This window comes from Cuculus canorus, chromosome 7 (genome assembly GCF_017976375.1).
Source record: "Cuculus canorus isolate bCucCan1 chromosome 7, bCucCan1.pri, whole genome shotgun sequence".
Taxonomy (NCBI): Eukaryota; Metazoa; Chordata; class Aves; order Cuculiformes; family Cuculidae; genus Cuculus; species Cuculus canorus.
Genome location: NC_071407.1, coordinates 25,079,178 through 25,207,666, shown reverse-complemented (window position 1 = coordinate 25,207,666; position 128,489 = coordinate 25,079,178). Strand labels below are relative to the sequence as shown.

Genomic DNA, 128,489 nt, shown 5'->3' with positions numbered 1-128,489 from the left:
GAGCTGACCAGAACAGACATAGCAGTCCTGGGAAGAACAGGAAAAGCACTATTTTTGTTTTCTGTAAGTATTCCACAGGCAGAGAGTAAGGTTAGGTTTTTCAGCCTACCCCAGCCTGAACACCTTTGTGCCAGAAGACAGCCAGGTTCTTTAAAGTCACTGTTTTGCAGTGGTGTGGTTTCTCACTTTTAACAGCAGTGCAACTTTACAACACTGTCTGAGCTGTGTGAACAGAAAGAAATAAGTGGAATGAAGGCTTTTACAGTTCCCCAGTAGTGTCTGTCACTCAAAACACAGCCACTCTTAATCCCAGTTCCAATAAACAGTGGAAGCTAGTCCTCCAAAACTGATGTTGCAAAGCAGGGTAAAGGGAAGAGTTCAGCTGACTGTCTTGCTCCCGGGCCCCAGGAGACACCAACAGCTGTAGCGGCCGAGTCAGCTCATTAGAAGAAGGCAGAAACTAGCTCAAAGTTAAAAAGGACAATGAAGAAAAGCAGAAATAGTCTTCATGTGTCCAGATTTCTTGCTTTAAAGACTACAAAATTCAGTGGGACAAATAAATATTTGAAGCGGGCAAGCTGACCGGGAGGGTTTTTTAACTGAAAATTATCCTTGTTTCAGAGGAAAAGGCAGGATAGGACTTTACATTCCATAATATGGAAGAGTTTTTTCAAGGAAAGGGATGTATTTCCAGAGTACCCACTGTTAAAGCCCACACATGGACTCACTGCCATGTGGGTTAGTGGTTGGAGTAAGAAATTCGAGGTCACAGCTTAGGCTGGCTCTGCCCACTGGGAGTTAACGTTTATCCGCAGTTAAGTCATCTAGTTGGTCCATGTTTATACACCTATGGTTTTCAGAACACATGCCAACTGGATGCACTCACCGTTATTTAATATTGATAAAATACTGAGTAGTTCTAGAGCACCATTCAGCTGAGAGTCATGAAAGAAAAGTGGTATTTTTAGGAATTGAGGAGAATTATATAGGGACATTTCATTCTTCCTTGGCTGGCTGGAAGTGGGCCCATGCCACTGATAAAACTCTGACTTGATGGCTGTTTAGTGCCCTGTGTCAAATAATCCATAGTTTCAACAGGCTAAGACAGTTGGCGCTGTTCAGCCTAGAGAAGAGAAGGCTCCAGGGAGACCTTATACCTCCAGGTGTCCCTGCCCACGGCAGGTGGGTTGGAACTGGATGATCTTTAAACTCCCTTTCAATCCAAACTGTTCTATGATTCCATTCAAATAAAATAAGTGATCACCAGAACAACACTGGGCTACAAGCTATTCATGGAATGGATCTTTCTGGAAGTCTCACAGAAAGGATAAATAGGCTAAATAATGGTAGAAAGATGAAAACATGAGTGAAAACAAACTATTCAAGGTATCACTTCGTGAAAATGTTTTGCTGTTACTGAACTGCCAATGACAAGCATTCATATAGTATTCTGTGCCCTTCAAAACACGGAGGGACATCTTACACTTTTAAACCTCTGGCTAACAAGCAATACTCAGTTGAGAGCCCCCTTTCATAGTTCCACAGAGGATGGAAGGGGAAAAGGCAGGAATTTGCCTTCGGTTCCAGGATCAGCACAGAAATCATCTCTCAAGAGCGAGGAGTGAAGATAGAGGAGCTGACTGCTGAAGATCAGATATTCAGAGATAGCAAGACAAGATCTTGTCCTAAGGAGAAAAAAACGTGGAACGAGTCGCGTGGATGCCAGGCCCACTGACTGCTCTTTAAAGTTCACTCCTATCAGGCCACAGAACCCACTCATAGAGATATAACCTTATATGTCATCCACTACTTGGGCTGCATCGTTACTTCCCCAAACAGCCTTTCAACACAATGAGCACCCAAATTGTTACAGGCTGAGAAAAGGAACAAAGAATTTACTGATAAGGAAGAATTTGGTAAGGGAAAGCAGATGATTAGAGAAGCAGATTGAAAAGAATGAAGCCCTTTATAACTAAGACTAAGAATAAAGAACGAAGACTAAGAAACCCATGCAGGACATATACAGCTTTTTCAATTTCTATCAAGTTCTAACTGAATGGTTTTCAAGTTTCCAATGGAATATGCAGGTACCATGGAGCCCTGATAGTCCAATTAAAAATGTTTATAGATTCCAAGAAGACTAAGCTATATCTCTGGGTAACTCCATGGAATTTATTGGTCCTTGCAGACTGACTGCTATTATGATCAAAAGCAATTATTCACGTTAGAAGTGTGACCGTCAGTTCAAAAATGTCCCAACATAACCCAAACCTCCTGCTAACATAACCTTCAAGCTATGCAGAAACCGGATCTCTAGGGGTTATAGCATGAATTTTGTATTTATTTGCCTTCCAGAGCCAGTCTTTATAAAAGAATTACTGTTGCATAACTGCAACGTTGGAGAGAACAAGACAATCTTTGAAGTGCAGCAACAGTACAAGACAAAGGTATTTTAAAACAGAGAATCCAACCAAATCTGAACCCAGATCAAACTGTGCAGCTACAACTGAAAATGAATTATTATTTTGGAACTACTTCTGCAAACTGCACCTCCAGCTAACACCCCAGCCACAGCTAACCACAAATCAAAGCCAAACCACAATGTTTTCCTGGGGATATTAGTTGCCACTGTCAGTTCTTCTCAAGAGATTTTTAAGAGAAACAGTTTTGGCAAACATTTGCAGCACAATCATATTTTCAGTTCATCAAGGGAAAAGTCGAAAAGTAGTTAAACAAAGGGTATTATTTCTAATATATTGTTATATTCATTACTAAATATAGATAAGTTTAAGCCAAGTGAAACTTTTTGGTAGCACTCAATCTGCCAAGGGATACCTGATATTCTTCTGCTGACACAAAACCAAACAATATGGACAAGTGGTTTTTTTGAGCTGCATGAATCCTCTTGTCTCACCTCAAGACATCTGGCAAGATCAGAAAACAGATGCAGAATACTGACATCTTCATTCAAGACACTCATGACCTAGAAGGAATCTGGCTGAAAAGCGTGAGCTATTCCCATGCTGTGCCTCAGTGTGGATGTTACCTTTTGTCATCCGCACTTTGCTATATTTCAATATAAATATAGTGAAAATACACATGCTCACACTGGAGGGAAAATGACTGGTGTGTTTAACATTATACCACTCTACTCCGCACAGGTGTGGCCCCACCTCAAGTACTGTGTACAGTTTGGGGCACAACAGTATAAAAAAGGATACAAAGCTCCTGGAGAGGTCCAGAGGAGGTCATGAAGTAAGTGAAGGGCTTAGAGGGGAAGCCACATAAGGAACGGCTAAAGTCACTTGTTCAACCTGGAGAGGAGAAGACTGAGGGGAGACCTCATCACAGTCTCTCTCCCAAGGAGAGGAAGAGAAGCGAGTGCTGAGCTCTTCTCTGTCGTGAGCAATGATAGCACCTGAGGGAATGGGAGGAAGATATTCCAGGGTAGGGTCAGGCTGGATATTAGGTAAAGGTTCTTCACTCAGAGGGTAGTGGAGCACTGGAACAGCTCCCATCAAGGAAGCAGTCCTGGTGTCAAGCCTGACAATATTCCAGAAGCATTTGAGCAATGCCCTCAGACACACAGTATGAATATTGGGGTTGTCCATGCAGGGACAGGAGCTGGACTCGATGGTCCTTGTGGGTCCCTTCCAAGTTAAGATATTCTATGATGAACAAGAACATGAACCGTTTTGCAAAACGTACAATTTCTCTGGACCCCTCTGGTCCTCAGTAACTGGGGACAACAACCTGCACCCCAACTTTCTGAATAGAAAAAACAGAATCTGCACCTGTTTCTTCGGAAATAACCTGTGCTTGACAATGTCCTTATTCTCCAAATAGTACATAAATAACCCATTTCTAATATTTTAAGCTTTTTAAAAAAAAATAAGTCTCCTTTTCTCTGAACCCAAGAAAGGGTAGCTGAGCACAGATCATCTAACAGTGGCTGAACTCCCACTAATCACCATATCCTTCATTCAAAAGACTTTAGTGACTATGTAAGAACAAACTAGAGAGATGATTCAATAATGCCATATGTACTAGAAGTCGCAGTAAACAAATTACATGTTCCACATGTTAAATAAATACTAAAATGTACACACTAAAACTTAAACTTTACCTTTTTTTTGAAAACCTACCTGTTTTTCAGGACCAAGAGACTCAATATGCTTGATTTTAATTTTGTTTTTTCTGAGCAAATATTGTCAATGAAGATGGTATTTTGTATGAGAGTTTTCACCAATTCAAAAAGAATTCAGCCTAAAAAAACCGCTCAGCTTGCTTAAATGCTGTTATATTTCTTTTCAGACCAGGATAAAATTTTGTTTAATATAATTTTGTTGTAGTATTCATTTATCACAATCTTTCTTGGGGATGGGAAAGTATTTTTGGTGCTTGCAACACATAACAAAGCTGGAATTTGGCACTGGCAGGAACACACAGTATCTTTGACATCACTAGTACAGCATTAGTACTGCTGAGCTGAATATGATTTTCTGAAAGATATTCCACCTGGAGGTGTAGAGGGAAGCTGTCAGGAAAAGATCTTAAATAAGATTTTTCTGTACTTAGCCTTTACATTTTCCCAGCATAACACCATGGAAGAGCTTTTGCTGTGGTTTGTAAAGGTAGCATTAGGATTATACTGAAATCTCCACTCATTTCTTTATGTCCTAATTTACCTAGAAATTTAGTTTTGGTATACTTTAAGAAGTGCCTCTGACAGTATTGATGGGGATGACTGTTTTTCTCTCAGAGGTTTACAGTGACAGGGATATCATGGCAGAAACAATGGGGTGGATATGTTTCACGGGGAGAATCTGTTTCTACAGTTACAGAGTCACCTGCAAGTGCTACAGCTTGGGCTGAGACAAGTGAAAGAAAACAAGGTACAGCCAATATTGTAAGTGGGGAAATGAACTCTGCACTTTTTTTGCTAGTTCGTCAAAAAAAGATCATCTATTCATTGGCTCTTCACATTTCTTAGCAAATAGGACATTCCATGAGGCAGGAACTCTGGAAAGTTAATTTTGGATCAATTACAGCCTTGCAGACTTCCTCAGCTTTCATTTTTACTTTTCATTCAACAAATTATTAGTGTTAATTATACCCTTGGCTAATCCCATCCTCCCAGGACCAGGTGGTACATGTTAACACCTTTAAATTAACAGCCCTGGTTAAGATAGAGACACTAGAAGGCTTGTTCAGCCTTTTCTATAAGGAGAAGCTACTTGCCTCACCGAATGGGAAAGGGTCAGGCCAGTATCTGGGGCTGGTACCAGTCTTAACTTAAGAGGTGCATTCTAAGCATAGAATGTAGGTCTGCTTAGACCCTACCTTAAACACTACTGGCTTCTAAACCAATATGGAGAGTAAAAATAAAGTTTCAGTTTAGCAGGCAAGAAAATTTTCCAGAAGAATAGTATTGTTCAATACATTCCAGTTTTACATCAAAAGAGTGGAATATATTTTTGCCTCAAGTGTGAGTACCTGCACCATTCCAGTTGATTTATTTCATGTCATCCCCCTTAACGTCATCTTTCTTAATAAGGATTGTATTAAGAAAGAACAACAACAAAGAAAACATGACTTGCCAGTTCACATTTTGCCTTTGGTCGAATCAAGCAGGGCTAACGTGAACTTGAATTTCGATCAAGGACAAGCAACTCTATACCAAGAACTCTGTTTTTACACAGGCTTTGGAACAGAACTTCTTTTCTCTGTGAAGCTTTTCTTTATACTGGTGAGTGACTGGACCGTAGTACATGGAGATGGGACTGTAGTGGTTTTACTACAAGATACATGCGTGAGAAAAAGAGTTATGTTCGATTGTATTACTTGAGCTGAAAAAAAGGAAGATGACGTTTTTAAGTAGGGGCTTTTATCAGTACCTACTGTCACCACATTGCCTGCATCAGACAACTCAAACCCAGATAATATGAGTTCTAGACGATCCCAGGGAACTTCATAGCCATGTGAGGTGTGCTGACAGAGGCAAAAAAACTGACCCTTCAGGCAAGACAAAGGTGTGAATTTGGGGACATGAAAAAAGAAACAAACAGATCTTGTTTTCAGGAACCTGGAATTTGTTCCTTTCATGTAAACCAGTGCCTAAAACCTCCTTGGAGAGCATCCAGTGCAGATATAAATAATGTGTCAACTCAAAGTAACCAGGAAACAAACTTTCCTGCAACAGGGTTAGTGCTAAATAGGAAACGCTTGCTCTAGAATCAACATGGCTCTGCAGCTCAGCATGGATAAGATGGATATACTAGCAAACAAGCAAAACACTTTCTGTTAGCCAGTCCAATGGAAAGCAGGGATAAAGCAAATGCTCAGATAATCCTGGGTACATAAAGTAAAAATTAAAAAGAAATCAGTGATAGTTCAATAGTGAAGTAGGCATAGCGATATTCCTGTGCATTTACTAGGATTATCCACAGTTTTGGATATTCATTCAATCTTCCTTTTGGAGCCCCATCTAATCTAAAATCAGACTAAGATTACAGCAATTCAGACCGAGATATCCTTGATTATCCTTCTTTTAAGGGTATTTGCTATAAGGGCACATTTTATTTTTAAAATACGGAGTACCATTAAAAAAAAATTAAAAAACCCCACATCTGTGTTTTAAAGGCTGTCACCATCTAAAGGAATGACCGCTGAAAGCAGAGACGTAACTACATGAAACAAGACGTAACTACAAGGAAACAAGAAGTCCTGACCAGAAGTGGAAAATTATGCTCCTCACTCTTGCAAAGATGCGTTGGGGAGAGAGCAACCACAAGAGGTCCAGCTCACTAAGGAGATAGACAGGCCAAGCGAGCATAGGGAATAGGACTGAAGATGCTGGATCCCGCTACTGTGTATGCATTTGACCTGTCTCAAAGCTTCCATTTTCCAAGTCACTTAAGCCATTCAGATTATTTCAAGTCTCATGTTACAGTTCCAGTTGTTTTTTTGCTTCATTAGCACTACTCATGAGTAAAATCAGGAGGATGAATAAATAATCAGAGCACTGTTTCAGCACCATAAGGCAGATGCATAATCCAAATAGTTAATGTCACTTACATTCCACACCGACATAATCAATAGGAATCATGCATATGTTCTGAAGACGTCTTGCAGCCATTGGAGCATTTCAGAGGACAGCAGATGCAATTGACCTTGGCAACTTTTTTTCTCTGCTGCTATGTATCTACTAAATGGACCATTTGTACCAATCTCCTCCTCACTAATCTGACTTCTAGAGGTGAAGAAAGAGGGGATTTACAATGAAAAAGTATCACTATCTTAAACATAACTGGACTATAGCAAGTGTGGTAACACTATTCTTATCTTAACAAAATGCTGCTAAGTCCAGAAAATGAGGCGAACTGCCTAGACACTGTTTTCCAGAGAAAACTGAAGCAGAAGACCAAGATGGAAACTCAGTTTCAAAGTGTGGGTGCTCTTTAGCTAAGCTATTCATAGCAGAGACATTTGCAACCTTTCCCTTTCTCGATATGCTAAATAAAGCATCTATTCCATTCACTCATTCCTGTGTGTGGTTACTAGAAGCCACCAGGGCTACTAGCAAGGGGAGGTTACATTTAATACCTTTCAATGTTCAAAAGCATCTCGTGGAATGCATGGTGTCCCTAACATCGCTTGTTGCACCTCTGAATGCCACTGCTGAAAGAAAGGTGCTCTAACTCCTGCTTCCCTTGCCATGCAGCGATCTGCAATGTGTTGTCTAACTACAGCATCTACTACCAAGCGACTACAAGGAGGGCTATATTCAGTTGGGAAAAAAAGTAGCAAAACATTCCAAAACCACTTGGTCCTAAACATTGTATCACCCCAGCCACTCCATATTTTGTCCTCCAGTACTCAAAGAACACTGCTATCTTTTCTGCTTGTTCAGAACTCCCATTTGCTTCTCAGCCTCTTATTAAACAGAATGAAGAGTGGAGCTATCAAATAAAAAAAAAAGTGTATTTTGTTATAATTTATCAATTAGAAGAGGGAAGTGATAAAAGTAGTTGTCTTTAAGAAAGCAATGAGAACGCCTACAAAACTCCACAACAACGAAACAAGCAGCTCCAGCCTAGCTCCCCCTCTTATACTTTCTACCGTGTCCTGACCTTACTATCACCATCTGCCAGGAAGGCATGTTCCTCAGTTGTGATCCCTACTTCTTGTTCTTTCTCCACTTCCCAGCAAATCCCGAAACTCCTCTTCCACAATTTATTAAGTCAGTAAACCTCCTTCACCTTTTTGTTTCTTTAAAGCACTACATAACTGTTGGAGGTTGGGATGCAATTTGATTTAATTTTTCTGTTGTTATGATCTATGCTGTGGACCCTTCACGGTGGCGTACTTTGTTCCTTCTTGTGCATAAACACACATGTTTACACGTGCTCCAAAGGGCTTATAAACCAAGACTGCTTACAAGTGAGCAAACTGCCTCATACTGCGAGGACTCTATAATTTAAAAAAAATATTAGCACCACTATAAGAGTTCAGTGAGATGCAGCTGTTCCAAACTTTACCTCCCCTTCCTTGCAGTTCTGGAGAGTTTAAATCCTCACTTCAATTCCTGCAAGCGGATCACTCTGCTGCCTTAACTACCCGCTCACAAAAGTCAAATGCATCCAACTTTCGTGTTTGCAGCTGACAATTTAATAGTGTTTTCTAGTGTGCATACACTGACCTGTATTTTCTATTGCCCTTAACCACACCTTTTCAGAACAGTGATTTTTCTTCCACTCTCAGCAGAGGCGCATGGTTCATTACAGCAAGCTAGGTGCCAACCTTGATGTTTCAAAGGTCAGATTTTTTTCTGTTATCTAAGTAAGGAATGTAATTTTTTTTTCCCCAAGACCATACTGGGAAGACACATTAATTTTTAGCCTCCTGTCACTCAGGAAAGAGCAGAAGGAGTTTTGCTCAAGTTTTTAAGTTACCTCCTGTGAGTTCCTTTAGTTTTATAAAGAAAACTGCTAGTTTGATTGCTACAAGGTTTGTACAAAAGCCAGAAATAGCTGCCCTGTTCCACTCCGCTCATCCCAGGGAAGGCAGCGGGGAAGAGTTTATGAACTGTAATTACCAGCTTACCCACTCAGAGCTCCTTCCTAAAAGGAGAATCATTCATCATCCTCTTTTGTGCTACTGACTCCTTAAAAGGCCTACTCAGCTTTAACTCCAGTGTATCCCACCACAGCCAGGCTCCCCAAGAGCCCGTGCCAGGGCTACCTAGATGGATTTCAAAAGGAACATCGTGCCGCTCGCCTGCCTTATTTGGGAAACCCTAACTCTGCTTGGCACAACCTCGGTGACCGAGCAAGCCTTCCTAAACCTGGACCTCTGACAGAGATTTAACGAGAAGGAACCCCAGATGAGGATGAGGAAGAAACAGAAACGAGAGCAAAAAGGGAAGGTGGGCTGATGGGCTCCCCAGCGAAACTTGCAGAGTTAAAAACAACCACCTCAGAGCAGCCCTGCCAGCAGCCCTCGGGAGGGGCTTTGCGTGTGTCTGGCGTTGAAAAAAGTCTTCAGGAAGGAGGAAAAAGGAAGGCCGCGAGCAAGCAGGCGCAAACCAAAGCGGGCGAGCTGCCAGCGGCCCGGGACCGCCGCCAGTACACAAACACATGGACACCCCCCACACAAAGGCATACACACACATGTACACACAAACACACAGAGATGTGCGCACACACATGTACACACTCGGACGTACACATACACATGCAGACGTGTGCACACACAGTCAGATGCACACAAATGTGCAGATGTACACAACCAGATGTACAAACGTATGCAGATGTGTGCACACAGACGTACACAAACACATGCAGACATACACAAGCACAGATATGTGCACACACATGTATACAAGCATGTGCAGATGTGTGCACACACGCAGATGTACATAAACACACAGATGTATGCAAACACAGATGTGTGCGCACACAGATGTACACAAGTATATGCAGATGTGTGCACACACACGCAGATGTACAAAAGCATATGCAGACGTATACACACATGCAGAAGTACACAAACACACCCAGATGTACAGAAACAGACTTGTGCACACACACAAATGTACACAAACGTGCAGATATGCACACACACAGATGTCCAAGAACTTACGCAGTTGTGTGCACACACTCCGATGTACATGAACACAGATGTGCACACACTCAAATGCAAACAAACGTGCAGGCAGATGTACACAAACGTACACAGATGTGTGTGTGCACTCAGATGTACAAAGAGATGTGCACACAGATGTACACAAACACACACTGATGTACATAAGCACAGATGTGTGCGCACACAGATGTACACAAACATACGCAGATGTGTGCACTCATATGTACACAGATGTTCACACACAGATGTGCACAAATGTGCAGATGTGCACAAGCACACGTGTGCACACACATGCAGATGTACACAAACACGCACGGATGTACACAAACACATGCACGTGTGCGCACTCAGATGCGCACGAACGTACGCAGCTATGTGCACACCCAGAGGTACACAAACGCACCCAGATGTGCACTAACAGATGTGCGCACACGCAGATACATCTTAACACGCTCAGACGTGCGCACCCACTCAGACGTCCCCAAGCGCAGACGTGTGCACACACCCACGCGCACAGACATGTGCCCCCTCAGACGTACACAAACCCCCGCAGGGCCGCGCACACGCCCCCCCGCACGCACTGCCCCCCGGGGCGGAGCGCCCCTCGTTCCCCGCTGCGGGGCGGTGCCCGCCGCCGCTCCCTCCCCCGCTCCGTCCCTCCCTCCGTCCGTCCCTCCCCGCCCGGGAATAAAGCCGCTATCGGGGCGGCGGGAGCGCGGCGAGCGGTCGGGGCGGGCGCGGCGATGCGCGCGGGGCGCGGGGCGCTGGGCGGGCGGCGGCGGCCGTAGGGGCAGCGGGACGGGACGGGGGAGCGGCGGGGGCGGCCGGCGGAGCCCCGCGGAAAGATGAGCTTGTTGTCAGCCATCGACACCAGCGCCGCGAACGTGTACCAGCCCGCCCAGCTCCTCAACTGGGTCTATCTCTCGCTGCAAGACACGCACCAGCCCAGCGCCTTCGACGCCTTCCGACCCGAGCCCTCCCCGTCCCAGCACCCCGAGCTCGGCTACACCAAGAGCACCCCGGAGCTGGGCTCCTCGCTCAGCTCCAGCTATCTCAACAGCTTCTTCCAGCTCCAGCGCAGCGAGGTGAGTCACGGAACCCTGGGACCCTAGAATCGACCCTGGAGTCGACCACAGAATCCCCCAATCAACCCTAGAATTCCAGAATCAACTGCAGAACCAACCCTATACTCCCGGAATCAACTCCAGAATCAGCCCTGCAATCCTAGAACCCATAGAATGATTAGGGTTGGAACGAACCTTAAATCCCATCCAGTTCCAACCCCCCTGCCATGGGCAGAGACACCTCCCACTGGATCAGGTTGCTCAAAACTTCATTCCTCCCACTGGTTACTACACAGGCTGGGTCAAGTTTTGCTCCTTTTCCTGGCTAGCTGGCACTATTAATCCTCTAGTCTTCTCCTTTTCGTCCTTTCCTCCAGTTGCAGAGTTTGTTCCACCACTCATCAGTTCCTACTTTCCAACAGTACTCCCTGCTGCACGTTTCCACTATCTTGTGGTATAAAGGAATGAAGTTTATTCTCTAGAGTACAGCTTGGTAAAAGTTATTCTCAAAAAAAAAAATCTTGATCCATAACGCGTGCCTGCTGCGCAGCACCCCCAGTCCCCAACCGCCATGATGTCTCGGCAGCCTCCTCTCCCTTCTCCGAGCCCGCCGACTCCTTCCCTGTCCCCTTCTCCCCCCAGTCCTGCCGGAGCGGCATTGGCGAAGCTCCTGTGTCCTGTCCCTTGTGTCCCGTCCCCCCCCAAATGTTGACAGTCTGGTCAATGGTTACACGATTGCGGGGGGGGACAAAACACCAAGAACGCTCCAACCGCAACCACATGCCAAAATTCCGCTTTTCCGCCTTTAAAAGTATTTAAAGAGGTCAACCTAAATAATATATATAGCTTAAGAGAGATCAGATGCCGGCTTTGTTTACAAGGAAGAGGCACAAACAGGAATATGACAAAAACAGAGGGGAAGAACGTTTCACACACATTTCATAACACAAGAGCGAGGCTAAATGAAACCAAAGGGAAGGAAGCTAAAAACTGAGGGTATGAAAAGACAATTCACTCTGGAACTCCCTGTCACAGGAAGTTGTTGAGGTCAAGCACTTCTGCACTGGAGGGTCTTGACGTGCAGGGAGGTGTGGCAAGGTGGAACCCGGCACACCTCGGTCTATCTAGAAGGGACCCGGAGCGGCATTACTCCCTACCATGGGGCTGTTGCCACTGGCATTCAATGGTGGCTTCATTTAAAAAGGGTGAGGTGGGCCACGAATCTGATCCACTCTAGCGGTTCCTGCAGGGTGACGTTTCAGAGTCCTCCTAGCACCATTGAAGTTAAAGCATAGGTTTGAATACTATTTTCTGTCAGAATCATAGAATGGTTTGGATTGGAAGGGACCTCAGAGCCCATCCACTTGCAAACCCCTGCCATGGGCAGGGACACCTCCCACTGGATCAGGCTGCTCAAAGCCCCATCCAGCCTGGCCCTGAATACCTCCAGGGATGGGGCAGCCACCACTTCGCTGGGCAACCTGTGCCAGTGCCTCCCCACCCTCACAGGAAAACATTTCTTCCTAATATCTTAATCTCCCCCTCTTTCAGCTTAAAACTTTTCCCCCTCGTGTTGTCCCTGCACTCCCTGATCAAGAGCCCCTCCCCAGCTTTCCTGGAGCCCCTTTCCGTACTGGAAACTGCTCTAAGGTCTCCTGGAGGATTCACTTCTCTAAGCTGACATGGTTCTGTTATGTCACCAAAGGTATGGGGTTGTTAGTTAAAAACAAATGAAATTCCCTAATGATTGTGGTGCTGTAACTGTTAAGAGACTGAGTTATATACACACGTTTGTTTTTCCTTAATTAGAAATTCTTTCTTCCTTAAAAGTTTCACAGTGATTTTGTGCAAAGACCAACAGGCAGTGAAGTTAAACTTCCAGCCACCTACCTGTTAATTATATATTTTGGCCCTTTCTGCTCGATTTAAGAGATTCGTGGTGCCCAGACAAGACTCCGGTGGTCTGGCCTGTGTGGACTCTTCCCAAACTGAGACTCTGTTTAGGTCTATGTTTGTTCAGGTTGGGATACATTCTGCTCACAGCAGGTCCTTTTCCTTCTTGGGAGAAAAAAGAGGAAACAAGTAAATGCAGGCTGCATCTAGGAAGCCTCTGAAAGTCTTGGAGAAACAGTTTTGCTTAAAGTTCTCCCAAAGTTCATTTTCTGCTTCTAGTATACTGTTTGCAAGTAGAGGTTAATCCTTTTGTCAAACTCTCTCCCTTTCCACTCGGCTCACATTTCTTCCCAGTTTTTTCCCCTCAAAGTGTTTTCTCCTTTCTTCTGGAAAATAGTTTTCCCAGTGTGCCAGGCTGTCCCCAGGCGCCTGCTCCAGCCCCAGCTCTGAGCTGTCAGCCCCTCTGCAGCCTGCCCCTGCCTGCGCTGCTTTCGGATCCCAGCAGCTGCCTTAGCTGCCTTCCCGCATGGATGCCTGTCACCTATGAGCTGCGTGGATGCAACTTTATTCTGCTCTTTTTAACTTCGTTACAGTTTCCTGAAGCACGTGAACGACAATTGATAACACCAGTGCGGTAGAAAGTCTAGAGCCTTAGCAGTTCAGCAAATAAGGAGCAATTTATTTCTATACAGATACTTAAATATTTTTAAAAGATGAAGTACATTAGTTTATTTCATCTCATTTTCCAGCCTGTGACAGCAATGGCACCAACTCTATGGCTAATAAAGATGCTCCAGTGTTTACCTGAAGTACATATTAATAGAGTAACCTGTAAAGAAGGAAAGGGATACAGTCCTCTCGTGGCATGGGAATTGCCCTGCTTTCTATACCCCAAAGAAAGTATGCAACCCCTTAGTTCCCCAGGCTAGTGCAGCTTGCTAGTACAGTGGCTTTCATTCAAAGGTGTAGAAGGCGTTAGAGATACTGTTGCTCAAAAAAAGTTCTGTCAGTATGTTAGAGGCTTCATTCTTTCCAGAAACTGGAAACTAGACTGGTTTTTTGGCAGGAATCACCCAAGAGTTTCCTACAATGTCATGCTCTTAATTCCTGAGATTCTAACATCTGTTTATTTGCAGACGCCTTTGGGCATGCACTGAGTATTGCAACTGTGCAAAATTATTTTGGGGAACATTAGTACTGTATGCTGGTTTTGCATCAAATGTGCTTATGCTATCTTCGGAACAACACATAGATTACCACAGTTAACCTGTTGACTGTTTTCTACACAGTGGTTGCTTTGGTTGGCGTTTTTTTTTAGCTCCCAGTTTTGTCCTGGGTTGGCTTAGCCTGGAGCCGAGCTGTGACTATGATTGACAGGTAGCTGTACACAATATTTGGAAAGTGACCTAATGAGGGGCCAAAATAGCAACGGACTGAGACACGATAGGATCATAGTGTGTAAAATAGTCACGCGTCCTGTATCTTTCTTTGCAATTGCAAGTTTCTGGAGGAGAACGCTTGGAATAAGAGACAGCACTTGTGAAAAGTCGCTATTATACAGCGTTTGCGAGTCTGCATGGCAGTGCCTGTGTATGTGACTTGCATGCTGACCAAAGGAACTGGACAGAAAAAGATGAAAGTGCCAGCACCCACAGAGTAGTCTTGCACTTCACCAAGATTTTTGTCCTGCAGACTTTTTCCACTACAATGGACGCCTTCTAAATAAACATGATGAACACAGCTGTTTGGTGCATAAAAGCCCATTGTACCAGGAATAAAAAAGCAATAATAAAGGTTTAAACAGTAAAGTGACAATGAGTATTTTGTTCCATATGCAAGTCTCATTTTGCCAAACAGACCTGCTTTAAATACAACTTTACTGCAGCGTTTGTTGTCCCAGATATGAAATGAAAGCATGTTAGAACATTAAGATGCATTAAATTGGCTATTGAACTGAGCTCCACCCTCATTATAATGCCATCCATCACAGCCAAATATTTGAGGTTTTGTTTGTGGGGCTGGTTACATGGGATTTAATGTGTTTGAGACACAGCCAGGTAGCTGTGGCTTTGTGTCATTGAGTGCTGTAATTGTGAAACATGGAATAAGGGTATAAGAGGCTCATGGTATTTTTCTATACTCACAGTAGGCGCCCTACCTGATCAGTGCTGACTTTGGTCAAGAAGAGACAGCAACCAGTAACTGGAAATTACTGAATTATAATAATCGAATTTGTTTCTTTGAACCAAGAGAGCTAATTCCAGCACCAGCCAATATTTACAAGAGAAGGAGCCTGCGTCCCTATGAGTTCTTTGCCCACGTGCAATACTCTGCATGTCTTTCAAGAGGGGAATTCCTTCTAGAAACCTGTATGGCAGCCATTTTCCATATCCAAAGCAGATCTTATTTAAGCACAAATAACTGCATATAATAGATTAGAAAATAATCACTGTTCTCAAAAAGTAGATCATGTTTCTGTACTGTGGCATGTAACACTCAACCCCCATAGAACCGAAGCAAGTCTGCAGCACTATGATAGAGACTGCTCATCAGGCAGTTTCCCAAAGAAATAAAATCAATGACAGTGACATACATATATTATATTAACAACATCAAAAAAAATTCTATGAAACGCTGGCAGGAACAGAAAAATTTATGGAAGGAAGTTGGCACTTCTGCATAAAATACGTTTTCTATCAAACTCGTTTTCCATCTGTTCTTCATAGAATTAGAAGAATAGAAACTAGCCTGATGCTTGACGAAAGATCTGTTATTTATGAGCGTATGAGTTGGTTTGTAGGACGATAAGACTGAAAAAAAAGTCTCACAATTCTTGTAGTATCCAAAGAACAGAGATTGCCATACAAGATTAGGCATTTGACCCACTAAATTAAGTGTCCTTTCTCCGAGAATAGCCATGAATAGAAGATTTTAAAAGAGGGAACAGAAGACCTTGTAAGAGGCTGCTCACAACCAGTTCTGTCCAAAGCCAAACACAGCAGAGATGTAGATGGGCAGAAATTGCTGTATACTCCAAAACATTCCTAATTCTGTGTAATGCTGGTTTTTTTTGTGTAATGATATTAGTTATTTTAACACAGAACATATTTCTGATCCATAGAGCTCTTAGTGTGCTCAGCACTGCAGTCAGGAATTCTTGCACTTGCAGACTAAACAACCCCAATTTTATCTCCTTTTCTTTAAGTGTGGTTATTGACGGTCACAGTGGCACACCATAAAGGTTTGCCTGTGGCACACAAAGACATCCTTTAATAATACTGTTTATTGTTTGACTGATTTCCTCATCTGCATTTTTCTCACTGTTCTTCCTGTAAGCACTAACATGTCACTGCCTAACACACCACTAACATGTCCTTCTACAAATTGTATTGTGAAGGCAGTAGCTCAGCAATTCCCGAGTTGGAGGAACTTGCACTCCCTGCCTCAGGATGGTTGTACGTTGTAGATATTTTGCGGCTACTTAAAGTGCCAGTCAAATCCTTTCAAAATGCTTTTCAAGAAGTTAAATGTCAATTCTCTCATTGGTCCTCATAAGAGATTCCAAGGGGCTGAATCTCTGTTAGTCAGGAGAGAATATGCAGTTGGGGATCTTGGCAGTGTCAGCCTCCTGTGTCCTCCCACACAGCCAGCTCCAGAGCCCTTTGGGTGATATCACCTCAGCACACCAAGTGCAGCTTTCACAGCCCACTCTCTCTTCTGGACTCAAAGCCTCAGATCCTATTACAGGTATTTGAGTTAGCAGCTATTCCATTTCAACTTCCAGTTGGATGTGTACTTTAAAATGCAATAATTCAGTTTAAGTCTAGCAGCATTCTTTTTTTGCTCCCTGTTCTTAGTTCTGCAGCTGTAGCCTCCTGCTTTGCTACTTCTGTCTTTGGAAGACACACACTTTTGCCAGGGAGGGAAAAAAAACATATAGATGAATGTATGAAGTTGAATCTGAAAATAAGATCTATATTTTGTATAAAAAGCGGAAAACTCAGCTTTTCATACCGGTTACACTCTTCTACTTGTGTCCCCTCAGTATGGCTTTAGATTTCTCTACTCTAGAGGATACTTCTTTAACTGTACTATACTCCATGTGGTAGATACCCTTCTTGTTCTTCACTCTGAGGCTGAATACCTAACAGCAATTTGATTGCCGAAGGGAACGCATGAGAGCCAAATCTGGTTCGCTTGAGCAAGAACGCTAAATACAGCTATGTTGCATTCGCTCAGGCTCCCTTACCCGAGTAAGAACAGCAAGAAGCTCCCAGAATCGAAGATGTGTTGAAGTTACTCCAACAGCCAGAGCCTCTTTTGTTACTTCCTTGCCCTCCCCACACCTGAAGCAAATGCTGCTGTAGCTCTGCAGTGCACCTGCTCTACCTCTAGCTTTAACTAGTTCAAATGCAATTTACAGCTGGGCTTTAGTTCATAGCAACAAAATTATCCACCATGGTCTTCTGCAGCTACTTAGTATCACATCAAAGCCTGAATCATGTCTGAAAATCTGGCAACAGCTCAAATATTAATTGGTGAACCTAAGTCAAGTCTTCCAGAAGGGAGATATAGGCTTTCTGCTTTACTGTTCGTTTCTTTTTGGTAGGTAAAAAAAACCCCTAGCAATAGAAGATAGACCAATTTGTATGTATCCTTCCTGATTAGCTGAAAATTATGGCCAACTCTTTTATTTCACTTGGAACTTTCTGTTTATGCAAACTCCTTGCTGAGAGGAGCACTGGCATTCATTTTCTCCCTCTCAAATACATCCATGTCTTGAAAAACTTGCCAGGCAACACATAGAGGGAAAAAAAACCCCACACCACCCCATAATTGGAGGCAAAAGCAAGTAGAATCCTTGTTACAATCCTGTTTTACACACAGCTTTCAGTTACAGTTATTTTACGCGTTTACAGTGTCTTCCATCCCAAGGCACCCAAACAAAGGGGTGATGTAACTGTGTGTTGGGTAATGATTTTTCATCCCTTCCTCTTTTGCTCTGCAGACAGAGACTCAGTTATTCAGGACAGAAAAGGCAGATACTTCTCCAATGAACTGCACGAATGATCAGACAATCAAGTCTGACTTGAACCAATACATTCATTTGTGAAGTGTATGGAATGAATGGATAACCAAAAGGTGTCCAAAACTGCTTTTCTCCAAAAGCTGGTCTCCCTTTCCTCCTCCCCCCTCCCCCCCCAAACTTTTGTTGTTGTTTGTTTGGGGGGTTTTGTAAAGTTGTACCAGATAGATGGCAAACAGCTTCTATCAACAGTCCTGCCACTTTAATAAGAAACAATTAGAAATAAAGATTGCATTAATGACGCTCACTAGGTAGGGATTAATGCAAAGAAAGAAATTCTAGTTCAGAGCTTAAGTGGTCCAAAAAAGGACTCATGACACTTGATTTAAGCAACATTTAAATCTGAGACCAGAGGATCTTGTCCATGCTGCTTTGAGAAGTGAAAAACAATGACACTGTGCAGCTGCAGAAGGGCGCAGGCACAGGTATTACCTAGCTAAATCATACAGTACTGATAGAAAAGTGCATAGGAAAAAAGAAGCAAATGTGTTCTCTTCTCTAAACCAGGTGCATATATATAAATGCTGCCTAGAAAGTGGTACTGGGTATCACCTGAAAGCTTCGAATGCTTTTGTTAAACATTTAACATTTGTACCTCTCCTCAGTTTCTTTTTCCCAGAAAGATTGCCAGCAGCCTGATGCCCATTTTGCCACTCCCCTGAATTGCCTTTCTTCCTCTTTTAGAAAGCCACAAGGAAATGATTAAATTAAATGGGAAGATTGTAAGTCTCTGCTTCACGGCAGTTTATTCAGGTTCTGTCTAGGTTCCAGAAAAGTTATAATGGATCAAAGGAATCAGTTAAGTTTTACAAAGCTATTCAGACCTCACAGTAATGTTGACAGAAATCAGACAGTATTTCGTAAGTGTCACAATTTAGATCACTTCTTTTTTTCCTGCAGGTTGGTTTTTATTCTCAGAAACGTAACTGTTATCTACTAAAAGTAGAATCTAAAAATTACACAGATTCACTTGAGGAAAGCAGAATAAATGCAGGGTTAGGAGGCCTGGGCTTTGCCCGTGTCCCTCACTGCCCACCCAGGCTGGCACAGCTCTTGGGAGTTTTAGTGATTTTTAAGTTTTAACATATTACAAACCTAGCCTGTTACTTTCTGTCATGTGTAATCAAATACTAAACAAATCAAGTACTTTGACAAAAAGGAAATTTAAGGAGCCTCTTGTAGGCCCTTTTCCTTGGCTCTTTCAACTGCTGCTGACAGGAGAGCTGCTACTTGGTCTTCCAGATCTGTGTCTTAGGAAATACATTTTGCTTTTCTACATATTTAGTTTGAAGATGGGCAAATGCCCTCATGGCTCAGGACTCTTAATCCAGAGCATAAATACATTTCTGCTGTATTAAACAACCACCCACACCTACTCCCTGCACATGGCAGGATTTGGTGTCTCTCTTGAATGAACACAAGTGCAATACCCTAGAAGGATGGCAGAAATCTTGGTAACCGGTATTTACATCCCATTCAGCTAAGTGCCAACCAAGCAATCATTTCAAAAGGATCGTCTTGCTCCCATAGGTTTCTCTCACCAACCTAGGGGTTCCAGGTTTCTAAAGCTGGTTGCAATTGTAGCAGGGGAGTCTGAACTTGTAGTTCTTCACACTAAGCCAGCCTGCTAGGCAACTATTTGTGTGTAATAATAAAGACCATGGATACCTGTGGCTGAATGGAAAGCAAAGGAACTATTGTACAGTCACTGCATCCCGAATATGGGGGATTAGCAAGAGCTATTTAGTAAGAGGATCTGAGGATCACTGGTCCTTGAAATGCAGAGGTGTTCTTATAACCATCTTTCTCCAACATAAATTGCAACTGAAATTAATAGAGTAATAGATTAATTCCTCTAAGAGATCCAGCCTGGAAAAAAAATCCTTAAGTCTACTTGGAAACTGGATTACTTGTTATTTTATAATTTATCTGAAGCAAATTGTGAAGTTTCAGGTTTGTTTGCCCAGATCACACTCAAAGCTAATGCTGTATCACAGCTGGTTAAAAGGGTGTTTTAAATGTAGATAAAACTATCTAAAAGCTGGAGTCAGAACATGAAATTCCAGCCTGTCATTTAGTACATGGAAATAATTTATTTTCCTCACCATAGTCAATTTAATAAAAGTTTTTGTCTTCCCATGAGTGCAGGAACTGAGGCCCTGAGCACACTGTGAGGGGCCCATTCTGGGCAGATGATGTATTGTTTCTACCTCTGACAGTGACCTTAGCTTTGCCTCTTCTAAACTTTGGCAGCCATCGCAGGGGTTTCTGTGCCAAGAAGGCATTACTGAATGTAAATGATATAAACAACACTGTCTCAGACTTAAAGTTCCATTTAACCCAAAATGGGCATTTCTTAGCAGAACCTTTCATCGTGCAAGAGCTGCACAGGAGGTAAATGCTTTCCTAAGTGAGTCTCGAACAGGCGCATATCTATTTCCGGGTGTTATTTTTCTTATGTTTGGAGTGTCAAAAGACCCACCAAATGAGAGGAAACCTGACTCTTGTTTTTCAAACTGCAGGTCAGATTGAGACAAGATTTCCTGCAGGAAACAGAGATGTTAACAGAAAGTGCAGCGTTCAAAACACGTCCATCCGTTTCTCCCCTCACTTTATGCCACACAAGCTTCATAATCTCCTCCTTGTCCGGGAACCTCATCTTGGCAAAATAGGCTTCTTTTTTGTCAACATGAGGAGGCAGTGGGATGGAGGGATGTGGCAGGGGCCCTCCCCACAGCCCTCTCTCGGAAAGGTCAGGGAGGTTGGCAGTCTGCAGCCTGGCGGAGACTCGGCTGCAGGCAATGGAGGGACAGGCTGAGGAATGAAAGCTCCTGTGGGGATGTGTTAAAGTAATTTACAACATGAATGGTCTCCCTTGTCCCTAATATAAGGGTTGTGTTTTAGAACTTCTCTTTAACATAAGTGGGCAGTTGTTCAGCATTCAGTGGGTGAAAAGAATCCCTGCAAAGCTCGGTGCAAGATTTAGAAAGTTCCTCCAAGACTGCACACCTCTGACCAGAGGAAATCTCTATCCTCTCCTTTCCCACCTTTCCACACCTGCCATTAAAATCTTTCTATGAGGCCCCTGTATATTGTGTAAAACAAGTGCTTCCCGATAATGTCCACAGTAAACCTTCCCCCAAGGCTGAATTATCAGCAATCCTTATGACAGTGAGTGAGGAACTTCTTAACTTTCAGTGTTTTGCTACTTTTCTACCTCTGTATCCTAGGATGAATCATACAGTGGTTTAGGCTGGAAGGGACCTTAAAGATCATCCAGTTCCAGCCCCCTTGCCATGGGCAGAGAAACCTCTTACTGGATCACATTGCCCAAAGCTCCATCCAACCTGGCCTTGAGGACCTCCAAGGATGGGGCAGCCGTGACTTCTCTGGGAAACCTGTGCCAATGCCTCCCCACCCTCGCAGGAACACATTTCTTCCTGGTATCTAATCTACTTCTCAGTTCCCTCAAATCCTGTCTCTGCCCTCCCTGATAAAAAGCCTTTCCCAGCTTTCCTGTAGACCCCTTTCAGTACTGGAAGGCTGCTATAAGGTCTCCCTGGAGCCTTCTCTTCTCCAGACTTAACAATCCCAACTCTCTCAGCCCATCCTCATAGGGGAGGTGCTCCAGCCCTTGGATCATCTTTCTTGTAGAGAGAGGAGCAGCATTTTTTAAAACCTAAAGATCTGTGAAACTCATTGAAAGCTTTGCATCCAAATGTTAAAGATCAGCAGATTTAAAGTGAGGAGAGATGGTGGCATATGTTGCTCTTCGACCTTGCTGTGAACTGAAGGTTCACCAGTCATACACAGAGGACCATGTCGCACCCACTTGCTGTTCTGCAAAGCCTCAGCATTGATGAGCAATTATGACCTGAGAAATTGCAGCCGGACAAGTGGTCCGGTCTGGAATAACTAGATCTATACGCTGGACAAGTCATGCTGCTTTCAAAGTTGTCTCCTTAAGTTGCTGTTTCTGCAAAAGGAAGGTCATGTGACATCTATATGAAGATACTTAGAAGCAGGCCCTAGCGTTAGCAATTCAATATGAGGGTGTATTTATCTAAGAATCCCTACAGAAGAAGTATTAATTAAGCTGTATGTGGCTATTCTAACTGGCCAGGAATGTATTAAGGTTCACTTGGCTGAGCTACATTTACCTGTGTTTTTAGATAAGGAACCTGAGTAATTCATATTTTACTAAATTCAGCCCAAAGACCAGTCTTATTGTCAGCTAACTTAAACACTGACTTCAGAAAGTCTTTTTGTCTTTTCTCCAGGCAAATATTTTCTTCACTGAGTGATGAGCTTCGCTTGCAGTCGTCCTATGACAAAATGTTACTGAGTAAGCTGTTTTCTGTAGAAGTATCTATAATTTATCAGAGGAGCTAAAGCAGACATAAGCCATACAGGAGCAGGTTTTGAAGTTTTCCAGTTCTGCCTTGGTAATTAAATTTCTGTATTTCTTCTGGCTCAAATTAATACAGCTAAATTTATAGCAGTACTTTCATTTAATCTCTCTATTTTCAGAAGGCTTTGGGGTTGGACATAAACATAGATTCTGCATTAGACATTTTCTTTGAGGACAAAACCAGGGAACTGTTTTGACCACTTATAAAGAGCTGAAGCACAGAAAGATGTCAGAATTGACACACGTGATTGTCTTCAGGTGTAACTGTTATGCTTTCACACACATCTCCGCCCCACAGATAAATCCCATCTTGGAAGCCTTGGGGCACTAGCAAGAAGACCAATATAGGTCCTTAGGTTTTGTCTATTAGCACACACAAGCCACCAAATTACTGTTTGAATAGCTTCAGGCTTCCCCCTCCTCTGACATGAAAATAGCAACTGAGAAAGAGCAATGACTTATCTATCCTACTGTTTCACTCATGACACAGCATAGGGATCAGTTCTTATCTTCATGGAAATCCAAGCTGATAAACAATCTCAGCACCTTTTGACATTTCAGGGCTAATAATTAGCCTGGCTAGTCTGGTTACCATCATACCTGCTTCACAGACTGGAGAATGTTTATGATTTACAGTATATGAAAAACCTTTTTTTTTCTGCACTTATGACAGGGCAACCCAGCTCCTTTTTCCAATGAACTTCAAACAACCATGGCGCCTGCTGACTTAAAATGAACTCTGAAAGCTAAGACTGCTTTATTTCTGTTTGCTTTATGAGTTTGGCAGCATACTAAAGCCAAAATAAGTAATCAAAAACTCTTTGCTCATCACTTTTCAGACTATTTCATGGAGTGGAAGAATCAATGACTGGACTATGTTATACTGAAACGCTGCGGGACCTCTCTTCCGTGTGTGCAATTAAAACACAGAGAAGCACTAGCACAAACGTTACAAACATATCTCAAGCAGGTTCTTTCACAAGACCTTTAGAGATGCTTGTAAACAGGGAAGAATTCTTCTGTATTGGACTGATTTTTTTTTTTTTTTTTAAAAATCTCAACCCACGACATTTCAGGCAGAATAGTCACAACAGCGATGCCACATCCAAAGGAAATTACCCTGCTAAAGCGGGTTAGTCACCTCTGCCAACTTAATATTAAGTCCTTTAGCTAGCAGGAACAAACAAGGACATCTGTGATGAGGGATAATATGCACAGAATCCAGCAGTTTAGGAGCATTGTATGGCTCCTCCTATCCAGTTTTAGCTGTGGCACTTAAGCAGCAGATGATTTCAAAGGGAGTAAGAAGTTGTATTTTTTCATACTCAATTCAGTGAGTATAATTATTTCTTTCTCTCTATTTCAACTAGTGATGTTTTGTGTATGGGTATCAGTGCCGCTTCTTGTTTTGGATGAGCGTGGGGGAAGGAGGTGTTCAAAGGTGCAGATGAAGTTGTTTTAAAAGTGTGATTCTAAAATAAGAATAAAACCAAACAACCCCAAGAGCACCAAACAAATGTACTGGACAGGCATAACCCATCAGCCACTTCATCCAGTGCAGGTCATTGTAGCTTCAGGTAATTAATGCATTTGTAACCCGTTATCACTGCCTGACGGGTCCAGCAGCCACAGACATAACCAAGGGCAGAAACTGAATTTTCCAAGTATGCCTCTACCTTTCCAGTCCCATACCTAAAAGCTTTGAATATTAACTCCTCTAAGGCCTAATAACAAAGTGCTATGCCCACATAGACAGGTTGCTATCACTTGTTAACATCAGGAAAATAGGTAAACCCATCACTTCTAGGAAGAAGCGTTGCCACAGTTAGGATCCTATCATTCTATCTGTGCTTTCTGCTCCTTGTTAAAAAAAATACCTTTACAGCTAAAGCAACAGCCATACCAGTAAGAAATTTGGAAAGACTTAACACCTATTTGTTCAAATGTTTCTTTGCATATTCCTGCAGTACCACCGCCTTTATTTTCAATATGATACCACCGTTAAAAAAAGAAGCTGAAGAGGGAAATTGTGTTTCAGTGTTTCCTTATCAACCTCTTGACACATCAGTCCCCAGAGCTGCCTCTGAAAGGCAGGGACCAGCCAAGGGAATCAAATGCATTTGCCAGATCATTCACATAACTAGGAATTCCTTAGAACGGAGTTAGGTGCTGGAACTCTTGAGTCACACACATACGCTACCCAACTGGAAATCAGGGTAAGAACAGTTATAGAAGACAATAGCTGCCTCTTTCACAAGCGACCACACTGTAACCTTACAGATTAGGTGCCCTTTAACTGGAAACACTTAGCAAACAGATTACAAAGAAAGCCTTACTTCCCAACACCATGAACAGATAAGAATTTAAAAATCTACTGAGCAAGGAGATTACCTTTGGAAAGCACAACACTAGATTGTTAGTTCAGCTCACATTCAGCTAAGTCAAGCTTCATAGGAAGAAAACAAAAACAGCAAAAGAAAAAAAGCCAAACAACCCTTACGTGGTCAGGCTCAAACTTCCCACGAAGCCAGTTTCAAAGTTTTGCCCCCAGCTCTCCCCTCCTCCCAGTACAGCAAGATAAGGAAATGGTGAATTCATTGCAGCTGGCCTGATGAGCCTTGTAATTAGGACATGCAGCCTGGTCTTTTGGCTCAGAGAGAGCACTAACCCTTTCTATGCCAAATCTTTTCTATCCTGTCATAGTTCAAAATGAAACTCCCAAGTGACAGGCGTTATTCTGGCTTCACAGTGTTGTCATCTTTGTAAAGAAATAGGTTGGCTTTGATTGTGGCACACTATGAACACAAAGCTGTCATTGCTTATGGTGAAACTGCTTAGAGGAGCCATCTCCCTGCCGCCTCCCGATGTGCACCAACACACTCAAGACCAGAATGAGTCAAAACACATTTCCCTCTTCCTTCCTATTTTCCTTTCTACTGTCATCTGTATGAGACCATCAGCATTCTCCGTGTCACTCTGTTCATCCCCTGGACATCCATTTTGAGCATGAAGCCAATTTGAAGATTTTGCTCAAAACCCTCCTTAAAACTCGCCCTTGCAGCAGTGCAAACAGTAAGGGCTGAATTGCTGATTAGCACCATTAAGTCCAGCAGACAAAAAATACTGGTTTATGTATGTCAGCACTATTCATTCACCCTTTGTTTTATATAAAGACAAGATGGACTAAACCACAATTTGCTTCCATCCCACTACGTGTTCCTGCGCTTTCACTATTTGATCCCAGGGGCCAGGATGAACTTTTCCACCACCACCCTTATTATATAACTTTGCTTTTTGGAATGGCTTTTTTCCTCATCTCCTTCTGAGGAACGAGAGGTTTCCACAGCTAGCGACAGGATGCAGCACACTTTGCACTAGTGCTCTTTATAGCAACTTTCAAGTGCTAGATTGATGTGTTTTTCACATGGACTCAGTTAAACTGATTTAAGATCATTTTGCAGGTGGATTTAGCAGGAACTGATGAAGCGCCTTGCCTGACTATATACCAGGATGGATGGGCTGCATCTTGGAATCATCTAGGAATTTTCCTTAATGAATTCATTGTTCTTTGAAGCACCACTGACGTCAGCAATGTCTATCTTCTCCTCTACTGTCATCTTCTGGGATTTTATATTTGTGTCTTTTCCTTTTTTAACACTGGGTTTTAAGATGATTATAGGGAAGTGTTCTATGGTGGAGTATGTGGACTGGATGTTTCAGTGTGTCCAGCTTTGGCACGTATCACCCAAATGCCCTGCCAGCTGAACCAGCTGGTCATATTCAAAGCCATATGCTTGGGCTACAGAGCTGTTGGTGTCTGCTAGGGTTATGACGTAGTGTCGGAACAGCCTGGAGTCTCATGGGTTCCTGGCCTTTGACAAGGCTTCTGGCTGCCATGGTTCAAACAAACAAATTTTGTAAAGAAGTTTTGCTGATGAAGTGGGCAAAACTGTGGTATTGCAGCCCTTCTGTGTCTGTATTGACCTGAGGGGTGCCAAGAACCCTTGGTGGAGGAGCGCATTACATAACGTCCAGTCATGGTACCAAACTGCTCCCTTCTATGGGGGGTAATAGCTCAGTGTAAAGATATGTAGCAAAGAAAATAGTCACCACTGTGAGCCATGTGTCCAATTTAAAGCCCACTGAAAGCAGCAGGTAGGTTTGTTTTCATTTGTCACTGGGGGCAGAAATAGCAGCCTCCTGCTGGGCAGGAGTTTTATATTCTACAGCCCCAGGGAGTGTCGCAGATTTCTGCAATAGGTACAGAGTTGGGATTTCACACATTCTGTGTGTCTATACACTCTCCTATAAAAATCAGATAATATGAAATTTGCAAAGTTGCTGATAGATGTAACGTATGTGAAGTACTTTAACAATCTCTTGGCGAGAGAGGCTCTTAAAAAGAAGGGGTTTGTATTATTCCAAGTGCATGTAAGAGAAAGTGGCTCCTAGGGAGACAAGAACTTCTTGAAGACCCTTAATTAGTACTATTTTGGCATCCATAGCATTTCCCCTTCCTTTAAACAATTTGATGCCAAGAATTTCTCATTCCAATAGTGTCCAATAAATCCCAGAAAATAAATCCCAGTGACCATTATAAGTATTTTTGTTTGCTTGATGGTTAAAGCAGCTGAAGTATTTTCATTATTTTCTGAAATAGCTTTTCCTTTTAAAATGTGTGGGTTTAACCACTGAATCAAAGTGTCTCATTCTCCTCTTAGCAGATGTAACATCTTGCGTCAGCACAGAACTATGCTGTACTGGAGGCAAAATCATAGAATGCTTTGTGTTGGAAGGGACCTTAAAGATCATCTAGGTGTTTCAGTGCTAGGACACAAGTTCTCCAGGAGATCAGACTCTGCTCTCTGGCCCTTTGAATTGATTCCGCTGCTGTGCACCAGCTTCAGCTTTGTCATAAGGGTCAGTGGAGCTCAGTGCATCGTGTTTGAGTATCCTGAGAGTGGGTGAAGTGAATTGTCTGTATGAAGATGGCCTGCCACTGAGGCTCATTTCTTATTTACAGCATACACCATCTGTAGTGGGATGGGATTCAGTGATACTTGGGACTCATCCAGGTCATTGTCCCTAGAGCTGCAATATGACTCTTTTGGTATGTGATTGTTACCCAGAAAATGCCCTCAGTGGGCAGAAATCCTGAACGTTTGAGATCTCAGAGATATATGTAATTCCATTTCAGACTGATTCCACAAATCCTCTAAATCATTTTCAGTGCATCTTTGATATGTATATAACATTATACAAACGTATGAAAACATACATGACATATAATAAAGGCTCCATTGAAATATTTGGATTTAATAGCACTAAAAAGGGATCGGACCTCTTCTAGCCTCACTTTCCCATAAGCCAGCAGTAATTCCCTGATTCAAGGAGAATGACCTGCTGTCAGGTGTTTCCCCTCATTTTAGGGTGGGAAGGGTAGTCAGTAGTCAATCCTGTTTCTACAGTGATTCATTACCATGTTAATTTCTTTTAAAAAAGTTATTATTTACTTTTTAAACTCCTACATCGTTTCTCTTGAGCCTTAACACATTAAAGTGAAGGGAGTTCTTCTTACCTCCATTAGGCAGGGTAGGTATTTAGGTGATTATGGGTTTCCTGCTGTTCTAAAACTACAGAATGGCAAATTAGGAGCTCCTGATTTTGATTTGTGGATTGAGAGAGTGAATGTCCTATTGAGGTGAGGTGCAAAACCTGCATATTTACTGTTTATCATGAAATGTTTAAGTCACAGCAGTTTTCCCCTCAGAAAATCCAACACGTAGAGATCTGAATGTTTCTTGGTATTGTTTGAATACAGGTCTCCATGTTGACTGTCTCATCAACCAAATTGGAAATTAAAAATTACTTTACATTTTTCTTGGTGTTCTTTTCCTTTCCCTGACTTTAGTATTGTTTACATAAATAGTTTGGACACAAAAACGTTCCCCTCTGTGGACTGTTCTTCCAGCTTTTTGCCTGCATATTTTAACTGTACCATGACTGTGGTCTGATCAAAGACAAGAAAGCAATCATTGCTTAGTGGAAAGGTTGGACCAAGTGGACCATGGCAAGCTCAATAGTTTCCTCAGCAATGTGGTGACTAGCTCCATCGCACTACCCTCAGGAAGCCTCTTTATTAATGACCTGTATATTGTTCTCTTCAAGAACGTTCTTAATGTTATTAATGAAATGTTCTTAATGAAAAAAAAAGCATGTTTTTTTAATCCTCCCCCTACTCAGGTCAGCCTCAGAATAATCATTAATACAGTACTGTGTTGCATGTGACTGTTTTCTCGTCTTTTGCAGGCTCTGAGCAGCAGTCTGTACAAGAGCGCATCACCTTATGGCTCTCTTAATAACATTGTGGATGGGTTAAGCTCCCTCACCGAGCACTTCTCTGACCTATCCCTTTCATCAGAAGCCAGAAAACCCAGCAAGAGGCCACCTCCTAACTACCTGTGCCACCTCTGCTTTAACAAGGGACACTACATCAAAGACTGCCCACAGGTAAGGAACAGACAATATTCTGGAAAAATCTTAACTGACATTTTCACCATTCCTTGATTTAGTAACACAGAATGTGACTGAAATAGTTCCTTAGAGTGAGCAGCGCTGAAGAAATACCTTGACAAAGTGCCAAGCTAGCCATGTGTTCTTTTAATCTATTCTTTATCACATTGCTGATGGAAAAAATATGCTGTATCAGTTGCCTAATAAGAATTACGAAAGATATTCATCTAGGCATGTGATAAGTACATTTTGGAAACTGTAAAAATGGCTGCTATAAAATTTTCTATCATGGAGATTATGTACACTACATTCTCAAGCAGCACATTCTATAGTCTGTTTACATATGCTAAAGGAGAAGAAATTGTTACACTGGGTGAGGACTTTCAATCAGTGTTGCAGTAACACAAGCTCCAACAGTATGTGGTGCAAAATGTCTTCTGTCTCATAGAAGAGGTTTGCTATACTTGGCACATGTGGCAGTCCTGAACTCCCAGAGCGTTTTTGGAGTGACAAAACTGGCAATATTTATTTCCTTAGAAAGGAGGTATAAACCAGCGTGCACTAAAGCCTCTCGCCAACCTGTGATTTTTCCCCTGAGGCTCCAAGCCACAGTGTGCAAGATTTCTCCATCCTCTCAAGTTTCAGCTGGATGCAGGCATCTTCCTGGCCTAAACTTTCACAACTCCAACAATGTTCTATGCAGAGTCCCAAGGAAATTAAAGTGCTGCCAATACTCTAGAAATACAGATGTGGACATTGTTGGCATCCACTTCACTATGACTTTAACCTCCTATCCTCTTAATGTGTGACTTGCAGCAGAATTAATCTGCATCGAATTAACTACAGTTAATTTGCCGTTGAGGTTGTCAGACGTATATCAGCCAAAGTACAGGCAGAAAAGCATCTGCCAGCTGAGCAGGGTCAGCATGAAATCAAGTCTAATGTCAGCTGAGTCTAGTGTCAGATAAGCTCTAGTTGAGTGTATTCCTCCTGCTGTTATGCATAGACTAAACGTTTTTCTTCATGGACTTGAGCTTTCATTAATTCTAATGAAAACTGTGGAATTAACGTACACTTGCAGCCGTAGGTGTGGCACTTGAAAATATTTTTACTTCATGTTATTTGAGTATATGTTGAGCAAGGCAGTTTTCTTTAGGAAAAATACATTTTCCTTGCTAGGAGATCAAAAATGCTCTGCTTTGTATATTTCTGTGTTTAATGTGCTTAGTTTTTGTACATTATAGAGAAATGCAGAGATAGGACCATACATTACTTAACAAGAGCATTAGAACCACAATTACTAAATACGTGGCAGTGAGACATAGAGCACTGAGCTGTGGGAGGTGGCTGTGCTGAGCTGCTTAGGAAATCCCATGAATGCAACAGGTCCCTTGACAATCATAGATATTTTTACAGTTGGAGGCACTGGAGTTTCAAGAACAGTTAAGGAAAACTGAAGACGTACCCACAGAAATCCAGGAGGTGCAAACAAATTCAGATTCCTGTAGGAAGATTGATTTACTTCAATCACACATCCTATGTAATGTCGTTAAGATTTCACTAGTAATGTCTTCAATTTCTCTGTGAACCAGGAAAAAGACTTCCTGCAGCGTGTTCTATGCGGCTGGCCAATGAGCTACTAAGTAAAGAGTGAAGGAACACAGGACAGGAGGCATCTGCTTGCTCACTGCACGCAGCCTTCTCCACTTACAGACAGCCATATCGTACAGTCCCTGTTGTAAACTGATTAAGTTTTTGGTTGGAAAGCATTTAAGTACTTTGTCCTCACTGCTGCTGATGTGAGAAGCTGCCCCAGAGCCTCAGTCCTCTCCTAGTCAGAAGTCTTCTAGTTTCCAGGATAAGTGTAACTCATGGCGACTTTGTAGTCATTTGTTCTCCTGCCAACATTGTCCTCCACCGAAATAGCTCTTCTCCCGCCCTGGTGTTTATCTCAGGATGTATTAATAGACTGCAATCATATCCTCTATCAGAATTCATTCTGTAGGACTCACTGAGTCAGGTTTTCTCAGTCTCCTAACAAAAAGTAGATGGAGTTTCGAGTCCCCAGTCCTTCTTTTGGCTGTCCACTTGTGCGTTTCATCCCCTTACACATGCATGCCTACCTGTACGTGTGGCATTCCAGAACAGAGCTCGTTAGTGCCTTTTGCTAGATGTGCACATATCAGTTTCTGTAGATCAAAGATGATCTTTAAGGAACCGGTGATATGAAATTAGTTCTGCTTTATTGGAGTTTGCTAACACAATCAAGCGTTTTATAGTCCAGTCAACATGTAAGTGCCTTCTTGAAATGAAACAGACTTGAGCATTCAAAGAAACTTAAGCACTTCTCTTATTTTATTTAAATTTGAAGACAAATCTCTAGGGGATGACCCTGTGGGCATGAGTTATGTGCAAAACGTTTAAAACCTTGAGCACAAGAAGGGAGGATCAAGAGCAGGATCAAGTCTTTGTCAGAAAGACTCCATCACTACCACTGTTTTTGACAATAACTAATTTCGCAATTGGAACATTACACATACTACTTAATAGCTTAGGATTTGATGCTTAGTTTCGCCAGTGCTGTCAGAAACGAAAGTTGTTCTGTAACTCCTACTAAAAAAAGGGCTGTAGCTCTGCATTTTTAAGGTTCTTAAATTTGGATAGGGAAAAGAGATAAACTAATCTGATTTGGACAAAATGCCTATCAGTAAATCATAGTTATTTTTATATTCTTTTTATATAGCTGCCTAATATGAAACAGATTTTGAATTGGGGTGTTTTATGGACATTTTCCTGCATAACAAAGAAATTGCGTAACAACTTTGAGACTTTATATCCTCCCTTAATTCTGCTTGTTATTAGCAATGTAAAGATGCGTGTTCTTTTTCTGTTGCTTTAAAAATTGAGGGTATACCATCCTGATGAAAATACATGTATTAGTTCAGGATTTATATCTTAAATGATGATCATATCCTAGGAGTTTAAATAATTATAAACAAAAAAAGAAATTTAGTATTTCAGGTATCTGCAATTCATCCAATATCCTGTCCAAAATGATCTGTTCGGAAATTGAAATGAGATTTAGCAAACTTCTGTTATTTTACTTTGTGTGATCCATAGTGATAGAAAAAGTGTTTTCTGTTTTAGAAACTACCAGAAATGAGAGCAATGTTGACTGCAATCCTTCATTTCCAATTTGCCTTCATTTGGAAAAGCTGTTTGTTACAGTTATTCTCTCTACAAAAAACCACAATACTTTTTATCTTTAATGTCATCATTATGGCATACCTACATTTCTCTGAACTAAGTTTTGAGTTTCAGTGGCTTAGATGATAATATCTTACTTGTAGCGCTCTTATACTCTTTCACATACAGAACTCTTACTGACTTGAATGAACAGAAAAATGTCAAGAGAATAAAGATTAAAAGCAGTGCTCTTAATGTAGCGGGGCTCTTAAATTATCATTAACAGTGCCATCAAGTATACAAAATATTTCTCTTTAAATAGCAAGGAAGATGAGGAATGAGAGTACTTTTTCTGTCTCGTTTACTGGTGGTTAGTTGGGTGATATATAAATATATATATGTGTAGATTAGTCAAACCGTTGTTTACTTATTTTTGTACTGGCAGGTTCTGTGCCAGTGTACATCTTGCGTATGCATGAATAGTGTAGGTTTTCTATCCCTTGCCAGGGCAAATCATGATGAGCTCTGGGCCAGTAATAGTATATTTGATTCTCTATGATTTTTCTTTATCTGGCAGATGTAGAAACTGGTAGAGACCTTTCTTAAAAAGTGTCATTGTCTCTTTTCACCCATTATTGCTGTAGCCTATATTTTCAAGTCCTACAGTAGGATTGTTTGCACTATGCATGTTGTACACAAAATGAATCTTCCTTTGTTATGGTATAGGGATGTTATTGACATTACCACCCACTGTGATGTCATCACCCTAAACTCAGACCTATCATATAGGTTTAATAGATGGAAAGTATAGGATAATGGGGTATGGTGTTAGATCCAGTATATATGGACGTTTGGGTATAACCACCTAGTTCATGTCCTAAGAAGTCACTGAGTGATTGAATGTTTGGCATGGTTCAAAATCTTCTTTGGGAAGGAAATACGTGGACACAGATCCTAGAAGTCATTTATTGCATGTCTTGTTCCTCTTGTTTAATTGGGCAGTAATGGATTAACTGCCCAAAAGGCCACAACAAAGTTTGTACTTGTATAGGTCCAAGCTCAGAGCTCCAGCAAAGCATCTCTGTATTCAAAATTTCCAAACTGCTCTACCTTGTGTTTCTGCCAAGCACCAGTTCCAGCTTCTGGTTTCTCTGTCCTCACTTTATTCTAGTGCTGTCAAATAATTTTATGAATATATGGGCAGGCCTAGTCACTCAAAAAATAGATGGTTCCAGCCAGATTGTTCTGAATGCTGAACAAGCAGACTGCTCCAATCCCTGTGCAAGTGCCAAGCTCTCTGAAAAAAATCTTTTTGGTCATTCCTGTAAATTTCTACACGTGCAAGGAACACTTAGATCATGGAGACTTGGTCGGGAAAAGAAATACAGGCTAATATCACCGTTTTGCCGTCAAACCCCTGGTGCAATACAACATTTTAATCTAGTCCCTGGGAAATACAGAACCTTTACACAGCTTGTTTCCCAGTTTTACAATATACTCATAGAGGGAAATGTGTGCTCAGAGAGGGACAGACATGCTACCACAGACGTGTACAGAATGGGAAACAGCATTAGCCTTACTGTGCACTGCATTTTAAAATCTGTAAATGAAATGTATGGCACGATCCAGATTAATGAAGCCAACAGTGGGAGTCTTTCCACTGCCAAGTGATCTCTGAAGCAGATCCTCTAAAACTGAAGTACCTTGAGAATGCATATTCAAGTCAATGAGAGTAGCAGGTAATTACTGTGGCTGCTTGAATTTGCATAGATTTACTTTTGTGGTTTCATGCAGGATGAGGAAGAAATCAGTGTCAAGCTGAGTTTAGTCCTTTCTTCTTAGTCCATGGCTTGGTCTGCCAGATCATGCTGCCCTGAAGCTGTCCCTCCCTGTGGTCACATAGAGCGGATCTTTGGCGGTAGAGCTGGCTCAGCAGGCAGCTATTTGGCTGCAAGACTGCAGTGACTCTCATGCCTGAAGAATTCATCTGTCCTGTGCCTTGAGGTTGTGCAAGGATCTCGAACGACTGCAAAATGCCAGGAGTCCACAGCTGTGCTTCCTCCAGCTACCAAAGGCTGTCTAAGATGGCAGCGATGGACAAGCTGCCATCTTTACAAATAGAAAAATTTTACCTTTCTGGGTTTTGGCTTAAATCTTAAATTTTAAAAACCAAAACAAACACAAACCTCTTGAAATTTATTTATCTTCTTAAGTAAAAGATGATATCTCAGAGCTCTGGCATGAGAGGAGATCATAGACTTTGAAAAATACTGAAATTCATTCTGAAAATAATAATTTTTGACAGTTGCTACATTTTACAGCAGTTTTTCAGATATTGGGTGATGGTTTCCAAATAAAGACGTCTTTTCTCTATTGAACTGAGTGAAATACCAGTATTCTTACTCAGTTATAGGGTGAGGGGTCAAGCTCTCCAGTCCCTCAGGAATCTGAAACTCTGAATGGCTCAACTTTGTAGGCTCCACCATAGTTTTTTGATCAGGATATACTTGCTGGTGTTTGATCTGGTGCTGTACAGGTGTCTCGTGTTTATACCCCAATTCTGTTGGCTTAGATTAGAGGCCTGGCTGTGCGCTCCCTGATAGGAATGGAGCAGTATTTGAATCACTAAAATTAATATCCCTCTTACATGAAAAAATATAAACATGAAAATAGGGGACATATAATAGAAGAAATTGACAGCTAAATTCCTTTCTGGTGCAGTAGCACCAAGTTTAATAAGACCAGTACTGACAGAGAACCTGTATAACAGGGAGGAAAAAGCTGTTTATCTCTGCTCTATGGAACTGATTTCAAGCTGCATATAGCACTCAAGAAAAAAAAAATCTCTATATATCCTGCTCCTCAGTTCTCCATTTCTGAAATACATTTAGATACATTAGCCCTTTTTGTGTAGCGCCTATTTCTTCACCTAAATATATCTGTATAAGAAATTGTAGTTGTTAGGTGTTCATTCTGTAAATACCTACCCGCATACTAAACTTTGCCCTTATGACATACTGGAACAATTTGAGGCTCTCAAAAGTCTCATTTATGCCCAACATACTACTTTCATTTATTTATACTTTTCCACTCTGAACCTGCATAAAATTATTTTAAATAATTTAGATTTGGCTAAGGTTTTTTAAATTACTTTTTTTACCACATGCAGCCAATTTGACAACTCCATGATACCAAATACACTACAAAATTTATTGCAGGGTTGGTTTATTGTTTTCTCTTATGCTTGAGCTTAGCCCTACCAAGTTTTTTTCAGAATTTCTGAGTTGAGCTGGACGTATTTTCTCATCTCATTTCTGCTTCTCTTATGAAGACTCGAAGAAATCTTATAACAAAACAACTGTGGACTGTAATTTTGTCACATCCATTTTACCCCGGACATGTAAGCTGTTTAAGAGTCTTAAATGTCAGATTATACTGTTTTGGAAATTCTGCGTAAACTGTGCATGTTTTGGCTTTAAGGCATTTATCAGAGAGTCAGATAACTTGGAGAGCTTTATGTGAGCAGAGGGGATCCAAACAGCCCTGCTTTGACAGCGTGCTCCCCAAGTACTGGTTCTAAAACTCTGTCTCTAATATGTGGTGTTTATGTCCAGTTGTTTGATAAACTGGCTTCTAGGAAAGAAGAGACTGAACCCTAAGAAACCTGAATAAGAGCAGTTAGTAAAAAAGGAAACAGAAATATCCTGTGACCTGTGTCTGTGTGCCTTTCTTGTCTAGCACGTGACTCGATATTACATTCCCCAACGTCTGGAAGACCAGCCAAAACCAAATGCCTCCTTCAGCACCATCACTGAGCCGTGATTGCTGTGGTTGTGTCTTTATTACTGACATGGGTTCCAGCTTTTCCTGCTGTGGGAAATGCTATGTAAACAAGACGTGATAAAGGCAAATCTGTAAGAGGGCATGCTTGCTTGGTCTTTGAGGCAACTTTGGGGTAGAATCTCAGGTCCTGTGCAATGGTTGCAAAGAACTGTGATACAGATTTTGGAGGATCACCCACCACAGGATATGAGGTTTCATTGAGGTTTTCCAACTTCTTTTTGTTTATCTTTGTATCTTATTTGCATTTTCACTATCTAGATAAATTCAAGTCAGTTGCCCACTGACAACAAGAGGGAGATTAGGAAAAGGTAGCTGTTTCAATGCAAATCCTTACGGATACCTGGCACTTCAACTGAATAAGGTTTTGGCACTGGTAAAGCCTCAACTGGGTCCCGGTTGAGCGCTATAATTCAGGGAAGACTGGTGAGGAAAGAAAATTTGGGATCTCTGGAACATGACTTCTGTTGGAAAACTGGAGAACCATTGTTGTCTGGTCTCACAAAAAAACATATTAGTAAGTTGCAAGTATGTAGAAAACCTTGCACGAAGGGCGCGTTTTCCTTACCAGATCCACAGCTGAGTCTGGAGTACTGGCCTTGAATTAGGATGCTCTTTTGAACTGTGAGGTCTTGAAATAGAGCTCATAGGAAGTCTCATGATCTTTGGAAGACTCAGAACATTACAGATAAATATACATCAGGACTTTCACTGGTGATCCTGTCTAGGGACAAGTCAGAGAATATCCTAAAGAATCTCCCAGCCTTACGTTTCTACTTCTGTATATCTGCAAACTCATAATACAACTGATTACTTTAAATAAGTGCATAATTTCTATTTAAAAACTATGCATAACATACTAGATCCAAATCCTGGCAAGTCACTGGGAGTATTTATAAACTCCTTTGAACTAGACTGCATGTCTCATTGGCCTAAATCTGAACTCTATTTACCAACAATTGCTATTTGCTTAGTTTGCAGTAAAAAGCCCGATAAACCATAATAAGTGCTCAGCTTAGAAATGAATACTGTGAGCATTCTCTCTTGAGAGACCAAGCAATGTCTGATTTCTGACATACCGCAAGCTGATTTATAGATAAAGTGGAGAGGTCAAAACTACCAGGTCATAGCCGCACTAGTTTATCAAATCCTCATTCACACTGATAAGAAAGGAGTAATGGAGGATTAAATGAATCATGTTTTCTAACTTTGTAAGAGTATTTTGGTTTAGTGTGAAATATAGGTTGTGGAATTTTTATCCATGCTTAGAAGCATTCAAGATCTGACTGGACAAAGCCCTGGGAAACCTGACCTGAACTCAATGCTGGTCCTGCTTTGACCTGCAGATCCCACTTGGTGATCTCCCGAGGTGCCTTCCAGACTTAATGATACTGTGATTCTAATATATGAGAAACTAGATTTTCATGTGCTGCAATAAAAAATTACAGATTGTTCTTCAAGATCTATACATCTCCCAGCTCTAATGTCCCCTCTGTGCTTTTAAATAAAATACTCTTGCAAAATACTATATTGCTAAAACACAAAAGTTGAACTAAACGGGCATTTATTACAACAAACAACTTTAAACCTTGGAACTAACACCTATCAAAATGTCCGGTAATAAACACTTCCTGTAAAAATGTAGCTTCATTTAGTCTATATTTAGAAAGTCAATCAAATAACTTCTTTTTTCCAAAGGAATTTTCTCTAGGAAAATGTCTGTCACCAAGGTGTTCAGCTGAAAAAGCAAAAGGAGGAAGCAGAAATCTGAGGTGGACGAAGCATTCTTTGCTTTGCAATGTTTCATTTACTCAAATGAGCATTTATATTGTTTCCTGGTTTCTCAAATGTGAGAATGCATTTTCTGATGAATGCTGTGCCCAATTAAAGTCCTACAAGGTCTGAGCAGAGTCTGGGATGGTGTCAGATAAATGAGGCGTGCTCTGGCTCTTGAGAGAAACTGACTGTCAGGAGGGTGAGCTGCCTTGTCCCTCCCTTCCATTTCCTTTTAACTTACTGTACCGAGGAGGAAGCTGGGAAACAGAGAGCAGAAGTAGGGATGAAGGAGAGCAAATCACTGAAGGCTGTCTCTGCGGGCAAGAGCTAGCAGCTACAGTTCAGCTTCTCCTTACTTTTCTAATTGCCTCTCTTATTTTCTTACTATCAAGATTCAGCAGTCAGTCCCACCTTTCCCTCCTGTTATGTTACTTTCCTCAAAAAATTAAGATACTGAATGGAAATTAATCCCTCTTCCATTTCTCTAGTATAGCACATGTATGGGTGTTACACTGTTTTATCTGGCTTAGGTCAATAAATGTAAAATGAGCCTTATATATTTTGATATGGCCACTTTTAGAGGTATAAAAAGGTCTACCATGAGATGAAAACAGAGTTTCTCAAGCAACTAATCCCCACCTATGCCTTGTGGGATTTTATATATCCTTCAGACTGGCTGAGTGAGCTGGGTCAGAAGCAACTGAGAAGGCAGCACAGCATGGATCGGGAACACCAGTCTTTGCGCTATATTAATGCATGGATGTCCAGGTGATGCTTTTCAAAGCACTATCACCTACAAGATATACTACCTGAGATGAGTTCACTTATACTCAGCAGCCCCATAGCTACAAAGGAATACCAGAGGATTAAAATTGGTTTAGAAGTTATTGCACCCATTGGAGAACAGACCATTTGGTTTCAGTGGTGATGCTAAGATTCAAGGGCGTGTTCAGCATTCAGTTTGTAATCCTGGAGAGGCTCTCTCTGTGTGTTTAGAGTAGCTCTCCAGTCACTGCTTCTTCCCAGAAGCACATTTTGGTACAGCTGCTATTTGCTGCCCACACAGCAAAAGCCATGTCTTTTACCCTTACATTAATGGTGTGTTCGAGCAGATGGCATAAAAACCGACAGCAGGTTCCTGGCTGGAGCAGCCCCAGTTCTGTAAAAGGATAGTGTCTGTGAGTTTGCTGGAACACCAAACCTGGAGACTTTGAAGACCTGTGAGCCTTGTCATGATAATTTTCTTTCAAATTCAGAATCTGTATTTATTTTGAATTTGGGTTTTTGACATAGGTCCATTCCTAATGCTTTCAATATTGTATAAACTGTTAATTCCCTACAATTATTACCATTAAGCAGTCACTTCCATAATTTTGTTTTTCCTTGTTTATATTCTGGTAGTGTTAGCTCTGACTCCACTCTACATCCAGAAATTCAATATATTTTGGTTATACAAATGCATAATGTGACCCTCAGAAACCTATTAATTTCCCCCACTGTTAGACTGAACAAGCTGAGAACAGAATTTAATTTCAAAGACACAAGTCCTGTTTTTCTCCTAGGCTATTTCTCTGCCTCAGCTCACCAAAACCAATACTAAACAGCTCAAATTTTCTAATTTATTTTTCAAAGCAAAATATACCTTTGCAAAAAAAAAGTAAAAATTAGATTTTCTGATAAGCTTAATGTGATCTTAATGCCACAATATTTTATATTTTACACTAGACATTATCTGTCATGCTACTGATAGAAGACTTGTTTAAGGACATGTCTCCCAGGTTTGTAGAAACTTGGGGTTTTTTCTTAAAAAAATCAAGCTTTTTCTTCCAAACTCCCTTCATAGGGCAGAAAAGCTAAAAGGCTTGTATAATAATTAGAGAAAACAAAGAATAAGCTTTTCATTTCAGATCCCAGTCAGTGCCAAATTATTAGTTAAGGCAATAAAGCCCATAGACAGACACTCAAGCTGAAACATTTGGGGATTTTAGCAGCGACAGCGGACATTTCGGAAATGACATAATCTTGATGACCAGCTCATCCTCAGATTTGCATCTAATTTTCCACAAGACATATGTCATTTCTAACCCATCCTCTGACTGTGCAGAAACGTGCATAGGAGTACATGAGCACCTTTTGAGATCTTCAAGATTATTGAGTCCTGCAAACAACTTCTTTTTCATTCTGCAAAGAAAGCACATCTCAACTACACTGAGATGTGTTCTCAAGCTGTAATTTTGGACCTGAGCTCAGAGTAACAGTGAACATTTCCCAGGTTCAGGGGTTTCATACACAAAATATTGGTTTCAAGTCCATTTCTAGTTTTAACCCACGTTGCAGGTGTGCAGCTATAGATAAAACTCTGCAACAGCACAGGCAAATCAATACTCCCACCTGAGCCAGCATGATCCACCACCTGGACCAAGAACACCTGGCCTTGGTGGGCACTTAGCCCTCCCAAATACTACTGTGTGGGTGAGAAGACCCTCAGGAGACTTCCTGAGAGCAGAAATAACCTCTGAGATGGTTTAAATACCAGTCACGTTACTCATACTTTTAAATGCCTGATTATTCAGCTGAGGAAATTAGAAGAGTCAAAAGTACAGGAGAGAAAGGCTCTGTTCAAAAAAATGGCAAACAACAAGGCTTTCACAGAAGACCAAAGGAGATTTATCATTAAGGTAGAAAGCAGCTTTGGTTTAAATAGTTTTAAAAGCCAAAACTTAATAGTAGTCATTCCAGTCCTGCATTTTGTATTTCTCAATGCAAGTTAGTGCTCTCCTATTTAAAACAGGTTTCTGTAACTCCTGGTTAAGAAGTTCAATAGATTAGACCCTAAATGAAAAAACTGCACTGCTGTCTTCACTGTTCTTACCAAGGATTGTGAAAAATTCCTCCTGTAACATCCAGTGTCCCCAAGCCTGATTCTGTGTACCCTTTACACAAGGAGAAACCAGCACCAAAATGGTCACACAGGCTTTTGTGCTGTGGTTGCCACTTGTCACAGTGTTTACACAAAACATGGGAAGCAGAGAATCAAGCCCAGGAATAAATATCCACCTGCATTTTACCTGCCACAGGCATATAACTCTCTCAGGATAGGCAATGCCCATATCTCCTGAGAGAGCAGAGTGCTGTTACGAGCATTAAACTAACCATACTCTGATTTTGGGGCACACTAGTAATTTTTCATTGGTGGCCATAAGTTTCTATCAGTTTTCTGCTAATCTCAGTAAGTTATACAATATCATGAGGGCACCGAATATGTAGACTGAAGCTTAGAAGAGGGAACTGAGGCTTTTTGCAGTGGTTTATGAGGTTTTCTTGAGATGTCTTGCAAGGGAGTGTGAAGACCTGACTTCCACGTTCAGCTTTTATCTCGCATCTGTAATCCCTCTGCGCTCTCAGCATTTCCCTATTTGATAATTTTGTTGAATTCCTTATCGTAGACCCCTCTGAGCCTCTGAAACACAACAAAAGGCTTCTTGTGAATTCCTCTTCCTTTGTGTGACCCAGTAATAAATGATACACCCAGTATGAATGTTGAGGTTGTCTTGTGCAGGGATGGAAGTTGGACTCGATGATCCTGTGGGTCCTTTCCAATTTAGGACATTCTATAATATTTTGAGTCTCTTCGTCTCTGCTCAGTGCCCTTAGAAGACAGTGATCTCTGAATGGGTAGCATGGCATTGGTGATCTGAGAGCCAGAGCTCCTTGTGCGCTGGAGAGGGAGAAAAAGGATAAGGTGAGCTCTGAAGACGGGTGTTGAATGCCTGCAGTCATCAGCCATGGCAAATAAGATGAAATCTAACAGTCACCCAGAGGTTGTTAGCATAGAATTATGCACACGGCTGACAGATGGTTACTGCCTGTAATACTATTTCTGTTGTTCAGTAATGAAAGCTATGGTTATTAATAACAGTCTGACTTTTAGGCCATTGCTAATACTGCTGTTAAACTTTAAAAAAAACGGTCTGTCTTGCCGATACCATTTACAGCAGTCTCCTGAGCAGCGAGTTTTAACTGTAATTTTATGGTTGGTTTGTTGTAAATTATTTCCTTGAATACTATGCTGAATCTATTTAAATAGAAGACAGGAGACACTTACTGTAAACCTGAAAAGTGGTGAAGCTAATTTGAAACTATTGAAAAAGCTTTTTAAAAAAGATAATGTTGATATATAAGCAAATAATTCAATGTTCATCTTTATAGCTGCTTGAGGCACAGTATATCCAATATGAGTGTAAATGGGTACAGCTAATAGGGGTTGAACTGTTTATGCTGAGCTCACAATATGACTCACATCTTGTGTTTGTTTACAAAGTTGGAGAGGAGAAGGGGCATTTTTTTTTTAGCATTACCGTGACTTTAACTCTCGTCTGCTTTCTTCTGAGCTCCCATTCCTGATTCAGCACGCATGAGTCTGCTAATGAAATCCAGATGTCAGACGAAAAAACAATAAGCTCTCCCACCCATCTGGTGGATCAGGTTTCTCAGAGACTGGGGAAAAAAAAAAGAATCAGGAGAGATTCCTAGAATGTCTGAAACTTTAGATTTCAGTGTGTTTTCAGAGAGTGGAGGGCAGCAGGGGGGTGGTAAAACTGAGGGCAAGTCAAAATTCTTGGTGGAAAAGTGAGAAGAAATTGAGTGGTTTTGTTATCAGTTACTCTGAGCCCTAAACAGACCTAGTATATGCCAAATTCAATGCTGCTACTGAAAAAATACACTGAGCATAAAAAATAGCAGTTGTGGGTCAGAAATTAGAAGAAAGGAATGTGATGTAAATTATTTAATTGTTTTATACCTCAGCTCAGCTATTTCAGGGTCCCAATTCCTCCAGAGCCTCAATAAGGCTGGGAGGAGAAACCAGCCCCCAGCTTACTTTGGAGGATTATTTGCAGAATCTTACAGCTGTGACCCTGGGCTTCCTCTCTTTCAACCCTCACCTTAAGCCTAACCCGAGTCCTAGGCTAAGCTCTGCACAAGGTGCCCAAGCCTTCTCTAAGACCAAGAGTTGTCCCCAGGGGACAAGTTTTTCACAGCCCTCAGCTTCTTTGGCAGCCTCTTTCCAGCCCAAATCCAACTGTAGCTTTAGGCTTTTCCCTTCTCTTGACCTTAACCCTGACCATAAACTTTAGGCAGAGCATTCCAGTCCTTCCTACAACTGAGGCTTTACATTTTCTTCTTTCTCTCTACTATTTTTCATTGTTGGACTGTATCATAATCCTTGACATTTATTACACTTTAGGCCTGAGAAGAAGCAGTCAGAAATTTCTGTACCAAAATACTTGGGCTGAGTAGCCAACTGGAAAAAGAAATTTGCTTCATTTTCAGAGGAAATACTTAACTAAAATCAATTTTACTCAAGCTTTTTATGTGACTAATTCAAAGGAATGTTCCCAGTAATTTTCAGACAAGGGAATTATTGAAACAAGAGTGGTGTCTTCTGTACTTCCAATAACATTAGGACACATCAGGGTTTGCTTTGACTCCGAGGCATGTTTCCATAGGCATAGATTGTGAGGCATTGCAAGCTTCCCTCATTTCAACTCTATTTGACTTAAAACAAGCCACGCTGTTGCTTTTGTGCTACTTTTGCATCTACATTTCCACGGCCACACTCCTCTAGATTGGCAAGATAGAGAAGTTTTATAGGTTGCTTTGCCAACTTTGTTACACCAGCAGACTTCTCTTCTGCACAGGAACTTCCCTGATCTGTGGGTGGTGGGTTGATGGCCTTACTGTGATTGAAAGCTCCATCTCAGTCACTCTGGTCTGTTTGGTTCACTTCTGTTCCGCTTTCATATAATTTAGCATCTGAGCCTTCTCATGATGCATGTTTGTGGTTTGCTCTCCTAGTCTTTTTCCAGGGTCAGTCTTGTGCATGTAATCATAGAATGGTTTGGGTTGGAAGGACCTTAAAGATCATCCAGTTCCGCACACACACCCCATCATGGGCAGGAATGTAATGTTTGTAATGTAATGTAATTTTTCTGTTTAGTAACTGTTTTCCTGAAACAACAACAACAAAAAAAAAAAGAGATCAGGTATATGTACCTTGTACTTGGAATGGGAGAAGATTCCTGGTGAGCTTTAGTTCCTGCGTTCATGTAACGTTGTCTCAGCTCAGCTTGTAGCCCAGGAAAGCTCCCCTTTGCCTACTAGTGAGTGCTGCTATACTGGAAGTTTCCCTTGTGCCAGAAAGCGGAGTGATTAAGTAGAAGTGTCCTTCACTCAGCGACTGCACCTCTCCGGGACACGTCTGACTGTGGTGGTTGCAGACTTGGGCAAGTTCTTCCTCTGCTCCAGGCCAGCTGGCCCAGGCTGCTTCTGATCCGAAAGTCCTGTAACCATACTTGTTCAGATGTAATACAGCACTCTGTAGATGTGGGGTTTTCAAATGCCACAACTTCACATCTGTGAATGTTGTACTGTTTTCCATGGAGGACTGTGGTTATACCTGTTGTGATGAAGATAAATCTTCCAGCCATCAGGAAATGGGTGCTTGTGGGTGCTGCTTAGTGGTAGCTGAGCATCCACACAGGTTCCAGGAGCTCTCTGCTGTCAGACTCAACAGAGCTATTGAACATTTGTGCCTCCTACGAAGGGAACTGCTCTGTAGCTACAGGCACTTCAAAGTACTTGTTCACTACTATGTATTTGGCCCAGGTTATCGAGCTGTTCATTATTCATGACCTGGTCTTATCTGAACTCTGGTTCACGGTGATTACTTGTGATGATGGATGGTTAGAGCCAGGGCGGTTTGCAGACTTTGTGTTAAAGCCTGTGTTGTTTTAACCAATTCATCTGGTGTTTGTACACAGAGATTCAACAGGAACAGCATGTACAGAAACCGCAATGGGGATGAGTGGCAGAGCCACAGCTCTGGAGGAGGGCAGACTGAGTGATCCTTTCCATGAAGGATACAAACCTCCTCATTGCACTCCCTTGGACCTTGCCCATCTTTCTCAGGAGGAAGAGCAGTATCCTAATAAAGCATCGCTCTTCATAAACATTTCTTATCATGCCTTTTCTCTCTACCCCATAGTCTTCTCTCTTACAAGCCCCTAATACATTTGATGGCCGATAAGGGCCAAAAGCAGAAGCTAGTAGAGATAAGAGCCAGGGAAGTGTGAGAAGTGAGAAGACAGCTGTTGCCTGAAGACTGCCAGCTGTTGGGCAGTGTGCAGCATCGTGCTAAGGTTAGTTAGACTTAGCTTAAGTCCCATCTACGTCTGTGGAAGACTTTCTTGTTTCAGTAGGAGCTGGGGACAGATATTGGATAGTCAGCCTTTAGAGGCAAACTGTTATTTTGCTCCAGCAGAATTATTGGAGCACATACAGAAGGGTATGCTTCAGACTCTGCTGACCCCATGTTCTGCATCCTGTCATACCTTTTCTTTATCTCACCTTCATACTTGAGATTCTTTCCCAATCAATTCCCCTCCTTATCCAGCTGCTATGGTTAAATCCCTCATTCCTTTTCTAGAGTATCTAAGATCAATATTTTGACCTTTGTCTCCTTTTCAAGTTGCCTTCTATTGATGCAGGAGAATTAAGGCTGAAGAATAGATATTTGGCATACTGAAACAGATGTAATGAGAAAAAGAAAGCACAGCTCTTGTGTTCCTTGTATACAGTTCCCAGAGACATAAGCCTTATTGAGCTTTTCCGCACTCAATGTTTTTTTCCTATATTTTTCTCTTTTAATCTCCAGTGGCTGTTATTTCACTCTTCACTGTAATTTTATTAATCACATTATAAAACATCATGTTTATCTGCTTAGCCCATCTTACAAGTTAAGCCACCATGATTTCATCTCTGGGTATTTTTAGCATACCTTGAGTGGTTATGTTACAGCAAGGAACATAGCCAAAGTGCGGCGTTCCCCAAGAGCTAAATCTATAGATTCAATTTTAAGGAAAAGCAACTTGAAGTTATTGGAAAAGCCCATGCCATATTTTAGGAGGACTCCACAAGTCAGACTTTTAGCCAGCAGCTGAATATTCATCAGTAAATACTCACTGCCTCCTTGTAAAATTGACATATTCCATACTGCATCTTTAAAAAAACAGTTCCTGATTCCTTTTCATTTAAGGCAGTTCTAGCCATGATAAATAACTGAATTTATTAACACTGTAAGGAGTACCAGACCAAACCACTCTATTGTAGCACATGAGATCAGTAGTGATGAAGAAATTTAGTTTTTTTCATAGTGTCACTCTGGAAACTCAAGTTTAGCTGATTAATAGCGGAGGTCTGAGGTCATCTTCAGAATCACTCTTGTGAGAACAAACCTGTACTTATTGTAACAAATTGTACCCCTCTAGTTTTATGTTTGGCCATGCTAAAACCTAGTCATGTGCAACTTAGGCTGTGATTGAGATCACTGCATCAGTTACCTGACCTCTTCATTATTTACTACGCTCCAAACGCTCTGTCCTCTGCAGACTTCAGTAGTCTTTGTTTTACTTTTGTTCCATTTTTTGGCTACAATTCCATGTAGTATTAGCAAATTGAAACAAAAGAAAGGTGTTGCTTCTGCACCCAAGTGTTAAAAGTGATGCATTTTATTTTCGGATTCAGCTTACCCCTAAACTGCTTTTGACAGTGCAGAAAGCACTTCGTTCCAACCAGTTCAACTATGGGGATGATTCAGGGAATGATGAATTTGTGAAACTGAATTACCAGTCATCACTATGAGTAAGAGTCAAAGCTGTTCTAGTATTTTCCAAAATATAAATGCCTTTATAATGTTGAATATTTGTCTTTGACCCATATCTATATAATTGTTTGTAGTAGTGTAGTTCTGCTTATGGTCCCTTGTCCTAGAGAAATATTGTATAATCACAAGCAGTTAATATAAAGAATTAAATGTTTAACTGTGAAGACTAATAAATAAAAATCCTAGGAAAACTCCACAAAAAAAAGGTTTTACACTTTGAAGTTGCATTTGATGAAAAATCATGGGATTTTGATGCTTTGATGAAAATAGCAAAATTAAAAAACCCACCTTGCAGTTGAAACAAAATAGTTTCTATTTTATCAAACTAATGCAACATTTAGAAAGAAACTCAAATATTAGTTTCTGAGCAGTTTTTTTTTTATTCAAATCATTTTGGAGAAAAGCTATTTCACTGTTTTTTATGATCACCCAAATGATGTCTGAGTTTGAGATGCTAGTTGTTTTGCGGTGCTCTCCTTGTACAGAAGTTTCTCTGACATCTTTTTTTCTCCCTCCTCATTTGCTTATTACATTTTCAATCAAGCTTTGTGGGCCTGCGCTAAGGCTACGATCTCATTTTTAACTCCTACAAATCAATCCTTAACACCTTTGACACCTCTAAGTACGTATCGTCACTCAACCTAATGGTTCCTAAATGCCAACAAAAGTTGTTGTCACTGTTGTAATTTCTCTCCTACTATTAAATCAACCCAGCTATGATTTCCCTTTCAACTTTGAATTTCAAGAACTGTGACTTAAGCTAGTCAAGACATACAGGAACTAAGGACCAAGGAGGAATAAGAAGCAGTTACACTAAACATCCATAGTGTTGGCACTTATCGTCGTGGTGATTCCTTCTAGAACCATTTATGAGAGTATTTTTGTCTTTATGGCACGCTCACCTCCAGGTAACACTGTTTCACTCTGGAGAAGGCTATCTCAGAAAGAGAAGTTTAATGTTAAACATGTAGCAAATGCACCAATGTTCTGCCAAATTCTGAAGGAAAGCAAATTACTTGACAGACTGCAGGATTGGAACAAACCTATTACAGACTACATATGCTGGTGTATTTGAACAGCAGTCTGAATAAATGCAGCTTTCTTGTGCCCTTTTGCTCCTGGAACTTTTACTTACTTCTCATTAAAGTCAGCTGCACAACCTTGCTTTATTCCATGGGGAAAAGGTTGTCTTGAAGTTTTCATGTATTTTACTATGAGTTGAGTTCTCACAATCTTCCCTCTTTAGAAGATGCTCTCTACCACCACAATCATCAACAGTGAGGGAAGACCTTCAACAGAAAATTTCAGTATGCACTGGTGGATTATTCTTCTCTGGAGTGTCACTAAGGATACCAGTCTCAAGGTGAAAGTCCACTTATGAAAAATTCCAGCCTAGAGATGCTAGTCGGTGTCAAAGCATGTTTCCCTCATCCACCTCTTGCATATAGTCATTCACATTTTGGACAGCATAATGCAAGATCACGTACCTTCTGTGTGTCAACCAAAGAATGGGCATCAATCTGCCTAGAGGTCTAGGTGAGTTTCTGCCATCTTTCTGGAAAGTGAGTAGGGTATGTTAACATTTGACAAAGCACGTGATAATCCATGTTTCTCAATTGCATCTTAGTTATACACAATGACCTTAGCAACGCCACGCAGAGTATGCTCGCTGAAGAATGAACAAAGAGGGCGTTTGTTATCAAGCAGCAGTAGTCTCATTCTGTTTCTCCTCAAAATCTTGACTTCCTGCATTTTACCACCCTGTGACAGCATTTGTGACATATGTCTTGAAAAGATGCTACAGTAGACATCTTCCTCTTGTATATATTTGCTGTTCCTACTCAATTCCTCCTGTCCACAAGGAGATGTCATGAAAGTAGTATTTTTTTCCTTAGATCTTTTCCTGAGACCAATTTGATCAGGGCATGTGCGTTCTGTTTGTGTGGAGCACTCACTGACCACAGTGTGACCTCATGCAAACATGAGCAATTTGACAGATCTTTTTCTTCCTGGAAGGAGGAGCCAAGGTAATGATTCTCAATGAACAAGAAGATGGAGAAGGGAAGATAACAGCAAGAAAAGTCAGAAGTAAGTACCTTGCCTGCAGGGAGAAACTAACTATGTATCTATTGAAATGTGGTCTCAAATACCTCAATAACTTGTTATAGAGGCGGACGCAGGTTCTGCTGTACTCTCCTGCTAGGAAATCTTTGAAAAGCTGCACTGACCGCTTTTGTGCTTAATGGCTTTATCAGCCAACTTTCTAAACTGTTATCTCTCTGCATTCTTCCTGGTGGACAATCCTCTGTGTACGATACGCCTCACTTCTTACTTTGAGTTGCTGTCAGTAGAGGTAGAGCTGTAAGTCTGTTAAAGTTATCAATGAATCGGTGAGGTTTAAAAATAGCCACTTGTCCTCTTACATCACTGAGGAGATTCCTGCATGCTTGGTTCTCAGACTCTGTCCTCCTGAATTCTCCCATAATTCTGATATGTAAAACAAGGAACTGTGGCTCTGAAGGCAAGGATTTCAGTATTAGTTTCACCAGCTGAATGTTTTTCTCCTTTTAATCTTTGGTACTCTGCGTAACGTAGCAGCTCACAGCATTTGCGAAACATGGAGGTCAAATCCAACTATAATTTTTATGTAGTTACTGTTACACTTATATTGTCCTAAGAAAATAGAATAAAAAGGAAAATCATTCCCCTGATTACCTGCCTCAAATTACTTGTTAACGTATTTGGTTACTTGAAAACAGCGAAAAGTGTGCTCTTCCTTTATAGTACATAACTGCCAGGAAAATGTGATTGTCTCTTTTGCACAAATTGACATAAATCTTGCATGATTCAGACTCTAGGATCAGGATCTGTCATGGTTCAAGTAAACACAAACTTAGTAGCTGCATAGCATCCAACTTTAATCTCCAAATGCACTACCATACAGTCCAGCTCTGTTCATACTTCCATTGACAAGTCAAAGTGGTGAAAATCTAAATTAGGAATGCAGACAACACCCAAAGAAAGACCACATACATATGTGCACACACACGCATGTGTGTGACTGGCTGTGAGGGGACAGGGAGTACTAAGGAAGGGCGAGCTCAGGGAGAGAACACGCTCACTCAGCTTCGCCAAAAATGAAATCAGAAGAGACAGAGAGGAGCTTCCTGCCAGCTGCACGGAGCTTTGCAGAGGGATGCAGTCTTCTCCTTTGCTGATCTAACAAGGAACTTCCCTTCGCTGTCACTTGCCAGCCAAAAAAATGAACTCCTCTGAATGCCTATCTCACCAGAAAATACTAAAACTCAACACTGAAAATCTTAGCGGATATGAAAGATCTATGAAGGTATTGTTTAGGTTTGAAAGAGAGTCCCTAGCATTCAAGTACTTTCTCTGATGGCTTTTAGTATACATATGGACGCTATCAGGCCATTTATTTGTAGACAGCCATCCAAAATATAAAAGCTGTTGTAGTGGCTGCGGCACTATTATTCACACCTTCAGCAGAAAGGCCAAGAATGGAAACAACATTGCCCCCCATCAGCTCTTCTAAAGATGCCCTGTCCACAAAATAGGTTGTGCTATGCCTACTGGTATAGTCTCTCAAAATAGTTCACAGAATGGTAGGGGTTGCAAGGGACCCCTGGAGATCATCTAGTCCAACCAAGATGCTCAACCAAGGTGTGGCTTTCAGACTTGATGCCTTTCTTTGTGCTATGGCAAGTACGATGCAGAAAGCTTTGCCTGTAACGGACCGGACCATTCATGTCCTTAAAAGCAGGGGTTTGAAACCTAAAAGCTATGTATTTCAAAAGTTACCTGCAAGGTACAGTGAACTGTATGTGTTTCCATATGTATCCAAACAGAAGAGTTTTACAAGATGCCTGACAATTTTTTTGCAATTTAATCAATCTCAGCCAACTAAATCCAGTTAAGTAGTTTTATATAATTCCCATGTGTGCCTGTCCCTTTAGTAGCATGATTGGCTTTTACATGGCATAACACAGGCTGAAATGTGAGAGTAATGCCATCCTGTCCTTCTAAGAGGTCAGTCTGAAGCTCCCCATCTTGTTTTGAAATGCAGAGACATTCAAACTAGTGACAGTCCTGGAATTCCTCCAGGAATTGATTACACTCTTTGGGATAGTAGTAAGTGTTTGAACAGTCATTTGTTTTGATACTGGTCATGTAGCTTTAGTTAATGGTGTGTTTCTGGAAAGAAAACCAGCACAGTTGGGAGGTAGCTATGATGGGTCTATGGAAAATATTGTTCAATCAAAACATTATTAGTTCAGAGGATATGTGCTTAAAACACTTGAGGTTGGTTAACCAACAGAAAAGAGAAATCCTGGAAGGCAATATTTGCTATTTTGCCATCAGTTAGATCTTAATTTGGTGCTTCTTTGGAGGAAAGTTGTAATGCTTGGGAACTAGATGAAGTGAAGAACCTAGTGGTACCCTGAGGAACACAATGGTCAGCTAAAAGCTAACATCACACTTTTTTTTAATGAGTTGCAGCCACTGTCCTCTTTTACTAACAAGTGGGGCAAGAGCAAGACTATTAGTGATTTATAGTATGGTCACTTGTCTTGGATTCACTCTGCTGGACATTGTTGTACATAGTCACAAAGGTCCGTAGTCCGACAGGGATGCGAAGTGTCAACAGTGAAATGACTTTATACAAAAGAAATAAGGAAAATAAAAGTTAGAATCTTTCATAAACTATCTCAGGTTTTCTATGACAGACTCTGGTCTTTCTCATGGTGTTCTGCACACAAGATCCATAAGTAATGCTTTGTCTTTGTCTCACATTAGTGTGGAGCACTGCACCACACTATCTATAGGCCAGATTGTGGACTGCCTCACGTGTTAGAGACTAGATAGTTCAATTCTGCTCAGTAAGTTATAAAAATACCATAAGCCTAAAGAAAGACAAGCCCATTCAGTGTTCGGTGAGGACTGTCCCATCTGCTATTGTCTTTTGCAGTACTACATGTTCACCACAGAAATACAACAGAGAGATTGTGTGCAGACCTCCCCAGTTTAGCTGCAGTGTGCAGTATGCTCAGGAATTTCGGTCACAAAGAAGATCTTTTTTTACAAGAAGGCAGTAATGTGCCCTTAGAATCCATTCACAACGTGTAAAACAGAGCTATGTTTGTTCTGCCTAATGGACTTTGCATGGGACATCTTTCTAGCAGTCAGAAATATATTCCTTGGATCTACCAGTGTGCCCTGAGGCACTGCAGTACCCCCCACACTCTCCCCAGGGAATGAAGATTTTCAAAATCATAGCCAGGTCTTCCTTGGAAAATGCACGTGTCCCTGGACCTTCAGTCTAGCATGTTGCTATGGGCTCTGTGTCATAACTGTAAAATATAGGTTGGAAACAGCTTGGGGGGGGGGTTGTGTTATTTCTAATACAAAGAGCGACTGGACTATGTGTCTGTAGTTCATCCAAGTCAGTCATTATTGCTTACTGCATTGAGGAAGGGGGTTCCTTAATGGGAATCACGTTACTACTTCAATTACATTATAGCAACTGAAATAGTGAGCTCTGAAGCCAGCAAAATAACATTTCTGTCAGTAACTGACACTGAAGCTGTGGAGAAATTCCTGGAGAACTTGACATCCACAGAGGCTCTCTGAGTCACCAAACTCTTCTTTTGTCCCTTTCGTCGGTTGTTCCAGCACTCAACTTCACATTCTCAAAAATTTCTCCTTTTCTTCTGCAGGTTATCAGTAGTTTTACTGGTTGCAGAATGTGGGAATTGAATGAATTCTGTCTCTTAATAAGAACAGATATTGTGCGTATTGACTTTAAAATCAGTCCTGCTTACTGCCTACCACAGGCACAACAATAGAGCATGCGAACTTATGTGGTCGGGGTGAGTTAGGCTGACTGTGAACTCACTGAGGCGACAGACTGAATCCCAGCCAGTTTCCTGCACAACAGGCTTTTCAGATATTTTTGTTTGCATTTAGACTTCTTGTTATGTGTGGCACATTCACTGGGATGTGAGAGAATGGTCTTGCGGTTTAAGCTCTGGACTGGGACTCAGAAAATCTCGGTTGAAAGCTGACTAGTTGTATGCACTTGGCTTAGTGACTGTCTATCCATATTTCATAAATGAGGAACAACTGTGGTAAAACCCCATCTTACCTATTAGATTCTAAGCTCTTAACGTCAAAGTATTTTTCTGTCATTTTGTACACCTCCTACTGCAACAGACTCGGGATCTCTGCTCAGTAGTAAATGATAAATAGTGTTTAGGCCAGGGATGAAAACAACTTCATCACTGCTGCTCTGCACAGGCCTGAGGATAAGCGTATCAAATTAGCACAGCTGACATATCACAGGTTTACAGAGTACTATTTACAAAAGGCATGGGAAACCAAAGAAGAATTCGAATATGGTTCAAAACTTCCAAATGGAACCTGGTTTAGCCTCCTGGACATGCCAAGTGGAGCTGGAAAGCAGACGAGAACAGGCTTTCATGAGATTTTCCTACTACTGGTCAGGCCAGAAATTTTGCAAGAGCAACTTTTCTCATGATATTTTAGCACTTTTGCTTCTGGTCTTGCCTGAAGCCTGGAGGCAAAGCCATGTGAAAACACAAATAGAAAAAGCAACTCCTTTCAATCTGTTTGATCTTCAGCCTGAAAGAGTCAATGTTATTTCTCATACTCTATCTATGCCCAGCTGTTGTTTGCAGGTCTAAATGTTTTTTAACTTATGCCTCCTCCCTTTGCTACTGTAAACTTCCAGCTTCACTTCCAGCTTAATCCTTCTTCGCAGAAGAAACTCAAGTCAGAAAATGAAGTCTCTATCTTAAAAGAGATGAATTTGAATTAAGGAGGAAAGCGTGCTGTCCATAAAGCCAACCTGTAACACCACTGCCTGCTCTACCCCATAGCTTCCCAGTGCTAGAACTGTGTGGCCGACTTGAGTGTGGACTTGATGTAGCCATAGTAGTCAGTAACGCATCTACGAGAGCTGTTACTATGTACTCCACAGACCTGCAAACCAAAAGTAATCCTACATGGTTTTCCAATGCTCAGTCTATGTAACCATCTGGAGGATAAACTCATTGGGGCAGGGATTGCCTTTATCCAAGAGTTTCTACCAAGTCTAGCATGACAGGATGCTTCTCACAAATAGTAAACAATAATGTTAATACCAGACCTTTTGACTTTGGAGCTTTTACCCTCCATGTAATGTAGCAAATCATGGAACACACGAAGGTTAATAGGAAAGAGTCTTTGGTCCTTTTACCAGCAAGCTTTCTTCCACCCAAATGAAGAGAAAGTCTCTGCATTTTCCCTTTGACAGAGGAGGCTATCCTAACTACGGCTAGCAATCTGAAAAAAGCGTTAAGATCACGTTTCCCCTCCCATCAATTCTTCTGATGGCACCACTCCCATGAAATTATCTAACCTGCTTATGGCTATTTGCAGCGTTACTCTAAATGCAGTGATATTTGTGCCAGCAGGCCTGTCTCATTTCTCTCACACCTTGTTTATCTGCAAACACTTGTTCAGTGCAATCATTTGCCAAAACCAAAAGTTGAAGTTTGGGGGATTTATAGCAAGAAACCTTGTGGGGTTTTCTGGAGTAGGGAGTAGAAGGGAATAGCAGATGAATGGACTGAGCCTTTTAGTCATTTTTCAGACTAACGCAGGGCGTTATCCTCACCCAATCATTCTCACCCCGGAACACATGTATGCATATTAGGACCCATATCATATATTCTCAGACTGCTTTCTTGAGACAGGTGATAACCATATTCTGGACCACTGAAATTTCATTTAGTTTGCAATTTAGTCCTTTCTTTAACTACAGCTGTTACTCAGATGATAAAAATATGCTCCTGTGCTGGTGCTATCTCTGCCTATTTTGATTAAAGCAAGATGCATGCCTAGATCCTGTTCTGATACATATGACCCAGGATAAGGGGAAGGTGAAACAAAGTTTTCTTTCTAGCAAAATTATGGGGAAGCGAACAGCAAAATGAACAAGCAAGGAACAGATGGTTACTTCCCAAACCTTCAAGCCTTTTTTAGAGCCTTTCCTAGAGTCTGCAAATCGTCAAGGGTAGAACACTACACTGGTGTTGTCTCAGCACCTCAATTTGTTAAGTACATATTGATATAAGAAAGATACATGCTATGACAAAAACATTAGCCCACGGGGAAGTCAACAGTTAATCCTGTGACAAGCACAAAATAGCACTGCATGGTTCTGCGTCACTGTCAATATGGCAAAGGAATCAAGGACTGGAATCTGGTCTGGCATCAGTCTAGGCGGCATTTACCACAAAACAGTGATCACTGTGTGAAGCTTCAGATGGCTCACCAAAGCAGTCACTTTTTCTGCACTATTCTCTTCCAAGTGGTGGTGTTCTCGAGGTCTGTGCTTCTTTCAAGTTATAGTACCAAGTGAGAGCAAAAGAACTTCCATGCATTCAGAGCTAGGTTCATATTGGCCAGAACTAGAAAGGACTTGGGTGGAGAGAAGTTCCATGGTTTGGTACAAGCAAATTTCATCCTGTAACAAGAGTGGTTAACCTGGGCAGAGGGTGATGAACCCAGCCTGAAGAATATATACATCATCTACCCTCAGAGCAGACGGAGGCAAATACTCTGCACAGTGCCATGTTAGTTCCACTACCAGTGACTACCTTTCTACAGAAGTCTTCTAGTACTGTTTTAGAAACCCCACAGTGATACCTTCGAAAGAAGCTGTTGAAACTAAGATTTCAGATGACTTTTAGTTTCAGTGGCAATACTATACTTGGTCTCAAGTATCTCTAGCTAGCATCGGTGTTACTCTCTTTAGGGGTCATTTGAGTGATGCAGGACAACAGCAGCAATCAGAATTTTGGAAAGATCATGTGGCCAGCTAGGGATGCTCAAGTAATCTTGCAGCTACATGCCTCAAACTTGACTAATGCCCAAAGCAACAGCCTGTTTATGCATCGTTAGGTGCTGACTGTGGCACAAGAGGTTTCTGGTTTTAGTCATGGGAGTGAGAATACTCAGCAAGAATTATGAACAGTTAATTTAATTGAATCAGATAAAATATTACTATTTGTAAAAGCATATGTTGATCCAGATCCCAACTAACCTTTTATAGAGCTCTAAAAGATTATGGATATTTGGCTTTGCCTCATCCTGTTGCATATTTGTAGCCCTTTGCTAAGCTGAATTGCAGAGGGACAGGAAACAAGCGGGCCGAGTACTACAGGAAAAGTTATTATCAATTTATTTCATACAACCAGGGTACAGCTGATACTGAAAGTCTTTCATGTAGATATAGACAATCACTTTAGCAGGCCTAGAAAGTTTTTGGTAGGAATCGAAACCTGGGAATGTTTATCTGAACCTCTGTGACTGTAGCCCATATCAACATGAAGGTTAACTACTAGTCCTGGATGGGCTTAAACAAAAAGTTATTGAATCCTCACTCTAGAAAAGTGGATGAGTTAGATTGTGTGGAAAGGCGTTATACTAAATGCCTAGGGCCTCTTAACAGGATACACAAGAAAAACAGGGTATAATACTTCACAACCCCTACTCTCCCCAGAGGGTTGCTTCTCTATCCTACACATTTTGTAATTGGAGATCTTTGATTATAAAGCACCTGTTGTCCTTTAGTACTGAACATGCAATATTGAAAATAATGGAACCCTTTATTAAATTATTTACCGATGGTCTTCATGAAAGCATTTCATAGTTCAGCTGCCTGGATTGCTTTCTGTCTTAATCTGGCTCAGCTTTATCTCACAGCAAAAGGTGCTAAATCATCAAGTGTGTTCAGGCCCATCTGTGATGTCATACCACATGCAGTAAGGATATATTTATTACGTGATGTGGTGTGCATCTGTCCTAGCAGGTCATTTCTATCACTATCTTGATCAGCAACAGGCTTTTTTTTTTTTTTTCTTTACATGTGCAATGTTTTGTTTTACTCTGGGAGCACAGACAGCTTTGGCAAGAACTCAGCTTTAAAAGTTAGCAGTTTCCTGGACCTAACAGAATGAGTGAGCTGATCACAACTTGGAGATAGCAGTGTATATTTATAGGGAGATACATTTATGGAAACCTATGGGAAAGGCCACCTTCCTTGCCAGAGAAGACAAAGGTTGTGCATGCTCATTACAGCTTTGGAAAGTTTTCCTGTTGCCATTTTTCTTTATATTCTGAGTGAAAGTTAATTGCAAATAAGTTCCCTGTTAGTCCTGCCATCTCTAATGCTCTATTAGGCTTCATTTTAATACTTTGCTGTTGTTCCCAGAGTCTTTGGGATAAATTCTCTCTTGGCTTAACGCCACTGACTACGATGAAGCTACGTTGGAATGGATTTGGCCCTACAGTTTATCTTTTCTTTTTCCAGTGCTGCTGTTGTGCTTGGCTTCGTACGTGACCAGAATATAAAGATAGCGAGCTTACATTAGAAACAAGTCACTAGAGAAAACAAGAAATCTTTCTAAGCTATCAAATATCTTTTCATGGGGTGTTAAGTGACAGTACAGTTAATTTCCTTCTTTTCAATATCTTCTAGCAGGAGGACAGCGCTAACTATCATGTAAACACCAAGTTTTACAAAAGATTTTTCTCAAAACTAAGTAAAATACTGGTTCGTGTTGCTTCGTTCACTTTTCACACTGGTTATACCCAAACCTGGAACTCCCATTACAGAACTACAAACAAACAACTACAGTGCTCAAAAAGGCTCTTTTTAAGAGACATAATCTATTTCAACATATTCCTGCTCCACATTGTGACCCTTAGAAATCCTGCTTGGTCATCTAGGTTAGTGCAGTCTTCCAGTAACACAGCATTTTCCCCCCTCTTGCTGTCCCATTTTAAATGGCTGTCATGAAGCTTCCATGCTCCACACTGAAGTCAATTCCACATTCTAATTAATGGTCTGCTTTTTTATTATTATTTCTTTTCAGGGTTGAAAGAGAACTGCTATTGTAGTCTTAAGGCACATGGCAGGAAGGGATGGAAACATTTCTTTCATAACCTCTTTCTGATTATAAAGCCCTTTGATCCTAGAAGATTTATATTCAAGTGAAAACCAAAATGAAACGAAAGCACCATGTGTAATCACTGGTCACTGATGTAACTTGGAGTATCTTACCAGGCAGGCTAGTAACGAATCAGCATGATCTCACAGACACACATACAGAAATATCTATCTAGCAAAATATTTAGAAAAGCACAGTGGTGGATAGGAAATGTATCCAAAGTTTTGGCTGCATTGTGAATTTGAGTGTGTTATCCTCTTAGAGCAGAAGAAGCTAGAGACGACGGTGATTAGAACACCAGGAGAGCAGCACCCTTCTCACATGGTGTGCCATGCCAGCAAACTCTTTTCTTAAGATGACAGTGACAAAGAGGTGTCTTAAAGTTAGACGTTTGCTAAACTGAGAGCTCTTGGAGAACTGCATAGGTACCTAAAACTACAGGAGTACAGATATCTTAAATGCTGCTTTAACAATTCCTTTTATGTTGTCACATAGACATAAACCTCACCTAACCTGCACATGTACATCCGTGCCAAGATGATTTGCTGCTTTCTGATACTGAAACTACTGACTGAGAAACTGAAGTGTAACTGCATATCTTGTCCAACTAAGGGCGTGAGAAAGATGGTCATCTCAACTCTAGCAAGTCTTTGTCTCTCTTCTGACTAAAAAGTGAGGAAATTGGAGAATAGGTTACAATAGACACACATGTGAAATTCCACGCTATTTCATTCTAGTAGTTCTATGAAGTTGAGTACTTGATACGTTAAGGCCCCCTTAGAAAACCTGGTGACCGTTTTTCTTTTTATAGTATAGATCATTTTCCCAAATTTTGTTACTTTGTAAAAATCCTTTTTTGCTTATATCTTAATCTATGCTAACACAGGAAGAAAAGAAATTCTGAGCAACAACAGATCTTGCCATCCTCATCAAACTGGGATTCCTATTGCCATTTTGGAAACTCAGTGCAACACTCCAAAGCCACCTCACCCAGCAAGGCATTCTGCTTTGATGACCTTGGAAAGCTTCTGTTTGTGTTAAACATTGGCTACCAAATTCCTAAATCAATCTTCAATAATTTAATAATTCCTAGCTGCAAAAACACCTTTTCCCCACAACACCTGATTGCTAAAGTGCTTTTGATCATTTGCTAGGTTCTTAGTTTGAAAGAAAAGAAACAAAACCTAATATTTTACTGACACTTGTGCAGATTTCCCACCCTACCGGGGAAGCCTAAATACAAGCAGATTGGAGCGGAACAGGAACAAAGAACTCACACTGGAGGAACTTGCTCTAAAAACACAGCTGCACATGTAGAGTTCCCAATGCACCGGAGACGCAGACAATGATATGAAGTGAGGATGGAAGCTCTTGCTGTGAAACCTCTTGTCCCCATGCATCTCTAAGAATATGTCCAGTCCAGAAGTATTTACGCGAAGGCCAGCACAAGGCTGCATAGCCCAGATACGGCCAGAGCATGCAGCTCTGCATAAAGCCTTTTGTGTTTACAAGGGGCCAGTCTTTTGCTCAGGGAGCCATGTTTCATTGTTTACCCACTGGAGTGCTGCCTGCTGCTCCTTATTACGGCCCCTGCCTCTACAGGCATTTCTTGCTACAAGCATTTTTTAACTATTACTTACAAAACGGCAGTGGCTTCCCCAAGGCCATATCTTTGTTTCTTTGTACAATGCAATGATTGTGTAAATTGTCTTGCGTAAGCACATCGGCCCACTCTCGAATTAATTTTTTGCCCCCTTATGCCCTTTCATTGTTGTTCTTTTATGGTGGGATTTGTTCCTTTGCCATCTTGTCACAAATTCATTCCTGTGGCTATGTCACTTTTAAGGAACAGCATGGCTAAGTCTGGCCTTTCAATTTGCCAGAGGTCTGGCGAGCGGCTACTTCTGCTGAGAGCGCTGTTGCCAGCAGACTAGATGGGCTCTTGCATTGTCGCACCAAGTTGTAAAGCTCCCAAAACCATGAAGCCCAAAGCAGCCATTCATAGTTCTTGTATCATAGTCCTTTCCTGCATACAGCTCAACAAATTACCTTCCAAATCTAGTGATGTGGCTTGTGACAACAGAAAGCTAGGGAGTAAGAGAAAGCTTCTGCTCCTAGCATGATCAGGCAAAGCAAGTCCTTAAATCATGAAGTCAAACACTGCAAACCTTGGTATCATGTATGGATATTTCTTTTTTTCCCTTGTATACAGAATGAACCACAAGTGAAAACTGCAATTTCAATTTTTGAAAAGGAACTTGCAATTTCAATTTTTGATGATTAGGCAGTGACACTGTTCTCTAGAGCATCTTTGTTTCCATTCCTGACTATCTTAGCTGTAATTTCCCTTAAGGACATGTTAGTAGTGTATGAGATCTGGACAATAGATCTAAGCCCTGTTTCCTCAGTTGGAGTTGGCTGCCCACGGAGCTTTGCTGGCTCAGCACATGTGAGCCCATCAGGAGGTGACAATATGGGTGTGAGGCAGCTACAAGACACAGCCTCAGGGTTTGTTACAGGCCATGTCTGCAGAAACCCAGAAACCAGCCCAGTCGGCACTGGTTGCATTGCACGTCCTAAATGTGTTGGCTCATCATTAAAAAACAAGACCCATGAAGGTTATTTCTTACCACTCCTAGGAAAGGCCTGTGAGGAATAATCTCAAGCTTGACTAAAGGCAATGGAAAGTCCATTGGCTTTGAGCAAGCTCTGAAATGAGCCCAAATGGATGAAACCTACACAATAGATAGCATTTTTAGATACTTACTCTTCATAATGTGATCAGACTTTAATGGACAGTGTTTCAAGAATAAAAATATTACGTGTAAATACTCTGGACTGTGTACATAAATGTCTTCTATTAATCATGTTTGAACTTGCGTGTTAAAAAGATTCAATATCCGTAAGGCTTGAATGCTATAAATGTTCAGATCAGATAACACAGAGAATCCACAAAGCTTACTAAAACATAGAAGAAATGCCCTTCATATAAATAACAGTGCATCATCTTCAATACTTTAAAAGTTAGAAAGCGTTTACCTCTTAATGTTATGTTACATGATATCATTTACAACTATACTGGAAGGATAATGCTAAATGAATACAGGGTTATACTGCCATTGTCATGAGGAATTATGGAGCATGATGTGCGTTAAAAGTATTTTCCTTTTCTTTGAATGATGTGACTTTTATATTATCCCCGAGTCTAACACTAATTTTTATTCAAATGAAATCAATTAGTATAAATCATAAATGCTGCAGATAAAGCGGAAGCTGACTTTGTAACAGTGACTCTCCAGGTCCCTCCTGCTCCTGTTTTTTCAGCCTAAATGTACACAAAACTGCTCGCATGCATTTCTGATGAACTGAAAGACCTCAAATCAACATTTTGAAAAAACACTTATGGAAGGCTGTGAGTCTTCATGATCCAGAATGAGATATTCTTTTGCCAGCATAGTGCAGAAAAACTGTACCAGCTTTCTCTTGATGTGCGTCATCCTCATTGCTAGTGTATAAACAGCAGAGCTAAATGTTTTCAATTCAGAATTTGATCTGAAGCCTCTCAGCTGAGTGAGGACATGTTTTGCAGGCTAAGACATTGTGACTGAATGCTGGCTTGTGCTTCTGAGGCGATGTTTAGCACTGCTACGTGAGAGACTTGAGTTTGGTCCTTGGCTAAAACGCTTTATGTTCTTCACTGCTATTTATATTCTCCCATGTTCATTTTGTTTGTGTCCCCCAACACACCCAGTCCTTGAATTCAAAGGGAACTTAAAGGAGCACTATGGTGTTAGTTGCTACCTAAAGCTGACAAGCGTGTACTTCTGTAGTCTACAGTTGTGGTCTCCCTGCTCACACCAGCACACATTCTTTTCATCACGGCTGGACTTTTCCACTGACAATAACAAGATGGGAGTGTTTGGATAAAAACCACTTAGGTTAATTTTCATTTCTCTGCATTTGTTTGAAGCTTGGCCTAGCAAACAAGATCCCTGCTGTGTTAGGAAAGAAAGATATTGAAAAACAAAAAAAATGGGAAATAGCCCCTTTGGAAATGATCTGATTGGTCATATTGCTTACATCATAGCCTTAGGAAGCTTGGAAATACTCATTCCTCTTGCACTTTGGCTTCACCTGTAGCAAACTGCTGGTAATCTTGGTCTAAACAACTGATGTTGGGAACAAGTTTAATTGCAGAACTGAAATACATAGAGGAAGCAAGAGGTGGCCCCTGCTTTTTTCTTTGCGAAAATGCTGAAATATGCATAGATAGTATGAAAAAGTATCAAGAGAAGATGTAGACAGGGATATGTAGATGCCTGCAGACAGCTTGGGACTGTGCACCGGCTCTGCTAGAAACATCGCATCCCTTTTGTTAGAGAGCAGCTAAGAGGGCAGGGTGCCAACAGGGAGTGATGGAACAGAATAACACATACACATGGTAAATTCTTTCTAACTGTTACAGTTCCTAAACAGCAATAGGGACTGGCCACCAGGTATGCATCACTGTTAAGAAAAAAAAGAGTTTCAGTTCTTTGAAGTGGTTGAGAGTAAGATCAACCTGTACCTATGCATATAAGTGAGAAAAATGAGTACATAAAGCTGGCCATTTTCTCTGTATCCTCACAGAGAAGGACAGGCAGAGTGCAGGCAAGAGCTACCACTTCTATTCATACATGGACCTGAGCTCAGTGTCCGTCACTACTTTCAGAACTTTCATTCAGTAACCTTCATGCCAGCTTTTCTCCAGCGTATGCATCAGCAAATCTAACAGACCAAATAGAAGCTCAGAGCTGGACTAAAGGAGACTCCACTTGTCCTGAGAAATTTTCCCAAACACAAATCTTGGCCTGGCCAGAGTGCAAAAAAGGCTATGGGAAAAATATACACAGAACAGAGGAGGCCAGGAAGGCCTGACATGTAGTAGTGTCCTCTGGTCCATCACTGACATGATTTGGAGAGCTGCTCACTTACAGAGGCTAATAAGGTCACTTAAAAATTGTGATCTAAAAGCATTTTCCTCTCTTTCTCCTTCTAAGCCCAGACTTCCTTCTAATAACATTTCATCTTCCAAAAGAAACAGTCAAACCCACCAGGTTTTAAAAGAATATATCATACATGAAGGTCCATAGCCTAACTGGAAAATTAATAATGATATAGTTTTTTTAAAAGAGATCAACTTGATACCAACAAATCTTTAATTATAAGCCTAGGGTCAAAAAGCCTGAAATGTGTGTGAGGGTCCCAGTAACACCAACTGAACTGAGGCACAGGGCTTTCCATCTACATTAACTTTCAGCACAGTCCCTCCTTGAGGCAGGCAGTGCATCATCCCTGCCGCAGAATGTTAAATAGCACACAGGAGTAAGGCGTGGGCTGAGAAGCCATGTTCAGTCCCAGACATCTCCCAGGAAGGCAGCCCTTCCCTGCCCCATCCTCAACCACAGAGCTTTTGCCCCGGCATGCTCTCCCCTGTGTACACACTTCAGTGTCAAAACAGCATTTAGAATGACTATCACAGAAGCATCTGTTCTTTGAAAATTACATCTGATATCAGCCTACTGGCAAAACAGATCAAGGGCAGGCAGGGGAGAGGGGGAACACAAAGCGGAGGATGTGAACTTCCACAGAGCTCAACAGCAGAACTGTTGTTATCGTTGGCCTGGGCATCGTGGCTTTAAATTACAAATTACTTTAAATTGTAAAAACATTGATAGCAAGCCCTGGAGAAGAATACCCAGAATGGCAGTAAATAAAGAGTATCCTGTCTGTCTTTATGCCATGGTTAATGTGGGAGGTAATATAAAATCCTGGCTTGGCAAATGCTTCGCGTCAGACTTGATGAGTTGAAAGGATGTGCCTGTACACAGACCCAAACAAAGAACTTCTAGCACACAAAAAAATTACTGTAGTAATTACCTTAGATGTTGAGCAGCACAGCAACATTTGCTCTTATGCTTTGGACTAGTTTTCCTGCGTTTTTACACAGGCTCCTATTACCCTGGAAGCAGCAGGTGGCTTTGCAGGAATCCTTGGGGCTGGCGGCATGGGGGAAAGTTAAGCTCACAAAGTCCTTCCTTGTCAGACTCCTTACCACCCTGGGAAGAGAAGAGATTGCTCTTTCTGTTTTGTCCTGAGTCTGGAGTCCTTGCATGGGAGTCCCACCTGCGCCCGCAGCTCACAGCCCCTGAAACCAGACCCCGGCCAGCAGCTGCATAAATCGTTAGGAGCAGGGCTGCAGCAGGGTGTCGAGCAGTTGGCGGCACATGGTGGAGCGGCTCCTTTCTGCCTCACACTCCTCTATGTTCCCCTAAAGTAAACAACAGCAGTCCCCACTGTGAACCCGGTTGCGAAACAGCACGGCACTGAACTTTATCTCTGTGCCGAATGGGCCTTGCAGGGGCCACGCAGCCAAGAGTGGCTCTGGTCTGTGTTTTCCTGCCGCCTTCCAGGCTGCTGCCAGGCAGGGAATTCTTTCCATAGCTCCTGCAGCCACTCTGGGAGAGGCAGCTTGCTTGCAGACATGCAGATGAACACAGTGGTGTGGGCAGCTTAACGCCTCCTTTTTCTGGCGCTCATGAAAATGCTTTTAAATAAATTGCTAAAATGCATTTACATGCGATTAGCTCCATAGAGTCATAGAATGGTTTGGGTTAGAAGGGACCTTAAAGCCCATCCAGTTCCAACCCCCCTACCATGGGGAGGGACGCCTCGCACGGAATCAGATTGCTCAGAGCTCCAGGGATGGAGCAGTCACAACTTCCCTGTGCCATGGTCTCACTACCCTCATAGCAAAAAAATTCTTCTTAATATCTAATCTACATGTCCCCTCTTTCAGCTTAAAACCATCAACATTTGTCCCATGTCAGGTAGCTTTTATTTTCCCCTAGAAGCTCTTTCCATAAAAAAGCATTGCAAAAAAAGAAGGCAGATCAAGTTGCCAAGTTCAGTCACAGATCAGAGTAGGAACTTCCCTCTGGCTAGATAATGCAAAGGATTCTTGGTTCAAGGCATAATTATAACGTCATGTTGTAGATAGCAACACATTTTTTTTTTCAAGCTGGAATTTTCAAAACTGGCAAAAGCTACCACATCACAAATGAGGAAACCACTCCCTTGCTGACGAGAGGATGGTACAACATTAAATCAGGGGAAGAGAAAACCCTCAAAAAGCCAACATATTCATCAAAGTTATCCATAGGCCAAAGTGGTGGTCGAGGGATCTGAGCAGTAATGTTCTGCAGATGTCTCACAATCCAAGTCATACTTAAAGGAATTCTTAAAGTCTCACCCACACAAGAAAGTCTGGTTTAAAGCCAGCTCCAGGAAACGGCACTCTGCAATGTTTCTTCAATATCATGAGGTCGGTTTTGAGCTCTCTTTTTCACTATAATGATTCTAGCAGCCAGATAAAAAAATCAGGACCCAGCTCTTTGTGTTGAGAGCAAGTTTACCCTTCTCCTCTAAAGACTGCTTTCCTGATGGTATTTTGGTCAGGCTCAGTTATCTTTTGTGCCATGACTTGAAGGAAAGACACTGTCCTGAAATTTTTTAAAGTTGTCTGCAAGTGCGGAACTTCCGCTCAAGCTATTTGTGAGTTCTTATAAAATAGGAACAACAGCTTTTGTCTTGATTGAAATATTCTAACTTAAGGGTGTCATTATGAAAGGCTAAACCCTTATTTTGGTTGAAGTAGAGCTTTCAAGCTGGATTTGGGCTTTATTACTCAGGCCTTTTCTATTCCATCTGTCTAGAGAAAGAGATATGTCTGTATCCCCAGGCTTTAAGAAGTAAAACTAAACTGTGAGTGTCAAGAGGGGAAATCCGACAGGAAGAAAAAGAGGGCTCTAATTGTGATTAGATCTAAAAATGCATTAAAACCAGGAGAGAAAGAATCAGCTTCAGGAGAGTGACTTGTTCTACTGGAGCTAAGCTGTGTTCAGTACAGGCTCTAAATCTCACTGTAGTTTACCAGCTCTCAGGTTTCAGAGACTGGAAGATTAGCAGGCTAAGCAGTGGTGAGATGCATTGTTCACAGTGTGTTCGTTGGGCCCTTGGGAGAGAAATCTCAGTTTAATTCTGGTTTTATAGTAGACTTTTAACCTTGTTCCTTCATTCTGGTTGTGAAAGTATGTGAATTTATTACTAAAGTAAATTGAACTGGGCTCTGTTTTTGTAGCAGAGGAAGAAATAGGAGATGGCAAACAACCTGCCATGGGTGTGCATAGACACATAAAATGTCTGAGTGGAATTTGACGTGGTTCACTATTTTAGTGTATTTTGTAGGTCATATTCTGCGATGCCAGCTGTTGTAATGCATGTAACCCACCTGAGATGCAATCAAGCTGCTCACTAACTATTTGAAATTACTGTCACTGCTATCACGCCAGTATCGTTCTACCAGTATGTAGCTTTGCTCAAACTGTCTTTTCCTCTTCTGCTGGCTATTTCACTAGTAGGGAGATAGGGAGGTATTAGATGCTCCATTGCCTTTCCATTCCCCTAAAACACAGGAACTTCCCAGGAAAGTCTACTCCTGGCTGTGCTTTCCTACTGTTTCCAGAGAGAACTGTTTCATCCCACACACATCCCCAGAGAGAGAAGAAAAAGAGGAAAAGGTATTCCCTCTTCTTCTTCCTTTCTTTCCACAGCATAAACAACAACACTAGGACAGATAAGTTTTCAGAATCACTAAATAATTTAGGTTGGAGGGAACCTTTAAGATCATCGAGTCCATCTGTAAAGCCTACACTGCCGAGTCCACCACTAAACCATGTCTCTAAGCACCACATCCACATGTCTTTTAAATACCTATAGGGATAGATACTCCACCACTTCCAGTGCTTGACAACCCTTTCAATGAAGTAATGTTTCCTAATACCCAGTCTAAAGCTCCCCTGATGCAACTTAAGGCCATTTCCTCTTCTCCTATCACTTATGACTTGGGAGAAAAGACCAACACTCGCCTCACTACAGTGTCCTTTCAAAGCAGATCAACACTTCCACCCAACTTGGTGTGATCTGCAAACTTACTGAGGGTGCATGCGATCTCCTCATCCAGATAATTGGTGAAGGTATTAAACAAGGCTGGCCCTCAACACTGAGCCCTGGGAACAGCACTTGTGACTGGCCACCAACTGGATTTAACTGTATTTGGTACAACTCCTTCGGCCTGGTCATCCAGACAGTTTTTTACCCATCAAAGAATACACCCATCCAAGCTATGGGCAGCCAAATGCTACTCCTTGCAGGTCTCCCGTGTGCAAATATACCTAAGCAAACCATCCTAAGCAGCTGCATAGACCTGACTGGTATCAGTGGGGTAGCTGGCATCATTTGCTAAAATGCATCTTCACAGCAGTATTTTTTTTATGTCTCTATTATGTATCTTCTTTCAGAGAGAGATACTCCAAATTAGTACAGATATACTGGATATAGTCCAACAGAAGAGCATTCTTATCCTACAGTTGAGCTGAAAACCTGGTCAGCACAGGAGTGTATACTTCTAACATGTGGCTTTCCCCAACTTCTAATGTATTATTTTAGGGAATAAAAAAAAAAAATCAGCTGTTTTGGAAACACAAGCTGATACCAGAGGTTATAGCAAATTCTAGCAAGTGGACAGAAATTTTCCTCCCTAATTTTGTTTTCCTCAGGGAGTTGTGGTTTCTACATAAACCCTTCTATATGCAGGCCCTTTGAGACATGCCTAAAAGAATATAGATTCTGCCCAGCACGTGTCCACCATATCTTCACAGCTAAGGAAAATAATTCTGTGGTCTCACTACACTTCACCACTATCACCTCAGCCTGGCTGAGGTAAAAATTAGAATAAAGAACAAAGCAGTGTAGGAATGTTGAGAGAAAGCTATGCCTGATAACTTCACTGTTGTTTCTGGATTTTGTCCCATCTTTTATGCTAGATTTCTAGCTCCAGGAAATAGTGTTTGAAAGCTATGAAATATAGTAAGTAAAGATAGGCATAACAGAGGATCTTTGAGCCTACCTGAGCAAACTGTTCAGTGTCTGAGCCCAGCCCAACTCTGAATTTGTAGTTATAAAAAGGATAGAATCCAAACCATGGATCTGGATGCCCTGAGTTCCTGGGCACTTGATATTTCTTGAATCATTTTTTTTTTTTTTTTTTTATCCTGAGCCCACTCCTAAATACAAGACATCTCTGAATCTTTTGGTTTGGGTTTTTCCTCACATGCATTCACTTATAGTGCTGGGATGATATTAAATATTTTAATGCTTACTAAGCAAAGCTCTGAGCAGTGAGCCTGCATCAGAGCACCTAGAGGTTTCTTCCACAAATTCCAAGCACAGGCTCAAATAAAAAAAGGCAGTTCTGGGATTTACAATTACAGGATGTTTATTTTTAAGGTGTGCACCTCCAATAAGCAGGTTCTGAATTCATCTTGCATATTATCACTGACATTCTTCCCTCAGAGCAAAATAATAATTCTTTATCCCAGTGGAACAAAGTGGGAGGCAAACAGAGCAGAAGAGAATGTGAGTACGTGTGGAAGAGTTTGCAACCTGGTCGCTGCACGACTCAAGGACTGCAAAACAGAAACTGAATCTTAGCATAACAGGACAGGAGCAGAAGAGCTTTGCATACAAGGGGTGAGATTCCAAATGAGTTGATTTCTTTTTCCCCCCCTTCAAACAAATTTTTATCTGGGAAAGTCCCCTTCCCCAGCAAAAACCCAAGTCCTAAATGAGCTAAAATAGCCTTTTCTCTCTCTGCTGTTGGTCTCTGCTTCATGGCTGCTTGGAAAGAAGGACTTTTGAGCATGAAGTCACATTCTTCTGCACAGGGCAGAAGAAAATTCACCTACACTCATATTAAAGTTTGGTAATGTGGTTTGTGGCCCTTTCTTTTTTAACCCTAGAGAACAACACTGAAAGCTGGATCCTGATCCAAATCCTCTAGCTCTTCGTTTTTGGACAGCTGAGCACTCCTTATTCCCCACAAAGCCTCCAAGACATGTTGGTCTTGGAATGATGCTACATGCAATGTACTTCCCATAGATTGCTAAAATTTCCCTAAGGAACCTTAGGGAAGTGGACACTCGAGTCCCACTGTTTCCCACAACTGTTGTCTTGCAGTTCTCTTTTGGTTTATAGGTACCCCACATCTGTGTTCTTATTCTTTATCTTCAAGCAATACATCTCCACTTTATACTTACTAGTAAGCCAAACAGTACGTGTGTTTCTGCAGTTGCTGATGATTTTATATCTGAACCTTGTAGATCCAGAGGTTATTATAACTATCTGCAAGGCTTTAAAAGAAGTAGGGTGGATTGGGATGTTAACACACCATTTGGCCCTGTATCTACAATCTAGGTCTTTTCTCTGTATTCCTATCAGTAAAGATGCAGCTAAACGGCCATAAACTCCTACTTTCAAGCAGTGCGCGTATCCTGCTGTGTAACAACTCTTTTGATACTAAAGATATTTCCTGTCATGTTTTCTGGGCTGCCAAGCATTGATTGTTGACATAAGCGTTTCATTTACGAAATATTACCGGTGTATGTGAGGGTGAGGAGGAGATCCCACAGTGTCAGGGGCCACGTGCCAGCAGTCCCAATGGGAAGACAAAAGTAATTGCTTCATAGCAAAAAGATTGGGCCCCAAATCAAAAAGGTTTAAGAGAAACATCATTTTTGCACTAAATTGTCCCACCTCAAGGTTGCATTAATGACGACATATGTGTAAGAACTAATTTGCCAGGGCAGTCATTTGCATGTCCGCCTGTTAAAGGGAAACATGCAGTGCCTGAAATGAAGAACTGAGCTCAGAGCCAGGACACCTGAGTTCTACTCTCTGCTGTGCAGGTTCGCATAAAACACGGCTTTTCTATCCAAGCACGCTTTAGGTTCTCCTCTGGAGAATAGGGATGTGACATTCAGGTCTATAAAGCAGCCTCTGGGGCTGGGTAAATTAATTATAAGAAAATGAATCAAAAAGCTTTATCCATGCACTATCCGATTATCCATATATTGAAATCTGCATCACTGTGTCACGTACGGCTCACTTCCCTTGGCATCCCGTAAACGTATTAAGCACAGTACTCATAGCTAGTCTTAGGGAAGTGACTGTGATCCTATTCCTTCCTTTTTTTTTTTTGTAGAAAATTGATAAGACACAATTAAATACATAAAATCTGCTCATCTTGAACTACTATGCCAAAAAAGATCAGCATTTTATATCAATAATGCTGCATGTATAAAAACCAAATTACACAAACAGAAGTCTGTGCTGCTGTTCTTTACATCAATATGCGAGGACTTTAATTCAGCTGTTAGGCTGTGATAGCACTTTATCTAACACCCAGAGCTTCTGTGAGGTATGAATAAATAACACAGAGCCCACAGTTTTATAGGTGCCCACAGATGAAGATAAGCAATGAGGCATTTATTGACTTTTGGAGGACCTCATGCTCCAAAGATAATTGCTTTTGCATCCTTGTGGTTATTCATGAATGAAAAAGCATTCAGTGAGAGGAATGAAAGTTCACAAACTTCCCTGCAGAAATCCAAATTTTTAAAAATCTGTTTATCAGCAACAGATTAATTTGTGGGAAGTGTCAAATTTATGAAAGATAAATTTGCCACATTATTACTGGATGAATTAATTCAAGACTGGTTGAAGAACTAAATGGTATTTCAGTTATTAAACATCTGTGTAAGTCTAGTGTAAATCATAAATCCTGTCTGTTTCATGTCACTTTTCTAATAGACTTGGGTTATAGCTACTATTAGTTTCTATAATGTGTGTTGAATAGGTGTTGATCTGTTGGGCACCATGAAAAGTGCCCTCTCTGTTACCTGACGCAGACAGGAGTGACCTCACTGCAGGCTCCAAGTCTTTGAACATTAAAATCTGTCGGGGCCAGGAATGCAGCATGAGCAAATAGCGGAGCCAAGTTAGACCTGCAGAATTACTGTGTGCTCTTGCTGGATGAAAATTTTGGTTTTATATTGACTCTGAAGTAATCATTGAGCTATAGGCCTTTGAGAGTCCTGGTTTGTTTGGGTTTATGTTCTACATCATCACATCACAGTATTTGGTAATTCGTATCCCCTGGGGTGGCTTCCTACTTGGGACATTACACAAAGAAAGCATTTTCAGGTCAGATTTCCAGTAAATAACCCTGCAGTTCCAGGAGATGGACTAAAATAGCAGCATTCCTGCAGCTCAGTGCCACTTCAAATAAGTTCGATTCTCTATTATTCTGATTATATCCCCTTATGGTCCCTTCTCCAACCCTTGCATCTTTGTCAGTGTCCTATTCCTGTGAGCACCTTGGTTTTCACCAAGTTCTCCACAATCCCATATTTGCTTGCAACTATACTCCTGTGTCATGCTGCACTCTGTGTTCTTGATTAATGCTTCCAACCCTTTCCACAGAGTCACCATTTTCCACCACCAGATTCACAACTGCTGTGTAAGGTCTGCCAATGCCAGAGGCCTGGATATACCCAGCACCTTTTCTCAGATCAGCACCCAGGAACAGCTTCAAAAGAGAGATCATTCTTAGTAAAGAACAATGATTGAACACATACTTTAATAAGTTCTAAAAAAATCCTCTAGTGGATGTAAAACCTTAAAACAATGTGGCGAGGATACGCTTCATGAGTTGTAGTTGCCACATGTCCGGCAGAATGTTTTTTATTAATTACAGAATTTTTCACCAAGCCTAACTCATTGTTCTCACTCTTTGTAAATCCCTGGTTCTGATTTTGAATCCACTTCAGTTCTCAGTCTCACTGAGTGCCAAAGATTGGAACTATGTATTATATAATGCATGTTCCCTTTAAACATTTTCAGTGTGTTATTTTCTAATTTGATTTATCATCTTCCTCTGCAAAAGCGATAGGATAAAGTCCAGTTACCTGCTCTGCAATTCTGCCACATACTCATTCACTTATTACATCTAAACTGTCCCGGTGTTTATTCATCCTTCATAACAGTCTTCTGAATCTCCACACATCATTGCTACCTGTCTACAGATGGCTTCAAGTCAAGTTATTCACAGCCAGTACTCTCCCCTCATCCACGAATTCAGTTGCTTTATCACGGAAGGCGATCTGGTATGGTTTAGCCTCGGTAAATCCATGCTGACCACCTTCATGTACCTAGAAGTGGCTGCCATGAGGATGTGTCCCATGGATTTTCTAGGGACCAAAGGAAACCTGACCAGCCTTTGTTTTCTCACATCATCCTTATTGCCTCGTCACAGCCTGAGTCAAAAGAGATAGCAGAGTCTCTAAAGACCTACTCTACGATAAGCAGAGTAACCAGTGCAGATTTTAGCTCTCTCAGAAGGAACCAGTCAGAAATATATTGCCAAATTAGAGGGAAATGTATGCTGGACAAGTCAAACAATCATAAATCTGAAGAAATATTAGTTACATTTACTTAACTTGTGGACTAAATGAGCTCTTTGAAGGTGGCCTTATGGATTTGGATACAAATATTATGCTGGGTTCAGCCGTTCCTAAACATGTGTCATTCTCCTTTTTGTCAGCTAGCTTACTCCAGGACAGGCTGACAGAATGAGTTAGCAATGTGTTGTGAGAAGTCCAAGAAAAAACCCCAAATGCTGAAGAAACTTTGTTTATGGTCCTGTTTTCATAGCGTTCTCTGCAGTCTTTCCCTTGTCACTTGATTTTCTTTTCCCTCCTCTTTATTTTCCTTTCATCCCTGAACTTTTCTCATCCTCTCCTCTCTTCCACCAGTTTGCATTGGCAGGAGGTATCACTGAGCAGAAGAGAACCCTGTCTCTCACATCTGTATAGCTTTACTACAACTTGCTTTTCCAGAGCAGTACTTTCACTTACTCCATATTTCACTCTGCAGAGACAGCCTGGCCAGAACATAGCACATTTTCCAGTCACAGATGTCTCTTTCGGATCCATGCCTGGTTCTGGGAGACACAGTAGAGGGGATTTTTGTTTTGTTGTACTTCAACAAACATAAATATTCCAAAGCCAATATAAAGCAAATTTCTTTATCCTTTTTGCCTCATACTGGAAGATCAGGTCTTTCTATCTGCACGTTTGCCTCTACTTACATGAGGAAAGGCTGATGTTTAATTCCAAATAAACAATCATAAGATATTCCGTGAAAGGAAAATGATTGAATTATTAATACATTCCCTTTCAAATAGAAAGGCATGTGGCTACGGCTCTGGTCTTACAGTAAGTGACAAAACATACATTTTCAGGGTTGTGGATTTAAAGCCAAATCCTTGTATCTGAAGATTTTCCCTAAACTTCAGGGGAATTTCCAACTGTACTACAGGTCAACCTGCAAAAATCCAATTGCAAGATTGGAACCTAAGATTGTTATTTCTGTCCCACAAAACCACTAGCTAACTGGTATTAACTTCTGTAAAAAAAGAGTGCAGTTCCATTGTAGAATTTGAGTGGTCTAAGAAAAATATGCACATTTTCAGAAATCTGAACACTGCAGATCTGTTGCCAAGAAAAGAAAAATACACTAAGAAGACAAGCAGAAGATATTCATAAGGTGATGCTTAAAACACTGTTTTCTCAGGACTGGTTGCTGAATTGCTCCCTGCTAGTGATGCTGTATTCTAATGCAGAAATACTAGCAGCAGGTCACAGCAGATAGTTCAGTTGACATCAGTGCAGCCAAGCAAGCACGCCTGCAGACCTACGCTTCCAAAAAGTTTTAATGCATGGATTTTAAAAACAGTGGGAAAAAGCAGACACTTAGTCTGATCTTAGCAACTTCCTTCATCTTTATTTTTATTCCTTTCTTTCACTTTCCTTCTTTCCACCATTGCCTTACAATGGAAAAATGTGCAGGGGAAGGAGGGAAAGGAAGAAAGGGAAAGGAGCAGAGATTTCCTTGACTTTTCCAATCCAGGCACATTCAAAGAGTTCTGGTCAATCCCATGTATAAAGTTTTATCTCCAGTCAGGATCAAGAGAGCAACGTCCTAAGTGCTGCGCAGTAAAAGGGGAAATGTCACTTTGAGACAGGCTTTCTGTACTTGCTGTTATCTTCTTACAGCTTAAGAGCTGAGATAAAATGGAAGTCAATTGGTCAGTTTGTGTGCAGGCAGTGTCTCCAGAGAGTAACACTCCCAAGGAGAAGCAGTAGCTACAGCAGGAAAAACCTACAGTTGGCATTAGGGTGCTGCACAGGAAAATAATGGGGTGCCTGCCAGTTCTCAAACTGAGTGAGTTCAAAGCCGGAGGTACGCAGTCTCTAACTTCCACCAATGTAGGGAAAGACGGTGTTCCATCAGTAACACAGTCACCTCTGACTGTTCATCCCAGTCAGTATCACAGCTCTGGATTAAATTGTATCTGATGTGAGCTCAGCAGAAAAACATCTTTTTCCTGAGTGATGGACAACGGCTTACTTCCAGCTTTATGAACTCTACCTGCACATCACCAGAAGAAGATGACAACACTCACCCTCACCAATCAGTCATTCCTCATAGCATTTCTGGCACACATGAGAAAGCATTATAGAGCACTACAGGACAAACTGTTACCAAACCCTATTCCCAGTGAAACAGTTGTAGAGCCTAGGAATTAGCCACGCTCATGTTTATTTGCCCTAGCATCCATCTGACTTTAATGGATAATGTAGCAGGGATTTTTTTTTAAATATATTTTTATGTTAAATAAAAGGCAGGATGATCCATTCCTAGCACAGTTTGTCTCAGAGAGAATTATGGACTTTGTGGCGTCTTGCAATCTTGGCAGCTGTACTGACGTCTTATATGGGAATATAGATGCATGTTTGTCTTAAGAGCTCCCAAATCCCTGCATTCTCCATAGGAAAGAATGGGACAGGAAATTTCTGGGTTACTGGGCTTTTTGGCGCAGCTGTGTCTTTTGCATTCACACGTATTTCTACAGCAAGATGAGAGCCATCTTAAGCAGTGGGAACAGAGTCTCATTCAGCAGTGGCTCTTTTCTCTTTTGTCTGCACTAAAATAATCTGAGTGTTAGGAAGACTAGCGAGCACTGAATTTTTCCCCACATATGCAACACACAGGGGAATAAAACTGGGTTGAGATAAGAATATTTTCTTTTTCTTTTTAAGAAAAAAACAGTTCAAGTTCAGGTTCCCGCAAATTAAGTTTTCTACTGAAGTCATAATACCACAATCCAGCAAAATTTACCTGATTTCAGTACAATTTGTCTTGTGCTTTTGAAGTTAAATACGTATTTAAGAATTTGCTTGTCTGGGTGATTAGGCTTGTGACAGAAACAAAAACTTAAACCTCAGCTCTCACACCTACAGCTTTAGGTATCAAGTGCCAAAGACACAGCCTTTACATTCTCAGATATTTTGCCACAGCCTGCAGTCCTTAATCCTTAAATTCAAAGAGAGCTTTGCTTGTTCAGTAACAGAATTTAATCCGCTTTTCCTCTTACCTGTGTCCTTACTCTCACATTTTCATAGAATCTCAGAGTGGTTTTGGTTGCAAGGGACCTTAAGGATCATCCAGTTCCACGCTCCCTGCCACGGGCAGGGACACCTTATGCTGGATCAGGTTGCTTAAAGCCTCATCCAGTCTGGCCTTGAACACCTCCGGGGATGAGGCATTTATGACTTCTCTGGGCAACCTGTCCCAGTGCCTCACCATCCTCTCAGGAAAATTTTTCTTCCTAATATCTCATCTAATCTCAGCTCTTTCAGCTTAAAACCACTCTCCCTTGTCCTATCACTACTTTTTATTCTGTTTGACCCACACTACAATAATAATAAGGGTCTAAAATTATTAGCTTTGCCTTACCACATTCCCAAAGTAGCTAATAGTCCATGGGGAAGTGTGAGGAATAAGAAAGGCAATGACATGTCCTAAGTGCCATAGTAGAATTAAACCCTCTTCCCTTCAGGTCCTGTTCTAGTTCTGGAAATGTTTTGTTTCCTTAACACAGCTTCTTCTTAGACATATTTTGTGCTTTATATCTAAAAAATATCGGTAGGCAGGGGCCTACCACGAGAAGCAGAATATTATGTGTCCTTGGTATTTTGAATAAATAGTTTCTGAGTATAAGTTTTGGCTTTTGTTTTGTGATATAACCTGAGAAACAATAGTGCCTTGCTAGAAGAGGTGAAGAATATATGCAAAAGAAAGAAAGAAAGAAAGAGGCAACCAGAGTGCTGAAGATGTACCACGGCCACAGGTGTGACTTTTTCTGAAGGGGCTACAAGATGTGAACCCTCTCTCCATGCTTGTACCAACCCAGGAGCTGCAGCTCCACACAGTGAAGAAGCTGTATCCTCTCCCTCCTGGCAGCAGACGCTGTCTTAAAAATGTGCAGGGACCAACATTTCCCAATGATTATCTCTTCTCTCTGAAGTGACCTGGTATGTATGTGTATGTATGCTGTGCCATCCCTGGAGGTGTTCAAGGCCAGGTTGGATAAGGCTTTGAGCAACCTGATCCAGTGGAAGGTGTCCCTGTCCATAGCAGGAGGGTTGGAACCGAGTGATCTTTAAGGTCCCTTCCAACCCAAACCATTCTATGATTCTAAAATGGCCTGAGGGAGGATGCTCAGTGGCTTCCAAAATGTCAGATGTTTTGGAGGGGCTGACAACACAGTGCCTGGAAGGTAAGCTGACGCCATGCAGGATTATTCCAGTGTGCCAGTGCACAGGAAAATTGGGAATTCAAGGTGATATTTGCACAGTACTTCAAGGAAAGCACAATGACAAGTGCAAAACATTGTTCTCAATCTGAAATCAGTTCCAAGTCTCTCAGCAGAAGAAGCTTTAAATCTCCTGATCTCTCAGGACTTTACATTCATTTCTCCTCAAACGAGATACCAGTCACAAGTGAGAAAATGTTACTGCTTCTCTATTTATGTTCATCCCAATGGGAGCTGTATCATACTCCTACTGACTTCTACAGCACAACTTCTGCCATCAGTGAAGTCTGGTGTGAAACCACACAGGTCATTCAGTTATCTGCTGTCTGATTTCCTCATGGATTATAAGCAGTATGATTTGCCTGTACAATAATCTGCTCGCACATTCTGACAAGAAAACGCACAGCTCAAAAGACATATAACAGTAACCACTATTTTAGGCCTGAACCTCAAAAAAAGAGGCAGTAAACTCATGCGGTAGAAACAGCCAACATCTGTATTTTGTATGGGAACAAGATAGTATCTTAATGTAGAAGATTTTAGAGCAATGTGACCAGCTTAGAACTGCTCACATTTTAACTGATGACATTCTGACCACAGCATACAATCCCCAGACGTGCAATTTACTGAGTATAAACAAGCCAAAAAAGAGGGAAGAAAACTGCTTGGAGTACACTACATGTAAGAGACACAAGCGCAGCAGAAATCTGCGGGAAATCCTCTTTTTGGTTTGTGTTTGCAGCTAAATCTACTTCACTTCCTATGATACCAAACATTATGCAGTCCTTTGAGGTCCACCACTAGCCATAAATCCCAGGCAGGAAACAGTTTTTGAGCCTAGGAGGAAAGACAGCATTTCATTTTCTAAAGCCAGCCCAGAGTAACCAGGTCAAACAAAGTTTGGAACTGAAGTTCTTGAAATCCAGGATATAATTGTGTATGTTTTTCTGTTTGTTTTGTTACCGGTTAACCGGATGCAATAAATAAAACCATTTTCCTTTCTTTTTTTTGTCTCTCTCTTACTGTCTCTTAGGGAGCCAGCCTCTCCATGAGCCAGTGCTTGAGGTCATAGCTCCCTAACTCTGAGACATCTGCTAGGTCAAAAATACTTGAAGAGAATCAGCTGCTTGCAGCAAGAACGTTATTAGCACACTGGAGTCAGAGATAGGCATTGACAGCATCTCTCTTTTTCCATCACTCTAACAAGTACATATATCCCCATATCCCAGTTAAAATATCTTGTCTTTGTCAGAGCTGTATCTCCAATGAGGATGCAAAGCATTAGATTAAGAGTTCAAAGTCTTAAATGTTTGGATTATAACCTATAGTAATTATAGGAAAAAAATGACAAACCAAAACACTACCTTCAGTTTCGGCACTAGGTGCTGGTTTTGCTGTGTACTGAACATCCAAATCCAGAGATTCCCCAAAGCACTGCATGTGTGTGAAGCACTTGGTGCCAATTCTTATAGTCATTATTTTAACACTGCAGTTGTTTCAGTAGTTTGCCTAAGGTTTTGACTATTCGTAGATGGGGTTTGAGCAGTGATGAGGGGATTTTTACACTTACTAGTGAGTCTAGAATCAACCTTGTGTGTTGTTTCAAACATTTATTTCTTTTTGAATGATGGGTTTTGCTAAAGTTTTAGCAAACTAAACTCTCTACAAAGGCTACTTCAGAGGAGGTTTTTTCTGCAAAACACCCATTCCCATGCGCTTAAAATCCCTTTCAGGAGATGTGAAGACTGCAATACAATATATCAGATCTCTTTCTGTTAAAACAAATGGAAAAGTATAACCTGATATTTCTAATGTGTGAACAGGACAGCTATCTCATCCACCTCCTTTCGAAGGCAACAACAAGAACTCTTTCGTGGATTTCCACAGTCTCTGCCCAACCCCAATTACATACGTAGGTGCAATGTAGAAACTTGGTCTGACTCAGAGCATTGGCAGCCAGACTTGATGAGAATACTGGTTTACAAAAACTGAATCTTGCTGTTAGACCTCATCTTTCTGGAAGCTGAGAATTAATTACCAGGAGGGTTTTGGGGTCTCTTGCCCTTTCTCCACTTTCTGGCTTTGCTGGTGAATGTGCCTACTGCTCTCACATTCTTGCTTCCCTTCCCTGATTTCTGTGGTTCAGATATTTGGAAATGTTTGTAGAATTCTCCAAACTTCTTTCAGCTGTGCCAAGGCAAACTTGAACTCGGATCCTTCTGAGGCTTTCCCATCACTGCTGACAGTCTCTTGGGTGATCTGCCTGCTATGAAGTTTTTACTGGGGTTTTCTGACCATTTTTGCACATCCACTGTGTTACAGCTAAATGAGCTATGGATGCTAAGGGAGAAAAAAACAACCCCTACATTTCTTTCTCTTGGTTGGTTGCATTACAGAGCTGTTTAAATACAAAAAGATGAGAAACAGAGAGGGGAGGAAAGGGCAGAAAGAGAGAGAGAAGCAATGTGCATGTATATATATGAGAGCAGGGGAACTGTAAGTGAAGATTATCTGAGTTAAAAGAAGTACTGTCTCTTTAAAAATAAAATTAAAAAATACCCTCAGTGTTTTCTTTAGTCTTTTTCATTCTTTGGCAGCATCCCAAAGATTTCACTGTCCTTGTCTCCAGCATCTGGAAACCATCAGGGTAAACAATAGAGTGCTAGGAACTGGAACCCCTGCCTCAGCTCCCGTGGGACCTCGCTCTGGAGAACATGAGAACACAAACCATTGGACACCATGTGGTCAATTACTTCAAACTAACAAATCTGTGTGCCTTCCTATTTTCTGTTTTCCTTGGCACCACATGACCCTTTCACAATGGAACCCAGCTGTTGAAAAACCCAGACATTTCTTTTTTAACCTCTTGCTTACTTCTGTGCCTGCTTTCCTCAGCAAGCTTAGGGTTGGCATGTGCCCTAGGTAAAAGTGTCCCGCTTATTAAAATCCTGGCCGGCTGCAATGTTTGCCTGTATTAGTCAGCAGAGAGGCTCGAGAGTATTAACTTAACAGGATCATACTGCAATAAGGACTCCACAGGTGGTCTCGCTTTCTGGGTTTCCTGACATTGTGTGCCAGCAGCGGAGCAGAGACACCAGGATGCTTTTATAGCCCGCCTGGTTTGTGCAATCAATAACTGCATGTGCAGTTGTGACCTACTTTTTACAATTTGTGTAAAAATACAATAGTGCAGGTGCTACGCTGGCAATTGCAAAGAGCTAAAGTGATCTCAAAACTGGAGACTGTTGGGGTGGTGGGTGGCTGCCTCTTTCAGTGCTGTGAAATAAACCGTGCTCTGGATTAACCATACTAGCTCCAGTACTGGTGGTTCATTCCAGGCTTACATGATCTTTGAACTGCGTCAAATGGTCAAGCGTTACTGACCACACAAGCCAAGACTTCTATACTACCTTTAGATACATCGTCTTATTCTGTGTGCTTTACTTGCATTAACTTCCTCCAAGGAGTGTGGGTGCTGAACAGAATGAAACCGTGAGAGAGATTTAGGGTTTCATCTTTGAGTCACCTTTAAAGTTTCTGAACACTCCAGTGCACCCAGAGATGTGGTGTTACATGTGTTTTGGCACTCAACTTCATCAGCTTTGACCTCAAACAGGTGATTGCTTATCTGCTATGCAAAGGCAGTGAGCTCTATCAGTTTGTAAAGGTTAGGGTATTGGCACTAGCATGGTCAGGAGACTTATTAGGGGCAACTAGATCCACACGGCTAGCTATTTTGATCAAATCCATATTCCAGTGTGAAAGGGCTACCACAATGAACTGGCCCAAGCTATCTCCACAGGTTGATGGACAAGGCCGTCCTCCTCTCTGACTTCAAGCAGCTCTTTTTAAGGATTAGCCATTTACCCTAACATCTTGCTAAGCATTGAGCACTAAGCACTCTTGATTCACTTCCAGGGGGCTATATTGAACTACAGCACTTTATTTCTATTAAGATTACAGGAATTTGTAGTAAGCTAGGACCCTGTCAATTTATTTTGACTTCCAGCAAGCAATGGAGATCTTTTTTTTTTTTTCCTTTCTTTCACCCTCCTTGCATTTATACACAAAAATTTTTCACTGTAAGGATCTCACATTGAAATACAACACAACTAATACAAATGGAAAAAACCAAACCAAACCAAACCATGTAGCTGCTGTGAGCTGCAGACACCAACTATAATCCCCAAAGCTGAGAAGTTTAAACTTAAAAAGGCAAATAAACCAAGAGACTGCTTGGATAAGGCTGAATGACTAGGAATCCCTTAAAGTGTTACCTGCAAGCTTGTTAAAGATGTGCTGCCGAGCCTAAGACTAATGAAATGGCTCCTTGAATTGGTAGAATCCTTTCCTTCCCCTCTCAGTGAAGTGCTATGTGCATTTTGCATTTAATTTTTTAGTTATGTTTCTTTTAAGAGACATTAAGATGAATCATTAAATGTGTTTGCTGGAGGAACTCCTCCTGCAAGATCTAGGCATTAAGCCATTTTGTGGCCAGTAATATAAATGTATCTTTTAAAAGATCCCAGATCCAGCCTATAGCTCAGCAGTAACACCAGGCAAGCTTTTTCCTCTTTTCTGCCAGAAGTTTTTGATCCCAAATGTCTGCAGAATTGATTACTGTGGTAGTGCAAGGGTGGAAGCAGGTAGGGGGAGGGTTAAGACAATGTAGTAGCAACTTAAACAGCACAGCGCATACTCCATCTTTTAATATTTATTAAAGAATCGGTCAATTCTATGGCATAAGTTCAAATCGGTCTACTACTTCCCTGTGTGAACATCTTGGACAGCTTCTTGTCTGGCTGACAGCTATTCACAAAAGTATAGATAAAACACAGTTCTTTGAAGGAATGTTCTGCCTGTGGCAAGAAATATATGTCTTAAAAGAGTTAAGGGAGTCTGCTTTAGCTAATGAAGTGGCCCCAGCACAGCTTGGATGCAAGCCAGGACACAAATGAAACCGCTATAATGGCACTGATGGATTACTTTGTTCTGGCAATGGAGAGAGAACACATCCATCCTCTTCATCCTGCACCTCTTCAGCATTTGACACTACTGGCCACGAGATACAGCTGTTGCACCAAGAAGAAGTAGCAGACAACCAGAGTGATGGGTTAAGATGGTTTCAACAGGAGCAGCCCTTCCAATAGTTGTCCTTACCTGGCTCAGTTTTGTGGCATCCCACAAGATTCAGTTTTCCCTCTGGTCTCTTAGAATATCTGTGTGGTTTCATTTATAGGATGGTTGTATTTAAATGCCACGAGACATATATATGTGACGCACATAGCACTAGCTAGTTTTCACTGCCTGCAACCGTATCACTGCTGTACAGTGAGCCCACATTCAGTGGGGTGAATTGAATTCATAAATGAAAACCAGCTGCTTGAAGCTGAACAAGAGCAGCCAGAGGAGAAAGCCTTTGAAAGTGTTTTAGGACAAGTGCAACCTCAAGATCAGTCAAATTTAGTCTCTTTTGGGACTATTATAGTATTGCTCCCCAAGACTAACTTGTCAATTATCAAGTGAAGTTTTTCTTCCCGTCTCCAAATACTGCAGTGTAGCCCCTCTTTGCAGGAAGTGATCCATCCTCCTCTACTTGCATCTTCCTCACCTCTCTGCTTGAGTCCAGTACTGTGTACCTATGATGCCTATATCTCTTAGGAAGCAAAGGGTATTCAAGAATAGCACAACACATGTCCCTAGCAATGCGAGAGTCAACTTCTCTTCTACACCTTTCCACAAAACAGAAGTTACAGGCTGGGTCACATGCCCAGATCCTACAGACAGTTTCACTGTTCATGGGATATTCTAAACATCATTGATTATGTGGACCATAAAATCATCATATGTGGTCTATGAAATCCTCATCTTCGAGTTGAGTCAGATTACCAGAGGGTACCTACAGTTCCCCTGTTAGGATCACCAACAATTTTACTAGCACGTGTCCCGGAGGGCAGCAATTTTTTATTAATGGGAAAGTCTTAACTTCAGGAATAAGGGCACTCAGGAATTAAGGATTACCACAAGCCTCCCTAAGTACACAAGGTGTGCACATTTTGAACTTGTCTTCAAGTAAATGTGTATTGCAGTATGTATGTTTACAGTATATATAAAAATGAAAAGTCCCGTCTAGAACAAGATTTCTATTGCACTAAAGAAGGGTAGGAGATATTACTGAATGATGTTACAATACAATGTATGGCATAGAAGTGCTTTAGTCTGAATGCTAATTACCTAGGGATAACATAGAATCATAGAATGATTAAGGTTGAAAGAGACTTCTAAGGTCATCAGGTCCAACCATCAACACAATACAACTGTGCCAACTAAACCATGCCCCAAAGTACCACATCTACACAGTTTCTGAATACCTCCAGGAATGGTGACTCCACTGCTCCCCTGGGCAGCCTGTTCCAATGCTTCACCACTCTTTCAGTAAAGAAGTTTTTTCCTAATATACAATCTAAACCTCTCCTGATGCAACTTGAAGCCAGTATCTACAATATTTTCTTCCATTTGTCTATGTGTTTAAAGGATGTGTATCTTCTAGCAGGTTTTGAATCAGTACAGCACACAGAACACTTCAGCTCCTATGGTCTCCTTACACATATGAGTAATACGTTTAATATGAGTTAATGTTTGTCTGTGATTCCTCCCTGTCAGGGAGAACCTCTATTTTCCATCAGTCAAGAGCACTTTTTTCCCCAATCAGGTCTGCAAAAGGGATTCTGGTATTGTAAGAGAGGTAAAAAGACAAATGTTCAAGTTCCCAGCAAGTTACTAGTATTATAAACAAAATTATCACCTACACTCATTTTTGGTTTGAAGTTCAGAAAAACCCAAAGCCAGTATGCAATATTTTCCTATCTACTACTGTTGCTGCACTCAGCTGGGATCTCCTGGTCAATTTTAAATGGAACTGGTAAATCGTTAATTGGAAACAGTTTACTGGTACAATTCTGTTTAAAAATAAGTCACAGATTGTCTACAGTCTGATTTCTGTGACTTTTTCAATTAATTGCTACAGTTGGTGTGTCTCTTTCTACAATAGATTTTAATAAACAGGTCTGAAAGCTGCATTTCCTGCAAATACTTACGGTGCTACATATCACCACTTCTGATACACACAGGCAATAAAGTTATACTTGTGCCTCATGAAGCAGACTTATTACTAATCAGGGCCCCACAGCGAGAAGTCTGTTTATCATAATGTGACTGAAAGAAGCAAGTAGTCAGGGTGGAGGACAGTGCTGCAGGGGGAAGAGGTGGAAATGGAAAGAAAGCTTCATTTTTAGATGACTGAGTGCTGCCTTTCTGCAGAGAAGGATGACTTAGAGACTTTACACGGAATTTTTTTTACCTCCACTGTTTTGAACTTTTTAAACATTTAAATACCAATCCTGAAAAGAGAAGAAAGGAAGAAAAGAATAAGGAAGAGAGTGAAAGTCATAGCAGAAAAGGGAAAAACATCAGAGTAGAGAACTGTTAATTAACTACTAATAAGCACAGATTCTCTGATGGTCACTCCACCTCACTTACTGTTGTCTTTTGGGAAAAGAACTGATTTCAGGCAACTAACCATCAAGAAGGATGTGCATGCAGGCAAGGCTGAAAGAACTGATTGTATCATTCACACTGGTTCTGCTGAGAAGAGACAGGAGCACCCGAGTCATGGCTGCCTTTAACGCTAGGCAGCATTTTGGACAGCTCAGTTTCTCCTCTGTTGTAATACAAAAAAAATTTACAGTTCAATTTAACTGACCAAGTTTCCCATTGCGTACAACAAGCATACATTTTGTATCTGGGTTTTGACGTATGGTTTGCCACCAAAGGTTTCAGAATAACCCCTTCAAAATCCTATACTGCACCCTGCAATTTCTAGTAAGAAAGGAACAAAGAAAAAGGGAGAATAATACATTGGCTATCACATGGGAGAAAACAGTGTTCAGTCTGCTTCGTCTGTCATCGGGTACCAGAATGTAATGGTATTTAGGGCCTTGGTTTAGACAGTGCCACCTGAACAGCCTTTGTTTAACTCTGGCTCAGCCGGGATCTGGGCTTGTTTGGTTTTGGAAAATGTTTATGTGACTAAGTGCTTGATTTCTGGGCAGCAAATGTGCAAACAGTGCAGGTGCTACAAGAGGAAGTTCATCTTCACACTGGCCAAAATGTTCACAGGCCCTTTCTTCCCATTATCTGCCTTGCCATAGTAAACCTCCATTAATCTAGGAATTTCAAGGCAGCCATAGGAAGTGCTTAGCTGCTTAACTCTGTCTGCAAACTCTGTCTTGTGCACAGTGTAAAGGGCTGTTCAGTTCTCTCCATTTAAGGGAGTGAATATATCCTTTGCTCATGGGGTTATTAACCTCTATTTGAACAGACTAAAGATAATTGCCGTATTCAAATGAGTGCAAAACTCTGTGCTCTAAGGATTTTGTTTATTTATTGCAGTAAACAAGTTTGTGAATAGTTGGTCTCTATATCCTGGACAGAAGAAAAATTCTCCATCCTTTATTTGTATGTCCTTTTGCTGGCAAGGTCCAGCTCCTCTCCTTTTGTCCTTCCTCTTCATCAGTGCAAACACTAAAGTGACCCACTCCCAGCTGCTGGAAGCCCTGCACTGTCCCCATACTCTGCCAGTCTTGTTCCCAGACAGGAACCAGCAGCTGTTAATGTGCACAACACAGGCACTGCAGGCTCCAATCCAGGCAATTTTGATCACTGTTTTTCTAGGGAGAAGTTTTAAACTGTAGTTTGAAAAGCCATCACTGCCAGGCAGGCAGGAGCTTCATATGCAGGTATACTTCTGCTCTTCCTTAATCCATAATGCTAGTTGGCAGAAGAGATGTTGCTTTTTTTTTCCCCTCATAATTGAACACTTGTAATACAACTCATTTTAACTGAGCTGTTTAAGAGAGAGGGGAATGTGAATCCTAAATTGTCCCCTCACTCTTGAGCAGACCCTTGCAACAACAATGGTTGAAAGCCATTTCTTCTTCAAGTTTACAAAACTGACTTTGTTGTAACAGGACTGCCTTACATTTTCAGCACAGTTCCCCTTTTACTGTGTTGACTGTATCCTTGAACACAGACAGAGAGAATGTTTTCCAAAGTCACATCCTGTGCAAAAAACTGCGAAGTTGTGCACATGTTAGCCAATACAGACCACCCAGCTTTTATGAGGGCACTTGAGGTCTGCCACGACCCACTCTGGCCACCTGAGCAGAAGCTGCACACGTCTGCATCACAAGCAACGTCCTCCTGCCGTGTGCACGTCCAGTCTGGCTTAAGGACAGCAACCCCAAAGCAGGGGTGTCTGCTCCCTCCTGCGTGGCGAGTGCTTATCCAGTGATGTGACAGCATCTACAGTCAATGCAGACAGATACATACAAGCTATCACAATGACAGACATCAAACAACATTAGCTCTCCTAATCTTGTGTCCTCTGCACTACATTAAGCTTAGAGTTTGGTGACATCCAGCTCTGAAGAACCCTTCTGCACCCTCCCTGCCAAATTGGGCTGCCCCAACACAGTGGCTGTGCATTCTGCAGAGGTCACAACTCTTAAAATCTGAACTAACAATTTTAAATACCTCTCCCCCTTGGTTAGCAAAGCCTTGTTAAATGTAGACCCACATACACAGCGAAATGGCTGCAAATAGCTCCAACTTTTCTACAAATAGGTATGAATAGTGGCATTAGAAGTGTTCCAGCTGTTTGCAGGCATTGTGGAACAAAGCAGTTCAGTTTAAAATCAGAGATCAAACAAAGGCAGAAAAGATTTTTGCAGCTGTTCTCCTGCCCTAGAGTTTGTTGTGAATATCTTCTTTTTTTGGAATGCTTCTTTGTTTCATGTAGCCTTCAAAAATATACTGTTGTCACAGTCGTCTTGCCAAGCACCACTCCAGGCTGGTTATTCATCGTTGCCCCTTCCCCGAGTCAAACTGTGCATTTCTACAACACCTCTCGCTGTCATTGACTGCGAGCAACATGCTCCCTCTATTCAGGCCAACCTGTGAGGTAATCAGCTGATCTCTGTTCCCTCTATACAACGCAATGAAACATCTGTTTCATAAGAGAACTGAAAGATGGTCCTTGTGTGTTTACAGTCTTGCAACATCAAAAGCCCTTTTTTTCTTGTTTAAAACATCTCTAGTTTGATGAATTTAGTAATAATAGATCACTCAATCGGCACTAACTGCAGGGTGTCAGATATAAACTAATTGGGGGACAGTCCTGACTTAATTAGAGACTCAATTTTTTATTAAAAGGTTTGGGTAAGTTATTTTGCATCTCTGTACATATCCCTATTTACAGAAAATATTTCTATGGTTTATGCTTTACAAGTTTTATATGAGAGATCAGTGTGTTAAATAACCCAGGCAGAGCCTGAGAAAAATGGCACAAAGACCGATGGGGTAAGAAATAATCTCCATCCTATCCCAGTTCACATGCTGCTACCCTAGAATCACAGAATGACCTGAGTTGGAAGGGACTCACAAGGATCATCGAGTCCAACTCCTGTCCCTGCACAGGACAACGCCAACATTCACATAACGTATCTGAAGGTGTTGTCCGAATGCTTCTATCCCTCTCTAATAAATAGGATTATAAATCTAAATAGAGCAGCAAGGATTCACTGTGTTTAGTGGCCTTAATAATCTCACACACGTACAGGAAGGAAAAGCTGGTGGCTATATTACCAGTGATAGTAAATGCAGTAAAGTCTGAAGTCTGTTCTTAAAGCTTTACAAAACTTTTAATGCATTTAAGATTGCTAATGTCCCATGATGTAGAACACCGACATTTTTGCAATTTCACAAATCAAAACTTATGGAATTAAAACTGCATGCATAGGCATCACAACAACTGTCTTTCACTTTAAAACACTGGATGCCCCCCCAACCCCATTCCCTTCTAGAAAAGAGCACTATTTTTATGTATAATCTTTCAAGAATAGAGGCTACTGACAAATAGATGAAAGAGAAGGAAACACTGCTGATTGCTGGAAAAGCTGCTGAGAGCACATAGATCTGCACTTCTGACTGAAAAGCAAATCCAGCTCTGTGCAAGTTGTGCAAGGGTGATTCCATGTATTTTTTTTCTTGCTTCTCTCCTTCATAACACTGTTACATTTCTACTTTAACCCACTCTTGCTACCGACTTCATTATAAATTATATTTATAGTCCTTAAATTACCTGTCCATGCACTCTGAAGAATACTTCTTACTCATTCTTCATATATTTCTAAACAGAAAAAGAAAATATCTACTCCATTGTTATATATCCAGTGTCAAATTCAGGCAGGGCAGGAAGGGATTTTTAATAACTTCTCTGCCTGATGTTGAGGATGTGGCTGCAGTTCATACTGTTTAAACCCACATCCTAAATGATGGTTTACAAATAAGGCACTTAATTGTGGTTGCATTAGAGAAATGAAGGCACCCTGGATTACCCTGCTACTGCATATGCAGATAACAAGAAGGAGGATGCATCCTTTCCTATTTATATCCTGATTTCAGGTGCAGAACCATGTCCTTACAAAGAATTGAGTGATGGGCAGTCTCCAAGATGATTTCTTGCACTTTTCCCACAACCTACCCTGGCAATTCAGTGCTGCCCACAAGCCAGTCTGACAGCTGTAGCATCTTGTACAACTGAAGCACTTCCCCAACCATCAGGAGAGATAAACAGTGACATATTTGACATATACGTCTTCATTTTATCTTCAAGAAGGAAATGGAATGGCTTAGAACACAATTCCTCCTCCAGACCTGGTTTGGGTATGGCAGCCTTTGGAAAGCAGTCACCTAAGACATCATCCCGTCATCCCAGAGTCTTCTCTCTCAGTTCCTATCAGCTCTCAAAATTTAATATAGAGCTGTTTAGCTACAGCTTCACTGATGATCCATCTGGCAATAACATTACATCAAATTGAACCGGAACATACATAATTTTAAGGAAAACTCCCTACGTTTACTGAGTGAATTGTATACCTCATGCTAAATTTATATATCGTACTCTTCTTTCATTTCCATTTATTCATTTAAATTAAATACCTCATGAATACATTCTTATCTTTCTATTACCTTTTCTTATTGCTGCTGTTATTAATCTTACATTTAGAGTAACTATGTATTACGATAGAATTGTTTCAACTTCTCAAAACTGAGCAGTACAGAAGAAAAGATTGATTACTGTGAAGAGTTTGCAAAATACAAAGCATAGATTGGTGCTGCTCTCTACCTCAAAGGTCACTGTATTTCCATATATACTTAGTATATATGGAAGATATAAGCAGATATACTTAGTATAATAATTTGTGAGTGTTCTAGAATGGGACCAAGTGGGAAATAGGCCAGTGTATGTAGTTAACAACCCCAAAAATTAATTTAACATTTCAGTAAAACACAGCAACATCTGCAGTGAAGAATGATAATGATTTAATACAGTCTCATTAGAAGGCAACTTAAAATAGAAAGATAAGATTATCTGAAACAATTAAGCCTTCCCAGATTTCCATTGCAGCAGTCTTTACAACATAAACACCCTACGGCTAACCAGCTCTACGCGTTGCTCCAAGCAGAGAGATTTCTAGGTGAGCTCAGTGCTTGTGCTTAGCTAGTAGGCAGTGTGATATTTAGAAAATCACTGGGCTTGCCTTCAACAAAGTGGGACATTCTTGGTTACGTGGTGTTACCCTGAGCCACCTACTTTAGTTCAACAGCGAGGGCAAGAGAAGCAAACACTGTTTGTGAGACATTGTCTGCTGACTCATTGAGCAAACTGTCGAAAGGGCTCAGTCTCTTTCATAGATGGTCGTTGACATGTTTGTCTCCAGTGGAAATGTCTACTATCCCCCAGCATCCTGTAGGGCTTGTTCAGGATGTCCAAAGAAGAGCAGGCTTCCCCTGCTGTGTCTTACTGCCTCTCACTGGTGCCTTTGGTATAGCTCAAGCTACCCCTCACTGCTGCCCAGGTCTTCATATTATTAAGTGTTAGACAGGAGATGTGTCTTAATAACATCATCTGTATATCAAGTACAAATGAAGATAAATCCATTTCTTACCAGTTTAGTTTTGCCAAGCAAGAGCAAACCCAGCTAAGCAGTAGAGCTCTACAGTTATTAAAGATGTTCTGCCACAGAAAATCTATTAGTTGTTAGTCAGCTGTCCTGAAAAACAAACCTGAATTTGCCCTGTGACCCCAGCTGAAGACATGGTCAATGCAAGGCAGCCCTCTGTTTCCAGCCCGTTCAGATCTGTAGACTATCAGCAGCCCCAGTGGAGTTCAAAGTTTGACAGAAGAACACTTTCTGTCCCCTCTAAGGGCTTTTCCTGAGGCCTGTCTCCCACTAAATGAATGCTCTCTTTGTTCCCACCAAGTTGACAAATGCCAGCATTACAGAATAAGGATGACATTTCTGCTGTGGTATTAGGGCTGAGAAAGGGGATTATTCTGGCCAGCACTGGCTGGGAGGCAGCACACAAGGGAGGCTGCGCGATGCTGTTGTTTGTGCCATGACAAGGAGGCCCTTGAAGGATGCAGCCAAGAGTGAACACAAGACCTATGTGTGGGGAGACGTGCCCGCACGCACTTGAGACGGTGTCCCCAGCCAAGTCCCTGGCCCCGTGGCACACCTGTGTCAGCTTCCTCCCAAGACCCCCTCATTATGCCTAGCACACAAAGAGGCAGCTGCGCCGGGGACGAGGAACCCGCCGCGCTGGCTTGGCTGGGCACACCGGAAAGCGGGACCAGCCTCCTCTTTTGTCGCCTTTTAAAAACTGAGAGTTTGTGTTGAGCCTGCGGAGGATAATGAGCCTCTCACCAGGCACACACTGAACGGCACATCCCCCTGAAAGACAGAGCGGATAACATTAACTGGCCCTTGGGAAGACTGAGAAAAAATAAATCAAGGGGCTAGAAGAAATTGGCTGCTGTGCCAGCCTCTGCACAGGAGTCTGAATCTGTGGCTTACCAAAACAGCACAGCCTTGACAGTACTCCTTGATTGGGGAAAATAACACCCTCAGACTCAGAGTAAGACAGGTGTCCAGTTTTGGGCCTCTTGGTACAAGAAAGACATCAAGTTGCTGGAGTGTGTCCAGAGGAGGTTGACAAAGCTGGTGAAGGGCCTGGAGAGCAAGTCTTATGAGAAGCAGCTGAAGGACCTAGGGCTGTTTAGCCTGGTGAAGAGGAGGCTGAGAAGAGACCTTATCACACTCTACAGTTTCCTGAAGGAGGTTGTAGCAAGGCCAATTATGGTCTCTTCTCCCAAGCAAGAAGTGAAAGGATGAGAGGAAATGGCCTCAAGTTGCACCAGGGGAGATTTAGATTGGATATTAGGAAAGAAATCTTTACCAAAAAAGTGGTAAAGCCTTCCCTTGTGGCTGCCCAGGGAAGTGGTGGAGTCACCTCCCTGGAGATGTTTGGAAAGCGTGTATTTGTGGCACTTCAGAACATGGTTTAGTAGGCACAGTGGCCTTGGGCTGATGGTTGGCCACAAGACCTTCTTGTGATCTTGGAAGGTCTTTTCCAGCCTCAATAATTCTGTGATTCTGTAGATGGAATGCACTTATTTCTGTTCATCTTATATTTTATCATTCCATATTGACTTTATTTATTTTTTAATCAGTAACTCTGCTGAAATACTCCCATGCCACAGAGAGGAGTATCTTAAGATAGAAAACGAAATCAAGGACTCCTGACAAGGCCCTCTCAATTATATGGGATTTTTCTTCCCCTCAAAATGCAAGGTAAATTCACTCCTACTGCATCTCTGCAATCAGAGTAGGCATGAATCCATCCTTCAACTACCATCTCTCTACAGAAAGATTATCAGTGTAAAATGGGAAAGGGGCAACAGTAGCACACCTCCCTTCCCTGCATCTTGATCCCACCTCTTCAGTGGTCTTCTGCAGCCAGCTATGGCAAGCATTTTATACCAGATTCATTAAAAAAATAACAGTTTCTTAGCCTTGAGCAAACGACAGAGAGAAACAGCATCTAGTGCAGACACTCTGCAGTGGCCAGTTTCCTTAGACTTTAGAGAAGTTGAAGATGGCCTTGGTCACAAACGTGTCCCCATGAAAGCTACTGAACATAGCACAAAGCCTTGTCATGACTTCTGTGCCCTACGGCCCCTTGGTGGATCCTCTGTTCTCATGAGGTTTCTATTAGAACATGAATTCATCCTTTCTTTTGTTTGATAATGAGCTTCTCACTTTACTTGCCTGTGGGTATTAAAACTGTCTGCTAGGACAAGAGAGGAATCAGAAATTCTGAAAGGCCAATGTGGATAATCTTCAAAATAGAACTAGCACCTTAAGAAAATAACTGCTCCTGAATATATGCTGTAGCTCAACACCACAGCTGTCCTTCCCACATGCTCTCTGGTGCAGCTTGTTCTTCATTAGCATTAGAGATCCCTGACCTGGTGGTGGGTTTTGCTGTTGGATTGTTTTTTTCTTGAATAGATGTCTCCCTTCGGGGAAAAAGTTTATTTACTCTATAAGGCCCATTCATCTCCCAGTCCATTTCTTGATGTTGCTTAGGATCAGTACGCGCCAAAGAATGTGGAACTACCAGTTGACCGCAAGCTACTCCTCCACTTTGGGTCAGTTGCTAGCAATAGATCTGGGGTACTGCAGGTATCATTTGTTCAAAGCAGTCCAGTGTGAGACTCCTATGGTGACAACAACATCTCTGTACATCAGCAGGAAAGTGGTGACTTTCAGGAAGTGAGATTTTATGTATCCATGATAAGGAAATGCTGTGTGCGTGTGTCTTTGACAATAAAATGCTTAAATATAGGAAATGCTGTCTGTGGCCACTGTACAAACACATTGTGAAGGTTGCAAACGGTTGAATAGTTTTGTTTTTTAAAGAAGGAATAGGCAAAGAGGTAATGAAAAAAACTGGAATAGAAATGTCATCTACTTGCATGAAAGGAAATGGTGATTACAACTCACTTGTGTAGACAGTTACCATTTTGTTTCTGACTATATTCTAGTCAAAACAGTTTCCATTCAAAATTTCTAACAGCAACAATTATCTTAATCTCAAAGTTCCTGCTACACAGCTGTACAGAAGAAGCCTAAAACATAGGTGCCAAAGAGACTTAATTTCTTACAGTACAGCCAGGCAGCCTGATGAGTCAGACATCAGTTTCCTATTTCAACACATAAGAGACTATTTCTCTCAAAAGCCACAGTTACGGACCAAGAACATCCGTGGCCTGATTCAACCTATGACCTTCATGTTTTCCAAAAAGTTTTGGGTAACAGTCCTTCTCCCAACTTGTTTTGTGACAGATTAGAACACCACAATAATTAGCAGTGGAGAGATAGAGTCAGTTAACTGACTTTTTGGCAGAATATGAAGCACTAAAAAGGCTATAAAATTTTATTCTATATCTTTCCCATGCATTAGTCATCTCCTAGATGCAACTTCTCTCCTTTCAGTCTAGCCAGAACTCTGACGCGAGCAGTCCTCTTCAGCACACTGACTAGGTTCTGCTCTCACCCTTCAGATACCTATGACCATTCTCACTCTCTATGCACTGACTGCAGTCCATCTTTTCTCACCTTCAAGGCACTGCACGCTTTTGCATATGATCAAGAAAGATATTACAGAGGGAACCAGTTTGCCTCAGTTTCTTTTTGTAAGAGTTTGAGTAAGATTCTTAGAGTTTGTAATGCTACAAACATCAGCCATGAACGTCACAGAATGGTTAACAAAGTTTGGCAGCTGCTGATGCTGTTTTGGTTGCATGACACAAATGATTCTTCAGACGATCCAAGCTAGCTTGGCACATAGCAGAAAAAACCAGTGAAGAAGCATAGTGGAAAACGCAACTATAACTGCAAGAACAGGATGGACTGGGAAGGGAGGGAAGAATGGAGGAAGGCAGAGGTGCAGATTCATACTGTATTGTCACAAACTTCATACTGAAGTATGGGCATCATTGGGTTACCTAAAGTACAGAGGTACATGCCTCTGTGTTTTCACTGCAAAACAGTGGTTATGCTTAAAACAGTGAGGCTTTTCTGATGCACGTCAGTTATGAAAAAACAGGTTTTTAACTTCTTAATAGAGAGATTGAACCTACAGTAGAAGAAAAATCTAGCGAGGGGTTCCTTCCCAGGCACCTGCACAGACGTCCAACGCAAGTGAATGAGGATCTCTCAGGTGATGCCAGGCACACAAACTAAATAAGGTAGCTGGGATTTCAAGTGGACAGACTTACACATAGCTATAGCAGGGAGAAAGGACAGGTTTCTAAGACTTACTTCTATGTATCATGCTCATGCGATCTGGCAGAATTATTTCTAGAGGAAAGAATACTGAGACAAGAAAAAAGTCCCTTTCACATTATTAAACTCAAACATTTATGCACTTTAGATATCAGCAGCTGAAGTCATGTTTCATTTTTGGCCTATGCAGAGCATGCCTTTTTCCAGACTCAGAAGGAATGTTGTAATTTAAAGCAGGCTGCTTGACTCAATTGGTGTTTTTGCATGTCATCTTGGCGACCACGTGTGAGGGGAAAAAGGTGGAGGGACAGAGGCTGAGGTGGAGAAAGGGAGGGTGGTTGCTCATCTGGTCTTTATTTCCTTCCTGTTTCTTAATAGTTCAAGCAAAGTGCCCATTGCATCTAGAAGCAATGACATTCTCACTGTGGTATTTCATCTTGGAAGAGGACAGGCCACAGCCTGCTCTGTGTGCTGGTGACCTGAGAGCCTCCATCACTATGCTGCTTTGCGGTAGGAAGGTTAGAGGGGGTGCAGGCAGTACTTGAGTTGGTTTTTTTACAGTGGGAAAATTTCTAAAAAGGGCCCAAGCTGTACCTCTTGCATGCAGAACTTCCTAGCAAAAAACTACTCGTAACAACTGTATGTGTACTTGCCTTACCTTCTGCCACATGGGCTTTGTCTAATTTTTTTAGTGATGAATCAGTGGGGATGTCACAAGCAGTTAATGGAAAATTGTATTTTTTACTACTTTAACCAACCAGGTTGTAGGGAAAACAAAAATCTATGAAAGAGAAAACATCTGTTAAGCATAGCTTTTAAAAAAAACTAGCTCAAGAGGAGAGGTCAAGTTCACTTGAGACAGACCAAGAGCAGTCCTTGTTCCAGACCTTTTTCTGAGACTCATCTAATTCAAGATTCATGCATACTGTTAACCTCTGTAGTTACAAACATTAATTACTCTGCCAAAACGTGCCTGTACTCCAGATGAACAACTGAAGCACAGAGAGATCAAGTTACTTGCCCACAAACCCCCAGATGCAGGCTATAGGCAAGCCAGAAACTAAGCCCAAGCTTGTGGAGACCCAGTCCAGTGCTTTAACCACAATAGCACATTCTTCTCCTCATGAATTGCACTCACCTATTACATTTTTCTTACTGTAGTTATACCTCTTCTTACGCATTGTGCAGGACATGCCATGAACCAGGGCTTGAGTCCTTAAGGATTTAGTGGTTACTTGAAAGAGATCCTGTCCCCTCAGAAGGAAGGAAGAAGGCAGAGTTCTTCTAGAAACATCCTTTCTCTTGAAACTCATCCTTATTGTCTTAACAACGTTTCCTTTGCTTTCCAAGAGTTGTTTTGAAGAGATAAAACCTTTACAAGGGCAAAAGCATTTCTGCTTCAATTAAAATGAAGCCCATCATTATTATGATTCAGACACATACGAAGGGAACAAGAGAAGAGTGTGTCAGCCCAGAGGGTGCAACAAGCAGCATAAAGTCAAGTCAGAGCAAAACAAGCAGTTTCCTGAGTGGTAACACTGCTAAAGTCGCATTTTACATTGCACTGTGCAATTGCATTGAATTAAAATACTCTTTGCTTTGCCTCCTGATCCGCCCCACCCCGTGTATTCTCAGCCTCCCAGTGCAATACCTTCCCTCTGCATCCTCCCTCACCCACGCTGCAGAGAGCAGAGCCATTGTCCTTTGGTCATTGTCAAAGCCCAAGACAGAGTGTTCAGGCAAGTGCAATGGAACTTAGAATTTTTTAAGAAACATACCTTCTTAATTAAGGATATTTTAATATCTCTTGTATCACATCAACCTTGCTGTGGTCTATGCTTTGAGATGAATCAGTTTCATTTGGAAACTGGGCAGAGAAATTAATGTTACTTTTAGATATACAAATGATGTTAAAGCTTCTAATTGAAATAAAATAATTATTTATTTTAATTGCCTCATTAACATCATTTGAGTCCTGCAAACTAGTCTGCTTCAAAGGAAAATGTACCTTCACATAAAGCGGTTGTCTCTCCTGACAACCCTGGGGATAAACAGACGACTTCTAAAGAACAACCAAAAGTAACAGATTCACAAATTGAGGTTTCTCCCTAAAATCTCGGTGGTATTAAAGTCGCTCCCAAAATACTTCAGCAACTGAAGCCCAGCAAATATATGTCATGGAGGAAAGCCACAACAGGGCCAGATATAAAAAAGGATAAAACCACCAAAAGATGCGGACAGTCATACAGCAGGATTTTACAAAGCATCCAGAGCAGCAGAGGTGGCTGTCTCCCGTGAGCATCTACAGTCCTCTTTATATTCAATACAGGCCCTTTCTCTACTCCCCTCCATAAATTCACAAAGTTATATCAAGCAACATCCAGTATTAGATTAAGTTACAGCTGTTCATGGCCCCCTAAGGGCTAATGTTTTGCAAGTTGCCGTGTCTGGAATTAGAGTTCCTATGCAGCTTTCACTAACAAATAGTAGAGACAACTACTACTATTATGTGTGTAGTTGGATGCAGAAAATGTCTCAGATTCTCAGCTGAAGCATAAAACAGAAAGCAACACAATCTCTACGATCACTGCAGAAATGGGAAAATTCCCTGATCCAATTCCTCTTTTGAAAATTTGCTTTGACCAAATAGTGGCAGATCCAGTCTAGTCCGGACAGTGTCCTAACATGCAGTTTCTTTGCCTGGGCACTCAATAAGGAAAGAAGTACCATCACAGGACCTATTGGGAATCTGCTGCTGCATATCAACTTCATAATTCAGTCCAGATCATCTTTTCAGGTGGAGACTTTTCTGTAAGCACATCTCAGAACAGCAATGAAGCAGAAGGCAACATCCCACAATTTGAACAGGGCTTCAATGGCACCTGCCGCTCACTTAGAGTATTTGGAATAAAATGACCTCCAGTGACATCTGGCTGCCTTTCTATCTGTTTTGCCTCTGGAAGGGTCCCGTGACTTTTTAAAAGACAGATCGTCATCTTCAGACCTGTCAGTTCATACTAGAGCGGTGCCCCAGCTGTGCCACATTAGACCTAGGAGAAACCCGAAACCCACATGAAGCCATCTGAGGTGGACCAATTAAACAGGTCCAAAAATATGAGTCTTGACCTCAGCTTGGAAGAGGTAATGCCTGATTATAGCAAGAGTGTGACCCTCACTGCTCCAAAACTCCAATTCCAACGACTGAAGAAAATGCCAACATATTTAATATAGTGTGCTACCAGAGAAGGGAAGGAAGAGAGGAGGAGGGTATTGCCATTGTATGTTTTCAAGCAACAGATTAAGAGGGACAAAAGAGTCCACACATCAGGAAGCCATTAAAATGAATACATTCCTAGTTTCTTCATAATTAATTCAGCATGGCCAATTTTGTATCAGAGAAGGGGAAAGAAAGATTTCAACTGCTTCCTTTTTTCTCAAGCTGTTTGGAAGAATATGATCTTGTAACGCTGTAAAGAAGTGCCTCACTGCATCCCAGCAGGCGAGTGTAAATTTAACTCTTCCACATGCCAATTTTGATATGCAAATCCTCATTTTCTATATGACATACAATACTTAAATTGTACAGCTAAGACCCAGGTTCATTTAGGCACTAACTATATCCACTTTCCAGCCCCATCCTCCTTTTTACTTCATATCACAATAAATAACACATTGGAAACAGTTTTTGCTGCAGAATTCCCTAAAATAATTCTTGTCAGTACATTTCCTTCATTATAAGCGTTAACATTTTGTTCACATTTTGACAGTTATCTTCGCATGCATAAGGAGCAGAGACCTATTCTTTCCCTGTTCCTGAAATTTTCACTTCTGGGTTAGGCTAAGTTATGCAGTACTTTTAAAATAAGATTCATTAGGCAGCTATTTATATGCTCAAGTAATTCTATTGTTTACAAAGTCCCAAGGGAACAAACATTCAAGCTGTGATTGGTCACAAGTATATGTAGTCAGTTCGGGAGCTCTTTCAGTCATTCAACAAGCAAAGAATCATGGAATCATAGAATTGTTTGGTTGGGAAAAAACTGTGGAATCAAGTGCAACCGTACCTGTCCACTACTAAAGAAGATCCCTGAGCACCTCATCTACCCATTTTCAAAATACCTCCAGGGATGGTGACCCAACAACTTCCCTGGGCAGCCTGTGCCAGTGCCCAATAACCCTTTCAGTGAAGAAATTATTCCCAATATCTGATGTGAACCTCCCCCGGTGGAACTTGAGGCCATGAGCAAGTAAAATCAGCCCTTGAGGTACAGTTAACCAAGAAAATTATTTGCAGCTTTCCCTAACAGAGGATTTGGATGGGGTTAATTGAGCTCTGTGGTTCTGAAAGTCTGCCAAGCATCTTAAACACTTGATCATTGCCTGTTGCCCTATATATAACATGATATAGCTGAATATGTAAGGATACTGTTTGGAATTCTGAAACCCAGAAAATTCACATGAGCGTTCAGCAAAAAAAAGAAATCTGACGTTCATTAGAACTGTGAATACAAGGAGAGTTTCACCTTCTATTAAGACTTCACTAACAAACCTCACCCAAGAGAACATGCTGCTTTGCATTACACTATGTACTCAAATTTTCTTCCATGAACAAGATTGATTAGAAGTTTTGAGAACGTTATTTGCTTGGTCTGTTACAACAGCGCTAAGATGGCCCAGATTAGCTTCAAGGTTCCTTTATGCTACATAAGTTACATCACCATAAGTAGCCCAAAGCCACGAGAACCACACGAAACGGCAGGGAAGAGCAACGTGACCTGAAATAAAGAGCTGAGGTACAGTGTGACCTGACCAAGGTCAGACAGGGAATCTGTTAGGGCTACTTACTTAACCTAGGTGTTGGAAGCTCAACACAAGTCCCATTACATTGTCCTTCTTCCCAAATATTTCTATTACACTGGTTGCTTGTCAGTACCTCCAAAGTTTTTTTAAGACAGAGGCCTATAAAACCAGCATACTCTGATTTAAACAACACTTATTTTCTCAGACTATGGTACTGAGCTTTTATGTGGCTTTTGTCTCTATACAAGCTATGGAGCGACAGCTGGGATTCACAAAGAAGGAAATCCACACTACCAACTTCTCAGAGCATTCAGTGTTCAGCAATTGACTCAGACAGTAATTAATATTTGGCAATTCTGCAAATATTGTGCTATAAATTGACTTATCACAGAAACCTGTATTATATCTATCTTCGGCTCAAACACGGTTCCAACGATCAGGTCAGCTAGGCATTTTGTAGCAGAAGAAAAGCCTTTGTTCCAAAAAAACATGACTAGGATTCTGAAAAATCTGCAAAACCAGACTTTTATTCAAATGTTAGAATGTTTGCCAAGCCAGCTTCTCGGATTTCTAGACTTTGATCAGCACGTCCATGACAACCATGCCTATTGCTTTAATCATCATCAGAAACCATGTGTGTGTTATTAGTTACAAATACTGGCAAATCTTACTTTCGTTTTACCATTGTGGAAATGAGATCAACATCACTGTTAATGTACAATATGTTGACAACAGTGATTTTTCAAAGTAACAAGAGCTCGTATATTGAAATGACAAAGATGAAGTTGTCATCTTCTGCCATTTCAAGATTTGCCTATAGAAGTTCATTGAGACGGCTTAATCAATATACTTTTAAATGTTTCCCAAAAAGTAAGACTTAGGGAATTAAAATTTTTGTAACAGCAAATGTAGGGTAATTATTCGAGCAAAATAAAAAGCCTACTTTTATTTCGGATAGTGCGCTACACAATCTTGCATGTTGTGCATAATGCTCTGCTCCTGGAGAACTATGTTCCATTCCGAACCCCATCCTACTAGAAAGGCACTGGACGCAGGACCAAGAAAGTAGAGGACTATTTATGCTCAGTAGAGGTACATGTATGAAGATGAAATAAAGGAAAAATGTGTGTACAATTGTATTGCTGAGATACAATTTGCTTGCCAGAAATCCTTAGTTTGGAATATCCATCTAGAAAATCCATATTATCTGTTGTTTGGTAAATCAAGTAGAAGGTTGTATTTTAATAGCGATGCTGTAACCAAGTATGCTTTCTGACCATTACCCCTTATTCTTTTAACTAACCCATATCAAGAGCACTCATCTTATCATGAACACACAAATTATACCTGAAACAAGAAAGCTGAAACGAAGCATTAATTTGGTTTCTGTATCCCCTAGGTGCCCTTCCTATATTGCATGCACTAACTAAAGATGTAGCAACAGTTCATTTAAACATCTCAGCAGTCTCCAGTGTCACACATCAGTAATACCATACACCAGCAACACGGACTAGGCACAGCGAAGAAAAAGAGACCAGCTATGTTAGAATTCATTTCCTCAACGGATAAGCTTCTGTATCTATGCCTTCTGTTGATACTCAGATTTCATAGAATCATAAAATGGGTTGGGTCTGAAAAGACCTTAAAGATCATCCAGTTCCAATCTCCCTGCCATGGGGAGGGTATCTCCCTTCCCATGGGCAGGGATACCTCCCATTGGAACAGTTTGCTCAAGGCCTCATCCAGCCCTAAAAGGATGGAGCATCCACAACTTCTTTGGACACCCTATACTTAAAGGAATACAAAAGTCAGAAAGAACAGAGAAAAAAAAGTTAACCAATCTAAGTATTCTCTTTTATATGCCATTTAGGCATGACATTTGCTGAAGACTCCCACAGGCATACAAGTGCTCCCTCATTCTCTACCCAGCCTACACAGATGAGAAAGGTCAGAGGATTTCAGCAAATTTCCCAACACTCTACAACTTGCTGCAGAGTCAGAACTCAAGTGCCAGAGTACCCAGCATGCCAAATCACTCCTAGTACTTTCTTTTTCCTTTTCTTCTTGGATATGCTTCATGATAGGTATATCCATCTTTCTCAAAACTATGTATTTAGAGTAGCACAAAATAAGTGTTTTAGGGTTTCTTAATGCCGTATCCTAGTTGTGTTGACTTACAATTGAAAGGGTCACAGGGTTTGCATTTTAGAATTCAACTCTGGGTCTCCCACTCCCTCAAACCACTTAGGAGCCAGTCAGTGCATCAAGTTGATGTTTGCTATTATTGCTTTTCTGCCTCATTTAATGAGGCATCCTTATAAGCAGATTGTTCCAGAGTTCTTCTAGGAAGTGGACCTACCAACCAGTGTCATGCTGACTTCATCTTCCCACTGTTTTATATCTTTCAACTGTGTAATACAAATTTAGGGGAAGATGAGGTGAAGGGAATTAAATAATTTGTTTCTCTGCATTTCACTTGAAGGGAACTCTCTGCCTGTTGTTGTTTACAACGAATCTAGTTTTAAGTAGGACATGGCGGGGGAAGGGATTGTTTTGGTTTTGCTGACTCTGCAAACTGATACTTTGAGGGAATTGTCTGGGGAAAGCAAAGAGTCCTTTATTACGTCCATTGCTGCCAAGTGATTTGGCAAATTCCTCCATGAGATGCACAATCCAATAGGTTGTGAGAGCTTGGCTGGCCATTTACCAGCAGAAAAGCTCAATTTAAACACTTCTAAAATCTTATGATGGCCAGTTTGTGGTTTTGGCTGTAGAAAGGAGGAAGATGAAAAAATAGAGGCAGCTGGGTGTCAGTAGAGGATGGAATATTGATGTCATTTGCATTGCTGTGCCACACAAAAAAATACTGGCTTTGTACGTGTGTTGGCTTTAGCTAAAGCAGACACATGCACTGGCTAGGTAAACCTGCAATGATTTCACGTGTCTTAGTTCTCTTTTAGAAGACAGAAGTAGTGTATTGCTGCCTTATGAATCAGAGAGCAAGGGCCTTTCGCTTGGCTACCTGCTAGCAGACAGAGAGCCCAGCGAGGGCTTGTGCAGAAGCTGGGCTGATTCCTCAGTTCAAGGCCAGAGCGAGTCCCCTTCAGCCTCAGCGCTAATCTCACCAGTCCAAGGCTGGCTTTGGTTCATGCCTGAGCGCCACAAGGATTAAAGGGCTCTGGGCCACCACAAGTCTCAGCCCAGGGTCACCTAAGAGAAGGAAGGCTCTTCCTTCTATGAATTTTCTGCAGATTTCCAAAGTCAAAGCAGCACCAAGAACCTGTTTTGTAGGCCTAAATCTGGACATTGAGACATACTTCAAGTAATGCCTAGTTCCTGGTCCTTCCTGAAAAGTCTGGTTTTGATCATCCCCCTAGACCTACCTGTCCCAGAAGCATTAAATAACCTTTGAAATGTGTGAATGAACATCTGTATAGCTGTTAGAGAGCCAAACCATAACGTAGCAGGAGAGATGCTGGGAGGTTTGGTTTTACAGAGCAAGACTGTCAAATCAGCATTTAAAGTGTAAAATTGTAAACTCCCAGAGAAAGAAAGAGCTGAAGGTGTAAAAACCTCATCCACATTATAGTTTGTAACCTAGTTTGAATATTATTTCAAATATGACAAGACAGAGGGGTTCCACCATGCTTTTGCAGCTAAAGGTAGAAACTAGACCAAAGACTATCAGAGCCTGAAGGCAACAGGACAATATACATTAACGTGTAACAACAAAATGGTTTGCAACTATGAATGGGTGTGTAACTTTGCCAGGTTAAGTTGGAACATAAATCCCTCTCTGCTGAAAGAGTAAGAAAAGATAGTGCCCAGTGAGGGAACTGCAGGACCTAAACACCAACCAAGGTTTGCTGTTAAACACCATTCAAATTTAGCTAGGGTGAGGAGAGAATACAAGTTTAACGGTTTAGACAAGGTAAATCCCACATTTTGTAAAATAAGAGTCTTTAGGTTAATCCCAAAAGACAAAATGTGCCTGCTTGCTCTTTTTTTGGCACTTAGTTAAAAAAAAAACCCAGCCCTTTGAAGAAAAGAGTTCTCCAGCTGAATGAGCACTGAGACACCTCTGTCACAGAGCAACCGGGCGCTGGAGCACCCTGCCAGGCAGGGCTGGCAGCAGCTGCGCCAAGGAGCAGGCTGTTTCTTGGAAATATTTATGCAATTCAACTCTGCTGCTGCTGAAGCTCCAAACAAAAAACACACCAAAAAAGAAACCCCTAAAGCCATGCAGCCTCAGACCTCTCGGGCCATTCCTGTATCTCACTGAGGATTTACCTACCACCAAATGCTGTCAGATTTGTGTTTTACTTGGACCTGAAGGGTGGAGGGAGTTGGATATTTGCCTTTGCTGCTGTCAGTGATCTGCTGCTTCCTAGTGATCTTTCTCAGTAGAGAAAATGAACTTGTTTGTTTGAGAATCCAAATTCCCTCTGGGGCACTGTTTGGGAAACTGAAGATATGGACAGGAAAATAATATCTGTTAGGGCAAAGTATAAACATGCATAAAGCAGAATATCAAAACACCTACAGACAATGTTGTAGCATCGTCATCAAACTAATTAAAGTCACTAATTGAGGAGGGAGCTGTGACAGCCAAAAACCTAAATTAAAAATAAATCAGAAGTTTAGTCTAGCACTAACAGGAAATTACTGCCGGAGTCAGGGCTGCTACATTCTTTTCCTGGTTCCGCTTCCGATTTTCTGAGAAAACTGAGAAGGCAAATTTTCAAGGTAGCTTCTCATTTGGAAAGCCTCCATTTCTGATGCCAGCTGGGCACACAAACAAGTTAATGACTGGCGTCCTCTGTCCTCTCCCATGCTTTTGTGAGGGCAGAGGATTTCAGGGCACTGGCATCTCTGAAGTCAGCTACCTGGCCTGGAGAAACCTACAGGTCTCGGGTAATCTAAGGGGGCATCTCCCAAAATTTCCCCTTGTCTGTGCATTGTGGCTGGCATAACAGACTGCCGTGGGAGGCTCGTATTTAAATGCTCTTTATGGTTGGTATAACATATTGCAGTGGGAGTGTTATGTTGAAATACTGTTTGTAAACATTTACAAGACTTCTCAGACATGCTCTGTCTCCAAAGTCAGTGCTATTGCTTTTGGAAATAACACATTCTATGACCTGTATGTTTTCTGAAAGGATTACTTCTTAGTAGAAGCAATGAAGCTGCATTTCTAGGTCTGACTGCACAAGGAGTTTAAGTAGAGCATCACTGAAACTGAGAAGCAGAAATAACTTGTCTTCTGTTCAGTAATACAGCCCAAACTGAAGGTACAAATAAAGAAATCTGACACCTCAGGAGGAGGGGAAATGTCTCTCAGTCATGGGAGCTCTCAGCACACAGGACTCCTATTCAGTTCCATGAGAATTTCTAAATTAAGAGACCAGATGGCTCTTCCTTACACTGACTCGAGTTGTGACAGAAATTCCTCAGAGGCAGAGCCAAATTAATTGTCCAGAATAAGGATGTCTCCATAAATTGACTTTTTCCTGCTATACAGTCAATTACCATCTCCCATCCTTATCACAAGACACCATGGATCAGAGGACTACACTTTGGGTGCCTGCCAGCACTTATTTAGTTGTGGAAGTCCAAATGTTTCTCACTATACAAATGAACATTTTTATCTTCTATGCAGTATTTTATAAATGTGTGTCCTAGTGTCAGCTCCTTCTTTGCTATGAGAAAGAGTATTTATAGTGGTTTGTCACATTGAGCATCAGGTTTGCAGATGACACCAAGCTGAGTGGTGCAGTTGTCACACTGGAAGGACAGGATGTTATCCAGAGAGACCTGGACAAGCTGGAGAGGTGGCTGTGAAAACCTCATGAAGTTCAACAAGGCCAAGTGCAAGGTCATACACCTGGGTCAGGACAATCCAGTTTCAATACAGGATGGGGAATGATATGATTGAGAGCAGCCCTGCAGAGAAGGACTTGGGGGTGCTGATTGTTGAGAAGCTTGAAACGAGCAATGCACTCTTTGTGGCCCAGAGGGCCAACTGTATCCTGGGCTGCATCAAAAGAAGCACGGCCAACAGGTTTTCTGCCCCTCTATTCTGCTCTTGTGAGACCCCACCTGTCCAGTTCTGGAATCCTCAACATAAGAAGGATATGGAGCTGTTGGAACAGGTCCAGAGGAGGGCTACAAGGATGATCAGAGGGCTGAAGCATCTCTGCTATTAGGACAGGCTAAGAGAGTTGGGGTTGTTCAGTCTGGAGGAGAAAAGGCTCGAAGGACACCGTCCTGTACCTGAACAAAGCATATAAGAAAGCCAGGGAGAAACTTTTTACAAAGCCTTGTAGTGATAGGACAAGGGGGAATGGCTTTACATTGGAGAGGGGAAGATTTAGACTAGACATGAGGAGGAAATTCCTCATGTGATGAGGCACTGGAACAGGTTAGGAAGCCCGATCTAGTGGGAGGTGTACCTGCCCATGGCAGTGGGGTTGGATTTAGATGATCTTTAAGGTCCCTTCCAATCCAAACCATTCTAGGAAAGCATCTATAATTTGCTTCATATTTGTAACTGAGGTTGCTACTGCACCTGGTGCTTTTAAGGGCATTGCTATGCTGAGGAAAAAGCATGAAAAAAGAGATTTTTTTTTCCCTGTAGAGTCAATAAACAAGAGTAGATTTGAGTTCCTCCGGCTCCTCTTCCACCTGCCAGATGTGCAGGGTGGAGTGTACTCAGTGTTCCTTTCCTACTTGATCCCACATGTAACCCTGGTGGCAACACAGCATAAACCATCTCTCTGCATCAGCCATGGGAGCTCATGTCCCAGAGCTCCTGCCAGGCTCTGGTCTGCCAACCACCTGGCTTTTTCAACTCATGTTTTCACATAGAAAACAATTTGGACCTACATACTGAGAAATAGGACAAGCTCACGAAACAATAACAAAGTGTTTCCCAGCAATGGGTCATTTAATTTTTGTAAACTTCATCTGGAGATCTTAAAAAAAAAAAAGCCTTAGAGACATAACATATAAATAAATGACAAATAATCCTTTGGTAGGTGATCATACCATTTTGCCACTACACAAGCAAAATATCTCCCTCCAGGCAACAATAAACAAAATACAGCAAATACACGGGCAGTATTTCGACACCTGCTTGAGGCTCTGAGAAAATAGCTTCATCTTTATAGCTGTCTTCAGAAAAACTATACGCAATACTCTTATTTTCACCTTAACTTCTTCGCATATTATGTGCTGTACTATACTTTTGTTAAGTACAACAGCTTAGTGAGTGAGTTTATCAAAATAAAAACAGTATTTACATAAAGTCATTGCCTGCTCTACTAGCTTCCCCAGAGAAAAAGGCTTTCTTTAGGGAACATTTAACAATTAGACATCACAACATTCCCAATATTTGGGAATCCCTTCCTATTTCCATCAAAAGGTAGAAATCAGTGACACATTGTTTACCAAGAGCGAAAAAAAAATCTAAAGTTCATTAGATTGATGATTTCCACTCAAAAACATTTCTTCCTTTCATACTCAACATCCGTTTGCACTCTCATATGTAATAGTACCATATATCCACATACTAATGGATTGCCAGTGTTTCCTTGTTTAAAGGCTGTGCAAAGCTAATGTTTTAAAGAGTTCTCCTAATGGCAGGTTCTGCTACGGAATATGCAGGGATCTAGTGAAGAAAGAGAGTCTGTCACCAGCAAGCTTTTTCTCAGGATACTAAATGTAATGCCAGCAATATATACTCAACTGAGATGATCTTATCATAATGAAATGGATACCAAAACTATTCATTGCAAAAAGCACACTTCTGTATTTCTAAATACTCTGTTCAGTGTCACAAGTCTTTGTGATCTTTTGAGTACTTCTCACAGAATTAACTTTACAAACTGTTGAACTCTAGCTTCAGCATATGACCTCTTCATTAAGGGGGTATTGCATCCACATCTGCCTCCAGTATCTCCTGCCCAAAGTTTCCAGATGAGAAAAAAAACTATACTTTTCTGCTACTCCCTCACACCTCTTCTTTTGGGTTATTTATTGCTACTTCCCCTTGTTTTGCAGGCTCGTCCAAAAGGAGAAGGTCTGACTCCATACCAAGGCAAGAAACGCTGCTTTGGTGAATATAAGTGCCCCAAATGCAAGAGAAAATGGATGAGTGGAAACTCCTGGGCTAACATGGGACAAGAATGTATCAAGTGCCACATTAATGTTTATCCTCACAAACAGGTAAGAAGTGCAGACCTCCTAGCAAACAGACTTGGAACTAGGAATGCTCTTGACTTTGTAAAGCATGGGCAAGACTTCAACAGGACCTGACTACAACACACTACGCAGCATTGTGCCCCATAGGAGCTGCTGTTCTCAGTCCTAGAAATCTGGACTGGTGTTATCAGAATCTCAAAGTTCTAATTTCCTGTCTTTCAGTAAAAAGACCTCCAAAACAAAATCTTCGCTTGCCTTTGTCATAGAAACAGAGCGTGGAGCCTTATAATCTGAGGCGTAAAGCAAGTGCAGCAATAGCAATGGGCCTCATAGTTCTTTTGATTCTCTTCATATTTACATCAATTCATGTTATGTTCCACTGCTGAAGTTAATTTCACACATGCACTGCATTTCTTACCTGCTGAACTAAGATTGGACTTGTTCAAGGGACTATGTCTATTTATAAAGATTAGCAATTAACAATATTGGAAGTTACTCTTGCTTATAGAATGCCTATATTAATGACAGTAAAGCAGGACAGCCTGGTTAAAGAGAGGTTTCTCAGTTTCCGTAGTACCAAGCGATGCCCAAGCAAAGAACTTCAAGAGAAAGCCTTCTATTAAGCTGAAAGGGTCAAGTCTAAGCAGCAGCTATGCTAGGAAAGCTGTATCTGCCATCCTGTCAGACATAGCTCACAGGGTGCACACAGCCTTCCTTCCTGCTCCCTGCAGACTGCATCCATCCCTTGAGATAATTTCCTGTATTTCCAATTCACAAAGGAAAAATTGGCTAACAGTTCTTGCTTGTGTCCCACCAGAACTGGTCAGAAGCAGTCAAGCAGTTCAGTAGTCTTTAGAGGGAGACGGATGGCCCAACTACATGAGCAGTTTCCCTGACAAACCAGGCTACAGACCGGCTGTCAAAGCTGAATCCTCATGCAGAAAGTCACTTTTGATAACCCCATGAAAAATAAGTCTGGCCATCATGGAAGAACTTAAGGGGGATTTTGCGATATTGCAGAAAATTGTTGTGGATGGAGAGGGTGAGAATACTTGTGACAAAGTTTGGGAGGTGTGATTTACCTAAAGTATAATTCATCCTGGCTGAATTTAAGTAATAAACAGAACTCTGTTTGGGTCAAGTTACCTGCTGTGCACTCAGAGATGCTGCTCAAACCATAGACAGATCATTTGGATATACTTGCAATAGGTACAAAGGAAATTCCATTAGGAGCCATGGATGTCTCAGTCACCTAAGTGCTTGCAAATATCCTATAGAAATCTCTTTCCATGGGCTCATAAGGAACAATTTATACCATTTCATGAGATTTTTGGAGGGAAAGGTGTCAGGAAAAAAGTCCCAAAAGAGGTTACTGCAACTTTATTGTGATGAGAAGACAGAGGAATATTGAAATTCATTGCAACAAGAAGGAGGAGGAAATCCAACTAAGTTTTTTAAATTAAGATCCAACCCAGGAATACCAAATCAGCTATAATTCCTTCTTTTGTACACTTACATATACTGACCTAATTCTAAGGGCAACATTTGGCTCAGTCTCTACAGCAACATTGCATTCAAATCTGCAGCCAAAACATTGATTTAGAATTACTATTACCTCAAAGAATTTAAATCGCAGTTAAAACCTACTGTTTGAAGTCTGTGGCAGAAGCCTTGGTTTAAACTTGACATGCTTCGCCATGAGATGATCACTGCTTTCTTTCTATCATGGGAATTTTTCTATTTCACAACAAACTTCTACAATTCCCTGGCTGAGACAGTGAACATCCTTGTTTCTTTTGCCCAGTTGAGATAGGGGGATGGATCAGACTTTCTCTGGGCTAATATCACACTGATTCCAAACCTGAAAACAAAGTCATCTTTAGAAACTGCAGTCTAACTTCCTTGTCAAAACTGTGACCGGAAACCATATTGCAAGTGAGAAGAAGCAAAGACCTCTTTCTGTGGAAGCATGTATATGGAAGGAAAGCTAAGCAATTTTCTTTCCCTAACTTACATGAAAATCTCAAAGCTTCCAAGGTCTCTGGTTCCTTGCCTCTGTTTAGACAGCTTGTGTAGACAACTGCACCACAGTCCAGGCTGAGCAATGAAGTCATTTATCACATGCATGGAAGTACAGTGTTGAGGGTAAAAGAAATGACAAGACCACTGATTTATAACACAAGTTTATAAATATTTACCTTGCTCTCCTAAATTCTTTCCATCATTTATGTTACTGTTCCCAGCGTCAGAAGAAATGGCTCAAGAGTTATCCCATCCTCAATATACCAGAGGCATTTGGGAATATGTCTATTTTGCAGCAGAGAAGGCTTGCAAGTAGTCCCTTGGCAAGAATTGCCCCTCATGGCAAGGCTAGAGAGCTCTAATCGACACAGTAGTACTGAAATCAAAGACATACTGTGGAAGAGTTACAGACTACAGGTCTTCTGTAATCTGTGCTTGCCTTGGAGCCATATACATGGTGTTTTCTGAGGAATTAATACAGCACATGCAGTGCAGGTTTTCACAGCTGAAATCCATCACTGTTTCCACATCATTCCCTAAAGGACGCCATAATTCAGGATGTGGAAGATCTTTGCTCTTCTTATCTGTCCACGCATTCATGTCCCATCAGCAGGAATTGCAGCTATTTGAGATCTTCAAGACAAGAGTGCATTATTTTGCATAGGCTTCCAGATGTAAATAACCTACAAACTCAAGATGAAAGATTTTACATCCCATTTGTTGTCTCTGCCTCATCTCCATCAGCCTCTATTTCTCAGTGTTACCATCACCTTTCTTTCTATTCTTTTTCATTCTTACAGAGGTGCCCTGTGCTGCTTCTGATTAAACATACCAGTAATAGCCAGACAGTAAAGAAAACAGCATCAGTTCACGCAGAGCCAACAGCAAGAGCACACTAACTTCGGCTGTGTGAGGTCAGCGCTGCTTCTTGACAGAGCCTAGCGTTCGCTAACCCATACATGTTTTTTGTCCAAGCATCCAGCTCCACACCAGACTGTCTAAACATTTATCTGTGTGGTGTTATTCTGGAAAATACATTCTCCCCAGTCACCACTACTCTTAGACCAATAACTAGATTTTGATAAAGCACAGGGAAAGATATTTAATGAAAAGTTAAATATTTCTGGTTTGAGAGTTAAAGCACAAAATAAAAAAAAATCTTACTGTGCACATAAAATTAATATTTCTGTATGTATTTCCTATTTATTCTTCAGATTTTTATTACTTTATTGACACCTACTGTAAGAGTTCTCATTTATGTTTGAGTTCCTGTGCACTTCTCTAAGTTTTCAGCAATCACTTTTCCCCCCCTCAACACATTAGTGGATGTCCTCAGCTAATTGAGTGCTTCTATTGCCTTCATTGTTTGGAATCAGAGTATTTCACTGTCATCTGACTTTTTAGACAGTTTTTCCAACTTAAACAATTCATCTAAGAAAAGGTGCTGCCTCTTCCTAGAAGACATGTTTCTCTTATGCCATTTTAACTCCATTGAAGAAATCAATATTGCTTTATAGTCTGTTCTTTCACTGCAAAGTCACCACATCATGTGATGTGATCGTAGTACAAGGAATCCATATGTGGATTTTTTTTTTTTTAATTTAACCAGATCCACATGAACTGGCCGGACAGAAGTTCTATCTGTTCAATCTCAGACACTATTAACATCTAGTGAAATAAATCAGTTTCTACTTCAAAACCATTTTGTCAATATTTTTTTCTCTGTAATGTGCTGAAAAATCATTTTCTCCTTTTCTTATTCCTCGCTCCACTGTTCGGTAAACAAAACATCGCAGCCTAACAGATACAAAGGGTTTTCTTGAACATGTCTCTTCTGAGCAACAAGTGATAGGATGAGAGGAGATGGCCTCAAGTTGTGCCAGGGGAGGTTTAGGCTGGATATTAGGAAAAATTTCTTTACCAAAGTAGAGGTGAAGCACTGGAAAAGGCTGCCCAGGGAAGCGGTAGAATCTCTATCCCTGGAGGTGTTCAAAAAGCGTGTAGATGTAGCACTTTGGGACATGGCTTAGTACACACAGTGCGGTTGGGTTAACAGCTGGACCAGATGATCTTAAAGGTGTTTTCCAACCCTAACAATCCTATGATCATCTAAAAAAAATGAAGAGTCCTTCTATGAGCAGATGCAAATTGCTGCTGGTCCCTCGACATTAACCAGCCAAGTTACAAGAGCCGCCAAAACTACAAAAATTACTTAACTGCAAAAAACTCAGACCATATCTAAAATCAGTCAAACGCCACATTTCCCCGGTGAGGGCATGTTATAAACATCTCCGTTCACGGTAGTTTATACAGAATGAAAACTGAATGAAAACTATGAGACTGCATATTGGATATTAGGATGCTTTTGTCCAATTTCGGAGAAAAAATGAAATCATAGAAAATCTAGGTTGGGAAAGACCTCTGAGATCACCAAGTCCAACCATACCTTACATTCAGGATTGTTTGACATTCATTATATTGCATCAGGTGTTTATTTCCAATTATCTAGGCTTAACCTTTTCTCCAGCCCTTATCTCCGTCTCTCATCTTCCCCAGTTACTTTCCTCAATCTTTGGACTTTTCAGTCCTGTAGAGCTTGTCTACGTTGTTTCACAAGGGCTGGTTCATGCCTGAGTACTCCCATGGAGCTGACTCAGGCAATAATGTCAGAATCCTGAAGATGATCATCTCCGCTCTGAATAGCTCTGGGAGAGCCATCCAAGCACATGTGCTGCATTTGTGAATAACTTGTGCAGCTACACTCAAATCTTGATTTCCTATGCGTACCTTTCTTTAGTGGCTCCCTGGAGAGGAGTGCAGCCACACTTCCCTGCCACCTGCTCTTTGTTCCTGGAGGCTCCTTTGACTCCAGGAAACCATCTCTTGCCAATTCCCCACAAGGAACATCTCAATTCAACCCTTCGCTCTTACTCTACATACTCTATCTGTGAGAATGAGCTTTTAATCTCTCTGGGGCAGGAAAAGTCTTCTCAGCAATTTTACAGCTGTGTATATACTTCAGAGTGCTCTATAAATACAGCTCTAAACCTCTGCGTTTAAGAGAGATGATGCAACAAATTAAAAGAAGAAGCCCAAGAGCCTGATAGCAGGGCTGTTGCCATTCATTCCCCAACTTATGAACATTCCCCAACAACTGAGGGAATCGGGTGGCTCTCTCACCTGAACTGCAAGGCTGCTCCTTGTTCCGAGGAAGCTCTGCACGCATTTTTGGGTTTGTGATTAAACTGTGCCACCATCTTCCTCCTTTTGCATTTCCACCACATCCCTCAAGTAGTAAACCTCCCTGTGGGAGTGCTAACAAAAGTCCACAGGACATGGGGCGAAAATTGTTGGAGGCCAGTTGAGCTCAAGGCTTTTTGAGAAATCAGAGACCAAAGAACTATCCTAACAAAGCTGCTCTATGGCTATTCCAAAAGCTATTTCCTGGATAGTCACTTTAGATGCTCTAAGCAAACATAAGTCTCAGATGGGCCTTGAACCCACGTCTTATTCTTCCAAGGAATTGGGGTTTTGTAGTTGTTTATGCTCCTTCTACCATGCTCCAGCAAAATGTCCAGTCCTTACAGCCACTGACTGGCATTCTTGGCACTATAACAGCCCAGATGCCAAGCTTTGAATTCTCATTTTCTTCCCCTGCCTGCTACAGCAGCAACATCTGCGCCTGTGGTTGCTTCCTGGCTGGCTGCTTATCAAGGCTTCTTCTGACTTTGTGGCTAACTCTAGTGCTGTTTGTGATGACAGCTGCTGCACTGGTGCAGAACCAGCCATCTGGTGACCAACTTGTCCTCTTGGACACCATTTTCTTCCAGCTGTCAGGAATTTACTGTTGGACTGGAAATAATTTGGTATGTAAATACATTCTTCAGGATATCCAAACTATTACTTCCATGGGCAATGCAGTGATCTCATCACGATTCCCGTACCCAGATGCATGCACAGCCACTTCTTTTCTCTCAGTATGGAGAGGGATGGGTCTGATCACTAAAGTCCAATAAACTTTTTAACAGTTTCAGGCCTACAAGTACCATCTTTTGCCTCCTTAGTTTTAATGAACCCTCCCCAGAGTGCCCATACTTGTGTGCTTCAGTGGTGGGAAGACAGATCACTCCAGACTGCTGCTTCTCCAACTCCTAGAGAGATTTTTGCCAGTCAGTTGACGTGCTTATCACTCATTCCTAGCTTGTCCCAGAGACACGCTGCTGACAGAGGTCCCTTGCTCTCTCTGAGCATCACACCTCAGATCTGCAACAACTGAGAGCTTCCAGTGCCCCTGTTCCCTCATGGCAGACAGGAATAGCAGAGGGTCTACTGGTCAAGAATGATTGTTGCATTTCATCTTTTTCCCTGGAGCATAATTTTTGATTGGACTAAAAATTAACAAATTCATGATAGCATGTGTGTCTTGACAAAAGCATAGCTTATAGCTCCTTAAGACATTAACACAACAATTTCCCTGCCAGCTATAGTTGTAGATCCATTTCTATTCACATATCTAATCTGTCATTTAATCATATCATTTGCTCTATTAAGACATGAGGTAATGAGAGCAGATAAGCGTTTAAGTTTTGGGGTTTTTTTTTTTACATTTCTATTTTGATGTGATCCTCTATCCATCAGTAGTGCAATCAAATTGGTCCATTCAAGAGCAAAAAACCAACTTTTAAATATAAACATAAGCGGTCACATTATTCCATTCTGCTTCTTAGTGGAAGCAGTTTTCCTCAAGGATGTTCTAGTGATGTTTTCTCTGACACCTAACACTTCATAAGGGTGAGCTTTTTATTTTGAAGGTTTGGAGTCTTTAACTGACTTGTGGGGAATGTGAGTTTATTCAGTACGTGTAGACTGGGACAGTAATAGCTCACAGTCAAAAGTTAATTCGCAGGACAGGAATTGCTATATAAATTTAAATTTATTTCAGCTTCATTCCCCTAAGGCAACAGCTTTAGTCACTGCTACTCAAATGCTTTCCTGGTGGAGTTGCATAAGATTATTTCCACCCAGCAACTACTAGGAGAAAATTAAAGAAAGAGGCACAAAAATGAAATATGTAAGCGTGCCCATTCCTGTAGTTTTTACTGAAAATATCAACGCCAAATCTTGCTATTTGCTTTTAAAAAAGACAATGAAAACTGAAGCATTATGTTTAAACTTTTCAATTAATGGAAAAAAGTCTACCTTTCTTAGAGAAACATAGTAGGATTTTGCTGTTATTTTACAAGCTCCATTTCACCTCTTTCTAAGGAATGGAATTATTTTTCCAGCAAAACAGCCTGAATCCTTTTCCATACCTTCTCCAAGTGCATGACTGAGTTGTCATGCTACTGACATCTCAGCAGCAGCACAGATCTCTTGCAGTTTTCTCAGCTATTCAGATCTTCTGCGTAATTCAGGCAATCCCCAGCCTGATCCTGTCGCACCCCCCTTTTCATAGAATCCTGGAATCACTAGATTGGAAAGGACCCACTGGATCATTAAGTCTAACCATTCCTATCAATCCCTAAACCATGCCCCTCAGCACCTCATCCACCCATCCTTTAAACACCTCCAGAGAAGGTGTCTCAACCTCAACCTCCTCCCTGGCAGCCTGTTCCAGTCCTCAATGACCCTTTCTGTGAAAAATTTTTTCCTCATGTCCAGCCTGAACCTCACTTGGCAGAGCTTGAGGCAATTCCCCCTTGTCCTGTCCCCTGTCACTCGGGAGAAGAGGCCAGCTCCCTCCTCTCCACAACCTCCTTTCAGGTAGTTGTAGAGAGCAATAAGGTCTCCCCTCAACCTCCTCTTCTCCAGGCTAAACAACCCCAGCTCTCTCAGCCGCTCCTCATAAGACTTGTCAAGCCCCCTCACCAGCTTTGTTGCTCTTCTCTGGACACACTCCAGAGTTTCAACATCCTTCTTGTGGTGAGGGGCCCAGAACTGAACACAGGATTTGAGGTGCGGTCTCACCAGTGCCGAGTACAGAGGGAGAATAACCTCCCTGGACCTGCTGGTCACACCGTTTCTGATACAAGCCAAGATGCCATTGGCCTTCTTGGCCACCTGGGCACACTGCTGGCTCATGTTCAGTCGCTGTCAACCAACACCCCCAGGTCCTTCTCCTCTGTCTAGCCAGACTTCCCCAGTCTGTAGCACTGCATAGGGTTGTTGTGCCCCAAGTGCAGGACCCAGCATTTGGTCTTGTTAAACCTCATGCCATTGGCCTCAGCCCAGCGGTCCAGCCTGTTCAGATCCCTTTGTAGAGCCTCCCTACCCTCCAGCAGATCGACACTTCCTCCCAGCTTAATGTCATCTGCAAACTTGCTGAAGGTGCACTCAATGCCTTCATCCAGGTCATTGATAAAGACTGGACCCAGCACTGAGCCCTGGGGAACCCCACTTGTGACTGGCCTCCAGCTGGAGTTAACTCCATTGACCACCACTCTCTGGGCCCGGCCATCCAACCAGTTTTCAACCAAGGAGAGTGTGCGCCTGTCCAGGCCAGAGGCTGACAGTTTCTGAAGCAGAATGCTGTGAGAAACTGTGTCAAAGGCTTTACTGAAGTCCAAGAAGACTACATCCACAGCCTTTCCCCCATCCAGTAGTCGAGTCACTTTGTCATAGAAGGCAATCAGGTTAGTTTGGCAAGATCTGCCTTTCATGAACCCATGTTGACTGGGCCTGATCACCCGGTTCTCTTGCATGTGCTTCATGATAGCATTAAAGATCACTTGTTCCATGACTTTCCCCAGCACTGAGGTCAGACTGACAGGCCTGTAGTACCCTGGATCCTCCCTGCAACCCTTCTTGTAGATGGGCACAACATCAGCCAGCCTCCAGTCCAGTGGAACTTCCCCAGTCAGCCAGGACCACTGGAAAATGATGGAAAGGGTTTTGGAAAGCACATCTGCCAGCTCCTTCAATACCTTTGGGTGGATCCCATCTGGGTCCATAGACTTGTAGGTGTCTAGCTGGGCAAGCAAGTCTCTAACCGCCTCCTCTTGGATCATGGGAGCCTCATTCTGCTCCTCTAACTCCTGGGTTTGTACACAGAGGGAACAACTTCCCTTACTATTAAAGACTGAGGCAAAGAAAGCATTAAGTACCTCAGCCTTGTCCTCATCCCCTGTCACTGTTGTTCCTTCCTCTTGCGCCAGCATCTCCTCAATCTCTGTTTCCACTATGCTGAAGCCAGTGAGAATTGCCCAAGGTCAGCCTGTGCCAAGGAAGTCCAGCCCTGATGGAGACACAGCTCTTTGACTAACACCCTACCCTGTAAGCATGGTGTAAGAAAGGTTGCAGGGGTGTAAGGTTATTGAAGTCCTCAACAGTTAGTAACAGCCAAATAGCAAAACGGTTGCTCCTCAGGGTGTTTGGGTGGGGGTTTGCCTTACAAGAAACCCATGAAGAGAAAACAGCGAATGGAGATAAGCTGGGCCTTCATTTTATGCAAAAGTTGAAGTGGTTTTGGAACACAAACCACACAAGCACACAACCAGTTTCAAAGCCTCAGCTCTCCACTGCCTCACTAGAAATGTAGCTCAGACTCTGCTCAGCTCCAGTCCTTCCAGCTGGCCCTTGGCAACCTGCTTTCCTGCGTTCGTAACCCCTCTCTCCCCAGCCTCCGTGTCGTAACACACTGGTAACAATAACATTTCTGAAATCAAAATGCTTTGCAGGCCAAAAAGCTGAGCTCAATCAACGCAGGGGGAAAGCAAACCACCGAGAGCTATTGTTTCTGAAAACCATCCAAAAACTCTTGGCACTTCAAGGCATTCCCAATGTCCTTTGCACTATTTCCAGGAAAAATGATTCCCAAGGCCTTGCGTATTAAAAAAAAAATCTGGCTTATATCAATAAACATGATAACTGCTGTATTTTTTCTCTTTAATCAGAGACCAGCTAGCATGTAGAAGCAATCAGAGGCTACTCAAAGAGCCTGTTTTAAGTGTAGCATTTCAAAACACTCAGATTCTCCATCAAACAGCATAAGTTAACTACTGGAGTGCCTGAACCTGAGCATCATCTTTGACTACATTCGCGTAATGCAAATTTTTGAAGAAAATTTGTGGGAAGTTGTTGGTGGAGTAAGTGGTGGGAAAGACAGTTTGTCTGACTGAATAAACTTGCTCAATTTGTCTGTATTGTGGAAGAAGCACTGCCTGCACCCACAGTTGGGTTGGAAGCCTAGAAACGCGATTATTAGTTCTGATCTCAAATCCTAACATACCAACTTCCAACAAGGCATTCAAAGCTCAGTAGGGCTGCAAGGGAGGTTAAAGGATTTAGAGGAGATGGGGGTCCATCTACCTTCCTTATCCCCTGCCTGGTATAGGAAAGCCAATTTGCAACTGAATTGTAAATTTAGTTAAACAAAGACATGTAATATGTAGCCCAAGACAGACAAAACTTCAAGCAATATCACGGAAAAGAACACTGAATCATTAACAAACTGTTGGCAATCACCGCTGAATTACTCCTACGTATTGTTTCTACTAGCTGTGCAATATATTAAGTGTAGCACGCACAATCCAATATAATATAGCAAGAATTTGCAGGTTTCCCTTGTTCTGGGTAATAGAACATATTTTGCCTCATTTCAGCTATTCAGAGAGCTGACAGACCCTTCTGTTATCTGCATTAAGAGTTGTTCTTGCAGCATTACATAGCAAAAAAAATAAGCTTTGAATGTCCCTATTCTTCCTGTCCAGAAGGTGGGTGACTTTGGAAAGAAGAAAATATGAAAGAAAACTCAGGTATACTTTAAGATTTTACTGGAATGTCTTTAAGACTTCTTAGGAAAGGTGTGAAAAAGATAAGTGGCCATAACTTTATGTTTCTATTTATCTCCCCCTTGCTCCAAGAACCATACTTTGAAGAGATATGTAAGAAGCCAGTATCACGGTGAGAACAATGAGAAGCTTCTGACTTGTTTTCAGATGTTACACCACATGCTGTCTCTACCACAGTCCCATAGAACCACAACTGTCTTCATGGGAAAGCACTGTGCAATGAAATAGGCTTTTAAGATATTCCACAAAACCAGAGAAAATATGCGTTAGGGCATGTTGCTTGTTTTTTTAAAAAAATGGTGCACTTTATGTTGTTCTACTTCTCATCTCTGTCACCTCTCTACCTATTAGACTTGCCAAACACTTAATCTCACTGCAATACTTAACGCGGTATTTTATTTTCAGAACGATTGTGTAAACTTTTACGTGTCATCGAAAATGAACGAACCAAGATCTATTAAAACCAAAGCAGTTTCATTCCCTCGTTTAGCCAAATATGCCACCAACTCTGTGATTTCACAACTATTAGTAAAAATACATAGTCAATTTATTACTCAGGTTCAGGGCAAAAGACTGTTGTGAGGTTGGGTTTTTTTGTTTGGGGGAGGGTTTGGTGCGATGTTTTTGGTGTTTTGTTTTTGGTTTTTATTAATAGCTTTGCAGCTCCTTTACTGCAAAGATTTCAGCATCAGACATATCTGAGTATTAGGAAAATCTCAATCTTTAGCTTGATAATACCTGTGCATGGTTAAGACTGTTTTCTTGTCATAGCAGTTAATCCTAACATTGGTAACTCATCCTGGCATTGCTGGGTAATGGGATTTCCATGCTTCGGGTGTATTCGGGACATCTCGCTCACTGGAGCCAAGAGAATCAACTCTTCTGTGTGGCTGCTTTTATAAATATAATCCCCAAATCAGTCTTTCAGTAGTTTTTCTACCACAAAGTTGCCACCACCTTTATGAAGAAGAGTGACATTAAGTCGTGACATTCGTGCCACAAACCAAGTCAGAGATGAAAAAGGGTTTAATCCCTTCAGCGAAAGGATACAGTACCTTTATTATTACTAGAATAAAGGATCTAATCTGATTTCCTCCCCCTTCACTTCAGAGACCCCTGGAAAAGCCGGATGGCCTGGATGTTTCAGATCAGAGCAAAGAACATCCCCAGCATCTGTGTGAGAAGTGCAAAGTTTTGGGCTACTACTGCCGCCGTGTGCAATAAACCTTCAGAGTGGCCTCTTCCCATCCCCATCATCCTTAAAGATCCTCTGGCAGCGTGTGATCAACAGCAACACATCAAGATAAATGCTAAAATAATTGCCAATATTGCCTATCTAATAATATGCCTTACCATTAATAGAATGTAACATTTCTCCTGTGCATGCGCACACATGCACCAGGTATTTACAGGACTGTGATTTGTATACATACATATATATGTAATTTTTATATATATATGTACACACATATATAAAGCGTTACCGACAGTGTTCACGACAGAACTGTGGTTGCAGGTTCTGCTGATTGTTTACACAGACCCTATATCATGGCCAGGTGAAATGAAGTACTATTCAATAGGCAAAGGTATAATATTCACAAGGAATGTTACATGTACAGCTTTTGCAGAGGTTAAATAACTGTGGGGCCACTAATTGCAAACACTCACCCACAACATGAGCATTATTCCTATTATATGACAAGACAAAGGAAGATGAAACAAGCCACTGCATAAAAGAAGGAAAATTGTTTTCCCAGTTTTAGAAAGTCTGAGATTTTTGTGTCGCTGCTTTCTTGGACTTTTTCTCTTTGTTACCATTGCTTGGGCAGGGCTTCAGCAATATCATTTTTGCAGGATGTGGCAAAAAAAAAAGTGAATAATTGTTTGAGGGTGTGGGTTTGGGTGGAAAGGGAGTGCCATAATGGGACCCAGAGCATCAGGAAGGATTCCAAGAGGACTTTGGAGGAGACAAAATTGGCTTGCTTGTGTGACTAACAGATCCTTCTCTTGTCATATAATCAATGGTCCCTGTATGTGTATGGGCTATTTGTTAGGCCACATGCACATTAAATTTACTGTGAATAAGGGGAAATAATAATAATTAAAACTGTCCCCAAAACTCTTAGTTGAAAGATTAGCCAAACTTACTATTTATGAGAGATTTAAAGCCACTTTCTGGAAGTATTTTTATGTCCTGTTTTCTACTGTACAAATTTGTTCTAATATAAAACTCATTAGCCATAGGGTTGTTTTCAGGAATGGAGAACACTATGTAACCTTCCCGCTTTATGTCTTCTTGAAACACCTACATATTTGAGGAGACATGTAGGATTTCTATTTCGTTGCCCCATTTCAGGTAGAACTTTGTGCAGGGGCATCCTGCTGCAAAGCAGTATCTCATCAGGGATTGGGAAATACCATGAACTGAAAGTACCTCAAGACAGTATCCTGTTTGTATGTCTACATCAGAGTACGTTGGCAAAAGGACACAACAAGCAATTTACATGCATTATTCACACAAAAAAATTACAGGGATAATGTTTGTTTGGGTTTATAAATTAACAATTTCTGGTTTTATTAAGTTGCCTTTAGAGAGATTGATTTGTGTGAATGAGACTTAGTGGAAATACTTTAAATCCTACGTAACTTGACGTGAATTAAATTTGTTTTGAGGATTAATTGCATAATGCCAAGACAGAGGGGTTTTTTTATGCCAAGTTAAAGCAGGGTGTTACTGGTATGTACAGTGAAGCTCTTGAAAGCAAATTGAAAACTTACAGTGAGCATTCATATAGAAAATGTGAAGTGCTCTAACAAATTTGCTCCAGGGTGAAACTTTTGCTATTTCTCTGCTTTGCCATCAGCAGGGCAAAATCGTTTCTGCTTATTCTGGTGGTGTCTTGTACCTATCTCACAAACTTCATTATTTATGGGTAGCCCAAGTGACCCAGCCTACTGGTCAGAGCAATGGATAAACTTGAAGACTCCTGGCTTCTGACCACAGCTCTTCCATTAGCTCCCTGATTTCGGGCAAGTCACAAGATCCTTCTAGACCTCTGTTTCCCCAGCTGCAAAGTAGGGGTGATAATAATACTCTAGTATAGCTACCTTGCAGGAGAGTTGTGAGGCTTACTTAATATCTGTCAGTGCTTCGCCATCACTGGATGAAAAGTGCTATGTAATGCTGAAGTTAATCACTTTGAAACTAGTTTTTGCCCAACTGGCAATTCCATCAACTAAAATAGCTGAAAATAACATTCTTGAAAGTTAAGGCTAGTAACAGTTCTGTTGCCTCAGTGAAGATACACAGTTTTAGCATTTTCAGATGCAAACACATTCTTTTGCACAGACTTATAAATCACCTTAGAGACAAGTTCTCTAAACAAAGATGCTAATCTGCCCAGACAAATAAGAATAAGTAAAAACACAGGCAGATCTAAGGGTGGATTTTCAAAGCCTGACCTCTAGTATCAATCTTGGTATTTTGTTTCAAGCACAAATAATATTGAAAAAGACTCATAGTAAACCAGATCTATTTTTTTTCTTCCTAAGCACTTAGTAGTACATTAGCAAAAATGTTGCCTCGTGCTTCACATCCAGCTAAAGGACATGTAGAGAAAACCCTTTAGATTAAGATAAGGGAAAATGTTATTTTATTTTATCCCTGAAACCAAGACATTGCTATCAACCATTTTTTTCTGTGTTGAAATAATTTCTATCTATCTTAAAATAACCACTAAACCAGTGAAATAGCACATCTGTTGATATAGCTACAAACCACCAGGTTCTGAACAACGACCAATTCAAAGACATCTCTACATGCAAACATTGCTATTTTAATGTCAAAAAAATATTTATCAGTATTCAACACTGTATGGCAATGCCTTTCGCTTATGAATTTCTAGCTTGTCCTTTAAAATAAGGTTCCTAAAAATACACAAATGACTTTAAAACTATTAATTCCTGTAGGTATAGAATAATAATTCTTAAAAGCATCATTATGAGAGCTCAGTATTTATATCAGTGATACTTTCCTAGGCAGCAAAGTATTTAAGTATTATTTAGCATATTTGACTTAACAAGAATATATTTTTCCCATGCAGTTATGTAGGAAAAAAGCAGATAAAGAACAAAACACACAGGAAAGCAATAAGTGACACTGCCATAGTTCGTACTGCATAAGCCAGAACCACAAATTTATCCGGGGTGGTATATAGCTGCGATCAGGCCTCTGGTACCCCCTGGCTGGAAGCAGCCTGCTTGCCTTGCATCCCTGCCAAAAGCAGGGTGGGGAGGGACAGTGCCCAGCAGTCCCTGCGGAGCAGCCTCAAGTTTTCTATTCTCGCTGTACAGGGCTGAAACGTTGTCTCCGGCAGGAGCCGGCACCTGGGGAAGGTGGCAAGCTTGCACAAGGGGACTGTTCCTCTCTCCTTCCCCGTGTGACGTTTGTAGCATCCAGCCTTGGGCACTTGCTTCATGCTCGGCTGTAGATAGTTTGTGGGTTACTGGAAAAACGTACCCTCAGAAGTAATGCACAATAGCTTATGACCATGGGCTTTTGGTTAATGGCACAGAAGGGAAAATTCTGAATTTTAGTTTCAAAATAGATTTTAAAGCAAATTCCTTCTCTTCCGCCTGCTAAGGTAATTCACCCATAGATATAACTCGCTCTCTCCAAATTGGAAAAGCCTTTGAAATTCCACTTTTTTTTTTTTTTACCAGAAAGATGAGTTAATTTCCCTCTTAGATTTTTCTGAACGCTTTCTGATGTCATTTTTAACCAGCTCTGCATTTAAAACATCAGCTAGTAACCTTTAAGGCCTTTTGAGACAGTCTCAGCAGAAGTGAGGCAAGCATCAGTAAAAAGAGTTTTAAATGAATGCAGGCCTCCCTCAACTGAGTGTTCTTTAGGGGCGTACTGAGACAAATTTGGCTCTGTGCATTTATTTGGCAAGCTGTACTTTTAACCTCAGGTGCCTGCTGTTGCCTGCCTACCAATCCAGCCAGCACACTTTTTTTCCCTTCCCCCCGCTTTGGAGATTTTTTTAAACCTTCAGTTATTTCTTATTAAAAAAAACCCAACACTAAGCACAATTTGTGTCCTGAATCGGTCAGAACATTTCACATGGGATTTGTCCTTGGCATCGGCGCTGCTCTGGAGAGAAGTACCAGTGATTTGAAATGTGTGGTAGAGTCTTTTAGCTGCTTTAACTTGATGCAGTTCCAATGAAGTTGTTACAAATACTTCATTCAATGGCAATGAAGAAAAATCCCTGGACTTCAAAGAATGGCCCCATTTTAGCCAGTTTCTACTGCTGCTACCACAGATGTAAAATTATGCCACACAAGCAAAGTTTGAGGCCTTTTTGTCTCAAAATTGCTTTTTTAATTTCAGATAAATACACAAGAGTATATATTATTTCTGAAAATAGGTGTATTTTGAGGTTCCCCATTATATGGGACTTAGTTTGTAAACTAAAAATGTGAAGTTACGTACGTCTGAGAGAAGCCTTATACCAAGAAGTATTATCTACATTATACCTTTTTGTATACCGTGAGATTTAGATTATACATGGGTTGCACACCTGTGACGCTCTAGCAGTTACTCCAAAAACAAAGCTACTTCAAACATTAAAAGCCGAGAGCTTTTGGGAATGCCAGACTTCCTAAACGAGTTCTTTGTCCTGCAGTCACGTAGACTATTTTTTCCCCAGTATGGACCCTAAGAGTTGTCCACTGAACAGTATGCAATAAATCATCGTTTGTTTTTCAAGTTAAGTGAATTGACATACATTTTCCACTTGCCTTTGCCAACATATTTTAAACTGTGATGGAACTACACCCATACACAAATCATTAAGCTATCACTCCACTCCCATTGGGCTTCCACACATCTCCCTTTCCTATCTGCAAAACCACTGCTGTCCATTCAGTTTGCTACATCGCTGAAGTGCTCAGAGGGCTGGTTGAGATCTTAGATATAGGGCTGATGGTTTGTGTTTCTAGGATGAATTTCAAAGGGACAATCGTGTGCAGTTACTAGCTATAGTTGATTGATATAAATGTTTACCCCTGTATGAAGTATTTTACAGTTTTACTTGCTGATGTGTATTTATCTTGAGTTATACTTGACATAGAGTTTCTTTCAATTTTTTTTAATACTATGTGTGTATTTTGGAAACCTTTTTAGATGTTAAAATTTTTGAATGGTTACAAATATTTCTTGTAATACTGAATTGTTATCTGGGAACTCTTTGCAGTAACTTTTTTGTATATATTTGAGGGCCTTTTTAAAAAAGTATTGTTTGTTTTTTGGGGAAAAGTTTTTACAATTTGGAAGCTTTCAGAAGGGCCTTTCTCTCAACTAGGATACTAATAGGTAAGAGTTTTCTTAAGTATTTTGCAGAACTAAGGATGTATCCTCAAGAAAATATTTATGGAAGTAATTTACTTTTTTTTTTTTTTTACAATGCTTTTGTCTGTATAAAGTATGCAACAGAACTACGTTAAGAAGGAAATATTGTCTACATAAAATATTATATGAAAGTTGGTACATAATTCTGACAAAAAAAACCTTGCAATTCTTTAAGCCATATTGTTTTTGTTATCCTTGGATGAAAATATCAGTATTAAGTAACCAATATATTATTCAAGTGCTTAGACTTATATGGAAATGCTTATATGGTTTATTTATGTGTATTTGAGGAAGGATTGCTAGGAAAAGCTATCACTAGACATATAGCAAGTGAGGAGCAAATAACAGTAAACTGTGTCACTTTATGGCCTCATGAGAGACACAGAAAATGCTGAAAGCACCATAGAGACTCGGCTTTCAGAAACTCCGAAGCACAAGCATTGGGTTTCAAATGGTGGTTCTTTCCTTTCCTGTGAGCAGAGGGGAAGAGAGCTGTTTGGGACACTGTCTGACAACTTGACTTTCACACCTCCTCGCAGACTGTGAGCTCAGCTATGCAGTATCAGCTACAGCAATAATATCAATCAAAAGATGCAAGAGAAAAGGATTGAAGTAGATTATTTTAGGGAGTTACATTTATTTTAATTAGAACTCATAGCAATATAGAATATGCATGTGCACGTATTTGAAGCATTTTTACACTTTACATTTCATGTAGTTTGATTATATTATGAAGGACTGGGTTTTTAGTTTGATATTTTACCATGATAAAATGGGAGGTCTGTCCAACCCTGTACTGAATTCTTGTTTCCTTTAAAAGGTTATTTAGTACAGCACTCACTGCCTTGTGTACTAGTGCTAAAACTAACACTGTATCTTATTAATTTCTTCAGCTGTAGAAAGATTAACCTAATTATTATTACATTTGTTTAGCTGTACTCACTGACCTTGTCAGATTCAGTTGACAATTTGTATAATTTCTTTTTCTGTAACTGTTAATAAACTTGTACAGCTAAAAGAAACAAACAAAACCTATGGACAAAGGCCTCAGAGGTACCAGTTCTGCTTCAGCAATCAAGATGACAGCCTGCTCGTCTGGTGACTGTGTTGCTAAAAAGACTGTAAAACCTCTGTTGTGGATTGTCCATAAAATGGCATTCCGACATGTGCCTTATTTGCTGGATAGTATACAGTTTTCCTCTAGTATTCTAGCATTTTAATGCTGTATTAAAGTACTGCAAAAAACAGCAAGAGAGTGGTATGGTTTTCTTGAGTGATCCTTCCTTTGAAGTTTTCCTGCTAGCTGCCATGGGTTCCTGGTCATGGACTGGCCAGCTGCAGCCTGGTGTTCATGGTGCTAAACTGCCCTAGACCACGTGAAGACAACTTTTTCCTCTGCAGCCGAGTCCCTAAGCTGCAGTAATCCTGATTTCATCCTGGACAAGAGAGTTTCATCCAAAGTTTCCTCTGCTGGTGGAAAAACTTGGGCTAACAGTGCCAGCTCTTAGTTTTTAACAGCCTGGTTTTATCTAGCATTCTTCTGAAGGAAAAACCTTCTATGAGAGGAGAAAATAAACTTTTGTCCTTAATAGTTGGATAGGGAAGCTTAGGTGCCAGAAAATTGCTATAATGAAAGATAACATTCATCATTTCTAAATATTATTAAGCTATAATGTGTTAAACAGAGGATTGGATGCAGTTAATTCTTTGTGAACACTAGAAGTTGCCAAGAATGACACCTGCTAAATGCTTGTTGCTTATTAGTAGTGCACTTCTCACATCCCCAAAGATCAATCTCAAGCAATTTTTCTGTTGAGACTGCCAATACTGTTACAATTGGAAGTTAAAATGAGGGTGTCATGAAATTAACTTTGGACTTCAGGTGTCCTGCTTCTAATGTGAAAGACTCCTTTCACTGAAAACAAACCGAAAAATTTTAACAGACATATTTGAAACACACAGTTCTATGCCTCATCACCCCTGCAAGTACGGTGCATATTTGACCACTGGAGTTCTTTACCACAGTGACACTATTCCTATCACATAGCAAGCCTGATTTCTGGGAAGATTCAAATGCTCTTCTCATTCAGTCTGCATTAGAAAGAGCAAGGACACGGGCACGTGTGTGTGTATGAGTACGTGTTAGGGGTGAGAGGCTGGCCAAGGAACCGTGCAAATTTACAGGCTTGAAAAAAGTGACTGCTTCATCAAATGATGAAAGGCATCCTCCCAGCAAGGCCCCATTGAAAGGGAAAGCGCATATTCAGAGCTAGAAGGTAAATTATTTCAAGAACAAAACACGCTGCTCTTTAATATAAAGCTTGACAACAGCACTGTTCCCATAGCAAACATGGCCCACAAAGCCAAGCTCAGAACTGAAATACCTCTTTCCACGAGAAGAGCTGGGGACTCCCCAAACACCAACAACTCAGGTTTAATGCTTCACTGAGACCAGAAAAAAAAGCTGAGTAGACCAATTGCAAAATCCTAATTCCCTATTATAACATTTTCTGTGATTCCTCAAAGAAAGAACTTTTTCATATTTAAAAGAAAAGTAAAGTAAAATGAACAACATGGCATAAAAAAAATGACAAAACTACTTTTCCCTCTTTCTTCATGGCCAGGCGCTTTGTCTTCCTGCTCTCCGTGAATGAGGTTGAGACAATGCAACACCCTGCCCTTAACAGAAGGGTTAAAGTAATTCCCACTTGAAGAAAAGTAATAGGGATTTCATAACAGGAATTTCATGTAACATTGATACTTCGAAATAAAAAGCTGTTTCATTATTCTTCATGGAAAAACAATTTAAACAATACACCCAGGTTACTATTTTTAAAGTTAGGCAACATCACATCAAATCTCAAGTCCTTCAAGTGCGTTAACAGACACACAAACCAGACCTTAAATCCCAGCTAGGAAGGGCAAACTGTCTGCATGCTACTCTTTTGTAGTCTTACTCAGGACCCCCACATGCAGGTCATTCACATCCATATAATACAAGGCAAATAAGTTAAAAAGGCTCCTTCGTTCTCCATATCCCTCCAAGAGGGATGTACACAAGAGACATTGGCAAGAGAGGAACCTGAAACACTGACTAAATGCTGACAGTCAGGTCTTTCCTCCGAGACTAAGAAATCAAGAACTAAAGAAACTTCCTAACTGGAAGAACATAGAAAACGAGAAGCACACCTCCGATGATCCTGAAGAAGTAGAATATAAAGTACAGCTTTACTTTATATCCACCTCATGAAGTTAGAGAAACAGATCATTTGCCAACTCCTGTCTCGGCAACACCAGCTGTTGGGCCCACACCTGCTCATCCAACACTTTCTGTTTCACTGAAAGTAATGCAATTGCTCTTCCTCACCATTCTGATCTCAAAAAGCTTCATACAATAACAAAACGCAGAAAACCAGATTTGATACAACCTAACAAAATTGCAAAACCACATTCAGCCATTAATAAATACCTCACAGAATCCTTCTACAAGCTTTAAGAGACATTTTTAGTAACCGAACATGCTGAGAAACACCTACCTCAGTCAGCATTTATCAAAGGGCCAAAATCGAGGTAATCACATTCACGAGGAGTTGAAGCTTCCCTGGTTTGCAGCCCAGGCAGGCAGAGAGAGCCAACGCTGCTCTGCAAGAGAGCAAAACGCCATCAGCCACCTCTGTTTAAAAGCACTGCCCAGGCACACGGCTCTGTGGCCAGGGAGGAGACCACAGAGGCAGCAGCGACTCTTGGCATTCTTCGCAGAATGTGCTTCTACGCCATGAACTTAGCTAAAGAAAAATGCAGTAATCATTGACTTTTCCTTTTTTTTTTTTTTTTTTTTTTTTATAAAAGGTAAAAATGGAGCTTGCATGCCCAACTTACCCAACCAAAACCCACACCTACAGGGAAAGCAAATCATAGCCAAAACTTTTATGGATGCTTTTGGTAGAGCAGAGTGCAAGCCAAAGATTTTATTGTGTTTTGCATTCTCACCAGCTGCAAGCAGAAACTGGAATGCCAGAACACCATAAGGAACCTTTCTCTTACATAATTTCTGAACACATCTAAGCATCAAGTAACTCCAACCAGCTTTTTATTAGGTTTCTTAACAGTTTTGCAAAAGAACAAGAAGGTACAACTCAGTGGACTTCCAAGGACATACTTACACTTCATTTGACTTCAGCCAGCAAAACTTAGAGAAGAGATAATAATGCAGAAAAACACTAGTGAAGCGATAAGAATGAAGACCTCAAAATTCACTGTTTACAAACAAAACAGCAATAAAGGGAAAAAAACCCAAAACACTGACCTAAGGGAAAAGAAAACATCTCTTGAGTACCTTCAGGAAGCAATTCAGACAACTAGCACCTAGGACACCTGGAAAGGGGTCTGCTTTCCTCCACCTCTCTTAAATTGGCTGCTGGGTCTGATTGCTGAGGGTTTCCAGCTGTGCTGACCAGCTGTGGGGCAACAGTTCCTCCCCACATGCAGGCACAAAACCAAACAGCCTTCTTCAGGAGTACTACACAACCAGCACAAAGGCATCAGTGTCACCAATGGGAATCCTCATGGGCAGCAGGGAGGCAAAGGACAGTTCATATCTAAGAGAGATAAATAGCTCTCATTTTAACATACACCGTAATTGAAATATAAACGTGGTTAAGTCTTGGGCAGCTGTAGA

At 41.3% G+C, this 128,489-nt stretch overlaps 1 protein-coding gene across 2 annotated transcripts; it reads left to right on the top strand.

The window, feature by feature from the left end:
• Positions 1–10,862: 10,862 nt before the first annotated feature.
• ZCCHC24 (zinc finger CCHC-type containing 24) lies at positions 10,863–125,053 on the top strand. Of its 2 annotated transcripts, none has more exons than XM_054071022.1 (4): positions 10,863–11,231; positions 28,910–29,110; positions 106,445–106,609; positions 109,408–110,148. In XM_054071022.1, the coding sequence occupies exons 1-4, from the start codon at positions 10,992–10,994 to the stop codon at positions 109,504–109,506; spliced, it is 705 nt and encodes a 234-aa protein (XP_053926997.1). In that variant the 5' UTR covers positions 10,863–10,991; the 3' UTR covers positions 109,507–110,148. The 2 variants fall into 2 exon arrangements, with proteins under 2 accessions (XP_053926997.1, XP_009563487.1); XM_009565192.2 differs by lacking the exon at positions 109,408–110,148 and adding an exon at positions 118,507–125,053 and having other exon boundaries at positions 10,868–11,231.
• The last annotated feature ends 3,436 nt before the right edge of the window (positions 125,054–128,489 follow it).

Coding starts and splice junctions, on each gene's coding strand:
- ZCCHC24 (XM_009565192.2), top strand. CDS start 10,992: ATGAGCTTGTTGTCAGCCATCGACACCAGCGCCGCGAACGTGTACCAG. Junction 11,232..28,909: donor TCCAGCTCCAGCGCAGCGAG/GTGAGTCACGGA, acceptor CGTCTTTTGCAG/GCTCTGAGCAGCAGTCTGTA. Junction 106,610..118,506: donor ATGTTTATCCTCACAAACAG/GTAAGAAGTGCA, acceptor CCTTCACTTCAG/AGACCCCTGGAAAAGCCGGA.